Here is a 144,179-nt window from a genome sequence, read left to right as displayed (position 1 = left end):
GGGCATTTAGTACTTACTTTCGCCAAATAATAAAAAATAATCAATCAAATAAATACAGAAAAACATGGATTTGTTGTAGTCAGTGCTCCTGCTGCTACTTACAGCTGACCGAACTTTGCACTGACATCATAGCCCAGAAGTCTTTGATACATCAAAGGCAAACGTATGATGTACACGTATTTCAAGTGCATGTGCGCAGGAGGTAAACAAATGCATCAGGTGTGAACAGATGACTGCGTTCGCTAACTGAAGGTACAGTATCTGGGTTGGGTTGAAATGCTCTTCAGATGTTCCAGCTTTAATCTCTTTGATGTGATTCGATACTAGTTACCATTAAGCTTCATACACACTGGAAGCTATTTGCTCCTCACACATCCTTATGTAGCTGCCAGCTGGTCCCTTGCAGATTCCCAAGGCTCCAGTTCACTAGTTGACCCTCTCTTTACAAGCAGGTCACATGTCAATATTCTTCCCTGTTCTTGGCAGACTCTTCAGTCAGTCTGTTGAGTCAGTCAGTCTGTCTGTTTTTGCCTGCTCAGTGTAGTGGGGAATGCAACTGCTTGACACTGAAATGTTCCTGCTTCGATTCTTGCTGGAGGCACAAAAGTATCCAGTCAAGCACGTAGACTGACTCCAGTTTTACAAGTAAGCACCCAAAAAAAGCTGCTACTATTAATCGTATTTATCTTAAATTGGTTAAACATCCATCTCGAGGAATATTTTAGTTTAATGTCTTCTTTTTTGCATGTTTGTCGGTAATGCAGAACCCTTATTAGGCAAACCTCTTTTGTTCGTGTCCATGACTTATACGTTACACATTTTTAAAGGCTTATGGAGTCTGATAACAACTCCAACAACCAGAGTGCTCCTTCCTCTCGCATTGCTCAGCTGCAGCAATACAGTGGTAGCCCAGGGACATTCTTTGCATATTGTCATGGGGTGTGTGAATGAGGCTTAGGCGATTGAGAAATGATATCAGCCACAAAGAAAAGCAATGGTCTGTGACCAAATGCTTGCTCTTCTATGCATATGTTCTCTGAGATTGAGGGCTTTAGTTGCCATATAAATGCAAATAGCAGGCTGGTATATTTGACATAATGTGCAATTATGAGTCAAATTGGGATTTTACTCTCAGTCTCATCCACTTTACTGTTTGCAAAGTATGATGTGCATATTGGAGCATACTAAAATCCCACAGAGTAGCAGGACTTTAGACATAAAGATGGCTGTTCGTCTTTAGGAGGAGAAAGAAAGATTAAGACCCTATGTCCAGGATTAATGAGGTTTAATTATTTTATGAGATAAAATACTGACGATGTGTGCTGCTGGTAAAGTTTCTGGGCTGCCTTTCCTCATAAAAGCCATCCCTCAAGATTTTCTCCATATAAAGCAATGTAATATCAGGGACTATAACATCTAGCCCTTTTACTGAATCATGAGATATATAATATTCTGTTTGGTTGAGTAAGTAACCTACATTGTCAGAAAGATGATTTATTAGGTATATATGATTGTAATAAAGGAAAATAACCTCTGGGTGGTGCAATTTCACCTTTTTCCACCCTCTGGTTAGAATACTCAGATCCTACTCTGTGTCAGGGATGAGTTGCTGCCCGAAGTGGGGAACTTTAAGTAAGAGGGGAGCGGGAGATCGACAGACCGATTGGTGCTATGGCTGCAGTGACGCGAATCCTGTACCAGTCCGTCATGGTAAAGAGAGCGCAAAGCTCTTAATTTAGCGGTCGGTCTGTGTCCCGACCGTCACAAATGGCCATGAGCTTTGGGTAGTGACGGAAAGAACGAGATCAGGGATACAAGCGGCGGAAATAAGCTTTCTGTGAAGGATGACTGGCCACTTTCTTAGAGATAGGGTGAGGTGTTCCGGGCATGTCCCACTGGGAGGAGGCCCCTAGGCAGACCCAGAAGAGATTATATCTCTCGGCTGGCCTGGGAACGCCTTGGTGTTGCCCCAGACAAGCCCGAGAAGGGAACTAGGGAGAGAAATGGTCTGGCCTTCTCTGCTTAGGCTATTGCCCCTTGCGACCTGGTCCTATATAAGCTGAGGAAAATGGTTGGATGGAATTCGATGGTTTGATTTTGTCAGATCCTTAGAAGGCCAACCCTGGGTTTAAATCCAAGAGCAGTGGTGCTGACTGAAGGAGTCATGGTTACTGAAATTCATTCTTGGATCTTTCTTTGCGCCCCCATTAATTTACACAGACTCACCAACATTGGACAGCAGGAGACTAGAAAAATGTTATCTGATGTGATGAGTCTCGATTTCTGTTCACTTGTTACTGAATCTCAGTTCAGTAGGGAGCTTTGAGTTGTGGTGGAGTGACAGGTTCACTTCCAACCCACAAATCTGTAGCAACTCTGTCATGCTGTCAATATGAAACAAAATGTCTGAGTAAATGTTGTTGAATCTGTGCCACTAGCGTTCAAATGGTCGTTGAATTTAAGTCCCAAAGTCTGTAAAAACAGAATTTTTTCCTGGCAGAGCCAGTTAGTTTGATCATTTACTGCATTGTATTTCCCCATTTCGGCGCTACACTCTTGGTCTCCTGGTACCTTATTTCTGGTTTGTGGTGTCCGCATATGATGTCCACATATACCTCACTGAGGTGTCACTGTTAAGTAAAGTTGAAAAAAGAGACTTGGTTGAAGCAACAGCTGTTCAAGTGTTAATTATTAAGATTGCTGTGCTAAGGGCTCAACAGTTGCTTTACACTGGAGTAAATTTAGAGTCATTAGTGAAAGGAACTGATGATAGGAGGACGGGAATCATGCTGTTATACTATATGCAGCAGTTATTTTAGACACATAGATCATTTAAAGCTGTTTAAACAATGGGAATTCGCTGACTGAGTCACTTCAAATCACCTCATGACTCATGAGTCACAGAGTTAAGTTCATTTGATGTGAATAAACAAGTTCAATAAAGTGAAGGATGACTGAAAAATTGTTCACTTTACTCTGAGAAACATAAAATGCCATTTACTTCCTGTTATATCAGTTTAATGACCTACTTTTACATTTGCTACAAAGTACCTACTGCCTATTCTTTTTTAAACTACTTTATAGTAAGTACTACTTATTTACTACTACTTGTAGGTGAAAAGTTCCTGCAGGAAATTGACTAAATGGAGAATATCATGTTCCCTTCATCCCTTTTGAAGTTTTCTGGAGAGTCTGAACCCTCAAAATACACATCTGTTAATATAATCATCATGTTTCTTTTGAAACAGTATAGTTATCTGAGAAAAATTAGTTTAAGGATAACTGAGCTTTATACGTTGTAAAGGAGTATGAAAATAAGTCAGAATTCTAGGTTAATCTGATTTTGCTCAAAGTAATACTTTTAGACTTAATTAAGAGAACTGATTAGTTCCTTCATTGAATATCAAGTATATGTGTTACACTGTGGGTATGTCAATATGATGAGAAATCGGTTGTAAAGCTTATTTTATCTGATTTTCTGTCATCAAATATGTCTACGTTCAGTGGATTATTCTTCCAATTATATTTGGCCACATACTCTGCTACTTATCAAGTTTAGCGAATTACAAGTGAAAGTGCTCTAATAAGGCTGTCAGAGGATACTTAATGACTCCGTATGTCATATGGCACAGTATTCAGTACTCTTTGCCTCCAAACAGTGTCTCAAACTGAGTGACCTTAACTCAATATCCTGTCTGCTATCAATGAGATTATGCAGGCATGCTAACAAAAGGAAATTTGCTCTCACAGGGATTGACCAACAGCCATTTATAGTGACTCATGACTCAGAGGTAAGTCATGGCAGCGCTGCCTCAGACCACACTGTACAAGCTTGCATTTTATAATAAGTCATAGTAGGAACAACGGGTTATCACCAGGGCTATCGTTATATACGGTGAGTCATAGCTCAAGTGGAGATAAACTTTTCACTGCAGATACAAAGACTAGGTTTACCACAGCTATATAAGGAAAGAGAAAAGACCCACCTGGACTGTGAGTCACGTGTGTTCATGTAGTACCAGGGAGAAGTCGTATGAGCAGAGTCACACAGTGCTGATGAGCAACAAACATGAGTCTGTGGTACCAGTCAGGACACTCACACGGACCCATTTCCCTGCAGGGTCATCCTGTCAATCCTACTTGAAAAACTAAAAGGAAATATTTATTACTGAGTTCCTATCATTTGTTTTTATCTATCTATATCTAACAAATAGTTTAAAATTAAATATATATAATACTGAACTTTTATTTTGAGAAAAACAACAGCAGCTACTATTGGGCAGTAAAGTTCAGAACGTAGGGGGTAGGCGTAGGGGGTAATACAAGCAGTTATTACCATTTTACATTTGCGCTGAGAGGAAATCTATCTCAGGAAGCTTGGCTTTATGGGAAATGTTCTTTGCTTCTGCTTTATTTTACCAATTTGAGTCATCGTGCCATCAGACAGTGAAGTTTTATTCCTATTGCCCTTTTCAAACAAATAACATGCATTCAAAATGCTGTGGCTGGCAAAAAGAGACATTACAATGACTTTAATTCATTAATTTAATTTTTTCAATTCATAGCAGCAACATTGGGTTGTTTTGGGGTTTATTTGTCATCTAATGTAAACATTCTGTATAATAAAAAACTGCTTCTCTAGCAATGCAAAAAATAAAGAAAGGCAACACAATCTCATAAGTTTTGGATGTTATGTGGAGCATGTTGCCTCATTAGAAGGTCCTGGGTTTGAATCCACGTTCTGGCCATTACCTTTCTGTGTGGGGGTTGCATATTCTTTCCAGGTACTCGAGCTTCCTCACACAGTCCATAGACATGCAGTTAGTGTGAGCAAGTTAATTAGTGATTCTAAATCACCCGTAGGTGTGAATGGGAGCGTGAATGGTTGTCTCTCTCTGTGTAAGCCCTGCGACAGACTGGCAACCTAGCCAGGGTGTACCCTGCCTCATGCCTTATGGTAGCTGGGATAGGCTCCAGCCCTCCTGTGAGCCTAAATTGGATAAACAGAAGAGAATAGGCAAGCAGTGTTGTTGAACATATTGAGTAATAACTTACAGTACAAGATGTTTAAAAAAAAAAAAAAAAAAAAAGACAGTCATTGTCGCAACAAATGCCCCTAGAGCTACTTGGCAGTTTCTCTAATTTAAGGAGATGAGATCAGACGTTAGGATTGCAGAAGTGTCGTTATAAAAAGGTGTCACTACAAAGCGTGCTCACTAAAAAAGTCCTAAGACCAAGTTTAAAGTTTAACATGACTTTATTTGAAGGAAAAGTGGGTCTGTACACGGTGGACGGATCAGCATACATTCAAAATTGTGTCCAGATTTTATTTAGGAGTATATGAGGAGAGCCATACAGAAGTAAATGACCCCCCCCCCCCCCCCCCCCCCCACTCCCCCAAAAAACAAAACCCGCATGTTTTTGAATGATCAAGTCAAGACTAAATTCTGACCCCTTACCCAACTAAAATACTATTTCTGGACCTGAAGACAGCTGCTCTATTAAGGCATTGCAGAAATAGTGAATTGAAACAGCTCTGCGAAAATGAACCTTCCTAATTTAATCATCATCAGTGTGCAATTCTCATAAGCAGCTACAGGAAATGGAGGTTGTTGCCGCTTTCTATGAGTTATATTGGCGAGAGTTCACTCATGTGATTGTTTTTTAACCTGCGTTGTGTGTTAGTTCAGTCAGCTTGAACGCTACAAATATTTTAAAAAGAATGTGCTCTCAAGTTTTTCTTGTAATTGTGTGATATATAATTCTAGTAACTGCAAACAACCAATAAGGGCCTGCTTATGAAGACTGACTATGAAGACTTAGCCGAGTGACAGGCAATTAGACTGACATGAAAAATAGCTGTCTTCCTGTTATTCATAGCAGAGTGACTTGCGCAACAGCACAAAGTTTCAAAAGATCTGTCACAAGGGATTTGGACCGAACACCATTTCCTGTGTTTGAGTAGATGAGCTGGTAAAAAGAGTGACGTCACACACAAAATAAGTGCCGGAACAAAACAATCTGTATACCAATGTGGAAACAGAGTCACTTTTGATGGGTCTGCATACAAAAGTGAAAGCACAAGCAGGCACAACGAACTGTCATTTATAGAGTAGTGAAGTGAGAAAGGAAGGGCCTACTGCATGTGGAAGGGTGTGTGTGGGTTTGCCTGTGTGTGTGTGATAGTTATGGTGTTGATTGGTACACCATGTGCTCGCGCTACCATCCCTGGAGGAGCTGTCATAAGCTGTTGAACGATTGATGGCTCTCTCAGAGGGAAAACACAGTGTCCTGTTATTGCCAAGAGGATCAGTGTTAACACTTTTATATGGCACCCCTGAGCTCTGTTCACTCATGAACTGGTATATGTCAAACACGCACAAACAAACGCATGCAGGCAGTCACGCCAACTTTGTATATGTTAGTAGTTCTCAGGGGGAGAAGCTGGTGTGACGGATCAGGAGAAGGAATTAAAAAAAAAGAAGTCAAAGAATATTGCACCATTTTTTAAACTAAAATTAAACTTGTTCCTTTTTCATTTTTAATGACAGAAAAAGGTTTTTGGAGGAATATGCTTTTTTTTTCTCTCTCTAGCAGGGCATGCCAGAAAAACTTTGAGAGTCTGTGGTGAAACATGATTGTTTCTCATGGAGAATGGGGAATGGTAGACTTTGCACATTTAGTTTGAGAAAGATGTGTATAATCTTCATGGCCAGTTAAAATATTGTCTTTTAAAATTATTTATTTCGTTTTTAACACCTAAAAATGTGTAATCTTCTGACATAATAATTGTGGATTTTATTGTAAAATCATACACAGGGTTGTTAAAAGGTGATCTTCTTTGACAAACTATGAACAGTAAAATATGTAACATTTGGAGCAATCACTCTATTTCATGGTCTGGTTTTACTAGTTTTATTAGTAATCCATTGCGTTCGAGCTGCAACACTTCTGTGAGGAGTTTTTAAGCAGGATTTGTGACATTTACCTACATTTTTTTTTGTGTATTTTTGTTGCTTTTCAAACATCTGTAGCAACTGTCAAATACAAAATTTTATATGTGATTATCCAAAACCAGGACCTTCTGAAAACTCTAAACAGTATATGTTACAAAAATTTGCAGAACATAACCAACAGAAAAAGATCTGTGTTTATTGTGTACAATATATAACTTTTAAATTGATTTTTTTTATTTACTGAAATAAAAGTGTGCGATAATTTTAGATGTAGTTGGGGTTGGTACACATGAGCGATGAATTAAACTTTCTAGGGGAAAGCAGTTATTTAAGCAGTTATTTACATCTAAGTTCAAATGATATAATCTTCAGCATCTGTCTTTTTTAAATTGGCTAATAACTGGTCATCTGCTTCCTTATCACATCCATCCAGAGTCCCACAGTTTGAATGCCTCTCCACTGGGACATTATGACGTCAAAGACCCACCCACACCCACACACACACACTGGACCAAGTCCCCTGAGGTTGCTGCCAGCACAATGTCATTATCATCCATCGGACTGCAGTGGCCACTGCCCATTGAGTCTCGCTGACGTTCCTTTTGTGCTCAGTAATTCTTCTCACAGAAGCCCACAACTCCACCCCCAACCCCCACCCGTACACCCGTCCTCCCGCCTGTCTACTGCGGCCCATCTGTAATCCCATCCCCCCGCCCCACACCCCCATATCCGCCCCGTCTCGGCCTGCACTTCTCCAAAACAAACCAGCTGTCTTGGCCGGTCGTGTCCCTGGGGGCGTAAACAGGTGTCGAGAGGGCCGCGGGGCCTCCGCGTGTGACACACGGCCACACGTTCCTCCGGCCTTCTCCTCCAACCTGCCAACCCACCACAGAGCGAGAGAGTGGTGTGTTTTACACTTTTGTGGACTTGATTGTTACTACAGACAAGGAGCTGTTGATATCTGGGACTGCACATAAAACCTAATCTCTACAGGTCAAAGCAGCTGCTCACACTAAGTGCTTGTGATAGTTTCCTCACAGTCATTGATCTGAGAAGTCCTTTGTTTATTTTTTTTAGAAAATCTTTGCTCAAGGGTGAGAATTCATTTAACAAAGATGTCATGTATGAAGAAACCTTGACATGCCTGTAGCAGATATAAAAATACACACTGCTGTGCAACCAAAATAGATGAAAGGAGACGGGTATGTCCTGCTGAGCTTAAAGCCAGCTGTATTTTTAGCACAAACTTCACACTGTGCATAGGAGTGGAGGAGGGGGCTTGCTGGCTGAATGCAGGTCAATGCGCCTGTACACACATACCAAAATGGTAACAGCAGGTCAATGCCACTATAGTTGTATAATTCTGAACAGTCAGTGGAGGCAGTGAGCAAATGTTGGCACCTCACTACCATCACTATCCTCATATATGCGTCCACTGTGGGCCATTTGAATTCCAGCTGTGTAAGTTCTTCTTCTGTGTGACTATAGAAAATTTGTAAACTGAATCCAAGCAAGTGCACCGGCTTCTTTGTGCAGAGCGTTCACATTTTACAACTCTTTCAAGTGCCTGCTAATAAGATACCCGACTTTGGAAACTGTGCTTGAAAGCAGTAAAGTCTTTCTTTTGAAGCTGCAGGAACAAAGGCAGCTTCACACCCTAAACAGTCCCGCTATCACTCTCTCTGCGGTGAGCTCAGCGGCACTGCACGGCCCATTGTACATCTGCCACTTGACTCCTTGACACCGAAACAGGGAGTGTGTGTGAAAGGTGGTGTTGTGGGGGTGTTTAGGCCTACATGTGCATGTGTCAAGCTGTACTTGTGCTTTAGTGGAGCTGAACCAAGCTGCAAAGCCAAACTGCCACCTCGTTGATTCCTGTGTTCACGTGTAAAACAAGCCGAGGCAAGTTAGTGGCTCATCTCTTGCATTCATGTACGATTCCTATCACCTTCCATCTTTACAGCAGCTCCAGAGTTATTCACCCATCTGGAGACAAAACAAGCCAGTAGCAATTACTGGAAACCCTTTGCGCTAGAGATGCTGAATGTCAAACCTCAAGCCTTTATTCAACAAAAACACAGGCACGGCTGTATTCTTATGCAACCTTGGTTATGTGGCTGACAGCCAGGCAATTAAGCATATGTGGATTTCTAAAAGTAAAATGGAAAAGAAGCATAGAGTATGTTTTCCAGCTGAAGTTGGAAACCTACACTTATTTTTAAAAAGAACAGCTCTTTTGATTATAATTATGTCTCACAGTCTAAACTGAAACACAACAGAGCCAACGTTTTTTTATTTTATTTAGACAGCTCTGTCCTATACAGCCTACTGAAACAAAAGGAAAACAGAAGGAAAACAAGGACCTAATTTCATCAGAAATTTTGAAGTGAAGTCACATGCAAAAGAACAAAAACTGCCCAGTGTTACATAACTAAATCAAGTGATCTGTTGTGACTGCTTATTTAGACACAGCCACATGGAGGTTTATCAGCAATAACAGGGAAAAGGATGGAGATTGCGCAATATCAGCGAAACACATTTGGCCAGCTGCTCAGACTGGCCTTTCATGGGTCTGCTGTGCAGTCTAAAGTCTGAATTGAGACTCTCAGCAGCAGCTCATGCATTTGCATTTGATGCAGACTCTTAGCAGACTTCAGTCGGAGGATCTAGCACCCGCGGATGACTCTGAACTTAACCAAAAACTTTGCTCGTGGAAGGCTAGAGCATTCAGAGACGTAAAAAGCCTATCACGACGCTTTCGTTTCTGCCTTTGAGCTAGCGACGCAGTTTTGGGTGTCAGTCAAGTGAGGTGTATTTAGACTAGCTCTGGCCTGAAAGAGTGCAGACGGAACTAGGTTTTCTGGCGGAGTAGCACTAAATCCACAGCGCAACAGACTACCGGTGCACAGTTCACCGCTGAGCTCGAGACAGACGGAGCGAGTACGCTAAAAGTGGTCGGTGTGATTCCGAGATGTGTTTTGTGTGACTTTAAAAAAACAACAACAGCAGCAGTTTGTCTTTACTCCCGTCGTCTCCACTACTCGGAGCGCTTTAGGGACACTTGTTCCTCCGTGTTTTTTCCAAACTGACGGACTTCTCGACACTGGACTGACTTCAGCTGAACTCAAAAGATGTCAATTTTGCCTTTCACTCCCCCCATTGTCAAACGACTTTTGGGCTGGAAGAAGGGAGAGCAGAACGGCCAGGAGGAGAAGTGGTGTGAAAAAGCGGTGAAGAGCCTGGTGAAGAAGCTGAAGAAGACAGGACAACTGGACGAACTGGAGAAAGCCATCACCACCCAGAATATCAACACGAAATGCATCACTATACCGCGGTAAGGAGAGTTTGAGCGTTGACGTTGACCGTGAAATCAGCATCCTAGCTAGCTGTACACTTAGTAGTTCCCCCCGGGGGTTATTACTTCAGCTGATTTTATTACAGCTTTGCTACAGAAAACTCAAAAAGGTTTCCTCCCTGGTTTCTGTCATCCTCGGCGCCTTGCACATGTATGGCATCATTGCTCGACTTGAGAAGTTGACATTTCCACTTCCTTTCTGGCGTCAATATTTCAAACTGTTGATTTCCTTTACGTGTTTATTGTGCAGCAACATGGTGGCTAAGGTGCTGCTTAACGAGCTAGCGTTGGACCATGAGCAGAGCTAGCAGATCATGTCTGAAACATCTCGGCGGCGAGCTGCTGGGGCATCATGCTGTCATCGTGTGCACACTTCACTTTAAGCGAGCTGCCTTCAGCACTTTGTTATTATCACATCAACATTCAGCTGAGGGTGTTTTGCTGAGAATAAAAAGGGTACAGTCCATGCATTAACTAGCCAGCAGAGCACATGCAGTGCAAAAGCATTAATGGAGTCCAAGTTATATAACTTGGCCTTAATCTGGGACGCTTTCTAGCGTTCTTACTGCGTAGGCGAGCCCGTGGAGCTGGCTTCTTCTTGCTCTCAGCCTGCACAGCCATTTGTCCATCAACACATTATTTAGAACAAATAACCAACACTGGCATTTGTCAGCAAATCACAGCTGGTAGCTTCTGTGAGTCACTTCTCCCCTGAGCAGTCATTCTCCTCCCGATGAGAAGCTGTGCTTGTAAAAGCCTCTGAGGTGCACAATGTAAACACAAATCATGGATTTTACCCCTGCCACTCTTTAAAATGTATGTGTGGTATTACTGCAGTGTTGATTTTTCAAGTAACTCTCAGTTGCCAGTTGTTTTAGTACACCTTAATACACCCAATGAGTAGAGATAAACTGATTAGTCAACTTGAAAGTTCTTATCCGTTACATGGATAATCAATTTGAGTCATTTTGCATACTCACATGTGTCAGCTTACGTGATGTGGTTTTTAAGGGGCATCCCTTTGAGATAAGATACTTGGCATATAATTAACACCTGTGTCAGTAATAAAAAGCTTTGTCAGTATCTACAGATGGAGAATGCCTCCAGTCTGTTGTGCAGAAGAAGCGAGGGGTCTGCAGCCTCCAAAATAGCTATAAAGAGCCTGTTACACGTCCCTGTAACAGTTCTAAAAACTGCACATGATACATTTTGCTCTGGAGATGTCATATCAAATTGAATTAGTTTTAACCAGGTCCAACTGCAGCGAAAGAAAATGGATGGATGGACAGGTGGAACCTGTATTAAAAGTACAGTGTGTGCTCACATGTATTTTACTTCTTCTGCTTTCTGCACCACAACTACAACTAAACTCTCCAGACTTTTGCTTGCATCCGCAAAATCTCACTAGTGTTTGTGGGCTATTCAGATTTAATAGCATACTGTCAGATGAAAATTGAGCCTCAGTGGGGCACTCCCACATTCTTCATTGCCACAAGTGTGCATATCACGGCTTGCACAGGCCTGGGCCAGCGTTCAGAATTAAGCCTACCCAGAAAGTTAAATAATGTTTGTCATGATCCAGGTTTCATATTTCCCACCACTAATGCAGAAGGGAAGAGGTGGAGTGCATTAAGATGACCCCAGATCAGAGCTGGCTGTCAGTGTTGGCTAACAGAGTCCCTGGAGAGCTGCTGTTTCTATTAATTCCCCCACGTTTTGGCTTGCTGACAGCAGCTGCTTGCATGTTCAAGCCTGTCCACAGGGAGGTCAGCTTCTATCTCTCTGACACATGAACTCCCTGTTCAAGCTCATTGCTACCCGTCTTAATGGTGGTTTGCAGTGATGCTGAGTCGAAGGAAGCGAGCTCTGTGTATATTGATTGAATCAATAGTTGTATATGGTGGGGGAATAGCAGGAAAATTATATCACATCTCAGTGGTGTACATTGAGATAGAGTTATGGGGAAAGAAAGGATCAGATCTCAGTGGGCCAAGTGACAGAATATTATATTGAAATCTCAAGGCTATTTTTTTTCCTGTCGTGTATGTGAGTTTGGTCTGTCAGATGAATCTTCGAATCAGCTTTGGGAAAGACTAGTTGTTTTTGAATGGCTGCAATCTGCTAGATAACACTTACAACAATTACAGGACTATCTGTGGAAACTGTATAACAACTTGGTGAGTTTGGTGGTTAAGTTATTTTTGGGTTGGAGGTCATTGACGTGGTCAGTGGGGCTGCATGTAGGTGTAGGTGTGCCTTTATCTTATGAAAAAAACATTAGTCATGTTCCCAGTTGAGGTCAAAACAAAGTATTGCAGGCTTTGACTGTTACTCAGAAAGTGCCATTGCTCTACTTGCCTTTAGTGGTTTTTGACAATGAGCAGTTTTACTCATTTAAGACGTAAGTAAAAGTTTAAACCTCTGTCCAAGTTCAAGCTTGACTCATTCAGCAACGAGCAGCTGTGGTACTGACCTACCCTCTTCTTTTCTCCATTGGCCTTATTAAAGTCCTGTCTTCCTGTGAGCTGTAAACTTGGGTTAGCCGAAAACACTAGTGTGTAAAGTGCGTCAAGCCACTATGAGTTTCTGATGCATGAGGGATGGATGTGTAGTGTGACAGCCTGCTGTGTGTTTGAGTGTGACAAGATGACTAACAGATGTGTGTCCTGTTGTTTACCAAGACCTGTATCTATAAACAGGAGCCAAGTTGTGTTTCCGTTATACCAGGGTAAACTGGGAGCAGAGTTAAATATAGTTACAAAGTCAGTATGGGGAGGAGGTCAGGTTGGTTGGATAGGTCAACAAAACCTCAGGCTTTGAGACCAAACATGTACGTATGCTTCCTGTTTCCTAAGCGTAGTAAATGTAGTTTTTTTTTCCTGAGCTATGGCCATGATTGTTTCCTAACGTCAACCAAGGTTACGTAGGCTTTTTAGCCTTAAGGAAGTAGTTACTTTACCCAGGCCACATTTTTAAAGCAAACTATTGCATTTCACATTTTAACCTAAACCCCTGACCTTTTGCCAACCCTAACCAGGTCACGTTTTTTTCTCTTAAACTCCAACCATAGTGGTGTCCATTCTTGAGTGGTTTTCTGTTCAGAGAAGTGACTTGTTTTGTTACTGTTTTGGGAGACACTACCACATTTCACCCCCCCCAAATGAAAAAACTTTGTCAACTATTGCCACACAGTCAAACTTAATGTAAACATTTAAACTTAAAGTTTTTGAGGGTGAATTTTAGGTGCAGGTAATTGGGAGGCAGTGGTTGAGCAAGTCAAACAGTTGCAAACAGTGTAACAAAAAATGCCATATTGATTAAAAACAATATAATCTCTTCCTGTACCTCCTTTAGAGATATATCTATAGAAGGTATAAAAAAGGACATTACTACCATAAGGTCACCTATTGGTTGCTTTAAACCCTTTTTGAAGCCTTTTGAGTGTTTCCTTCATTGCTATCTTGGTTGCAAAAAAAACAAAACAAAACAAAACAAAACAAAACAGATGTGATGAGGACAGGGGGTCTAACTATGGTACTACACACTCACAGGCTAATGCTTTATGACTGACAAGTCGTGCTACTTTGCATAAATCATGGTGAAGTATAGAAAACTCTGTTCTTGTCATCTATGACTGGGAATCCATTCATAAACTAGAGAACACTCCAATGAATACAATTCCATACCCTAAACTAGCTGTTACTTTGAAATTTATTATTACTACAGCGTCTTTTTTTATTTGTTTGTTTGTGGTTTTTATGGATTGCATAGATTAGTCTACAAGCAAACAGTTGACCTTCACCACACACCACTTTTGCTGTTGGGAATAGGAGGATCTCTGAGACAGACCTTAGAGATGGACTGTCTTCTGTAAATACTAATTTGTGACTGTCAGTTAGGGCAGCCACTAATAACTGTTGCCGTGTTGATCTGTTAATGTTTTGGTTACTCAAGTAATTAAGATGATTTATAAAATGATAGAAATAACAAAAATACACTTTGTTTGTGCAGTCTGAGTTGACACTTTCAGATAGGTTTTGTTTAGAAGCGTATAGCATACAGATTATAATAATATAAATGAAATTAAGACAAAAAGTGTTGGTTTTTGGGAAGCTGGAATCAGATATCGGCTTGAAGTTTTTTTAAATGACCAATTATACAAGTTGTCATTAGAGGAATCAGTAGTTCCTGTACGTACAGTATAATGTGTGAACTAATCACAAACAAAACTTGTAGAAGATACAGTGCTGCTTTTGACCTGATTGTACTTTGTGTATGATAGTTGTTGTGACAATAGGTAGACAACATCACACTAACTCAATCTGTTGTCTAGTGGTTTGTAATAATTATGACACAATCATGCACCTGTGCACATAGGGTCTGTCATGTTTGAACAGAGGTAACGTTTCAATGACAAAACTTAATGGGAGTCAAATAATCCTTAGAAAGACACACTCATCAAAGTTGCGTCTTCTGTGTGTGTGCTTAAAAAATATATTTGGGGTTAATGAGTTCCAACAGTTGCACACTGGCATCAAAAAGACATTGAGACAGTTTTCATTGTCTTAATATCATGTGTGATATGTGTACTTTGGACAGTGTGAGTTTTATATTCACAGAGCCTGGGGAAGTGGATTCCTCACCTTTTATCTTAATTTTCTCCGACTTTGTGCAAGGGGTGGTGAGAGGGTTTGTCTTATGTACACATATCTCTCCTGGCACTAAGGTTACAGTCTGATTCACACTGCATGTTGGGGCAGGAGGGAGTGTAGGATCTTCAAGTTCAGAAGTAAAAGATGGGATAAAATGAGAAAGACAGGGACTGGACCAAGAGTGAGAAGGACTGCATCCACACTGTTGTTTCTTTATACATCACTGTTGAAAGTACTTCAACAATACAGTTCTTGATTAAGGAAATTCCTTTTGTTGACTTTTGTCAGACCATCATGTTTTCCACCTTATCAGTGTGCAGCAGTTATGTAAAGATGGCTTTGTGATCCACATCAGCAGACTTGAATCCTGAAATGTAGACCGAAAACAAACTGATTTACTTTTGCTGTATGCTTGGTGTCTTTTTATATTTGCTACTTTTGGTTAATAGTCCTTCTGGTTAGTCAATAGAATTAAAGCAGTATTTATTTTTTGCCTCATTATAAAAGCTGTGGACACTTGCACTGAAAGAGAGATGTAGAGGAAAAAAGTGCAGAAGAGACGTATGGAATTCCCAGTGTTGCAAGGAAGTTGTTGTTATAATGGGGAAAATGTGCTTTAATGAGGGAAGATGAGGCATTAATGGGTGACCAAAAACACAGTTGACAAATGAGAAAAGTATAAAAGTAGAAGGTAAAACAGAAAGCCAAGGGTTGAGATGAAAGACACTGAGGAAGCAGTCTCTTTGGCAAGCTGCAGCGTCTTGGATTCTCAGGCTTATCAGAGGGAGACAGTGGTTAGTGGGATTCACACACACACACAAAAAAAACATACCCGCTAATAGATGAAATAGAACTGGTTTGTTTACCTTCTAGACAGCATTTGAACATCAAAAGAGATGTCTGCATGTGTCTGGATGACAGACTAGACTTCATTAAATGCACACTGACACACACTGCCAAACTCATACAGTGTGCACCTCGGCCCTGTCATGTCATTGTGCTGTTGTCATACTCAGAGTTAATTTTGTCTCATTCAAATCATCTGGTGATTTTGTAAGCGTAGGCCAGTGTCACTACAGAGGAGCAAGCATGTTGATGATCAGTCCGATGTGTCTGAGGTGGGAGCACGAAAGTGAAAACATAATGAGCCTTCGCGGTTCGGGATCTTGTCTGTTAGAGAGAGATGTGGTGCAGTTTTAAAGTGAAACAACAACAGAGCTGGTATTTGCTCATTCTTGTGCTAATTATATGAGCAGAGCAGGTAAAACTACTCTAGAAGCGTGCTAAAAGCACTTTATGGAAGTGTCTTAAACAACTTTACTGCTGCCCACTTTGCAAAGATGATATGGAGCTGCCAGACACCTGAGCAGAACCAGGGAGATCTTTTCATGAAATTAACAGTCAGCATGTTGCTTCATAATAAAAGTTTGAGTGCACAGCTACCTTCCAGAATACAAAGCACGCCAGGCTACAGAATTGTGCAGTGCATTTTTCCCTCCTACAAACAACCTGTCCAGAGTTCTTTGGGACTGGACTAAGTAAGACAGCTAAAATAACTAAAGCTGAATGGACTTGAGCCTCTTATGAAGGTTCTGGTTGTTCTATTCTGCACTTTAGTGTGATTGCCTGCTCAATGAAATCGCAGCACAGGGGAAACCCTAACTAAAGGGCATGAGTGTGAAAGCACCCACAGAGGTTTGTGCCTGCTAAACTTTTGTTTTGGTAGTTCCGTTCTGATTCCTCTGCTCTCAAATAATAATTTTGTAATTTTCTGTTTATTTAGCTACTTATATTCTCACATAATCAAATCAGCTGTGTGGTTTGTATGATTTCAGAACTGTAAGAAGTTCATCTTTTTTTATGCAATTAGAAATCCAACCCTGCCTCAAGGAAATCAAACTTTTTAGAAAGTTATGAGAATGAAGAACACCAAGTTTTCAAGGTAGGAAGCTGAAAGCTAAAATGACAAATGAATGTAAAACATTAGATTCATATTCATATTCATATTTAACAAAATGCGTCATCACTTTGTTAAATGAGCACACACACTTTGTCATTCACTTTCATGTCAAGTATCACACCTGGGTCACCCGAGACAGTGTTGTTCAACAGGACTCGGTTCAAGACGGGTCACAGAGAGTTTATGTGTGTTGTCTGTCTGTGTGTGGTTGGCGTCTCTAATGACTGTGACAAGTCTGCTTCTTCAGGATTGGGTTCAGGATTCCTGTCATTGTTTGATTTACTTGACTGAAACGGATTACTGCTGTGAGCCATGACTGAAGTCTGTTTGTAGACAGTAGTAACTGTGTTGTTGTGCTTACTTTGTTTGGACCTTAAAAACAAAAGAGTTTAGTGTCCTCGCTACTGTTGGGCAGTAATTTCTTAGTTAAGTGACATGGTGATGTCATCCTAATATTGTTGCATTTTTGTTGAGGGTATCATTGGTTGTACAAACAATAACAGGATTTATTTAAGATCCTGATCAATTATAGGTCTAGTGTATATGCCATGCCTGAAGCTTGGTGTTCATCGTGCTTCTGTTTTCTGTTCCTTCAAAGGAAATAAACAGAATACTGACTGTAGAATTCAGGCTACTTAACCATACGTTGATAGATATATATATATTTATGCCATTGTACATGACTCTGTGTGCGTGTGTGCATGTAGTTAGTCAGCTTAGAGGAATGCTCTTTCAGACTGCTGGGGCCTTGAGGAGGGTGTGGGCTGCTGTTTGGTTTGTGGCTTGCACCACGGGTGGAAGGGTTAGAGACACAGCTCTGCCTCGACTTGGCCCTAGCCTGTCTCACTATCTGCGGGGGAGTGCACATGCAGAAACACACACACACACACAGACACACACAGAGACGTGTTCTCCAGACAACAAATGCGCCTTTGTGCTCCACTGGCCACTGCCACCACCACTGCTGCCGCTGCTGCTGCTTCAGGTGCTAGGGTAAAGCTGGGTATGTGGGGGAAGGTCAGTTGATTGGAAGGAGTATGGGTTTTTAAGTAGGGAGAGGAAGTACAGGTGAAAGTCATAAAATACAGAAATTACGCAATGACTTTTCAAGGAGGTTGTGTGATAAGTGTTTCTTACTGAAGTTGCCATAGTCGTTCAGGACTTGCTAAAAACACAAGAAACAGGAAAGAAACATGAGTATTTCTTGGCCACTGGGCCACAATTTGTAAGGTTTGATAGGCTGAAACATTTTATCACGATGAGCAGTGACTGTGAGGTCTTCTTACACTTTACCGTGAATGACACCTGAAATAGTGACACAAGAAACTTTGGGCAGAAACATGATAAGAAATGCTTTAGATATTGTATCGTGTGTCTAGATGGATATATTACGCTATAATTGTACCAAGTGTTGGGAAATGATTATATGTCTTGATGCATTCTCAATCATCCAGGAAAGTAAATCTCCAAAAGTTGGTTCTGTTCATCTGGACGTAGCGCTTTGTGGGAGAAACGTTTCATCACTCATCCAAGTGACTTCTTCAGTCTCAGCTGACTGCAGTTTTCCCCAATCTTATAAACAGTACATTTGCATAATGACTGAAACCAGCCCACACCTACAGGCCAGTGGAAACTCTTTCAAGGATGAGGATGTACACATCTTGGACAGGGAGGAATGCTGGTTTGAGCACGGAGTCAAGGAGGCCATTTACGTGAAAAGGGAAAGACCATCTCTGAATCGAGGAGGGGGCCTAAGGGTACATCTTTCGCCATCTTACAATGCTGTGATTGCAGCCATTCCCCAACTCTGTGAATGGTACTCATGGCCATTGATCAGTGGGCTTTGATCAGTGGGTTTTGGTCAGTGGTTGTTGATCAATGGTCATGAGAATTTGCATAATTAAGATTAAGGAACTGACCTCCCAGCCCATTGTTCCTTCAGTGGGCTGGTTTCAGTCATTATGCAAATGTACTGTTTATAAGATTGGGGAAAACTGCAGTCAGCTGAGACTGAAGAAGTCACTTGGATGAGTGACTAAATGTTTCTTCCACAAAACGCTACGTCCAGATGAACAGAACCAACTTTTGGAGGAAATGATTATACCACAACTAAATAAAGTAAATTCAATATAGAAAAAATCAAAATACATCTAAAAGATACGTTTTACAAACAAAGATCAGTTACAAAGTTAATAGTAAAGAATGAAGAGCTCATTAAATCAATACCTAGACTGAATGTTCTATTGAGAAGTAAAATCTACCAAATAAATGCAGGTGGCATGAGGTGGGTAGTATTTTGTCGGTCCTGTTGCCACTAGGACAGACAGATTTTGGAGAAAGTGTTCAGGTGCGTGTCCTGTAAGTGGTGCAGATGTGGGCCAGGTTATTCATTTATTATCTGATTTTGATCTCAACCTGAAGTATCTATGAATGTATTTAATGTTTGGTGTTTTCTTAGCTGTCTTCTTTTGTGCAATAAATTAAGGTCATTACGGTGCATGTGTGTGCCGTGAACCCCGGATGCTTTCATCGCCAAAGTTAGAAACCTGTGTGCTCGAATTCATACATGTCAGAAATGTTTAAAAGATGCTGGAGTGTTTGTCTGTTATCCTGACTGCTTATTCTTTATTAGGCTTTTGATTAGAATTCAAATTGTGTCATTTAAAAACAGTTTTCCTGTTCCTCAGCTCAGTTAACCAACACTAGAAAGCTTACATACACATCGTTTTTGGAAAAACAAGAAAAATGACACAATTTGAATTGTTCTGAGCTTTAATGATATCATCATTTGGATTTTTGCCACTGAAGAATCAACAAGTTAAGGTCAGTTGTGAAATTTGTAAAAAAAAATTATAGTGGAAATTTCTCTTTGAGGGATATCACCTCAAGTCGGAGGCTGACACAGCATGGGGGTATGTTTTTAAGAATAAACATTAATTTTTCATGAGAGGTAAACCAGCCTACACTCTGCCCTTCCCTAGGAAAAAATGCAACTGTGGACTGTAGAGAGAAATTTATTGATGACTTGCATCTGGAATATTCTCTGTAATTCATCATCATGCTTCAGAAAGAGAGAGACATACTGCTCTGCTCATTGACTGTTTGCAGTAAAACTAATGGCTCCCAGTCCTCCATTGTCTCCCCAGATTTTTGGAGTCCAGACTCTGTTATTTGTCGTCTAGCCCTGCCAGTCGTTTGTCTGCTGGTTTTGTATTTCACTTTAGGCCCTCCTTCACTGGTCCCAGCACACTTCAGCCCTATGATATCACCTATGGGCCAGACACCCCCTCCTTTCCTCCTTCCTCCACCTTTGTTAGAAATAGAGAAGTCTGATGGCTTTTCCAGAGAGAGTGGGAGGTTGGTGTGTGTCTTTGTGTGTGCGCAATATGTTTTTCCGCCCGAGCCTCATCACTGCTGGAATGCATTTGCAAGTCCATATATGTTTGGACATCAGTGATTAAATATATGTAAACTAAAGCATTTGGATGAAGACAAACTCAACTCAAGAAAAAGGTCATTTACAGCAATTTCTGATTGTTTTCACTTAATTGTTTAGGCTATAAAATGTCTTGTTTTGTAGCTCAAACCACTTTGCAAAACATGAAAGTTACCAGACTTTACAACCGATGAATGTTCAGAGACTTAGCTTGAAACTGAAGTAACTGGTCAGCTATGAAATTAGTTAGCTAACACATTTCTATTTGTTGACTAAAAAATTATTATTTCAGCTGTACTAAATACACTATTTTGTCTTGATTTAAAAAAACCAAACATGGTGAAATCTGTTTTTGTAGTTTTTTAAAATTTGCAGCTGACAGTTGTTTTAGCAAACCAGAATAGATTAACCAACCACAGAAAGTATTATGTGGCAAGTGGGGTCAGATGATATCAGGATATGTAAAGTAAAATAAGGAAAACTTTTTGCAGAAGTGTTGCAATACCTCTAATGTCAACACAGTTCACATGGTTGCATATATTGTGTTTATCTGGATGATTAGAGCATATCCACTGCTGGAGAGATTGGGACTTAATTGTCCCAGTCCAAATTTGAAATATCTTCCATGTGAACACTGGAGGTTGTTGCATTATTGCTGATGTGGAGATGGTGGCAGAGAAACTGGGCATCTCAGTTATACATGAACTTCTCTTCCAAACTCTACAGTGATCCAGAATCGCTGCTTTTCTTACTTTATAATATTGCCGGCCCCAGTCATGTTGTGAGCTGTATTTTTAGCAGTTGGCATAAGTTTTTCAGGACATTAGCAACCACACTCTCAAGGAATACCATTGTGCACATGCGGGCCTGTAGTTCAAACAAGTATATTAGTGAACTAGCAACTTAGAAATTTTTTATTCTGGATGATCCTTCATGGATTATTTAATTTTCTTTCAGTTATCTAAAAGATAATGCTGCATTCTCCCTCGTATCGGCTGGCAGTGGCCGAGGAAGACAAAGAGACTTTACAAAGAGGTTGGTTGCAGAGACAGTCCAGTTTGTAACCAACTTTATTTTCCCAGTTGTGTTATGTTGTTGACTCTGTGTGATTCTGCAGTTTCAGATCCTTAAACTGTTGGGATATCAAAGGATTAATCTGTGATGACGCTTTCACAGAAACAGCTGCTACAGGGAAAAGCAAATTAAACTATTTTTTGCTTCATCACAGGGCTAACAAAAAAATTATTTAAAGGTCACAGACCTGAGTTAGTCGTGTCTAACCGAAGGTAGAATTGGTGAATGATTTGTCTCTTTACATGTTGTTGTTGTTGTTGGAAGGCACCAGCCTCTGCTAAATGTCGCCAGATTGTAGCCCTGTTGGTCGGGGTTCAACAGACTGGCCACAGACTTTATGAAAGGCACAAAGGCCATATCAGCCCAATAGCCCCTCACCCCCACCGCCCTCATCCCGCACTCAGCACTGCAATGGAGGCTGTGAGATCAGGATAGTGGGACAGACGGAGGAGAAGGAAAGGGGGGGTTTAGGGGTTCAGTCACAGACACTCTGAGCTGCCCTGAGCTGTTGAGACGGTCTGGCAGACCTGTTGTGCAGCTGCAGCCCTCCTTTCTTTATCCATCACCCACTTTGTCCTCTACCCTTGCATGCTTTTAAAGGACAGACTGTGACTGATCCTGATCTTTGTGATGTGTTTGTAGGCACCTTAAAATGGTGAAAATGTTCTACTTTTAAAGTTAAACATGCAAGTTTAGTTACATAGTTAATAACCAGCATTGGATGAGAACAAATCTTTCTCCAAGGCCTTCAGTTTCTAACTGTGTGTGCTGGCATCTTCTTAGTGAGGTTAGGCTTTCAGTAAGAGAGTAAAAAAAGTCCATGTTAAGCCCACAAGGAAGGCGTGTGTGTGTTCAACACTTCTCGGACTATTGCCAGCGTGGACACACACACAGTTGTATATGTTTGTGTCTGAGCATAACTGGGTATGCCTCAGGGTGTTTGTTTTGCCCCCTCCCCCTTCCCCAGCTTAGTGAAGCTCAATCTGCTCTGTCTGAGTCTGTATAGTGAGTCAGCCAAAAGCGCATATATTCAAAATTTATGTATGTACTAACCTTCACAGCCACTAACATCTGCTTATATTTTTTTTATTTCACTACTTTTGCTACACTGGCAAATGCTAAATTAATGCCTACTTCAAATATAAAGTTATCTTAATTATTTTAGATCCCTTCTGTTCTTACATTTCTCTGTACGTGTGTCCATCTGTGGAGCTCTACCATTCACGCAAACATACATGCTGGATGGATGTAAAGCTCATGTTCAGTCTCAGCTTTGGGTCATGAGCCAAAATGATGTTGACACATTTACCCCTCTGGCAAAAATCTATACCAATTTACCCCTTTATTTTTAGACATCAGTTCCGGTCTATATTCTGAGAGCAACATCAGCTTGCATGAAAAAACACAAATATTGCCCCAGATTTCATGGGGCAATATTTGGGGCAGATGAAGTGTAGGCAAAGGAAGAATACATATGGATCTGAATCACTTTATTTTAAATTTTGTGCTCCAGGATTGGCCTTGCTGAAGGAAATACTCCCCCTCTGAAGTTAACTTTCAGCTGAATTTAGTTTTCTTTTTAGATAATTGAATTATTACACAGCGAATTTTTTTTTTTTTTTTAAAGAACCAAAAATCCATTATAATTTTTTCATTGTACTTCCTTCAATAGAAACTTGATTTGAGGATTTGCTTGATTATGTTATGTAACAGCAAAATATACACCCACTGGTTTTATTTGATTTAAAAAAAAAAAAGTTATCTAATACTTAATGTAGTTGATAGATTTAAGAAATCTTAGTCATTTTTAACAAAAATTTATTTAAAATTTAAGGTCAAATTAACCTGTAGAGCTAGAGCTTGATAACCAGGCCAATCAATCATGGCTTATAGCATTATGGTATTGGATATACTGTAAAAATAGAATTATGTTGTGATATATTGTTAAATGTGACTCCCCTAGCTTTGGATCCATTCACTGTCAATAATGCTATTCATTCATTTTAAGTGCCCATGTTCACTTTTTCAATTCACATTTTGGTTTTGTAGATAAAATCAGTCAGTGCTGATTTGATTAGTTTCTGATCATGTAGAGAGAAGCTGAAGAGTGAAAAATGTCTTGTATAAAGTCTTGAAGGCCCCGCCCATGTACTTCAGATCTCCAGTTTGGAACACACACGCAGAGGCCAGCCCAGCTGGGAATTTGGGGTCATGATTATTCTCCCCTCAGCTACCTCCTGCCTCATGTCTGGAGTATTTTGAGGTCCAGATCATTTTTTTCTTCAATATCTGAGGTTGGCTGTTTAAATAGAGCTACTACTGCCACTAAACAACAAACTGAGGCTTGATGGTTTCACAGGAGTGGTTTTTGCTGTCAGAGCAGGGTTTCTCATTTGTCTCATTCAGTGGGCCATTGTAAATCTCTGAAGTGACTCACTCTCATTGAGCAGGATATAATGTGTCTTGACTTGTCTCATACGCAATACTGTCTGTTGCTGATAGCGTTGGTTTACTTTTAAATCATACAATCACCTTTGTAGGAGAGTTAGTTGACCTTGCCTGTCAGCAGTGCAGAGTAATGATCTAATGCTTGTTTACCCTCAGTTGTTCATCTGCTAAAGAAGAGTTTGCTGATCCTATTTCACTGACTGTTGTTCAAGTAAAATTCAACCTGGATCCCTTGTTTATTGTTAATAATTTATATAAAAACTGTGGAATGTGAGCTTTTTGTTCCGGGTTTAGAAGAAGCGAAAGGGTTGAGAACCACAGAGTTGAGCTCAGTAGCTATCGTGGACTAAATGATTCATCACAGTTTGAAGTACACTGACTGTGATTTGGTGCTCTCCCACATGTAAACCTATCTGACTTACTCTTCCTGCAGAAACTGGGTAATAAACTCTGGTGTAGTAATAGAGGTAGTGAGAGCTGTGCCCATATAAATAATTCACCGATTAATTTGGTAATTAAACAGCAGATCAGGTGACAAAGAAATTACTTTCTTTTATGTGGAAATTGATGTTAGACATAGATATAATCATTTATGATGTAATGTAGGGATGCACCGATACCGGTATTGGGTATGGGCCTCGATACCACATTTTCTAAAGTACTCGTACTCGTTAAAAGTCCCCCGATACCGAGGACCGATACCATGGTCTGAGACCTGTCTATGTTTGAGCGGCATGTAAGGGGTTAATCACAGGCGCCGAGTGCCCGCCCCCAGGCCCCGGCTGCAGCTCAGAGCGGGGGAGAAGGGGAGGTGATACATGTCAGCCGTGTGGAACTATTTCAAAGTGAACGAAGACGACAAAACAAAGGCGGACTGCAAATTGTGCTCAGCGAAATTGTCCAGAGGAGGCTCAAAAGGTAGCGCATTTAACACAAGTAATTTAATCAAGCACCTAAAATCCCAACACGACAATGAGTACAAAGAGTTTACCCACGCTTATTTACCCACGCTTATTAGCACAGAGGAGCATAGCTGATGCTATAGCAGTGGGACGGAAAATAGTTGGGCATTTTAAACATTCCGCCTTAGCCTACTCCCGCCTCGAGGACATTCAGGGACAGCTCAACCAGCCAATAAAGAGACTGCAGCAGGACGTACAGATGCGCTGGAACAGCACGTATTACATCCTCCAGTCCCTCATTGAGCAAAAGCGAGTGTTGGGCGTGTCCGAGCACAAACTCCCTGACTATCTCACCGCTCACCAATGGGCTCTTATGGAGACGACTGTTGCCATCCTCGCCCCCTTTGGGGAACTAACTAAAAAAGTGAGCAGCTACGACGCACTAGCCTCTGATGTCATCCCAGCTGTGACTGTGCTAGTGAGACTTCTAAACAGAGAAACAGACGAGGACCACGGCGTCAAGACAATGAAAGGAACCTTACAGGCAGCTGTCAAGAAGCGCTTCAGTGACGTCGAGACCAACCCACTGTACTTCATCTCCACCATACTCGACCCAAGGTAAAGTCTGTGTGCTATAGGTATTCAATGAGTATAGCTACAGTACTAAATGTAAGATTATTTTACATCTGAAATATTATACATTTTTAACTAAAATACACAAATACAAATGTATGCAATATATATAATATGAAATACATTTCCCTTATTTTTACCAGAAAGTCAAATGGCTGGTATTTGTCACAGTGGTTTAGGGGAAACTAAAATCAGTCCTATTTTTCCACATATTAATACATTTATGAATTTTGTGCAGGTATAAAGATCGCTTCTTCTCCAACAACACTGCTCCAGAGGCCAAGCTGCACCTGAAGCAGGAGCTGCAGATGATGTCCAGAGCTGAGGCAGAGGGGAGTCGGGCAGAAGCTGCAGAACCTCCTGCTAAACTGTTCCTCAAGGCCCAGGCTAGCACTAGCAGCAGTCTGGACACTGTATTTGACAAAATCGCTAAGGAGCAGCCCCAGGCAGCACAGTCGCTGGCAGCAGGTGCTGCCATTTTGCTCGACACATACCTCGGAGAGGCCCCAAGCCCTCGTGAAGACAGTCCTCTGAAGTACTGGGATGTCAACAAAATCAGGTTCCCCACTTTGGCTAAAATAGCCCGTAAATACCTCTCAGCCCCATGTAGCAGTGTGGAAAGTGAAAGGCTTTTTAGCTCAGTGTCACACATTATAGATGAAAACAGAAACAGTCTGACTGCTGATAATGCAGAAAAGCTACTTTTCTTTAAAAAAAATCCTGCCACTCACTTTTTCTCTCCATTTAGTGAGTCATCTTAGACTTGATGTTAATACCTACCTCAGTTGCACTGACTGCCACAGTTCTATGTCGGTGGATGTTGTTAGTTTATTCAAATATTGTGCACTAAATAGCAAAGATGTTTATTAATGCCCCTTGTGTTGTCCAAAGCGGCAGAGTTTGCAATAAACTGAAAAAAATACTTGAGTTGCACTGTCACTGTTTAAATTTTTTTTTCATAATTATTTATTCTGTAATATGTTGATTACAACATGCTTTTAATTTTAAATAAATGTTCTTAATTCCAAACCAGTCCCTTGTTTTTTGGGGGTTTTTTTTTGTTAAATTATAGGACTAAAGCTGTTACCTGTAAATTTAAATCATGTTTTTATTAAGTACTCGGTATCGGTATCGGCGAGTACTGAAATGCAAGTACTCGTACTCGTTTCCAAAAAAGTGATATCGGTGCATCCCTAATGTAATGGACTATAATGATGTGGTGAGTGTGGTGTTTGGCTGAGGTACAGCTCTGCATAGACTGTTTGTGGCAAAGAGAAAAACACTGGGAAGTTTATTTCTTAATTTATAGCCTGTAACAGCAAGAGGGCATCAAGTCTCAGTTAATATTGTTGATGGGTAGCAAAGATTGATGCAAACTAACGTGATTAGTGGATATACACTATCAGTCAAAAGACTGGACACGCCTTCTCATTTAATGTTTTTTATTTATTTTTATTCGTTTCTACATTGTAGATGCGTACTAAAGACACCAAATGTATGAAGCAAGATATATGGAATTATGTAGCAAAGAAAAAATTGATTAACTCTAAAAATGCCGTATATTTTATATCTTCAAAGTAGCAGCCCTTTGCTTTGTTGACAGTGCTGCAAACCTTTGGCGGACTCTCAATGACCTTCATGATGTAGTCGCCTGAAATGGGTTTTCACTTCACAGGTGTGTCTTGTCAGGGTTTATTTGTGGAATTTCTTGCCTTCTTAATGGAGTTGGGAACATCAGTTGTGTTGTGCAGAAGTCAGGTTGGTAAACAGCTGACAGCCCTATTTGACAAGTGCAAGAATCCCTGTTATGGCCAGAACCAATCAGCCATTACAGGTGACTACCTCATGAAGCACATCGAGAGAATGCCAAGAGTGTGCAAAGCAGTAATCAAAGCTTTTGACTGGCAGTGTAGGTGGGCAGAAACTTGACAAGTGAAACAGCATCAACTCACAACTACTGCCAGATATGGTTTAGTATTAATCTTTTAAATCTCTTGCTTCATTTTTCTTTGAGGTGTATTTGTATGTGTAAAACAGCTGACAGCAGTAGTAGGTTCATACATTTCAGTAACTAACTAAACAGTTGTAGCTTCTGTATTAGGAAAAATAAAATCCTGAGTGCTTGAGTATGCTTGAGTAGGAGGTCAACTTAGACCAGGATGGACTTGGCGCAAACTTTGATCTGCATCTGATTTCAGTTCTTAGTTGGGAGGTGTTGAGGCTCCTGTCAACAAATCGTGCATTTTTAAATGAGAGGTCTCGAGCTTAGGTGGGAGATAATTGTCCTGGTTATCCAGGCTGATTTGCCCTGTGTCTTATTGAGCAGAGGAGAGTTCAATCTCCTTTCTCCGGCCTCTGTGAATGTAAGTTGTGATTACACATTTCTAGTACATATACACCACTCCAGGTCAGGGATGAGTTACTACTACAGATGGAGGAGTTGGGGTATCTTAGGGTCTTGTTCACAAAAGAGGGGAGAGTGGTGCTTGAGATTGACAGAAAGATTGGAGCGATGCTGTATCAATTTTGTTATGGTGAAGAGAGAGATGAGCATAAAAATGAACCTGTTGATTTACTGGTCAATCTACGCCTCAACTATGGTCACAAGCTCTTAGTAACTGAAAGAACAAGGTCGTGGATACAAGCTTCAGAAATGTGTGTCCTTTAACGGTGGCAGGGCTCTCCCTTAATGACCGAGCTCTTCAATGGGTCATTCGGCTCAGCGTAAAACAGCTGCTCCTCCACATTAAAAGAACCCAGTTGAGGTGGTATGGGCCTCTGGTAGGATGCCTCCTACTGGTGGTCAGTGCTGGGAGAAAAGTTATTTAGTGGCACATGTAACAACCACAAGATCATCATCTCAACACAAATCAGCAATTGCACTGTCTATAGCAGTAGGAAAATCTATGTTACACGTCTAAATAAAACTGGTTAGTTTATACAACATTGTGTCATCCAGCCTTTTAACCTCTTAAGCCCCAACGCCCCCTGATACGGGGGCAAAAAGCAGGAGATCAGGTAGGCTTGGGGCTTAAGAGGTTAACTTCAGGGTGCTAAATCAGGATGACGTAGAGCCATAAAAAAGTGTTATTCCTACACCAAAAGCCATGCGCACTTTAAATATAGAGTAGAAGCCAGTGTTAAAAGTTATATTAAGGGTGTTTTCACAGCTATAGTTTGTTTACTCTGGTTTTAATCAGTTGATGAGTTTGTGAACTTGTAGCTTTTCCTTATGATTTGGTTTGTTTTCACACAAGAAAATTCCAAGTGGACTCCAAGCAAACCAAAATGTGTCACTACAGACCGACTGAAAATGTTCAGCATGCTTATTGGCCAGATGTGAGCACTAGTGTTTTTTCACAAAAGACATAGCATGCCAGCTCACAGTTTATTTCTAAGTTTTTCATTATGTCTCTCAGTAATGACTAAAGGCCTGCCTGACATTTTCTTCTTGTCCTGACTTTTATTACTCCACTCCTTTTTCTTTCAGGTTTATAAACTGTTGCTTTTGCAACAGTTTACAAACCATGTCCGTGGACTCACGATGTCCATGTCACTGAGACATTGTTCAGCACATATATACTATAAATCAAATAACTTCAACTGACTATTAGTTAATGCCTGCCTATACATAGGTGATGTCACTTGTAATTACTGCAGTATAAAGTCATATTCCTTTTTCCTGGTTGAAGTTATTACTGTAGCTTATATATTATTATACGTTATAACTATTTTCTTATTTTAAAAAAAAACTGAATGGAAACGGGGACAGTAAGTAGGGCACCAAATGACCAGTAGAGTTTGTATGTCTGTCTGAGCCCACACAGTCCCACCCACCCAGTAGCAGACATACCAGTGACATCACATCAGCCCTCTCTCACGAGTCAACACATCCACAGTGAAAAATGTCACATTCACATGCCTACATGTGAATGTGGTTTCCTTGTAGATGCACTTTCCATGCATTCCCTTCATGTCATCATCACTGTTGGTTAATTTACAGTGATTCACTATTTCAGCATCAGCTCTGTGTAACGTTAAGTTTTTCCCAAGTTGTTTATTGAATGACGGTGCGTGGTTAAGTTGTTTAATAGAGGTCTAACAGCAGTCTAAGTGACTTCTTGATGCGTGGCTTTATGCAGTGTGGTAAAGGGAAGCAGCCACAATAAGTCATGACAATAGATGCCAACACAGGAAAACCGCAAAAGAAAAGAGGAACTGTGTTTGCAAGCAGACCCCCATAGAATCAAGATTATGCAAAATCTGGCTTAACGTTACTATAGATTGCTATATAGCTTTGATAAACAGGTTCTTTCAGCTGCTCTCTTGTTCAGGGGTTGCTTCAGCAGATTTGAACTGGCAGATCTTTACACCGGATGCTCTTCTGGTCACAATCCTGCCGGGGATAGTTTCCTCCAAAAAGAGGATCTTTTAAATGTTGGGTGTTAAACAGTGCACTGTGGAGCCACCCACTATAGATCTTGTTGACTAAATGAACACTGGTATATTCAGAAAGAAATATTGAACAAATGGTTTTCTACTCAATTTGCATAGTAACCCTGTTGCTGTTTAAATTGCCAGGTCTTTGTAATTTTCTATGTTTAATTCACAGCACTTTTTAAAAAGAAAGTTTTAAAAGTTATTTGATCAGACATTAGCTTCGTTTCATAGCTCTCGACTTCTGCATGGGAAACAATAAAAGCTTCTGTCGTTGCTTTCCCAGTTCCAGTATGATACCAGTACCTTGGTTTTGGGTATCTGCCAATACACACCACATCACACCATACACCATTCACTTGCCCGATGTGCCCTGGTTGACCTAGATGAGGCTCAACTGAGCTTTCCGCAGTTGGGCGTGGCCTTGTTTTTATTTAGAGAGTCATATTTGTCCTTCTAAAGGGCTTTATCTTAAGCCTTTGACCCTTACTCTGTGTGAGAGAGTGAGTGGGTGGGACACAGAAAATAAGGGGACATATGTGACTGCTGCCTCTTGCGTAAGATGTTATGCAGGGTTTTTTGTTTTGTTTTGGAGGTTTTTTTGTTTGTTTTTTTTTTCCTCTGTCAAGGGTTATTGTGCTCCAAGATTACAGCCTATAACCGTGTTATGTCAGTCCACAATGTCAAACTGTCGCTCATTACTATCTGCCGGCCTAAATCATCATCCTGCCAGAAGCATGCCAGATGAGTGCAGATGTTATACAACACAATGAAATTCCTTTTAAACATACTGTAATGTCATTGCCGATTGTTTATTATTAGACGTGACCTCATATCGCCTCTGCACTAACAGCTGGGACCCTCATCATGGGGAAGTAGTTGCATAGCACAGTAGTGAGCACCAAATCCAGCATTTGATAACATTTAGAAGACAGAGCTGTGTACAGTGAATTTTTGCTTGAAAACCAGTTAAAAAAAAAATGAAGAAATATATTTTAGTTGTTCAGGACTGTCAAGGCAAAGACTGTATACCCATAATTTGGATATCATCAAGTACCAAAAATACTGTAACAATTAATCAAAAGGAGCGGTGTCACACAATTACTACTTGATGACAACAATGGATGAGAATATTTAATTTTAGGTTCATAAATTTGTTTTTATAAACAAAAGGTCACAGTAGGGGAAGGGACAAGTGGATCAAACCGTAACCAGCCTCAGAGTGGTTGTACCGACATAGCCCTTTCAGAAAAATGACATCAGAGCCAGATACTATCAAGAAACAAATTCAGCAGTTCTTCTTTTTAGTAACTATTCTATTTTCTATTTTCAGTTGGAGGTTTCAGATATTTTTCTGCTGGCAAGTATAAGGTCGTGCCCAGGCACACTTCCCTCTCATTTTAGTCACAACACACACTCTGACACACAGCAGAAAACAATACAAGCCTACACAAAAAGAAAAAAAAGCGGTGCATAACTGGAAAGTCAAACCAAATGTCTCAAACTTATGCTTCTTCTTCCTCTTCGTGTATTTGCAGATCTTTGGATGGCCGTCTTCAAGTTTCCCACAGAAAAGGTCTGCCCCACGTCATCTATTGCCGTCTGTGGCGCTGGCCCGACCTGCAGTCCCACCACGAGCTGCGGGCGGTGGAGCTGTGCGAGTACGCCTTCCACACGAAGAAGGATGAAGTGTGTGTCAACCCATACCACTATCAGAGGGTAGAGACACCAGGTACGACAGCTCGGAAAAACAGAGTGCTTTCGTCGTTCACTGTTGTGTTGTTTGAAGAAAATAGTTTAGTACATTTTGTCCAGTGTGCTCTAATGGCTCTTGGTTAGTGGAATAGGCTTTGTTATTATTATTATTATTTTCTCCCACTGGATGTTTTTATAGGTTTATTTGTATCCACAGGGTTTGTGAAACACCTTTCCTCTTATCAGCTGATCAACAGTTTATTAATTTCTGTTCCAATAAATATTTATTTTATCCATACATGAAATCAGTCATTGCTTTATTACTATATTCTGAGAAAAATACTTTCTGTGTGTTTGTGTCTGTTATGCAGTACTCCCACCAGTGCTGGTCCCCAGACACACAGAAATCCCCACTGAGTTCCCACCTCTGGATGACTACAGCCATTCAATCCCTGAAAACACCAACTTCCCTGCTGGCATCGAGCCCCAGAGCAACTATATACCAGGTACCAGTGTGTCTCCTGGATGACTCCCACAAAGTACCTCTTATGGTTTATGCTTTGTGAGAACTAGTTTGTAAGGTGGGCTGTTTATGCTGTACTGAAGAGTTTGGTGAAATATGACTGTAACAGAGAAGAAGTAGTAGTAAAGTAGTTAAAACATGAGGATGATGGTGCACACTTGTGGGTTGTTTGTCACACAAAAGGCGGAAGTACAGCTCTTGGAAGAGACCTACCTAGTTTGTGATTGCAAAGGTGTGTGATGACCAAGTGTGTAATTAAACCAGCTTTACTATAATTTTCCTTTTGAATCTTGAGTTGGATGAAAAGCTTTTACAACATCGTCCCAGGACAGGAGCATCAAACATAGGACCTGGGGTCAGAATTGGCCTGACAAAGACCCCAATCTGGTCCTATGGAAAGCTTGGAATATGTGAAGAAGGGCACAAACATTGGACTTCCTAACTGCATTTTCATACTTTTTACACTTTTTCATACTGTTAAGGACCTCCCTCTCTCTCTTTATATGGAGAGATCGGGCAGCTGCATGACTGGCCCACATAAGGTCAAAGCGTGCTTCATGTGGCCCACAATGTACAATTTTGGTTTGGTGTTTCTGTTTCAAGATTAAGCTTTGTCATGGTCCTGGGTCGGTGACCCAGCGCTTTCAGTTGATGATTATCATTTTTCTAGTTTGTTCTGATTTTGTATTTGTTCTTAGGGTTTGAGTTGTGTGTTCTATCATCCCTACCTGTGTCTCTCCTCTGCGTTCTGATCGTGTCCCCAGTTGGTTGTGTAAAACAGTCTGTGTGTTTCCTGTTTTACTTTGTAGGTTTGTGTCTCGTTATGTCCATTAGTTCCAGCTGTGTCCCCGCCTGTCTGCCATTTCCTAGTTACCTGGTGTGTGTATTTATAGTGCGTGTCTGCCTGTGCTCCTCGTCGGCTCGTCTGTGTTTCATGGTGTCTGTTCCTCGTCTGTGTCTCTCTGCCTCCCACCCCATTTGTATGATCCGGTTTGTTATTTAGCTCACCCAGTTTAGGTTTATGTTCTGTCCTGCCCTCAGTTCTGTTATTTGTACATTGTAAATTAAACCCTCACTCTTATCCTCATATCGGCTGTCTGCATTTTGGGTCCTCCGTTTCCTCCACACCACACGGCTCACCCCGCCAGCCGTGACAAGCTTTTAACATTATAAATAAACATACAGCCACATTATAAATGTGGCTGTATGTTTATTGTCAACCGGTAGCTGTTGAAGTGTTATTGATCCTTTGACTTACTTTTCTTTTGGCTTTTCTGTTCAAAAGTCGAGTTCTGTATTGTGAGAGAATTGAGAAAATGGCCTTTTGACTATGAATTTATGAAGGGATTTACTTACATAAGCTGTTTTTCAACAGGTTAACAATTATTAAATTTTAAACACTCCTTTCACTCATTCACTCACTGACTAGAACCTTCTCACTATTTAGGAAGTTCTGTGTAGGTGATTGTACGGTCACTCTTTGCGTCGTTAATTATCTTGTACTTCAGAATAATTAAAGCACAGCAGGCCAACTGTAATAATAGTAGTAACACATACTGGATTTAATCAAATTATTAAATAAAAGTACTTTTGGGCTGCTCTCATTCCTCATCTCAATCTGTTATTTTTCCCTCAGTGCAGCTACAATGCTTGGTTAGTGATCAGGGACCACCAACATGTCAGTATGAGTGAGTGTTTGTGTCTTTGTCTCAGAAACACCTCCACCAGGCTACCTCAGTGAGGATGGAGAAACCAGTGATCACCAGATGACTCATAGCATGGACACAAGCTCCCCAAATCTGTCACCTAACCCAGTTTCACCCACACACAATAACTTGGGTAAGAAATACGTGTGTCTGTTTGTGTACTTTTCTGTTTGTCTGCCTTGATTTGCAAACAAATGTTTCAGCAGCGTATCTCCCCAGTGGGAATTCTCTGTTTGGTTTAACTCATTTCTGTAAGAGGAAACCAGATGATGAAAGAAGCCTTTGTGTTCCCCGCTCACCATGTGAACCTTTGAACAGGTCAAGACACCACGAAGCCCACACTAACATCAATAACAATATCCTAGGTTTATTCTATCAAGACGGAAAAGCGCTGGGAGGCTTGGCTGGAACGCAGTTGGTGAAATAATAAAGCAACACCAGTTTCATTTGGCAGTGCTGTCCGGTTGTGTTCTGGACTTCAAAGCAAAGGACAGAATGTTTCTCAGCTGGTAGGGGGGGGGGGCGAAGGAGCAAATGACCAGAAACAGTTGAATTTACTGAAGAGTACCATGGACAAGTCCAACTGGGCTGCAGAATCCCTCAAGTGAGGGTTGAGTTTCCACATTTTATCTGGTTAAAGCTTCTGGGAAACAGTGTATGGGTTTGACATTTTGTGACGCAGGCTCTCTCTGTGTTTTTGTTGGTTTTCTCTTTTTTTGTCTCTGTCTGCAGCCTCTCAGCCCTTTTCTCCATATATTTGCCTCTTCTTTGTTATCACTGCTCTTAATGTAGGTTTTCTTTACCATCTGAATGGTTTTCTGTCTATTAATTCTGTCTTACTATTCTACTACTTTGACTTTGAGAATAAGTTCAAACATTGCATTAGTTTAATTGTCCTGCACTGTATTAGCAACAGTATTGAACTCAGTTCTTTCTTTTTTGGGGTCCTCCTCTCTCTCAGACCTCCAGCCAGTGACGTACTGTGAGCCGGCCTTCTGGTGCTCCATTTCTTACTACGAGCTGAATCAGCGAGTCGGGGAGACCTTCCACGCCTCGCAGCCCTCGCTGACAGTGGACGGCTTTACGGACCCGTCCAACTCAGAGAGATTCTGCCTGGGTCTTCTGTCCAATGTCAACCGCAATGCAGCTGTAGAGCTGACGCGCAGACACATTGGTAGGCCAGGCCTTATGACTCCATTTGGATAATAACTCCTTTGCCTTCTCAGAACACTTTTATTCACTTGACTTCTTGAAAGACTATTGGCTTATTAACAAACATGATTACGTATTGATTTAGACCTGTTATACAACATTGTACTTTTAATGATTGTTGTTGCTGACTTGTTTTGGCTCTCTGCCTCTCACTCTTTACCTCAAGGTCGTGGCGTAAGACTGTATTACATTGGTGGAGAAGTGTTTGCAGAATGTCTCAGTGACAGTGCAATCTTTGTCCAGAGCCCCAACTGTAATCAACGTTATGGTTGGCATCCTGCTACAGTCTGCAAGATCCCTCCAGGTATGTGTCCAGCTAACACTGGGAGCATCGAGAGACATACAGGACAGGGAAAGGGAGTAAGACAAATGAGTAGGACGGAAGACAGTGCAATAGAAAAAGACCAAAGTCCACTTTTCACAGAATTGGCAGTTCGATCCCCAAAACTTGTGTTTGCTGTGTGTGTGTGTGTGTGTGTGTGTGTGTGTGTGTGTGTGTGTGTGTGTGTGTGTGTGTGTGTGTGTAAAGTAATTTGGGATTGAAGTGCTATATGATTCCATTCAGTTTTCCAAAGAGAGGCAGAGGCCAATATACACAAAAACAAATTGATTGATGATTCAGAAATGATTCCCTGAGGCTCAATCATGAAATGAGGCTACAACACATCGCGTACCTCATCACCAGCCAGCCCGTCAATGTCTCCTTTGGCTAAACTGTGGTTGGGTTAAAAATAAGGTTTTTAAGGTTTTTCCTTTCCTCACTGGTCTCTTTATTTTTACCACGTAATCGGTTTGGATTGTTAAAAGCTTTCCCCAAGCACATCTGTAAATGTTAACAGTTTGTTGTCTGAAACAAGATGTTTATACAATCATTGCAGCATTTAGTTGAGTCAGTGACGCATTCAAGTACGCATTCCTTTAATTTGGCTGTTTTCATCCAAGTCACTGCAATCTGATTCGGTAGGACCACGAAAGATATTCCTCCACTTTTGACACAAGTCTGTGTCGAAAGCCATCAGATTAATAATGTTAGTTTGACTACTCTCATGTAAGATAAATTTAAATGGTTTGTGTTTTGTAGAAGCTAGAGATCAGCTTCATCTTGATTTTTTTTTCTTTCTAGCACCTCTAATTGAGCTATTGTTTGTTGTTCTCATCAGGATGTAACCTAAAGATCTTCAACAACCAGGAGTTTGCTGCGCTGCTCGCACAGTCAGTAAACCAGGGCTTCGAGGCTGTGTACCAGCTCACCAGGATGTGCACCATCCGCATGAGCTTTGTGAAGGGCTGGGGAGCCGAGTACAGGTAAGCTGCAGCGCTGAGTTAATGCTAGCCACTCTCTCGTCTCCTGTTTCTGCAACAGTGTAGCAGTGTAAAATCCATACGAGGTCTGCATGTAAACGAAGACAATAGACACAAACAGACTGTGAATTACATCCCACAATCCACCCGCCCCCGCTCGCTGGCATGTGCACACACTGGTGAATCCGGTCAATGATGTCACAGAGCCCTCGTCTATAGAAACGGGCCCCAGTTGGCAAACCAGACTATTTTTAAGCAAACACACATGTGGTGTGTCAAAAAGAGATGTCAGACTTTCCCTCTTCCATTCCCTCCCCTTTTTCCACACAGTCTGACTCACTGATAGTAAGAAAGGAAGAGATGGAATTGAAGGCAAGCAGATGATTGGCTGAAAGTTGGCCGTGCTCAGGCGGTTTCCACAAGGGAGAAACCTTTGAGCTGGGAGTGACTGCTCAGCAGTCCTGTCCAGACCAAATGCTCACATGTGGAGACACTTAAACACAGGATTCAGGTTACTGGAGCAGCCAGGCCCTCCTTCTCTACCTCCACCTTCACCTCACTCTCACTGCCTGTTTCCATTGTTGGCTGTGTCTGTTTAACTCTTTACTCCCTTGTGTCTGTTCACTTCTTTCTGCTGTGAGAAAAGCAGTAAAGGAAAAAATGTTATGGTCCTTTTTTTGTCTTTATTGAGAAAAAAAAAACTAAAGAAAAAGCTTAAGAAACTGCATTATTTTGTAGTTTTAGTTTTTTTGCAGTTGCTGTAAGTCTTCCAAATGATTTCTTTATTTGAACTGTATAGATTCAAGAAGTATGTGTCATTGATTAGAACTACAAATATATATCTTAAGAGGTGAAAATCAATAGTTGCTGTTGTTGGTTTTTCAGTCACTAGAATTTTTGCATGCTATCTTTAGTGACACAGTGTGTTAAAGTGTAACTCAGAGAAGCTGTGAAAGTTGTCTGTCTTACATCAACGCTGTAATGAAAGCAGAGCAATGTGACTTTGTAAGTTTGCTCACACTCTTAACAGCTGTGTCTGTTTACCTCACATCCCTTTGTGCCTCTTTGGTCTCTCCCAGGCGACAGACGGTGACCAGCACCCCCTGCTGGATTGAGCTGCACTTGAACGGGCCCCTGCAGTGGCTGGACAAGGTGCTCACACAAATGGGCTCCCCGAGTCTCCGCTGCTCCAGCGTCTCTTAGGGAGAGCATTCACCTGCTCATTTCCTGTCAATGACTAGAAACACACAAACTGCACACGGACGAGAACAGCTACACAAGTACTGAAAGATGACGAACCCCCTCATTCAGCCACTGTTACTTTGTTCTTCCTCCCCACCAGCTGTCAGTAGCACTTTTTATTTACTTGTCTGTTTTGAAAGGGGACGAGTGCATTAAAACAGTTAAATGTTAGAAGGATCTCTAAATTTGACATCTGCAATTATCTTTTGTTACTTAAAGGACCGAAGTTATCGCTACACGAGCTTCTTCCTGTCTGGTCGTGTTTGTTTAAACATTAGTCTCATAGTTTTTACCTGTTTTGTACAGATGTTAAAGCAAACGGCTGATCCAAAAAAAAATGTAAAAAAAGATTTAATTTTTAACCATTACTTTTGAATTTGTAATGCATGTGTATGCGCATGTTAAATGCATTTTACATGATTTTGTTTCTGTTTTTGGGCATTTAATACTTTATGAAAATGTGACCCAGTCAGATGGCTTGAAAAAGAATTGTATAGTGGGAATAGTCAACCAACATTTATAAAAATACAGCGTGAAGGAATAGGAATATATTTCTGTCTGGGTGAATAACAGAATGTTTTAGCTGCACAGTCAAACTTCAAACAGAAACAAAGGAAAGCAAAGCTTCAGTCAAACTTGCTGCCATTCAGGTGGTTCTTAATCAAGTGCTGGTTTGAACTACTACCTGAATCACAGTTACATATCTCACATGTGGGATCATTCAGGATGGTGCACTTTTATAAAATGTTGATTCTCCAGTAAAGTGGTGTTGCAGCAGCTGAGGTGGTGCTTTATCAGTGAAATATATCCTGCATTCATTTCTGGAAGCTTTGCCAATTTATATTGTAGTGTGTCACACATACAGACTTGAAAACATCTCACATATTGTACATTTCTGCATCGTTAAAGGGGACCCGTTATGCTTATTTCTGCCTCCAGGTTTTTATTGTTGAGCTCAGTAGTCAAAATAATCCTCATTTTTGTCAGTCTGATCCTGCATCCAGCAGCTCTGGTTGTGCTTTGTCAGAAGCAGACTGTTACCTCCTCTACTCTCGAGGCCACCTTTCTTCTGATTGGCTGACCTTTGCAAACTGAAGGTTTGAATAGGAGGTGGAAGGCGCTTAAGAGCTTTCTGCTTGAGATTACCTATTGTGTGCTCTTACAGGATCTGAAGTAATGGCCATGTTTAATAACAGCATGCAGCACTGTAAAGGTACGTGTGTATAACAAAAATATAAAAGGTCCCCTTAAAATTAGCCATGCTGACTTTGTGCACTCAGGACTGTAAAAGAACAAAAAACAGAATAATATACAGAAACGAATGAAAAGAAGAGATGTATGACCTTTGAGACTTTTTAGTCTATTTTGCTACCAATTAGGTTTGTAACATGATACAGTGGAAAATAACTGCTGGCAGGTCTGGGGGGGTAGTAGCCCTATTTTTTTTTTCTTAATAATCTGTGAGGATAAGACAGTTTAAGTACAAAGCACAGCTTTTAACAAAGGGACATGTTGAGATAAATAAGAGGCATGTAAATACCAATAGCTTCTCAAAATTCCCTTTTTTTTTCTTTTTTTTTTTTTTTAGGCCTGTACATATAGTATATACGTGTTTTAATAATGTGTCCATTAGCCTTTATAATGTTGATCGTTTTGGAAACAGAAGAAGAAAAAAAGATCAAAAACTGAAGAAAAACAAATGTTGGGAAAAGCGATGGCAGAAATAGAAAGACAGTCAAAGCTTTAGTCCCGTTTCCTTTCAGCCACCCACTGTGATGGAAGTGGAACCATTTCCTTCTTGTTCTCTAACACTAGACAAAGACTCAGTGGGTGAGCATGAAAAACATTTTAAATCTTTGTACTGTGCTTATTTACATTGTCCAGGCTCTTGATGTTAACAGCAGCCCAGTGGTGCTAGTCTTTAACATTTTAGGGACTGAAGAGTAAACAACAAAGGCCCGAGAGTTTACCATCAACGCTGGTAGATTTTGATCTCTTTGGAATGATGATGACTTTTAAACCTGCAAACTTTAGTGGGATGGTTTCAGAAACAGTAGCATCTACCAATCTGAGACGAGCCAGCTCTTTGTAGAGCTTCTAGTGTCCTCGAATGCAGTAGTCCTGATTCTGATGGGCTCATAGTCATTGTATTTACCCGGTAGGGATTATTTTTAAAGCAAATTTGTCATTTTTATACATTCTGCTTGTGTTTTTTTTTTGTTTTTTTTATCCCCTTTGTTTAAATCCCACCCTGTAATCGCTTTTATTAGTTGTGATTTCTGCTTCTGTGCTCTGAATTGGTCTTTTTAGATGTCTTGTACAAAACCCTTTATTTTTCTCTGCTTATAAAGAGTTGATGTGATGCTTTATATTTCTGTGTATTATTGTTGTTTCGAAAATAAAATATATATCTTGTGGTGATACGTGAGCCTACGTGCTAAGTACGAAAGAAACTGAGGCTGGGTGGAACTAATCTTACATGACAAACTGCATCTTTATTTCTTGGCTGTGCATAATTATTCAAACATCGGAACAAATCAACATTATGAATCACAGTTAGCTGAGTTTTGTAGTTAAACGAGATTTGCTCGCATGAAATGTACTTAAAGCCCTTTATTAACATTTCCTTCAGTGTGGGGAATTCCTTGTCTGCGGTGGATAATTTCATACTGTCTTCAGAAGCAGACAGAGACGGTAATTACAGGCCCACAGCAGCCCTCTCTTGTTTCTTTACTTACTGCTATGTTACGAGCTAATTCAAACCATAAACATTTGTGCCGTCACAGAGGCGCAGCCTGCCTGCCTTCCTTTGAACATGAAGGCAGGCTTTGTTGTTGATGCCCTCAAGGGGAAAAGGGCCGGAACAAGCTGCTTGTCGCTGCAGAGACCTTGCCGCTGTGGTGACGAATAGTTTGTGTGGAAGGACCAAAGCTGGCTCACAAAAGTCTGCTGTATGTGCATGCATTTGAAAGGCAGTCAGCGCAGCAGTGAGGCTTCGTTATTAATTGTTTCTTCGCGATTGTATAAGAGGAGACAGACAAAGAGCTGAGTGGATGTCTGTCTCCACCATAACCTTCTGCCTGAGCAGGAGAGAAAGTATGTGATACAAAATGAATTTGTGCAGACAATTAAGCCCTCTGTTAAACACCCTGTTTCACATTTATCTGAACTATACCTGAAGGCAGATAATTATAAACTAGTTTCAGGTAAAACCACATGAAAAACTTGAATGGATTAATATAGAAACCAGAGAGTGCTGCTTGTGTCTGAGCACCGATAATCACTTTTCGTCATGATCTGATTCTGGAACAAGTCATTTAAAAAGAAATGAAGATAGTAAGACATGGGCATATAATATAGATATAAATAGAGCAGTTTGTGAGATGTACATGGACAGTGGTGCGAATGCTTGTAGCAAAATGCCAAAAACAGTCGGCAGCATTAAAAGATTTGAATGTACTGGGTCCTTGTGTGGAACCAGCTAACACAGAGTTGTGGTAGTGTTATAGGAGCAAGCCATCAACACAAGATCCATGGAGGCCAGGCAAGACCCCAGGTGCAGGCTGTGTAAAGATGCCCCTGGGACAATCCAGCACGTAACAGCAGGGTGTAAGATGCTAGCAGACAGGACATAGAATGAACATTATGACCAAGTATACTTGAACATCTGTGCAGGGTATGGCCGGGAAGGTGACAATGTGACGACCAAGCTGGGCGAGTGGCTCCAGCAGATCCCAGGAACAACATCCGAGATCTCTGTCCAGAGGAGCGCAGTCCTAGGAATAGCAAAGATACTGCGCAGGACCCTCAAGCTCCCAGGCCTCTGGTAGAGGACCTGACAGGGAAATTTACATTTTTTTAATGTGTAAAAAACTAAATAAAGGTTTCACAGGGGTTGCTAACCAAGCACCTCAATAAAAAAAAAACCGAAGGTCTGTCAGTCTGCTGGTGTAAACATTCAGATGTGTTACCACAATTATCCCAGGAGTGAAAAGTGAATATCCAAACAAATTCACCCCAAGGTCAGACCATGTTCAGCGAAACTACAATAGCCAAGAGCTGCATCTCAGACTCTACAGGGCTGTGTTAAAAGGTTAAAGTTAATGGAATTAAAACTACGGCTTCTTTGAGTCTCGTGGTAGCACGGTTTCGGTTTACAAAAGAGCAACTGAACAAACCACAAAGAAATGTTACCTGTAGCCACCAATGTTGTGGTGGGACGTTAAGAGAGCTGTGCCCACAAACCTGAATGAGCGACGCTGCAATGAAGAGCGGGCCAAAATGAGTTTATATGATTTCATCACACATACAGAAGAAGTGCACCCATAATGAAATGAGTACCCTAACAGATATAATAAGCGGTCACAGACTGGAATATTTTAAGATGTACTCTCGGGTCGGTAATAATAAACAGTTTTAGCTCAACACCGCCACCTATTGCTCGCACAGAATAATAGCAGGCCAGATACATTGTTCTATTGATTTATTTCAATCTTTTCGCCTTTATTTGCCATCAAAGAAGTGGAGTGTGCACAAAAACATCACACGCAATGTAGAAAGAATATTTTTTGGCTCGATTTATATAAAACTGATCAGGAGATTTTGCACTTAACTATTAAACCGTTGAACTTAAAACAGCTGGACGCAGACTGCTCGCGGGGCACGGCAAACCACGTGACTTTATCAGGCGGGAACACAAAGGGCACTTACTTTGCATGTGATAAAATTAAGACTTATGCTGTGAGACAGTACATACAACATAATGGTGATAATATTCAGGTGTAGATTAGTGCCACACTGAGGTCATTTCATTCAGATGTTGTTAGGTAAATGGATCGTTTGGAGCTGCCTGCTTACAGCTAACAATGATTAAATGAAGATGAATACGTTCAGCAGAGAGAAAGGGCTTGGTACATCGACCAGCACAGCATTAATGAGGTGTCCCAGTGATTTAGGGCGCGAAGATGGGAACAGATGAGTGGCATCAGCTCCGTCTCCGTGTGAAGGTCACCGTGACACAAGTTTCGACAGTGTGAATGTTTGTTGGTAAACAAATCCATCTTGACAAAGGTCACCATTTGTTTCTCACTCTCCTTTTTTATTACTATTATCAGGGTTCGTACGGGTGCTTGAAATCCTTGAAAATGCTTGAATTTTAATGTTGTCTTTTCAAGGTTTGAAAAGTGCTTGAATTTCAGATGTGGTGCTTAAAAGTGCTTGAAAGTGTAACTGTATTTCATTCACCACAAATAACTATCTGATTGAATAGTTTTCTTATCAGATAGAGAAATAAAATGAGTCGCAAAATGTAGAGGCAAAATTTGTATAGGTATGAGTGCGCTAACATACCTGTAGGTTGCTGTTTTAATGAGTGTTTGATGGAAAACAACAATGGCGGAGTTTGCGCTCTCCAATCGCATGATAGGTGAGTCCTAGTAAATTTCCAGTACATGTAAGTTACACATGCTATTTTTAAAAAAATCATGATTATTATTTTGCTAGCTATCAAACTCGCTGGAGAAATGATTGAAATGCACTGAGTGTGATGCAGTATGGCAGCGCTATTATGGAATATGCTGTGAACTTAGCTAACATTACTTAGCAGTGATATGAGTTACTTTGCTCAAGTGAAAGCTTTAAACATTAGCCTGATACATAAGTAGCTAACTTAAGGTAGGGGTGGGTTTTTATAATCGATTTATCGATTAAAATCGATTCTGGCTTGGATAATGTAAAATCGATTCATTAAAATCCTGAATCGATTTTTTAATATAAATTTATTTTGCCCGAAATGCCAGAATCTCTGGTGAAATCTCACAAAATTTCAACAACCACCAAACAGCTAAGACAGTAAATGAGAGCAGGAACATGGATTCTGCACAAAGACTTAAACACACAGCCCAACCGCGGATCAGAATCAGTGAGATGTCGCCTTTCTCACAGTCGGGGCTGAAAGCCGACAGCGCGCTGATTCTGATCTGTCGGCGGTCCGCGCTTTGTGTTCACGCCCTTTATGCGCTGATTCTAAAGCTGTTAGTTTTATCTCTCTCCAAACAATATTGACCGAACCAGCAGCAAAAGAAGATCCAAACTAGGCTTCACATAAACAACGTCATGAATTCACTCTGACTTTTATTGTTTTGCTTCGACCACGATGCACAGCTCTCTCTCGCATGCTTGCTCTCTTGCGCGCTCTCTCTCCCTCTCTCTCCCTCTCTCTCTCTGTACTGTTTTCTGCATTATTCGCTTGCTTGTTACGCACAAGTCTACCGTTGTTTACAGCGCTGTCGGCCGACGGGTTTTTTTTCCGTTTTATATACTTCCGAAAATAAAACCTAATTTCTGCCGTTCAATACCGAACAAATTTAAACTTTTTAAAATTATGCAAAATGCAAAACGCTCAGCCTTGTCTCTAATAAAACCGCTGTAACTTCAGAGGTAATGTTCATGTGTTGATTAATGGTTTTCTTTCGTTTTTGATCTACTGCAGAAAATTTTTATAAAATCCCAGAACAGGAAAATCACCTTCATGTTTTTCTGTGTTTTATCTTCAGCTACTTTGACTCAAAGGCCTCTGCTGTGATGCTCACACCTTTGATAAAGTCTTGGTGTGTCAGCTTCCTTTTTATAGATACAAAAATATGTAAATGTACTGATCTGAATTATAATATTTCTGACTGTCAAAATTTCCCAGATTCAAATCAAAGTGAATCGAATCGAATTAAATCGAATCGAATCGAATTAAATCGAATCGTGGATCGAATCGATTCGGGACCCTGTGAATCGGAATTGAATCGATTCTAGAAATCAGTGATGATACCCAGCCCTAACTTAAGGCTTTCTGGTTAACCCTCTGGGGTCCACGGACCCAGAGTCTCCATTTCAACTTGGGCCGAATGTGCGGACTTCAAACTATACACCAGTGTTTAAATTGTGTTGATAGGCTACGTAAAACCGGTGTTTTTTGTTTTTAATAAAACAGTGGCGTTTACTCCTGGAAGAAACTGTAAAAACGGCCTTTTCTAAGGAGAGCGCTATCAAACACGCTTGAGTGAAAAACAACAGTCATTGGTGAAAAAAGAAAAAACACTCCTTCCCTATTGGTGGAAAAATGTATCATGTCGACCAATCAAAAAAAAATGATATGGCAACATGTGGCATTTGGTTGTTTGGGAAGAGAGGGAAGTTTTAGGAGTGAGCAGAGAGATAGAGAGAGAGAGTTTTGATACATGAGAAATTTGTGAGGTTTACCGTGTTTGGAGTCTCAAGTTAGTGTGTTGTCTTGTGTAGTTAGGGTGTAGTGTAGTCGTTGTTTTGTTTTGTGTGTCAGTTCTACTAGTGACTGTGACAGTTGCTGCAAAAAAGCCACCAAAGGCAGATTGCAGTGTAAACGCTGAGTGACACACCTGCTGTCAGACCTGCAGGATTTACCCCTGTGCTGTTCTCATCTGTGTTATAGTGAACACAAACTATTTTTTGGAGTTGCATAAATAATTTGTGTGTCTTCTTATTTGATGCAGAACACCTGATAGTAAATAGTTTTAAATGGTTATATAAAAAACGTCTGAGCCTTGGCTGCATTTTTAGGTAAATAGTACCATATAACTTTGTTGTTTGCAAAACTTGTGCATATTTTTAAAAATGTACAATTTCTATTTGCATTTCAAGTTATGAAAATGATTCGTTAAACATGCCTGTGGTTTTTACAGTCAAAAATATCACTTTCTACTCGTATTTTAAATTTTGTCTGAATTTAGATAAATTGTGCTGATACAGTTTGTCAAAATAAGAAAATAACAGATTGGCAAGTTAGATAGACAGTTTTTAAAGGTGAAATATAGAGGCCAAATCAAAAGTAGTCAAAAACGGCCAATTATACCCTGGACCCCAGCTTTTTGGAGTATTTGAAATAATGGTAATATGAGTGATCCATATGGTCACAAAGAATAGCCACTTGTTTCTGTGCTACCAAAGTTCCCCGGCTTTCATTCAAAATGTGTTTATCTTCAGCACCTGCACATTAAACTACTTAAAACTCATAAATGTCTTCAAGCTCACACTGAGGCCTGGGGCACTATCAGCCGCTCAGACGGTACACACATTTATGTGTATTTGTATATGAATATTTCATACTTTAAGGCTGCCTGTTTATTTAAGGGAGCTGAACAAAATACATTGGAATTGTACATAATAATATCACAGATGATAAATTAAATAGATTTTAAGTAGATGCTTGTGCATTCTTAAAGTCTTATATGTTGAATTGAACTATGTGATCTATTCAAAGCCTCCCAGTCAGTGCTGTTCTCCATGCCTGTCTGACTGTACATGATGTTATTAGCACAAACACTTTAAAGGTGATCGTTTACTTCAACAATAATACAGACAGCAATGTAGTTAGCAATAAAACAGTTTTATTGGGAATTAACTTAAAAAACAAACAAACATCTGTCTCCTATCTTTTGTCACACAGGAAAAAAGCATCAATTTCTGATGAGAAGACTTATTTATTTCTTTTTTTTGGGGGGGGGGGGGGTCAACAGGAGAAGAATATCTCTAACAAGTTGATTTGTTCACATTGTCACAGCTTAATTTTTAAGTGAAATGTGCATTTTGAGTTTTTACACTATGTATATAAGGCAACCGTTTCCTTTTGCAGTATTTTTGTGTGGTTTGTTTTTCTATTTCTTAACAAAAGGTGAACAAAGGTGTTTAAGTTCATCTAGGATGATTTGTTTTAATTTTCACGTGGTCTTACTGTGATGCGAATTGAAACATGCATTCTTTTTTTTGGGGGGGGGGGTGGTGCATGTGCTGGAAAAGCTTGAAAAGGGACCTTGAAAGTGCTTAAAAAGTGCTTGAATTTGACCCTGAAAAAGGCGTATGAACCCTGTATTATTATTTTTAGTCTTTCATCCCCTTCACTGTCATGTACTCACTCTCTCCCATCTCTGGCTCCTGCCCGACTTCTTTCCACACGTTCATTGGCTGCCTCTCTCTGTAAAGAAAAGCGCAGACCGCGCTATTATCAGCGCTCAGACGCCTCCAACCTGATTGCACTTCCATGGGTGGCTACGCTACAGCTGTCTCTGGACAGCAGCAGGTACCCAGAACTGCATGCCAGCAGAGACAGGCACCCATTTCTCCAACTGGCTGCTGTTGGCCCTCTGCCTGCTCGTCACCCTGCGTGCAAAGCTAGCCAGCACTCATCCCCTGCTCCCCCGTCAGCTGTGCCACCCTATGCAGGAGAGGAAACTGTCACACTCCCTCAACTGAGTAGACGCTTCATTCAAAAGCACCTGGCCAACACTTATGTTCAGTGAAGAAAAAAAACATGCATATAAAATGTTCAGATGCAAGCTGGCTGTGAGAGAATGTATGGTGTAGAAGGAAACGAGCGAAAAAAGTTTAATTTTGTGCCTCGAAGCAATTTTCTGCTCCTTGGCACTACTTCTGCCAATATGCTTCAGTTTGTCTCCCAAAGCCAAACTTTGCACTTAAGAGCACAAATATCTGTTTTTCTGTCTCGTGCGGGGAAGTTTCTTTGTTAAACCCTTTGTTATAATTAATAAAAAGTCAATGTTACACAACGGAAAAGTGCAGGGGAGAGAGTGGGGAAGAAAAGTGGCGGGAAAAGGAGGCAGTGAGGGAAACATATTTACTGACATCCATGGGCTGTCACCGCTCTGATTAATGGTGGCTGGAATCCCTGCCTGGTGAAAAGGTGTTGTTGGGGTGTAGAGAAAGCCCGGGCTCTGACCCAGAACTAATAGCATTCGACTTGAACAAGCTGTCCAACCTGAGAGAGTGAGTTTCTGCTGCTGCCAGTGTGGGCTGCAAAGAAGCTGAAATAACAAAAGTCAGAAATGTGGAGGGGGGGGGGGGGTAGATACTGCATCTAAGTTTACACTGCAGCCTTTGAACTTGGAACAGCTGGCCTCAATGGCATGTGCCTGGCCCCACTTTGGTCCTAACTCAATACATGAGGAATAGTTCCTCAAGTTTTGAGCAACAAATAAAAAATTTGGATACATGGGAATTAATCATTAGACACCATCTGAGGCTGAAAGAAAAGGTGGTGTAAAGGCAATAACATCTAAACGTGTAAAGCCTGATTCTGAGAACCAGTATACAAGATTAGTTGAGAACTATACTTTTTATTGCATGGCAAAAATACATTAAGTTCACAGTTTCACAGATAGGCTGTATTGAGACATGGTGCTTAAATGTTGATTCACATTGATTCACATCAAGTCAATTCTTTTATTATTTATTTAGCCCCAAATCACAGCAACAATGGCCTTAATGAGCTTTATACACTAAGATAAAGACCATACAATAATACAGAGAAAGTCCCACGCAATCAGAGGCCCCCTATGAGCAAGCAATTGGTGACTGTGGGAAGGAAAAACTCTCTTTTGAAAGGAAGAAACCTTCAGCAGGACTAGACTCAGGGAGGGGGAGTCATCAGCCAAAACTGCTTGGGGGTGAGGGGACAGGACAAAAGACACGGTGGAAGAAATGAAAAAAGTGAGTTTTAACTTTTCCAGTTATGTGATTAGACATCCAATTTTGGTTAAGTTAAACCTTTTGACTTTGGTCACAAGGGCTCTTTTGTATGCTGTTGACATGAAAGTAGAATGTGGGTCGTCTTGCTTAAATAAGCGAGGGTTTATTTAAGCAAGGTTACATCATCTGCATACATGGTTCAGACCTGTGCCATCCATCCTAAATGGATCATACTAATATCTGGGCTTTTTTGTTTGTTTGTTTTGCATTGTCGATTTTTAACTTATATTTTGGATGCGTTTTTCAGCATCACAGTAACTCCCACTACAGAATTGTATCTGATTTTAATGCAGTGCTCCCTGAAGGGTCACAGTGATTCATTAATTGTGTTTTTTTTTGGCCTTGAAATCTCTCTTCTTTTGATTCTTTTAATGCTGTTATGTACCGTATATAATGAAATCCTCTAACTCTCAGCTCTTTCATGTTGAGACATATTATTCTTAATTTGCTAAACAATTTGCCCTCACAATCTTTAGACAAACCCCCTCCCCGTGACAGTCTTTTTGCTTGAGAAGATTCCCTACCAATTGAAATGATGTGAAAGTAGCAGCTGTGTCCTGGTTGAATTCTCTAAATGCTGAGAACATGTGCTTCATTGCTTCCTTTCTTATGTCCTTATGAATGGGCCATCCTTTAAGAAAGAAAAGGAGATAATTAAGTTTGTCCATGACCCGTCATGACACGGGTCATGGAGGTGAGTCGTCTACGAAACAGGTTAATTAATCCCAAAACTATCCACAGAGAATTGTCCACCAAGATGAGAAGTGACTGATCCAAATTGCTTGATTTTACAGAAGCAGATGTCAAGGAGCGGTTTGACTGGAGTGGTGAGTATTCAGTGAGGGTCCAGATTATGAGGTTGTGGGAACAGGTGAGCATTCAGCAGCGGGTCCACTTCCACAGCCAACGAGGAGATGGAAGTGGAAGAAGAAGGAATGTTAAAATACATAAGACACAAATCCTAAACAGTCAATGTGATATTTTTTGTCAATCCCTTTAATTAAAACCAAAATCTGCACTTCGGTTACATGTTGATTGTTTGACCTGTCATTAAACCTGTTGCCTGTTAATCTAACCAGCTGTTGTGAGGTGTCTCACCATGATTAGGGTTTAAGGATTTGATATGTGTTAGTGTCATGAAATTTAAATTGAGCTTATAGTATTTTTTAAAGATATTTTTGAAATTTTCACAGTAATATGAGGTAATGGGGTTGCATTTACTGTAGTTTTTATTTACATTGCATCAGTTTTTAGGAAATAGGGGATTAGTACTATCATGTGGGGTATGATGTCACTGGCACTGCCACCTTTACAGTGTAATGTTTTTGAACAAAGCACTGGGACTGTTACATTTCTGCATTTTGTCTGAAGGCATTAAGTGAGAATTAGGACTTGGGAAGTGAAAGCAGCCGTAGCTACCTCCCTGTTCTCCTCTTAAAAAAATGCCACATAAAAAGGGTCTTCGCTTCAAATAATCTGCAGCCTACTTGCCAGGAACATCATCCTGCTGAGGCTGTTTCTTTGCTGAGGGTAACAGCAAGCCCAACAGCTGGGACATAATGAAGCTTTCAGGCACTTGTTCTCCCATCGTGTAGCACCAGCCCCTGTCTGCTTCAACCAGATGTTCCCTGCTTTCCTTCCAAAAGGCTCTGCTGCCAAAATGGGTACGGAAACCAGCTAACTCCACAGTCAGTTCATGATTGTAGGGTGATAGTTGGGTTAATTGCTTGTTTCGTGTCTACTGGGCGGTGCCCTGCCACTTTGTTGTCATCTTGTATGTAGCTGGGAAAATTAGTTTGATGGCAACCCGAGCTGCTGTTGTCAGGCTCTTTGGTCCGGAGTCAGCTGGGAGCAGATAAACCCGATGCTATTGATTTACTTTCGGGGGAGCTGCCATTATGAATGACTCTATTGTCTGAGTTTTGATGGAGGACGTGTCACTGTGTGTCCTAAAAAGCACACAGTCCTCTTTTCCACCAAATCAAATGAAGATGTTAGGGGGACATGGGTGTGACTGAGCACTGATCAGATGCTGCTCACCTCCTCGGAAAACTCGGGAATATCTCTTCACCAACTGCACAGTTGTATGCTCAAGAATCTCTACCTGCAATGAAAAAGAGGCCTCTGAAATCTTATTAGAGGTTCAAACATTATATCTGCATGTGTTTGGACATTAGCAAGCTCTATATGCAAACAACCAAATTTCAGGTTGAAGAATTGGTCTAAATGTATGGCTAGTTTCAGCTCAATGCCTTCTGAAGTAACGGAAACACAATTCTGTTCCCTTTTGTGCCTGTCTGTGCCGTTCTGCAGTGCATTTCCTGTTAATTGCTTCGTCTGATGTAACCCTTGCCAGTGGAATCATGTTGCAGGCTCACAGAATTAATTGAGACTAGATGTTACATATGTAATTAAATGAACTCGTATCATTTATGCTTCGCTCGGTTCCTGTTAAACTGGTAGCACTCGAACCTCGCTTTTCTTTGGGGCAAATGGAGAAATCTCTCTGGGCCATCCTGTCACTGATCAATGCACATTTAGATGTTTAACATCTGGCAAGCCACTGGAAAGTGGCTTCTATGGCAACACTGCGTTGCCATCATCCTCCCATCATTAGCTTTCACCATTGCCCCAGGGTTCATAATGTCGTTAGAGATGCAGAAAAGTGGCGTTACATGGCGTTTCCCAGCTCCTTTTATTGAAGAAGCCTGCTATGCAGCCTGCTTGTCCTATTCCACGGACACCACAGGGAAATAAGACATGACGAGAGCGCACAGACGCGAGGTTTAAAATTTCCTGCATCAAATCTATTTTTTGGGGTGGGGGTGGTGGATCTGGCAAACAAACGGGGTCACACAAGCTCGTGGAAAAAGCTTTTACTGCAATGCTGTAATTTCTGAGGGTGCTTATGGAAAGTGGACTATAAAGGATTTGATGCTGTTGACCCTGTTGGCGCGTGCAAAGATCAGTACTGTAGATTTTCGGTCCCTCTTTTACACCCAGAGCCTCGGCCCTCTACATTTCCTACTATCTGCCCATCGCTGCACTCGTTTTAATCGAATGTGCAGTCAAAATGATCAGCCACAACAACTGAAATTATGTAGTTGTAATTACAAACAGATGGGAGGCTTTATTTGCACTTAAGGCAGTGGTGTGCATGGGAAATGCAGTGTGAACAAGAATAATTAAGAAGTTAAAGTCCTGTTTTTGTTTTTTTGTGGGTTTTTTTCCCCAAGTTGTGTTTAAATATCAACACTACGATGTACATTTGTTTTAAATTAACAGTATATTAATGTTTGGCCTGGAGCAGCCCTCATCTTCAAGCCTTTACTGAGAAGATATAGATTTTATTCTATTTATATATTTATTTTCTGAGACTTCAGTGTGTTTATTTGTTTTGGAGAAAAGCAGTGTGTTAAAGTTGTGGTGCCCCATGCAGGAGATGCTTCCTGATACCTGAGGACTCACTGGGGAGGAGAAAGCAACTCATCAATCAAGTCACATATCACTTTCTGCTTTGTGGCCTCTTTGTGGCGCATATAAAACACGGTCACACAATGGGCACTGCTAACATTTAATATAATGACAAGTTAGACAAATGTATGCTCATTTTGCTCCTTTATGTGGAACTCTCAGGGTTGGCCTTATCTTATGCGGTGTAAAGAACACTGCAAACTCTAGAGGCTGCTAGTGGACTTCAGACTGCATTCAACCTATTAATGAGAGCAATTATCAATTAACTTAAAACGGGCCATTTTTAATCGTTAATTTGGTTTATGTGCACACATGTTTTGTGGAGCCATATGGAGCACTTCGTATTTTCTAAACATTCGGATATCTTAATTATGCAGCTTTGTTTCGGAGTGCTTTAGAGTAGCTGCTCCATTGCTCAGGACTCCAACTGTTTGCAGTTCACTTGCTGTCTGTGTACAACAGAGGTCACCAGAGGCTGCTCCTGCACGTGAAACCGACACATCTGCTACGTCCCGAGCTGTGAACCGAAGTTCCCAAAATGTGTCGCAGTTGTGTTTGTTTGTTGTGTAGTGTGTGGGTTTTTTTTCCCCCTTCAGCTACCATTCTGATTCAGCAAACCTGCAAGCGCAAGACTGCTTTATTTACGATGCTTGATTTTTATGTATGACAGTTTTGCTGAGAAGAAGAAGAAGAAAAAGAGGAAGAAGGGAAAAAGTTCCTCCTCCCCGTCACCCCCATTTTCCCCTATTGATTTTGGAGCTTGGTTGATGTGACTCCGCGCCAGAAGTGTCACTTAGATGAATCACTGTTAGCCCAAGCTGGCACAGCTCAGCACTGGTGACAGAAGGAAGAATTCCACATGGATCAAATAAATACAGATGTGAAGTAATTAGATGTATTCCCAAGAAGACCATCGCGGGGATGTTAAAGATGGTAGGGATCAGCATTCCCACCATAGCAGCTTTTATCAGTTTAAACAGGAGCAGGAACTAACTGGGTCACAGCCCAGGAGCTGACTTTTATGTTGGAGGGTTGAGCAATAGAGGTGGGCGGATCCATCCTATTATTGATACTAATGCTGCTATTGGTGCTGAATTGATAATAATAACGCGATAGGATCAATACTGTTTTTATCCTCCTATTTCAATGTTTAGCCCAATGAACTGTGTTAAATTAATTATTGAAAATGACAAAATATACCCCAAGATCATAATTTAGAGTAGCACAGCACTGGTTAGCAATGAACGGGCTTTCAAATTTTTCATATTAAGCAAACATTATGTTAACAAATCAAAAAGTTTAAGGAAAAAGTATAAAAGCATAACTACAGCTCAAGAATTAGTATTGTATTCTATTGCTAAACCTGGCTTTATATTGAGTTTTTGTCACTGATGGCTACATTTAACCTTGATTCAAATAATATGAGACAGACTCTTATATTTAATTTTTTTTTTTTTTACAGAGTCATCCTGCAGGGCCTGACAGAAAGGAACAAAACACATTAAAACGCGTCAAACTCCAGGAAATGTCATTGCAAAGAGAAAGATATGGACCTGTACCCAGCCTACGTATGGCATTTCTATAAAATCAAACAAAGGCCGTAATCAATTAGATTCCAAGAATGAAGCAAAGTACAGTATCCTGATGGCCCTGAACAGATTGGATTTAGAGGAAAAATGCTATTGCTTTGGTGCGCTGTAATATTGTGAACGGGGCACCGCATTTGGGGTCGGGTGGGGGCCCTCCACCAATTTATGTAAAACACACTTTGATCTTCAACCTAAAAACACATTTGAGAAAATCGCTGCTTTAAGTGCAGCATCTTATAACAAAGGCGGTGTACATTTGCCACATAATACTGCCATTACAATTAATGCCACATCCCTGTGAAATTGAACCCCACTTTTTTCTTTTTTTATTCCTCCTCTCGCAATTATAGGCCCCTTCAGGAGGGGACGTATTTATGTCCGGCAGTTAGCAATGCATTGATTTAATACGTTTCTAATCAGGACATGCAGCTCCGGGGCCTAAAATGTTAATTTTTCCTGCTGCTTACAAAGTAGCCTTTGATTTTCTGTCATGCCAGTAATTACAGCATTTTGCCACTAGACAGGGGGAGAGCTTTGTCTCGTCTAATTATGAGGTAATCATTGCTGTAGTGCCAGCATGTTGTTCTCACCTTTCTTTTTTCTTTTTTTTTTTTGGTTAATACTATTTTGATTTTATTTTTACAGCTTCCAGCTATTACCTTCCCTTCACTGTGACACAGTTAAGACTGTGTGTGTGTGTGAGTGAGAGAGAGTGTATATCTGGAGTGTAGTAGCCTAGTGACTGTAATTGTTGTGGTATGGGTGCTGTTAATTACTGGAGTAAACGGTTGAATCACGGCCAGGGCCCTTTGTGGCTGCAGAGTGGCGGGCAGCAGAGGAGAGAGACAGAGGGCTGGAAAATTGTTTTTACCATCTGGGGACCGAGGGATAGAGAAGGGGAAGCAGAAAGGAGGAAAGGGGGAACAGCAGCAGACAGAAAGGCCCAATTGGTGGCCAGAGCCTAAGGGTCCGGGGGTCCATATGGAAGGCAACACTTTGCCTTGCACTTTATTGCACACCTTGCTGTTTTAATCAATGGCAAGCCTGTTCACAGAGCCTAAAGCTGCAGTGGTTGTTTCTCATTGTCATAGCACTGCTTCCACTTTTCCTGCTCCACTACGCCCCAGCACGCCTTACCAAATCTCCGAGGAGCTGTGCGGCAGCACTTTCCAGGTCTCTCTCTCTCTCCAGAAGTGAGAAATGTTTGCACTTTGTGTGAGGTTAAAGCTCCTCTTTGGTAATGATGATTTGATTCGCTTTAGGCTCCTGCCTGTGCAGCTCTAATTTCCCAGCAAAGCGGGATAAGAACGGAGACGCCCGCTGCGCTTGGAGTCGTTTCTTAAAATGGACGACACCATTCTATCTGAATTCCATTTGAGTGCTGAACATAATGGGATTAGGCTACAAAAGGCGGCGAGACAGTGGGATATGTGCTAATAACGCCATAAAAGTGCCAGTCAGCAGTGGGCTGACTCCCTTGAAACCCCACACTGGTTGGAGGCAGTTTAAGCACGTGGTGAGGGATAAAGGCCTGCGTGGGGGGTTGAGTGTTTTATTTTATCACAGAACTCTTGCAGGAACATCAATATTGTATTAAATTAGATCACTTTTGTGAAAAAAAAACAAAACCCCAGCACACACAGAAAACAGGTGAAAGGTGTTTCTCTAAAGTAGACCTAGTGTGTTACCAGGAGCATCTGATATTGTATAATTACTGTAAAGGACATTCAAATGCAGATTCCCTCTGTTTGATCTGAGCAACTCCACACTTCAGCATGTATCCCTGCATAATACTGGAGTCTAAAAAACCTCAGCTGGTCAGTAAACTGGTCGGGTTAGATTTCTTTTTTTCAAATATAATGTCGCGTTACTGTAATATAATCACTTTTTTCAGCTAATGAGTAAAGTAACAGATTACTATTAAAAAGAGAAATTAGATAACTGACAGGACTTAGTGCTGCTGAATCTTTGTTTTTATTTATTTTTTTGCTGTGTTTTACTTGCATCTATTTGTGAGTGTAAACAAAAAAGAATATTATTTTATTTTATATGCTGGAATATGCAGAAAATAGGTTTAAATGTTAAACAATTTCTTCAAGTCAAAGACTGTTGCACATAATTTAATTTTTGCTTGATGTAATGTGCATACAGTTAAAAGATTAAAACTAATAAAACAAGTTTTTAAAAAGAAACTTTTTCATTTCATTATTTGATTTTATATGATGGATTATGCAGAAAAAATACAATATTGATTTGTAACTATTCAGCTTGTGTATCATGTTGTTAAAAAGTAACTAAGTAATAAAGTAACTAATTACTTTTGAAAATAAGTAATCAGTAAAGTTACTGGAGAAGTAATCATTAATTAGTAACTAATTACTATTTTCAAGTAACTTGACCAACACTGGTTGACAGTTTATTTTGTTTTAACGTTGTAAACTCATGAAAGGGAATCACACTAATGACTCCAAACTTTTGAAAATGGCAGCAATAACATGTAGAGCCTGGATCCTGTTCAGCTGTCAACCTCTGCAGCAACAAAAGAGACTGCAACAAACAAAAACAACCTATTCAACTTTCCAAAACTGCGTTGGTGGGAGATGCATTAACAACATTTTAGCTTAAAACTGATTCCATCGGTGTGGGTAACTGAGACCCTGTTTACATGTAGATGATGAGGTCACAAGTTGAAAGTTAAGTTAAGAAACTGGCAGCCTTTTACTTTAAGACAGGGATGCCAAACACATGGCCTGGGGGCCAGAATCGGCCCGGCAAAGACTCCAATCCAACCCAGTGCACCACTTTGGAAAATGTGAAGGAGGGCAAGGAGGACTTTTGACTTTTAACTCTAACTCTACTCTTTTCTGTTAAATGTAAATGTCTTCATGCAGACAGAAAAGGAGAGTTTCACTGTTCTGGTTCACCTCAGAGCGGTGTGCTGTATGTTGCCCATGATGTTAAATGAGTTTGATATCCCAGCTTTAAGTGTTTAAGGATTTACCCCCATATAATTTCAATAATAGGATAAACTAACAGAGTTTACATAGAGGTAAAAAAAAAAAAAAAAAAAAAACATTTTTTGTAACCAGGCTGTAAACATGCTCACAATATCAACATGAGAGTGTGAGGAGACCGACTGTGTTTTGAGAGCTCGAATCGCGCTGGATCTTTCACACTTGTAAAGGGCTCTCACTCTTGATCATATTACCTGGGAGGCATCTTAAAATTAAACATCAGAGATAGAAGTTTTATTGAGGCTTAGCGTTTAGAAATGTTTGAAATAACCTACATTTTATCTACTCTGTGGAGAGTCTCTGCCTTTTTTGCGCACAGCAAACCAAATCATCCCTAAGAATGCTGACTGGCGTGTGCTGACACAGCTGCATGATATCATCCAGATGTCTGCATTGTGCAATTAACAGCATGTTCAATGGAAACAGTCCCGCATTATGTTTTCCCTACAGAAGTCAGACTGCAACAGGCTGCACTGACTCTGCTGCACTGACACCATTGCTGCTGTTTGGCTCTTTCTATTACACCCTCTGTCGTTACTTGGATTTGTGATTAAATTTAGCAAAGTGCTGCCGATAGCCGAATTGTCCAGCCACTCTCAATTACTGTCTGGGGAAGGTACCTGAGAAAGCTTAACACAGCAATTAACAACTTAATTAAGTGCCACAGCCATTGTGGCATTTCTGGAGCCATGCAACAAGGGGCATATTGATTGCAGGGGATTGCCAGTTGGTCCCCAATTGATCGCCCAATCGATTGGCTTGGATAGGCACTCCTCAGTGACTCAGGGAAAGGAGTTGGTGTGTGTTGTGTGTTTTGTCTCAGAGGAAGTAGCCGTCATGCCACTGCATGACACACTGATAATGACCTGCCAGACTGGCTGCGTGGCCCCTACCGATCCCCCTGAGTGCAACACACGTGTCTGGTGTCAATCATTCACTCGCTCACTCACTGTCTCTCTCTCTCTTTCACATAAACACACACAAACTGAGGCCTCAGGACTCTGCCTGAATCCTAAGTAACATCTGCAGTCTATTCATTCTAAATACACCTGACAGGGATGCAGTGACACAAGCGCAGGCATAGCAGAATGGATTGAAAACACTAGATACAGGTATGATACCTGAAATCACAGATACATGTTAATATTAATTTCTATTGGGATGTTCAGATTATGATTAAAATTAGGTCAGAATATCAGAGGCTTTTCAGTAAAAAAAAAACATGATCCAATGGATTCTGTTGGAAGAGTAAAAACAAGCAAAAAATGACTGAACAAGGATGCACCAGCCAGCCTGCACACATTCACACAGATCCAGTGCTCCCCGGGGAGCAGTTAGGATGCAGGATGGGGGCTGGATGTTAGTGAGGGGTGGGGGGTGAGGGGGAGGGTGAAGTGGTGGTAAGATGTCAAATAAAATGTCATCTCTTATTGTGTCAATGAAGTAATTCCCTTTTAAAGGCTTGACCCTTCGACCCTGGAGGAGCTCGGCCAATTGCCCAGTGCAGCCATGAGGTGATAACAAATGACTCAAGCGAAGGGGGATGGAGGGGGGTGCACGGTGCGCAATGCTGGACTCACCCCGGGCCGGTCTCACCAAAGAGAGGATGTGTCTGAATCAATTACAAACCACTTACTCTTTCAGAATCACTCATCTTACAATTTGGTTAATCTACAGAATGTAAAATGCATTTTTAATTTTTTTTTTTTAAATGAATATTGAACCATTTTATTTTCTTGGGTAACTCTTGGGTAAGGTCCTACTAATTAGCAAGCACCCTTTCAGTTGAACCTCATAACACTCTGTGCATTAGTAGTTTCTCATTTTGCCACTGGGGGGCAGTATTATATGGATGAACTTGAAGGCTGCACCCATTGAAAAACTCTAATTCCTGCTTTGGGACTATGCAGCCATGCTCTGTGGATGGTCATACAACACGCGCTGTAATGTTACTTGATTTTGAGTGAAAAAAGTGTGTGTGTGTGTGTGTGTGTGTATACTTGTGCATGTCAGAGTGGTTGACAGGCTCAGCTCTGCCTGCACCCGCTGCGGTTCCGAGGTGCTCAACTTATGACCTGTAATTACATTGCTACTTTGCTCTCAAATCTCAATAGAGCAGGTTGGTCTCAGACACTTCAATTACCAGCCCTCAATACCTTGCTCTCACATTCCCAGCAAAATCATAATGATAATCCAGGGAATGGACTGATCCAAGGTTTATTGCACATAACATGGAGAGAAAGAGACAAAAGATATGTTGCAATTAAACAGCAAAGAAAAAAAAAGAAGAATATAATAGGTGTTATTCTTATTGTACGGTTTTCCTAGTTATTGTTAAGCATGATTTTCAGGGAGGAAAAAAGACCTGTAACCCCTCTTCACAAATTTGTAAATTCTAGTATCCATTTAAACAGGAAGACTTTTCAATACTTAAAGAAGCGCTTGTGAAAACAGCACGGCAAGGCCAACAACAATACCCCCCACATGTCCCACAGATTCTTTGGAAGCGGTCTGCATCAATTTGCATTCAAACTTGTTGTAAAATAGAGAAGAGCAAAAGATCCATCTATTGGGGCACATTTGAAGGTTGGGTCCAGGTCGCATATGTTTGCCCTTGCATAGTTCTGGCACATTGTGGTGTAACGGAGCCTCAGCTGCAGGATTGCAATTTTTAATGAACAAGTGGGGGCCCCCCACATCCAGGTAAGACCCCTGGAGGTTGTATTTCCAGGGCTTTGTTGTAACCCACAATGAGGCTGTGTGGACGAGCGCACGCATGTACACACACAGACACACGCGTTCGCGCTCACGCACGCAGATTTAACCCAACAATGATGATGGCTACAGCAGTGGCTGATAAACACTCATGTATTTCCCTGAAAAAAAAAAGCACATTTTGGATGTATCCTTGATCATCTGAAAGACTCTATCAGACATTAAATATTAAATGTCTCCAAACTTTCATTAAGTATATGAGGAAACAGCTGAGGTTATTAAATGCCCACCAAATACAACTTTGGAAATGAAAGAATCGCTGTATTTTTTATTTTTTGGTGAAAACATGAAACAGGCAGTCAGATATTTTAAGGTTCTTTGTGGGGATTCTTTGCAGATCAAGGACAGTCTTATTGCTATTACCCATAAAATATTTAAATATTTTTTCTCAGCGGCATAATTATAGTCATTTTTTGTACTAATTTAGGCTTAGTTCAAACATCTTCAGTGGATTTCATCTGTTATGGTGAATGGTACAAAATGAATCTGTGTTACTGAGCACTGATTTAAGCTTACAGATCGACTTACTTTACCGTATGTATGCGATCACATGTATCCAAGAAGCATCTCTGAGTTTCACCTGCAAAAGAAAAAAAAATGCAAGGAAGCTCATCAGTCAATGAGCCATTGAAAGTGTTTGCTCAGCTGTTCAACTGGACGGCTGATCCTAACGGCCTGAAATAGTCTTCCTGGAAAAAAAAGTGCAAATTACTGGCAAGCATAGCAGTGGTATAATCTGTCTTGCGTTTTATAAGAAACTGAGCTCAAATCTGTGCTCTTGTTTCCAGCCAGCTGTTTATTACCATGCGGGACTTACACACACACACACAGAAACACACAGAAACACAGATCTTATCTCAACAGAAAGATTATATTCCTTTCATGAGCCAAACCCCCCCAAACAAACAAACACAAATCTGCTGGTAGCAGTAGTACCACAGGGCGTACTGTACCTGGTGTTATACCTATCAAACTGTAAATATGATTAAAAAAAATATTGCAAATCAGTTTACAGTAAGGACAGCAGGCAGCAGGCTAACAGTCATCAGAGACCTATTACAAAATGTACTAGCGGGATATAGTTTAAAAAAAGATGTAAGTGATAAATAATTAAGAGTGTGAATGCTGTCCTCTTTTGTTCACCTCATTTCATTTCAATGCAATTTTACTCATACAATGCCAAATCACAACAACAATCACCCAAAGCACTTTACATTGTAAGATAAAGACTCTACTATAATAGAGAGAAACCCCCAACTATCAAACAACCCCGTATGAGCAAGTTTGGTGACAGTGTAAAGAAAAAACGTCCTTTTAACAGGAAGAAACCTCTGGCAGAACCAGGCTCAGGGACAAGAAGCTCTCTAGTTATTGAGGACCTTTTACATGAGGAGAAAGATCTTTCTAGTCCCTGTCAGGACTCTTGCTGCAGCATTTTGGATCAAATGAATGTTTTTCAGGGAGTTTTTTGGACATCCTGATACTAAGGAATCAGTAAGAATGCAGTAATCCAGAAGCAATAAATGCATAACTAGTATATGTACGATTGTGCAAGACAGCAATCGTACATATTTATTTTTACACATGAATCTCCCCTTTGCACATCGGAAGCCACGATGGGCCAGAAAACACACAGAAATGTTTTTAAGGATGGTAACACTGAACACTTTCACTCGCAATAACAGAGCAGATGTCCCTCTTTATGTGGGACAGCACAGCATTTGTATTGCTTGTTCCCTCCGTCCCACTTCTAGAGACTATGTCCCACATTTTTGCTGGCTCTCAAGGATGTGCACTTTTCTAAAGTCTGGATTGCATCATATGCATGCAAAGGGACAGCTTTTTATTAGCCTGTGTAATGCTATGACCATTTGTGAAATTTAAGAGTTACCAAAGAATCACAAGCTTTGCAGACTTTGGCAAACATTATGAAAATTACCACAAAGAAAATAACTCAGCAGTATATGTACATAGTAATAATGTTTTTCTCTTTTTTTGCTAGTTATTTTTATTTGTTATTTTTCAGTTTTGCACAGGAAAAAATGTGTGACACACAGTGCATGTGTGCCACAACTATAACCTGATATTTATAGTCATAGTTATTGCATAGAATTAGTAGAACAATAGAATTCATAAAATAATCAGATATGGTTCAGAAAAGTTGTACTAATATCTGGATGAAACACAAAGACTTTCAATAAAAATGATAGTGAAATGAGAAAATATGAAGACTAATAAAACCCTGAGAACAAACTTCAGCTTCATTGTATTCTTATTATATTTACTTAGCAAAAGAATTATGAAGCTACATTCAGATATAATATATTTAACCACCTCCAGCACAGTTAATGCATCCTACTTTGTCCCCAGTCAAATAAAGTTAAAGATGTTTATTAATTTTTATGTTACAGGCAGTAATGCATTAGTCACCTGGCAGGAAGGTCCAGCAAACACAACAACGTCACTACAGCTTTCCACTGATTCACCACAGTATTGGGTTTGTCATCTGCTGTGAAAGACTAGTATATGTGAGTGACGATGGCCCACTTGACATGTTGCCAGTGCACATACTGTTAGCACAATAACATGTTAATATGAATTTGATTTGATTCTACTAAGAAATGTTTTCCAATCGTGGCAGGTCATAAGTCAGGTTAGAGACTATTTTTGAAAATTAAATTAATTACTGAGCTTTCAATCGCTCATACACAGACAATAAAGGCACTTAGAGATATTATTCAGTGTGAGCACAAAACCAAACCAATGAATTTATCATTTTCATCGTAGCATTTATTTCCTTTGTTACTTTCATTGCTTAGTTCAATGCGTCGGTCTTTATATGACACATGCTCGCTCGCCGTGATGAGTTCTTTCACACAACAAAGGTCAGAGGCATCACTTACAGAAAGAGAAGGACCCCCACAAACACTCAGTTGCTCCTCTATCAATTATTGAGCCACAGTTGTCAGTTGAAAAGCCAGCCAGACTTTCCGTTGATCTGTTTGATGAATATTTCAGCTGACAAACCGGCCACCTGACACTCCTCACCAGAGCAATGTGTGGTTAGAGAGAGGTCACGCGTTCTGGCCACAGTCATGCACATGTGCATGCACATGTATATACAGTTACAGTGTAGCTGTTGTTGCTATTCTATTGTGAATGCTTTTAGTTACTGTTTGTTTACATTACTTTCCCCCCAGAACTCTCTGTGGTGGTATCTGTGTTGACTACAAACAAACAAAAAGAACATGTTTCCTTTATATATGTGGACACTACACGTTGGAGGAAAATGCTACTATAGCCTGAACAATATAGGATTTTTTCGGCCTGATTTGCAAATATTTATTTACTTTTTCACACTCTCCTCGACTCTGCTTGAATCAGCTAGTTATTTTTTAGCATTCCCAAAAGGAAAGTTGCAATGTACAATGTACTCTGGTGGACTAACTATGCAAAGTAAACTTTATGCAATGTCAACACTTAACATGATGAAGGGTGTCATCTAGACTGGCAAACAGCTAATATCGGCCAATATTATCATCATTATCAGATTATATATATATATATATATATATATATATATATATATATATATATATACTGTATATCACCCAGCACGGCGGTTTTATCCTTCAAGCTCGGGTCCTCTACCAGAGGCCTGGGAGCTTGAGGGTCCTGCGCAGTATCTTAGCTGTTCCAAGGACTGCGCTCTTCTGGACAGAGATCTCCGATGTTATTCCCAGGATCTGCTGGAGCCACTCGCCTAGCTTGGGAGTCACCGCACCTAGTGCTCCGATTACCACGGGGACCTTCACCCTCCACATCCTCTCGAGCTCTTCTCTGAGCCCTTGGTATTTCTCCAGCTTCTCGTGTTCCTTCTTCCTGATATTGCTGTCATTCGGAACCGCTACATCGATCACTACGGCCGTCTTCTTCTGTTTGTCTACCACCACTATGTCCGGTTGGTTAGCCACCACCATTTTGTCCGTCTGTATCTGGAAGTCCCACAGGATCTTAGCTCCGTCATTCTCCACCACCCTTGGGGGCGTCTCCCATTTTGACCTCGGGACTTCCAGGTTATACTCGGCACAGATGTTCCTGTACACTATGCCGGCCACTTGGTTATGGCGTTCCATGTATGCCTTGCCTGCTAGCATCTTGCACCCTGCTGTTATGTGCTGGATTGTCTCTGGGGCATCTTTACACAGCCTGCACCTGGGGTCTTGCCTGGTGTGATAGACCCCAGCCTCTATGGATCTTGTACTCAGAGCTTGTTCTTGTGCTGCCATGATTAGTGCCTCTGTGCTATCTTTCAGTCCAGCTTTGTCCAGCCACTGGTAGGATTTCTGAATATCAGCCACCTCCTGATTTCCTGAAGGCCTGTCCTTCCATGATGGTTCCTCGTCTCCCTCCTCTTTCTTGGGTTTCTGCTGCCTGAGGTATTCACTGAGCACTCGGTCAGTTGGGGCCATCTTCCCAATGTATTCTTGGATGTTCGTTGTCTCATCCTGGACTGTGGTCCTGACACTCACCAGTCCCCGACCCCCTTCCTTCCGCTTAGCGTACAGCCTCAGGGTGCTGGACTTGGGGTGAAACCCTCCATACATGGTAAGGAACTTTCTTGTCTTTATGTCAGTGGCTTCTATCTCCTCCTTTAGCCGGCCTATTACCCCAGCAGGGTACCTGATCACGGGCAGGGCATACGTGTTTATGGCCCGGATCTTGTTCTTACCGTTCAACTGACTCCTCAGGACTTGCCTGACCCTCTGCAGGTACTTGGTGGTTGCAGCTTTTCTAGCGGCCTCTTCATGGTTCCCATTCGCCTGCGGGATCCCCAGGTACTTGTAACTGTCCTCTATGTCTGCAATGTTGCCTTCTGGTAGTTCAATCCCCTCAGTTCTGACTACCTTCCCTCTCTTTGTTACCATCCGACTATACTTCTCCAGTCCGAACGACATTCCAGTGTCATTGCTGTATAGCCTGGTAGTGTGGATCAGTGAATCGATGTTTCGTTCACTCTTGGCATACAGCTTGATGTCATCCATGTACAGGAGGTGGCTGACAACTGCTCCGTTCCGTAGTCGGTATCCGTAGCCAGTCTTGTTAATGATCTCACTGAGGGGGTTCAGGCCTATGCAGAACAGCAGTGGGGACAGAGCATCTCCTTGGTAGATCCCGCACTTGATGGTGACTTGTGCTATGGGCTTGGAGTTGACCTCTAGTGTTGTACGCCACATCCCCATTGAGTTCCTGATGAAGGCTCTTAGGGTCCCTTTGATCTTGTACAATTCTAGGCATTCCAGTATCCAGCTGTGGGGCATTGAGTCATAGGCCTTCTTGTAATCAATCCAGGCAGTGCACAGGTTGGTTAGTCTGGTCTTGCAGTCTCGGCTGACTGTTCTGTCTACCAGTAGCTGGTGTTTTGCGCCTCTGGTATTCTTGCCAATCCCTTTCTGTGTCCCGCTCATGTATTGACCCAGCTTCCATGTAGTACTGAGGCAGGTTATTGGTCGGTAGTTGGAGGGGGGACCGGTCCCTTCTTGGGGTCCTTGGGGATCAGGACCGTCCGACCTTCGGTTAGCCATTCCGGGTGTCCCTCGTTAACTAGCAGCTGGTTCATTTGTGCTGCCAGACGCTCGTGGAGTGCAGTCAGCTTCTTTAGCCAGTAGGCGTGAACCATGTCGGGCCCTGGTGCTGTCCAACTCTTCATACTGGAGACCCTTTCTTGGATATCTGCCACTGTGATGGTTACTGGACCCTGTTCAGGGAGGTCGCTATGGTCTGCCCTCAGATCCACTAGCCACTGAGCATTGCTGTTATGGGTTGCGTCCTTCTCCCATATGCTCTTTCAGTATTGCTCCGTCTCCAGCCTTGGTGGTGCTGTTCTCTTATTATTGTTCCCTTGCCACTGAGAGTAAGGCTCAGTGGCAAGGGAACAGCTGGTTTATTCTCCTGCCTTCTATCTCTCTGGTGTACCTCCTCAAGCGGCTGGCCAAGGCTGTGAGTCTTTGCTTGGCAGTTTCCAAGGCCTCAGGTATGGACAGCTTGCTGTATTTCTTATGCACCTTCTTTGTCCCACCTTTCTGCAACTCCGTTAGTTGGCTAACCTCCCTCCGTGCTACTTTGATCTTGCCCTCTAGCCTCCTTCTCCATGGAGGGTACTGCCCCTTGTGGCTGTTCAACTTGCAGCCAAGCATCTCACTGATCACTGCTGCCGTATTGTAGATCAGCTTGTTAGTGTCGGTAATCGTGGTTGTAGGTATTGTCCGTAGTGCTGCATTAACATCCTCTAGCAGACCTTCTGAGGGTACTTCACGTAATCTTGGTAACCGGCTTTGGGGGATCCAGGTTTCAAGCTTGGCCATGATCCTATATTTCAGGTCAGTTCCTCTCGCACTCAACGAGATATATGTATATATATATATATATATATATATATATATATATATATATATATATATATATATATATATATATATATATATATATAACCATGATTTGTTCCTCTTGTGTTGTCTTTCAGTCCAGCTTTGTCCAGCCACTGGTAGGACTTCTGGATGTCAGCCACATCTTCTGTCTGCTGATCACACTGTACACACTGTGCAGGAGCCTATCCTTCCATGATGCTTCTCTTGCTCCTCTTCTACTGGCTCTGACACTCACTAGTCCCCGGCCACCTTTCTGCTTAGGGTACGGTCTCAGGGTGCTGGATTTTCGGTGAAACCCTCCATGCATGGTAAGGAGCTTCCTTGTCTTGACATTAGTGGCTTCTATCTCTTCCTTTGGCCAGCTTCATATCCCATCGGGGTATCTGTGTTGATTGATCAGGTCTTGTTGTTTCCATTCTGCTGATTTCTCAGCACTTGCCTTAATCTCTTCAGGTACTTGATAGTTGCAGCTTTCCTAGTGGCCTCCTCGTAATTCCCAGATATTCGTACAGTAGCTCCCCTCAGTTCTGACTACCTTCCCTCTTTTTGTTACTTTCCGATTACACTTCTCCAGTCCAAATGACATTCCCATCCATATGGACTTTCATTTTAGACTTCACCAACCCCTGCTTTATTATTCAATGCAGAACGCAGATATCTCTTTGCTTGAAGGAAGCTACTGATCATAATAAATAAAATAACATTATAGGTAATCCATGCTGATATTTTATTTTGAGGTTCACTGAAGAACAGAGTAAAATAGTGATGGGTTTCCTGGTGAGTTTGCTCAGGGAACAATCAGGATATTTTAATCTAAAATTTGGGACAATCAAATTCCTAGGATGAAACTGCCAGCTCACTACAAGAATGTTACATGAAAGGGAAACGATTCACCACTTTGAGCATTTTTAATTAAAAAAAAAAAAAACCAGTCATATTTTGCATTCAATATAATTATTTGACCACAGCATGAAAGACAAGCCAAGAGAGCTTGGATGAACTAGTGATGTGTTATTTATGTGGGGCTCAGCTCAGATGCTACCTCACTAAAGGAGACATGCCCCATAAATTTTTCTGTGGCCACTATGAGCAGGTCAGGAAGGCACCAATATTTCCTCTTTATTAGAAACAACAGAAACAACATACAGCCATAAAAGGGGCCCTCTGAGGTGAATCTGAAAGACTGGAAATGGCAGGAAAAGTATGCAGTTCGAGGAGCTGAAAGGTAGTCACACAACCCATTTCTCTCCAGTCAGTTCATACGTATCTTGGTGCATTTCCTCATAACTCTTCCACCAGTGACTCACAAAGTCCTCGTGCTTCATCACAGGTCAACTTGGAGATGAACTTTAAAGGAAGAGGTAACAAATGATCACAGCCTCTCGGGCAATTCATATCTGCTGAAGTGCCATAACCGTCTACGTATCCTGACCTCAATTTGGAGGCTGCGTGTTGTGAAGGCCCATCTGAGTGAGATGGTATCGATCTGAGCAGGGGCTCTGGCAGCATCAATAAACAACAGGCTTCAGGCTTCAAGGCTGAGGAGACACATCTCTATTTCAGCTGGAGGGTTTGCATCTGGATACCTGAGTTGGGACGTGGCCATGGAACAGATGGTGGGACATGTTTTTCTTGCTGAGCTCACAGCTCACATTTGTGAGACCAAGCCAGTGATATTTAGCCCAGCCTGCTGGATCTATGAAGGTAAATAAGGCCCCAAACTACAAGCTCACATTTTTTACTCTAAATAATTACCAATTAAGTTTAAGGGGCACATTAGATATAGAAAGATACCAAGTAGCAGCCATTATAGCAGAGAACGATCAATGCTTAACGGGCAGCCAAATAGCATTTCAAGATCTTCTATATCAGCATTACAGCGAGAGACGACGGTGCTGACTTTGGCTCGTTAATCAATAAACACAACGAGCCGCCCAATATGTTTGACACAGACTAATGAAATAATAATCATCAAGATAAAAAGAGGATGTGAACAAAGGCTGCATTTCTTAATAAACAGAAGAAAACAAAACTAAAGTGAAAGGAATTTGGCGGTCCTGCCAGGCAGTTTTGTTGCTGTCTTGTTTACTTGCTTTTCCCTCTTTGCTGAGAAAGTTAAATAAGTGTGCTTCATATATTTAGAGTCAAACTGAGCTCTCTTTGCGCTAAGCAGCTTGTCAATAGCAAGAAAAGAGGCATGGAGCGAAAGAGGAGGCCTGATAAAACAGCTTTTAATTACCAGACAGTGAATGTTGGCCTTCCTTGTCCACTTTCCCCTCCCAGCTAAGTCAGGAGTTTGATTTCTGATAATGCGGATTGCTGACTGGGCTTCATCCTAGTTGTCCCTAAAGCAGAAGGATCTAACGTCACGTCCTGGGAGAGCACGTCTGACAAAGTGCCATATAGATCCTCTGCTTTTCATCAGAAGTCAGTGCTGGTCGAGGCATTAATCCGAGCGCTTGATGGCCTTGCTTGTGTTTCTCCTTTTGTATCCAGTTGCAATTAGGCAGAGTAATAATTTCAAGCATTGCATGGAAATCAGTGGGTCTTTAACCCAATTGTTGGTACAGGTGTAAGATGGGGAAGGATCAATGCAATGAACTCGTAACATCCCTCTGGGAGTGTTTTTTAAAGGTTCAAGTACAGACAATTAAATAAATATATGGTAGATTCAGTGTTTTACATTTCCTTTTCTTTTTAAGTGAGATGGTAATCACTGATAGAGGAGTTCATCTTCAGGCCAATATGGGATGGAGACATTTTTTGTAAGAGCCAATGAAACCCAGCCTAGTGCAATGGCCGGCACAGCATACACACCACCACTGAAATTGTTTTCAACTGGCACATGTATTGTGTAGCCAAATTTGAGCCATGGGGAGACAGAACAGGCTTTAACAACTTCTTATCATTACACAGAACCCAGGTGAACAGACTTAGGTATCAGCTCTGTGGGTAGAGCAATGTAAATGAACAGGATAGAGACTTCACTTTACTCAGGGATCAATGTCTTTTTTCCATGAACTGCAATCAGAGCTGTTTATAGAGTGGACAGAGCAGCTGTTCACTCACAGGGCCGCAATCAACAGAGGTTTTAAGAGCCCTTTTGTTTTACACTCAATTATATGCTAATGGTGAGTGCAGAGTGGAAACCTTTAAATACTAATGCTGTTTTAATGTCAAGTGAAAGAAGGAAAAAACACTTTTTAAAAAACTGTGGTGGTTTTCATCTCAACAGCAGTACATTTCCATGTGAGTGAGGGCCATTTACGAAACATTTACAATTGTGATCTAAGGTCATGTTTTTAAAGGAATATTTATCCATAATACCTCAGAAATCTATTGTATTCTCAGTATTGTACTCAACTTATCAACCTTGATCTCAGATCAGTGTTATCTACAGCAAAAGCGGTAATAATTCCTTTTCAGTGCAACTTTTTAAACCGTATGTATATTTCATTTTATAACATAGGGGAAAAAAAACAAACCAAGATCCATAAGAATAGCAGCGTTCTCTCAAACTTCGTCTATTAGAATTTGACAGATTGATATAGATAGTGCACGTCTTTTATTTTGAAAAGGCCACGAGCGGATGTTGATTCGGAAGCGCTGTTGTAGCAGTTTCCTCAAAACTAGCTACACAGCTAAACACCTACGTTAGTACAGTGTAAACTTTGTCTCGTGGAGCAGTGGTGTACACGTTCACACTTCGGGATAAGCCTTTCATACGGTTATGACTTGACTGTGGTGTCGGCGGCGACCGACCTCAAAACCTTTTTGTTTTTTAAAAAAAGCTCCGCATCACTTAAATCAAGAATCCGGACTGAGCAGGATGCTAGCATGTATCGTTAGCAAACTGCTGCAGGGAAATAGCTGGTTAGCTTCCACATCCAGTCAACTATTATGAGGCTGAAGCTTCCCTCTTATTGCTCTCACTTAGGTTAAATACTGACAGCGCAATGAACACCGAGGCGATAGTGATCCGTATAAAAACGCCGACAGGAGACATGGACTCGTCCGTGGACTGTCCGTCTCTTCTGAACTTCAATGACTTGCTCGTGAGTCTGCCTCATGCCAACTATCACTTTTCACTCACAGACACACTGCACAAGTCAAAAACACACGGACTGTTTCTGACTCACCGTGTCGTAAACCTGCCTCATTAATATCTGTCAGTCTAATAACCATGCTTAGCTGTCTGGTCCTAATTCACCCTGTCAAACATTACAGGTCGCAATCAGAGATGTCATGCCTGAAGCCACTGTCACGGCCTTTGAATGTAAGTACCTGCTTTAGAGTTGGGCTGCTGTAATGCTGCAAGAGGAAATGGGAAGCTTTGAATGACTGTGTTTACACACCAAAACAATAGCCCTGTAATGTAGGGACTTGTAATCAGTTATCAGATTGGTCTGAAGGAGAGGAGATCTCATGCAGCTGTGTGGGACACTTGTTTATCCCGTCATAAACTGTAAGAACCGATCCCTGCTGTCATGGGCTAGACTCTAGCCCTCTTGAACTGGCTTCATCTATCTGCGAGAGTAAAAAGCTTCACACATTTCATTTTCATTGTGTTAGCTTCTCTCTTCTCTGTTCCCTTTTTTTACTACTCGTGTTAACCTCTAGCATGCGTTTTATCCAGACATGCCATAGCTACTGTACTAACTGATTGATTGACAGGAACAGTTGAAGTTTCTCTCATTCAATCAAATTAAGATTTAGGCTCTTGGAATAGGCACCATTCAAGCCTGTTTACGGGTAGAATGCAAAGAGTTTGATTGACATACAAACATATAAATACTGCTTACTGAGTGCTTTTATACGTTATATTTTATTGTATGATTTTGATTGTATGTTTTGGCTCCCCAAATTTTGCTATTGCATTAATACTTAATATGGAATGATATGCTTTTTTGTTTGCATGCCTTGATTTTATTAAATGTTTATTATTTACGTAAAAGTGTTGTTTTACAGTATCTTCTGTTTATATTTATTATACCACACTTGTTACTGCAAAAAAATCTGTTTTGAATTTTCTCTGTGGTTTCCCCCCTTCCCCATTATTAGTATTTTATTTTTTACAGTTGTACTGTTTTTGTGTTGTTGTTTTTTTGTTTTTTTAGACGAAGATGAGGTGGGAGACAGAATCACAGTAAGAAGTGATGAAGAACTCAAAGCCATGTTGTCATATGTGAGTACATAAATGTTGCATGCAATACTTTGACCAAGTCAGGCATAATATCCACAAATTAGAATACTGTGCGAAAGTCTTGAGCAACCCTTGCTTCCTCTTTATATTTTGTTTCCAACAAGCTGGACTTTGTAAGTTTTTAAAGTGCTCTTGAGCATAATTCTCTAGGCTATCTGAAGGTCAGGATATTGGTTGATTTCTTTTTAAAATGTATTTATTTTTTACAAATTTTCAGTTCAGTCCTCCTACCTGACCATTTTCAGAGGACTGATGTTTGTTGTTTTGAGCTGTTAGTCAAAAATCACATATCTCAGCAAGGTCTGTCAAGAAATCTGAAGAAACTAAACAAGTGGAGAACAAAAGAAGATGTGGTAGGCCTAAAAGTATTATTTACAGTAGATGAAAAGTATCTGAAAGTCCACAGAAAGTCATTAAGACATGGGAAAGTGAGGGTCAGATTAACATGAAGAAAGGTAAAGCAAAAAAGAAACAGAATTTTTTTAAATAGGTGGGAAAAAAGACACAAAGGACAATAGGTCACCAACTGCTGCATCTGTAACAAAACGCATTCAGCAAATAAAAAATAAAATATTAATTTCCTAAAGTTCTCTCTTTCTCTTATATTTAATACAACCACACTACAGACAGACAAGCACCTGTTTTTATGCGTTGTGGTTAGCAACAACAACGGTAACACCATTGCATGTCCGCGTGTTTATGTTCCATGTAAACCTTTCACAATAAAGCTCAAGATCCTGTTGAGACTTTTCAAAATAAACTGAATCACGTGAAAGAGCAGATTTTTTACGGATGAGAAGCAAAAAAGAGCCGCCAGGTGCTAAAAAATAAACCTTAGACTCAAACGTTGGAACAGGCTTCTCCCCGCAGCACGCCGTGTAATAAATACTCACAAAGAAAACGGCGGCCTTTACAACTTATGTGTGAAAATGTATCGTTTTATGCATCAGTTAAAACACTCGACTCTGGGTAAAGGACGCGCAGCTGGAAACACTTCACGCAAGTCGAGCTGCCCGAGATTCACAGAATTTACAGAAAATGTTACATTTTTGTGATTTATATCGTTATCGGCACGATAGAATTCTTATATCGGGATATGAGATTTTGGTCATATCGCACAGCCCTACAGAGAACAGAACAAAAGGCAGCTAACATCCAAAGGAGAGCTCTGAATGTCCTTCAAGAAGCCTGGAGAAATATTCCTAAAGTCTATTTAAGCAAATTAAAAGAAAATTCACACTGTTTAAGAATAAATATGGTCACACCAAATATTGAATTTCAGACTTGTTAGAATTATACAAGCTCTATACATATGCTGTATTTCCAGGTATGTCTGCACATGTGTCAATAAATCACTGCACCTATTTCCTAATTTCCTAGCAAAATATAAAGAAATGAGGGGTTGATCAAGACTTTTGCACAGCACTGTACATGCCAGGGTTATGTTTTCCAGTTATGCTGCTGTATTGTAGCATTCTTACTGTGTGCCGATTCCTCATTGGAAAGTAGTTCTGACAGAAGCTGTTCACATTCAATCCTTTGTGCAGTTTAGATGAAATGGCCAAGAGCATGTCTGAACTACATTTGAGCATTTTGAAAGGTCCTCCTCCTTTATGTGTTCTGCACTATTTTGGTTAATTTTTTTTGTGCAGCTTTTTAGAGCCATTTAAGTGTCTGGGGTTTTGTATATTGTATCGTTTGGAAAGCTTTCTGAGGCACGTCAAATTGACATGACACAGTAACAAGGACGTTGTTCAGATTTTCTGTATTTTTTTAAGTGCTTTGCTCAGCGCCATAATAAAGCCACTCACCTCTCTTTTTATTAAGCAAAACCTTAGACCCAGGCAATCCTCAGCAATCCTGAACTCTCAGTTTGAATGTTTACCTTTCTGGCTTGCATGGACTTAAGGTGTAAATAACAAGTCATTTTAAGAATGGTTTGAAAAAACCTTTAATATTAAATATGCTACATCAAAGTTTTTAACGTTAAATTAAAAGGCGTTCTTCGATAGCCACCAAAACCTTGGTGGAATTCAAAATGACCTCATCAATCTGGTGAGTTATATCAAATACTATAAAATACTTGGCTTAGAACGAGAAGCACATTTTTTCAGGTAGCAAAACATGAGACGGTAAGATGCTGATTTGATGGCAATCTCCACTGACGTAGGTATTTATAATATAACATGAAGAAATTGAAGCCATATAGACTCATCTAGTAGCAGTTAACCTATGGCAATATTCAGCAGCACACATGCAGACACACGTCCCACATCCCCTTCAGCTCCCTCAAATACTGCAGTATATTTTCATATTCGACCATACTTACTGTTCATGCCGCGGACAGTAAGAGTAATGGCGTGTAATGGGTTTTCTGTATGAAGTACACTGTAAACTAAATGAACTGTCAATTTTTATTATTTATTATTCAGTACTTAAAGTTTTGCCTCATTAAAGAGCAGCCCCCCTGGGCTGCAGAGTTGTTCAAAATCTACTTTCATCTGTGGATGTCTTTTACCCCCCATCAGCTCACAATGATGCTACTAGAGCCACAGGCACAATTTACACTCCCTGCTTTTTTTTTTTTGTCCATTTTTGTCATGCATTCACTTGTGGTTGCTTTTTAATCATTAAGTAGCATAGGGTAGCAGGGTGATTAAGCAAAAAGAGACAGATGTTGTGCCAAGTAGTGTTGTTAAACAGACGTGGAAAAGGCTTTGACCTAAGCAAGTTTTGTTTTCCACAGATCCAGCGGATGTTGTTCTGTGCACTGTCCTGTTAAAGCTGGAGTAATGGTTGAGAAAGGGGCAGTGTTTACAGTGGGACAAATTATGATTTGATCTCCTGCTGAATTTGTACGTTTGCTCACTTACAGTGAAATCAACAGTCTCTAATGTTTATGGCAGTTTAATTTTAATGGAGAGAGACCAAAATTCAACCAAAATCCAGAAAAAAAACCCGGTTGCATAAAACTTCTAAACTGATTTGCATGTCATTGAGTGAAAAAAAACATTTGATCCCCAAGCAAAACAGGACTTAGTACTTGGTAGAAAAACCCTTGTTGGAGAGTAGAGCAGTAAGAGGTTTCTTGTAGTTGGTCTTCAGGTTTGCACACATCTCAGGAGGGACTTTTGCCCACTCCTCTTTACTGAAATTCTCTAAATCCTGTTGGTTTCTTGGCTGCCTCCTGGCAACTCAAAGCTTCAGCTCCCTCCACAGATTTTCTGTAGGACTGAGGTGTGAAGATTGGCGAGGTCACTCCATGACCATAATGTGCTTCTTCTTTAGCCACTCATATGTTGCCTTGGTGGTCATCGTCATGCTGGAAGACCCATCCAGCACCCATTACCCATCTTCAGTTTTCAGGGAAGGAGATTCTCGTCCAAGAGTTTAAGGGTGCATGGCCCCGTCCGTTGTCATCTTGATGCAGTGAAGTTGTCTTTTACCCTTAACAAAAAACAGCCCCAAGACATAATGTTTCCACCTTCGTGCTTGACGTTGGGGATGCCGTTCTTTGGGTCATACCCAACATTTTCTTCAGACACGGTAGGTCGATGCCAAAGAGCTCAATTTTGGTTTCCACAAAATTCCACAGCAGCTTCAGACTTCCATGATGCTGACCAACGTTGACTGATGGTCATTTTATATTTCTTTCATTATATGTCTGTGTGTGCACAAAGCCAGTCTGCAGGTGCTGTAATTCTGGCTGGGTTGAAGGGGATTAAATACGTTTTTTGTAATAATTCTGTCTTGCTCCATTAAAACCACAAACTTCCATTAACATTAGAGACTCTTAATTTCTATGTAAATTTTGGTTGTTTCTATTGTGATGTCAACCCAAGAAGTCATACGTCTGTGATTTCAACAAAAAAGAAAAGTTGTCATTTATCATGGGCTAAATGTTTAGTTGTATGTTACATGGAAAATATCGCAATTAATTACAGAACCGTGCAGACTTGTTTTACTTGTTAGATAAAATTAGGCCGACACTGTGGTTTGTTTTTACTGCATTTTTCTTTGTCTGAAAAAAATGCATGTCCAAAAACCTTGAGTTCCTTGTAATTTGTTGCAGATGAAATGAAAATGTGTTTTATTTTGAGCAAAAATTTATATTTTGTTAAAGAAACATTGAAACGTGTATTGTTTTTGCTGGCAGTTACACTTTTTGTCTTTATTCTGATATGCCTTAGGTGTATATAAATTTACGACTGACCCCTGCCTATTTCTACAGCGCCCAATAGAAATATTAAGTATCCACAACAGTGCACAGCTTTTCCCACAGATTTCAGACCCCATTTGTTCAGTGAATTTTTGGCAAACAAATCTCGGAGCCTCATAATGGCTTTCTACTCATGGGACTGCCAGCTGTACAAAAAGCTGCTGATCACCTGGAAATACTGGGCTCACTAGACTATAATTTACGCTAGCCGTGTACTTTGAATGTTTTATGCAAGTGTTATGCATTTCAGCTCTGGATTGCATTTGTATTTATGTTTTTTTTTTTTCCCTGTTGTTTGCTGCCTTTTGGCCTCCGTGGAGACTAGTGGGTTTTTGCTTGAGTGTTATTAATTCCAGGTGAGCAGACAGCCATTATATGAAATTAATAGGAATTAAGGGAAGCAGCATGTTAGGTGAAATGTGGGATAATTCAGTTTCTTCACGGTTGCTTTGTGTGTGTCTGTGTGTGCGTTTGGGAGGGTGTGTATATTTTTATTAGGAAATGTATAATCAGGCTTTTAAATACGCTGTCAGTGCACGATGTTTGCTTTCTTTCTTTTTTCTTTTTTTTTTTTGTCTTGTTCAAGATCTTTGCTTTAACATTGCCCTGCGAAAAATTCACGCTCGTGATTACTGAGCAAAATTAATGCTCAAATTCAGCACTTAATTAACATCAGTCTACAGAGGGCATTTATTGTGAGAAGTATCCCCCAGCACTAAGAACATTGATTGCTACATGCTCCTGCGAGACCCGCTAGACTTCCAGGCATTTCCAATCATTGTTCGACACCTTGAAAGACAGACGCCCCCTGTTCAAAGTTAAAGACCAGCCTATGTCAGGTGCTTAAAAAAAACAAAAAAACATGTGACCTCATCCCCTCCTCACTCAGCTCCCCCTGGAGGTAGTGGCGCTAATTCCACCATTCCCATTTGCTCTTGGTCTGCTAATGATGATGAGACTCACACTTTCTCTCTCTTGCACTCTGGCTTGTCCCTTAAGGCTGAGCGATGGTATTTGGGATCGGACACTGTTTAGTTATTGGCCAACAATGGAGAATGTCTTTTAATAACACACCTACTACAGATTAGGTGGTAATTGCAGCCTTAATCAATAAGGTAGCTGAGCGGAAAATTAAAGGTACGTGAAGCCCGAACACCCCCAATCCCTCCCCCCAACACACACACAAACACACACACACCATGTTTTTTGCTATTAAGACCCATTGTTCGGATGCGGCCTATTGAGAATGCTGGAGGGCGAAAGCAGAGGGCTAGGAGCGAGGAGGGGATCTGACAGTGATAAATAGGCCTTTTAATAACAGCTGTGCCACATGGGTAGCCATTCTGATCCATTCCAATCCAAGCCGTGCCCATCGTCCTCCCTCCTGCCTCCTCAGTGAAAGAGCATTTACATTTTGCTGCGATGACTCAGTACTAGTTTGTAAATTAATTACAATAAACTTGTATATGTGTGCACAATATAAAGACTTCATCTCAAACTCAACCCCTGCAAAAGCAGAAGACATCAACAAAACGCACATAAGTAAACACACACACACACACACACACACTCTCTCTCTCTCTCCTATGCTCACACACACTTGCGGTTTAACAGATGGTTTGGTTAACTGAAACATCAATTATTGCATTGCCTTGGCAAGCAACCGAGAGGCTCCAGAGTGCGTGCATGCACGTGTTAGTCCTGTAGGATATGAGTGTTTGGTGAGCTTTTGACCTGGAGGAGAAAAGGGTTAATGCTACACTCCTTCAGAACAAGCCCACAGGGCATTGGTCCTCGTCTGCAACAGATTTCCGCACAGCATGCTCACGTTTTTTACAAAAGACTGTGGATTAATTCTGGTGGCAGTTAAATAAACATTTTGTGTGTGTGTAATACTCTAAAATTAGGCCATGTAGTGTAGGGCCAGATCTTCAAATTTAAGGTTTTTCTACCTCTGTCGTGTGCTGTTAACATTCTTGTACAGATAATATCTGTACAAGAATGTTAACATAAATGCATGTAAAGTCATTTAAATTTAGTGTCACACTCGACTGTTTGTCATTTTCTTTTCCCCTTTTAGTACTGCAACACAATGAATGAACAACGCATGAATGGACTGCTGCCGGACCCTCTGCAGATTTTTCCAAGAGGTACAAAAGTGAGATGTTCCATTTTTATCACGTGCTAGGCGATGCTAAAGGCTGCTTTGTAATTAACGTGGTGACAATTAATCACCAGCACCATTTAAATATATAAAAATATTCACACTTTATTTGTAAACGCCTATTTCACTAAAATTAGTGTACATGACCTGCGCTGTTTTCACAAAAATGTGAGCATTTGGTGAGTAGGAGTAACAGTGGAGCCTCTGGATAACATTAAAATTCAGCGGCTGGCTTTGTTGTTGAATGTCATTCATAAATCTACATTTCTTTTGCTCCAAGGGCATTCAAAGTGCATGCTTGTGTTCAGCTCAGGCTAAGCCTTGCCTGCATCTCTGGCATTGTGCAGTTTCTGTTCCTAAACTGGTTTTCATAATGAGGGCCTTTTCATAACATAGTTTTTCTATATTTTCAGCTAGTTTTCACACCGCTCAAAGACATACATAATCTCTAACAGGCCCTAGGGGAGATGTGATGAAACATTTTATTGTCTCCCTTTAGCTCTCTGGCTCACTCTGTTTCTCTCTCTATCTGCCCCTCTTTCCTCTAACGCTGTGATTGTTTTCTTTCTACCTAACTACCAACCAACCATCTCAAGAGACCAACAGCTCAATCACTCTCTTGTCCACAACTAATTTTTTAGTAACTCTCATTTCATTTCATCATTTTTTCCCTTCATGAAGAACTGATTCCTTTTCACCACATTTGTAAATGGCCCAGTGATGTGTTCTACAATCTAGTCAATTACTGTTTCAGCCGGCAAGACTCCAGGGATCCGGAACATACATGGCCTGAAGGTACCTATTTCAATAATTGTTTCGGCTGCCTTACACAGAGAATGAGGGGAGGGGAGGGTGAGAAGTTGAGTCAAATGGATTGATAATGCTGTGTTCCACTTATTGAAATGTCAATTGAAGTCAAGGCTCTCCTTCTCTTTCACTCATTGTCTTGCTCCCCTCGACTATGTTTATGCATTAGCATATCTGGCTGCGGCTGTAGCAGGGCCTGTCTCTCTGCTTTTCCATCCGTCTCTCTGTATTCTTGATTCTCATGCTGCGATAGTCATTTAAGAACAAGGTGTTATCTCCCCTCCAGAGTATTATGATCCTCTCATTTCGTATGATAGAAAGAGTGTCAGCTTTGGTTAGAGAAAAAACTAAATCGGGCAATAAGAAGATGTCATTGTTCAACCATGAAATTGTCATTACAAGCCCCCAAATGGCCTCTCGCAGACCTTCCCATTTTATGTTAGGCATATGTTGCTATTGAAACTCACTGCTAATTACCATGGGTTAAATGACTTGACACCTCCTCCATCTCTCCAGATGATCCATATTATATCCATCTGCATTTCAATGATAAAATCCCCCCCTCCCCCCCCCCCCCCCCCCACACACACAAATACTACTTTATGTATCCTCTGAGGAGCTTTGAGAAGTGCTACTGAACCGAGTCAGTTTTTTTTAAAGGTCAAGAGTCGGTTTTGAGAATACGATGTTCTTTCCAGAAAACCTTTAGTCTTTTGCTAATCTTTCCCCGCTTTTCTCCTGCTTTAATACAAAAGTAATTGGCCGAGGGAAGCCCCGTGTGCCTTTTTAAATGAGGTTTTCTTGGGCACTAATTAAAGAGACATTCCCTGTGCTTTAGTGGACCCAACGCATTGGCCTTTTGATCTCAATTAATATGCTATTTTTAGTATCTCCTTTAAAGGGTCTTGTCTCTCCTTTTGTGTTCATATCTAGGTTGAGTCTGGAGGTCTTTGGAGTAAACATAGAGGCAGATGAATAGATGTAAAGAAAAAGTCTCCCACGAGGCACGAAAATGTGAATGTGAAGTTTTCGTCTGGATTCTCCCAGCTGATTTTTGCTATCTTTCTTGCTCTCGTACATTCCTGTGCTTTTATGCAAATAAAAATTTTCTTCTTCTTCATTTGGCTCTTTTTTTTTTTTTCTTTTTAAACAGTCAATTGACTTCACAAGCTGAAACGAGAGGCTTGGAGTCTTGGAGTGTTTTATTGTCCATGTGACCGTGTGCCGTTTTTTTGTGTGTGTGTGTCTTTTTACATTCTTATGCCTGTCTTTGCACACCTTCAGGTTAATACAAGGCCTAATCCAGCAAATGACTGCAGTCACGCTGTCCCAGACTCTATAGCTAACAACAGGTGAGCTTTCTGGGGCACAAGGATCATGTTACACTACCTGGAATAAACAACTAAACCTCTGGTTGGTAAATGTGGTGAAGTCTGATATACTGTTTTCTGTCCTCCAGCTTAAAAAAGTCATCTGCAGAGCTGAAGAGGATCTTGACAAATGGCCAGGTTAGTGTGTGCTTTGGGGTTTCTGTACGATTCCAGCCTGTAATCTTACTGCTGTTGCTCTGAGACCTACTGAGGGGCTGTGGGCATGTCATACAGGGTGTGTATTTGGATGTTGTCTCGTCACGCTGACTGCACCCAATATATAGACTTGCTCTCTCCTTTCTCACTCACACACACTCTGACTCTGTAACTAGTGTATGCATTCAGACACAGTGGCTATCATGTAGGAAGAAAATTAGACCTACAGCCTTCCTGGTTTCTGCCTGATTGTTGGCGTTTCACTGTATTACTGTAGGGTCTTTATCTTAAAATATAAAGTGCCTTGAGGTGACAGTTGTTGTGATTTGGCACTGGATGAATAAAATTGGAATTGAAACCATCCTTTCTCTTTACCTCCATCTTCTCACCTTGCTATCACATTAGTTGTGGTTAAATTAGTTAGGGTCCATTATCACGTGTTGTGTGCAGGCATGTTTACATGCTTACTGCACAGCCTGACCCTTATCAGTACTCATCCACAGTCTAAATATCAAAATAAAGGAACTTTTTAAACGAATGTATTGTTAGTCTGCAGCCTGAGTGAACATCACACACATTGAGGTCATGTTGAATGGAGGCAATAATTAGAAATTACAAATATTCACTTAATTTTGTTAATTAAAAAATTATACATGCAAATAAAAGTACTTTTAAAAATAATGACAAATAAAAAAGGTATTTTTGGCACAAATTTTAAGTTGTGTAGTTACCAAAACGTGTGGCGCTTAGAGGGTTGGATTTATTTTGCTTTTATATTTTTATTTTGCATTATTAAGGGACATATTTTAATATTGAATAGTGATGTTTTGAGTAATTTTCACCCTAAAATCTTAAACCAGGACAAACGTTACATAATGAACTGTAAAATGTATTTATGAATTGAATACATGATGGCTGTCTTACATAAAAGTATGCTGATATTATACAAAACAACAACATACAACTCTTACTTGTTTTTTCATGGATTTTATTCTGCCTTCGTCAATGCTTAGTTGATCTTTATATTTACATAAGCTTTGCCTCAATCAATTATTTCATCGTCCTGGTTGGAAAAATCTACAAAATGTACAAGAGGAGGAAGCTACATGATCACACCCTGACTTTAAAAAACAAAAATGAAATAATTATGAAATGACTGAAAACAAATCATCATTAAATCCTACAACATTCAGCGTCCCACTTGCCCAAACGCAGTATTGTTTCTTTGTTTTAAATTAGACAGCAAAGCCTTGTATTGATCTCTTCTCCTCCTTCTCTTATTTTGTTTTTCACTCCTTACGTCGCTGAACTTGGATTGACCTGAATTCTTGTCTTGTTTATAGCCTTCAATTACAGTGCAGTCCCATCTCCCTCACGTGCTCACATCTCTGTCTCTCTGCCAGTTTAGTTACACATGTAATCCAGCGGTTGTATTGCTTCTCATGTTTTAACATCCACTTACAATCAGTGTAATCCTGGGTGTGTTTCCTTCTCTGCAGATAAATGCCCAAGATATCCACTATCAGGAGCAACTTGGCCATGGAAATGGAGGCACAGTTTACAAGTAAGTGTTTGTTGGCTCTCACGATGAGGCACCAGCATTGCAAGGCCAAAGCACTGTAATGGATAGTGACACTGAAGAGATTATGGTGCATTCAGTAAACCTGAAAAAACTGTACCTGGCAGATAATTCAACAAGAGTGGCTACTTTTAGATTGAGTGTGACTTTTATCATCTTTCTGTCCACTTTTTCTAACAAAATAGGACTCAAAACTGCATTTTGTGTGGAGGGTTTTCATTCCTCACAGCACTCTTTCTGTTCAATTGTGTCTCCATCTATCACTCACTGTTTGGTGGGGCATCTGTCAGGCTGATTTTCGTCTGTACCTTCATTTTTTTTTTTTTTATTCTGGGTTGAAGGTTGCAAACATATATGATATCGATTTGGGGCTGTAAGGTATGACAGCCATTGACTTAATTGGCCTATAGTAAAGCACATAACCTACCACCAAGAAGACTTCCATCCTTTCTGGCTAGACAAATGTATGACTGACCTGATAACGTTGTGACAAGGTTGGCATTTGTGTCGCTCCTTCTATCTTTCTTTCCCCTACCTTGTGCTTTCTCTTTCCCATCAATCCTCAGCTATTGAGCTGTTTTATTGAGATTGAAGTATTGATCACTGCTCAGACTAACCTTGGCTTGACGGAGTGCTCTGCTTCTGATAGTCCAACAAATCCAAACGTCTATCTTTTTTATTTCTTCATCCTTTTCTTTCCAAACACCTTTTACTCTTTTATGATTTTTCTGAGTTTTTTTTTTTTAAATATATATATTTATAAAGCAGCAGTTTCTTATAGTTGTCATAGAATAAGATTGTTCATCAGTTTGGCACCAGAAGTGGTTACACTGCACAGGGGAAGGCCAATACTGCAAACCCAACAACTTTTCAGTCAATTTAGCCCAGCAAAAAATCTATATGCAATGCTGCTGAACTTTCTAAGGTTGAAAGGAGATGATTTTGAAAAAACAAAACAAGTAATGTTTGTTATTTGTGTTCTATTTAGGTGTTTATCTAATTTTAATTTGGCTTTTATTAGTATTTAATGAACATGCTTTAATTATTTGACAGATACTTTTGCAGGTCAGAATCATCTAGACAAGCAAAGGAAACCAAGTGTACTGAAAAATGTGCATGTTGACCGCTCACTCTCATACCATCTTTACTATGTGTGATGCTAATTCTATTTAGCAAATTTTGTGACATGGAAATGAGGCGATGCTGTGCCCTCTTCAGGACCTGCTGTTCATTCCAGCTTATATTGGGCCTATCACTTGTGAATAGCACTACGATAAGCTCCCCACCTTTTAACCTCTTAGCCCATTTATGACCTAGAGCCATTTAGACTCAATTGGATGTTACCAACATCTCAGCTCTCCATAGCCACATGCTGACCTAACCATCCATCAATGTCAGCCTTTGTTTTTTATTACACACTCTTTCAGAGGTCCATCTTGTCCGCCACTCCTACTGACTCTACGCCTTATAAATACAATAACAAGGACACACAGGCTGTACTTGTGACTCGGGTGGTGCAATTAAAAGAAGCACATTTGCCTGGCTGTGGTGACATCTACTTAGACATCCACGGCTGCTCCTTTAGTGTCTCAGCCCATTTTCTCCATTGATTTTATTTTTCCTTTATATTGATCATTGCATTTCAAATGGCTGTGCTTCATTGGTTGATTGCTCTTAGATTTTCTAGTTGTCTGAAGACCCAGAGGCATTGTGTTTCCATATATCTGTCATTACAACAACCCTTAAAAAGGAACGCTTTTTTTTTTAAAATTTTTTGTTTCCTTTATTAAATTTGGTCCAATATATGAATTTGTGCAGTGATGGGTAAGAACTAGAGCCATAACAGGTATATCAAATACATTTTGGGGATGGATAACTTCACCCATAAATGCTCAAGTCTTCTCTGAGTGAAACTGTTGCAGTGCTGCAGTGTTTGGCGTGATACATGGATGTCCCACACTAAACACTTGATCTGCATTTTTACCAAACTTGAGAACAGTGTTGATCAAGTAAAGGCGGAGGTTTGCCCTGGTGTGTCACAGTGGAAGGATCCAGCAGTTTCTCTGTGAATTTCACATTTCCGTGGCAGCGTACTCGGTGCTTGCACGGACGTTTAGGGGGTTTTTCGTTGTAAAAAGAAGTTTTCTTCCCACGCAGTGAGCAGCGGACGCTAATGTTTTTGTCACTTTTTACGGAATCAAACTCAAAGTAAGGTCAGTATTTCCTCGCTTTAAACGCTGCACGGTCATACTCTCTCCTGCACTCGTTATATTATCCATTGTTGATCTGTTACCACGAACGTCGCACTCGCTTACGTCACTGTCACGAGACACTCTTGCAAGAAAAATCACGGTTTTAGTAACGCCGTAACGCAGCATGCTTACGGGAAAGTAACAGTAATCTAATTGCCTTTTTTTGCAATAGTAATCCCTTATTTTACTCGTTACTTGAAAAAAGTAATTGGATTACGCGTTACTGCCCATCTCTGCTTGAGAATAAATAGCACCTTTTGCACCAATCTTAATGTTGAGGTTGTTGATCCAAAGACCAAATGGCAGTATCCATTGGAGGAGTCAACAGTGGCTCATAAAGTGTGCTCAACACTCTTTTTAAGCCTTCAAGGTGAGGGTCAGACTGTTGGTCGTGCTATAACTTCCTGAATCATCTAAATCGGATAATTTTCCGCATTTGACCTCAACTTTAGTGCCTGCAATCATACCCGGACCTACTGCACATTAAAAACACAGGCGTACTTTTTGACTATACCAATACATTTCTCACTCATCGCCTAACCTTCCTTCAGGTTTAGCCTTTCCTATCATCACATCCTTTGTCCTAAAATCAAATTCAACTTGATGGGTTGCCTGCGTGCTTTGTGCATGTGCTCAGCCCAGCACTTCTATGTAGCAATGTACAAGGCTGATTTTGAAGTGGTGATTATAATTTAGATTAGTTATGGTTTTTGATATTTGTATATGAAGACCTGTTAAGCTAACTTGGGTCTCATTAATGCACATCTATATCTGTTTCATCCACAAGAGGCCTGTTCACAAAAATATTGAGCGTTTTTCACACAGTGGTAAAGAAACCTTTAAACGCTTTTATTTTAACTCTGGATTTCTGCTCATAATGTTTTGGATAATTAGGGAGCCTTTTATGTCTCTGTGTTTGGGTTTCTGTCAGTCTGTGGCACTTGGGTGACCGGTGAAAGCAGTATCAGGTGAGGGAGTCAGGGAGAGAGAAAGGCAGCTCGTCGTCCATGTGGCAGTGTAAGCATAGCACGTTAGCCCTGATCCAGGAGGCCGATCTCTAACCCACGGCCCCAACTTCAGAGACATAGAGAGAGGCCCTATGAATACTGCATGATGAAGCTTTTATTACAGAGCGAGCTAGAGTGTAAATAAGATCCAGGCAATGGGGCACGTTTACTGGGGTCAGATCAGGGGGAAGTGGCAGGGGGTGGCTATGTAACCTTGTCCCCATGTCTCCTGCTGTCACAAGCCTGTCACTGTAACTCATACGGGGATGTTCGGCCCTGAGGCAGTCAAGGACAACCTCAGAATAAAGCTTCAGTGCAGTAGAGGTCCTATTGCATCTCCACCCCTAAAACATGCCTTGAACATGCATTTCTTTAAACTTGGAGATTAAGAAGCTAGTCACTGTTTCTCAGATTTTGTGGCCTCCTTTAGCTGCAGAAACCGCCATCGGATGTTTCCTGTAGTTGAGATGTTTGTAACTTGAGACTTGCATGACAAGAAAATAACTTGCAGAGGACTGCTCTTCCTCCAAAACCATGCAAGTCCATCAATATTTCCAGACTTCATAGAACAGCTCTATTATAGCTTGCTATGCATCATTGTAGAATTTGTACTTCCTTTATTCCTGAAAAGCAGTGTTCAGTTTTTCAACATTGTTAGCCTCCTCAGTGAGAACAATAAGTTGTTTAGCACGGTGAAGACGTGGTTTAATCTCCTTTCAGGCTGCCACACTTACACAGCCTGCCCAGTCAGTATTTAACATGTCTACCCCTGCAATCTTGCTTCAATTAACATCTTTGTCTTAATTAAGAAGCAGCAGTCATGCTTAACTGATATTGATTGTAGCTTAAAGGAAGACCGAGACATCAAAATGAAAACAAGGCTATCAGCCTTCGTGTTCAAAGAGCTCTGGTCTAGAAAGATGACGCTTAAATTCTTAAACACTTTATCCGTCTTGAGGCAAAAAGAAATGACAGTGTGAAATCAGAAGAAGCTAAGGGAAAAATATTTAACAAAAAACAACAAAAAAATCTGGCCTTCTTGTTTTATCTGTAAAATTTGGCTCATGGCAGAACTTTGTCATGGATCCTGACACAAATTGAAGTTGCAAGTAATTCAGAGGATTACTTAAGCAATATTGTCTCTACTACCTGTAGATTCAAGGAGGGCATAGAAGCTGAGATCCTGTAGCTATCAGTGAATTTAATAAATTGTTTAATATGTGAGGTTACTGTTTCTTCTCTGGACACCTTGAAATAAATGACAATCACTTAAATGTCTGAAGTTTGTCTTTAATTAGGGGAAAAAGAGAAATGTGGCATGGCTGTAGTCAGAAAGCTAGAGCCAAAGTTAGCTCTAACTGTGGGTAAAAACCTGAAAGGCACTAATAGGTACCATTAATTAAAGGCCTGGGACAGTTTAGAGGTATCTGTCCGAAGAGAAATGCGATCCTCCAATCTTAGACACATTAATCACACCTTGTGCAATGCACATTCTCTCTGGATGACCCACAGACGGTTGAGTAGCCAGGTATCACATTTACTAAGCCTGTTCGTGAGCTAACCAGCCTGTGTGACGTACACTGAAGCCAGCTCATCCCCATCACCTGACAGCTGTTGGACAGTATTTGTCCTTGAGGATTGTATGTTGAGAGGTCACCGGTCCCGTAAACTAACCTTCAAGGGCTGTAACTAAAGCCGATGTTTGGCATTAAGGAGTTTGATAATTAAATCATTATGGGGCCAGGTCGGTGGCTGCTGCTTTACTTGCAACTCAAAACTCTGTCTGGAGCAACTAGACAGAGGGCTGACTGCATCAGGTTTTGAGTGATGCTCTCTGACCTTGAAGAGAAATAACAGTAGGATTTTGTCAGTCTGGTTTAGACTCTGCTCAAAAAGTCCGATGTGGATGATTTATAGTCAGTTCTGTTGGTCAATAAAACATTATTGAACTAACTGTAGCATTACTCGCATCATCACAGCTTGTGGTGGTTTTACTCAGATAGTGTTGCATGTTTTTCTTTCAGAACAGAGTCTGGAGCAGCTTCATGTAATATGAATTTATGAGCAAAGTATGGCCCTCACATTCACCAGATATGAACATCATTGAGACTCTATTAAAAATGCTGTAGAAGAATAAGAAGCTACTTTCAGCTGCTCCCTTATTCACAAGGGGTGAATATGGGACTATTTGTATGAGGCAGGTTTATTAAATACTGAGTAACGAGGGTGCTCAAACTTGTATAAATACCACATTTCTTTCATTTTGTAAGTTCATTAAATAAAAAGTAACAACATATTACTGTCTGAGACTGCATTCCCTTTTTTCAGTTTTGTTTTAACCCTATTGTCTTCTCTTTTGACCCATCCAGAGCGTACCACGTTCACGGCAAACGGGTTTTAGCTGTCAAGGTGAGAATTCCTTCCATTTACATGACGATCATAGTACTTACTCTTTCATTTAGTCCGTCCCTTTGAAACATCAGCGGAATTTGTTGGTGTCAAGTTTATAATTTTTGCTGCCCCTTTTGTCTCGCCCATGTCTGATTGCAGGTCATTCCCCTGGATATCACGGTGGAGTTACAGAAGCAAATCATGTCAGAATTAGAAATTCTCTACAAGGTTAGTTTTGAACGACTAATTTGCCTCCTGTTCTTCACCAAAACATTTTTTTCTCCACTGATGTCTGATGTCCTACCGCACCTACATTTTTAATTAACCATGAGTCTAACTAATGAAATGCCATTTATCACCTCTGGTCTTACTTACTAAGCCAGGGATCGGTGATACATAAATGAACACACACACAAATGTGTGTGTGATCTGAGAAAGAATATATACATAGTCTGCGTGTGTGTGTGTGTGTAATTCAATGATAAATGTAATACTTCTTTCAGCAGTTAGACTTGCAATGGATGCTGCAGTGATGCAGTGATCACAAAAAGCTTTTGTGCAGTTCATTGCAGTTGTTGCAACTTAACACTCAAATTCCTGATACTTTTTCTTTTTTCTTTTCAAATTCATTTATTTTTATTTTTATTTTCTTTTTTTTTTTCGTAATCCTGAATAAATATTTTTGGCATGCTCTTATATGATCACATTTTCTGTGCTCTTAAATTGCAGTGTGATTCTCCCTACATCATCACTTTCTTCAGTGCCTTTTTTGTAGAGAACAGGATATCAATATGCACAGAATTCATGGACGGTGAGTTTCTTTGCGACTTAAGCAAGTAGCTTCTGTGTTTTTTCCTTTGCTAGCTACAGTTGTATAAAAGAGACTTTGGGGAAAAGTCCTCTTTCTCTCTGCCGTGTACCCATTTACACTTCTGCAGATCAAGAGAATGTCTGATCGCTGTAAGCTGTTTAGCATGCCTGTGTGCTAAAAGCTACAAGGGCGTGATAAATCTTGACTTAAGTGCAGTTGTAGGTGTATTTGTGTGTGCCTTTACTGGTGTGAGATGGAGAACTGTGGGTTTTTTTTTGTTTTTTGGGGGGAGGTGGGGGAAAGCTGTATATGTTTGTCAAAGTGTGTGTTAATGCAGTGATTTCCCTCGATTCACACATTTTCTAGCTTGTCAGCAGTCTGTATAACTTCTGAGTACTCTGTTAGTTCATGAAACATCATGAAATTTCTGGATGTATGTGTACAAATGCAAACAGGTTCACATATAGCAAACACTGAATGATGATTGGGTATAATTGTGTATAGTCGCTGTAATTTTGCAGAATACTTGGATGATATCCTCAGTATCACTTTATCTTAAATTAACTGGGTAGCGTTTTGATGATGTTATAAAAAAATGACTGATTAGACTTTTATTTATATTATTACTACTACTATTATTATTATTACTTTTATTATTTCATTTTTATTTATTGATTATTTATGTATTTAAATTAGTTTTGTGTACTTTTTGTAGTGTATATGTAGATCAGCATTGCTCTCTTGGCAATGATGTCAGTTCAGGATCTGTGGGCTAGATAAGTAATATAAAACCTGGATTAAGATGAAATGAACATTTCTTCTTTTTTTTTAATCTGAATTGTGCAACATGTCTGTATTACTGTAACGCTCTAAATATACATACGCACATACACTTTTACATGCATACATTGACACTGACTAACCTGTGTCAATGGGAAATCTGTGTTGTGCAGGTGGCTCATTGGACGTCTACAAAAGAATTCCAGAGCACGTGCTTGGAAGGATTGCTGTGGCGGTAAGTGTTCATAAAGTATGCAGAGTTTCCCTGCTGTAAAGTTAAAGTTCTTTTTTACTCCATATACAGAGCTCTAGCTGCGAGCACAACAGACCCCACCTACCTGCTATTCAAACTTTCTGTTTGCAAGAAATCAGCCAATCAGATAAAAGTTGGTTTAAAGGGATTTGGTGCAGCACTAAAAAAATTTTTCAAATTGCGGATGAATAGAGGCTAAACAATTGTCTAATATAATATAAATACACAATATTTTAAATAGTGAAGTCAAAATTCAGGACTCTTTATTGCCCCTCTGTTAGCCTGGTTCTTCCAGAGGTTTCTACCTGTTAAAAGGGAGTTTTTCCTTCCCGCTGTTGCCAAGTGATTGCTCTGATTGCTGGGTTTTCTTTGTATTATTGTAGGTTTTATTGTAAAGTATAAAGTGCTTTGAAGTGACTGTTGTTGTTGTGATTTGGCACTATATGAATAAAACTGAACTGAAGCAAATTACAAAATTACAGTTATACTACCAAATACTAAAGGAGTTATAGATGTTGACATGTATAAAAAGTATAGCATCAACAAATTGTGTATATACATATCTAAGCTTATATAATATGTTATGGCAAAGCCCTAGGGAGACGGTTAATTTGTACTTCTTGTAGTTTTTAAGATAGCGCTGTCGACCCTCTATAGTACATATGTTTCAAAGTTGTGGCCCAAATACAACAGTGGTCCCACTTCCTCCATGACAGACTATAACAACAGGAAACCCTTGGTTACTAATTTGTCAGCAGATAAAGACTACTGACAAATTGTAGCATTTGCCTAGCTCTAGCTGCTCTCTACATCCCCATTCATATAACTGCTAAAAAGTTAAGATAAGCTTTATTATCATTGTAAGCACAAATAATAAACCGCTGATGTTGGTGTATACAGACAGACAAACATAAATAATCATACTTTTCAAATAAAAGAGTAATAAAAATATTCTCTGTACTATCATAAATAGAAATAATAAATAAATAGATAATAATGCTACGGATTGCAGCTTTAATGGCACAAGTAGGCAGTCGAATAGATGGATATTATAGAGGTATTTTAACTATTGTATTTTGCAATTAAGGTAGATATTGCATAGAGATCAAACATGAACTTGTTTGTGCATGTGTACCCAGAGCATGAAACTTAAGTGATGTCACTCAGTATAATTAAATATTCATATTATTTTAATGCATTATTATGAAAAAATGTTTACAAAAATGGTTTTCTGACCACTGTTGATGTCTGGGATCATCGTCATTCATCAGGATTGGGTATTGATAACATTTTTTCTATCAATGCCAAATGAATAAATAATATAAAATCCTGCTTGTAAACATGAAACCATCGCTAAAAGCTTGGAGGCTTACCGTTACAATGAATTGGACATTTTGTAACTGTTTCTTAGTCGCACCTGGCTCTCGATTCCCTTTTCTAGTCGGTGGTTTTACCTCTTGAATTTAATTGCCCGTGCGTGTGTGGCAGTCACAGTTTCAGTGTGACCTGTTATTTGTTTGCTGCAAACAGAACAGACCTGAGACAAAAACTCATTTAATGTATTAAAGAAATAAAGACAGGAGAACCACAGGTGTGAATTTTTCAATTAGCCCTTATTAGGTGAATGATGGACAAAGTGAGTGTTGTTTTCCTCGTACTCGCCCCGTGTCCGTTTCTCCCTCATGTTCTCCTCTCAGTTAAAACTCACATTTTGATCATATTTGGCCTTGATGTTGATTAATGCATGCCTCTGTTCCACACTCATTACCCTTCTCCTGTCTCCACCTCCTCTTTTCTGTCTCTCTCCTTTAACTTTGTCCGTAATCAAACAATGACAGCTATTTAGTCAGTGTTAATTCTAATTCACAGCTTTCCTTCCTTTCCACTGTCACAGTTGTTAATTATCACAGAAGGAAAAGCACCCAAGAGGGTGCGAGTGGAGCTGCAGACGCCAGTTGTTGCGCTTGCACCACAACCTTTCAAAGCAGCAGGACTTCAGAGAGCTTTTGTGATTTCTTAATTTATCACAGAGGTTGTTTTGCACGAGTGCTGGATGACGGGAGCCTTGAAGCTAAAATCTGCTGTCACACCCCGTAAATGAAGAAACCTCCACAAAGCAACATTACACATTTGCAAATGACTTTAATACTTACTTCTTACTTTTCTAGGTGCCCTAAACTGCCTCCTTCCTAATTCTTCAGCTATTTTCTCTTTTCTCTAGAGAGAAAGTCAGCTTGTTCAGAAAGAGTTTCTTGTGTCTGTATTCACTTCTTGTTGGTTGCTTCCTGATTCTCCCTTTGTCACCAGAGACTTATAGACATTTTACTCGAATGCACCTCATAATTTTAGCCAATTTGATGTCCATGTTTCCTCAAATGACTTCATAGCTTAACATTGTTGTTGGGATAGACTGTAGAACTTGCCTACAGTATTGTGCAGAAGTCTTCTCCCATTTCCTTGTGTATTGGGAAATAACAGTTTATTGAAATGTGTGCAAGCATAAACTGGAGTTTGTAAAATTAGAAAGAGTTAAAAGTCAGTATTTTGTGTGAACACCTTTACTCTTAACCACAGCCTGAACTCTCCGAAACCTCTTTTCCACTTGCATCTACTCAGCTCGACTCGACTGGATTCTACTTGGTTTTTAGGGTTTTTCATTAGGTGCTCGTTTTTAAGTACAAAGTGAGCAAGTGAGCCGAGTCTAGCCAAAAATGTGATATCAACAGACTTCCAGGAAGTGATGTCACTGGATGAGTCGTGATAGTGACTCTGTAACAAGAATCAAGCCGAGGCAGAAGTAGACAAGTACTTTTGTGCAGCTCTGTTCCTCACAGTTTAATTATTCCCTCATAGGAATGGACTGAGAGGACTCAATGAGCCTTTGAGCAACACACTTTTAAGCCGTTTTACAGATCTAAAAGCCCATTAGACTAGAGAGACAGATATTTCACTGCCTTATTCACCTGCAGGTCTATAATTTAAATATGGGAACTAATATTCACTGAAACAAGGCAGCAACTCCAAACTTGTCTTTAAAATGATGTAATTCACAAGTTGTTTGGCTAATACCATCATGCCATACTAGTCCTTGAGGTTAGTCTGGTGCAAACGTGATAGATTGTGCAAGCTGGTCTTAGTTGAATGTCCTGTAATCACCACTTTACCACATGATGGAGTCCCTCCATCATGCCGCATACTGGGATCCTGGAGCCTGTTCACCTCCTGCTAAATTTTGTACTTTAAAATGTGTCACTTTATAACGGAACTCTTTCAAAACAGAGGTGGCGATAAACCTGAGTTAATGTGAAGTAGTTGTTATTCACCAGGGTGTGCTGGTTACACACCTCATGCTGTCAGAATTGATAGTTGTTCTCTGCTGCTTGTGTCTCTAGGTAGTCAAAGGCCTGACGTATCTGTGGAGCCTGAAGATACTTCACAGAGGTGAGTAAGGTAGTGCACGGCCTCCGTGTTATTAAAAAAGAGCAGGGTTGATAAAGACAAGCCGCGGTGTGCTGATGTTGCAGTTCTATGAAGCAGTTTGTCTCCACAGATGTCAAGCCTTCCAATATGCTGGTGAACACCCGAGGACGAGTCAAGCTCTGTGACTTTGGTGTCAGCACACAGGTACACTGATTTGTTTGTGCGAGCATGAGTGAGAGAGGAAAAGAGAATGGGAGATAGAGGAGAGAAGAAAAAGAACAGTTGTCTGTGGCTTCAAAAACCTCAGTCCTGTGCTCTCGGCGTGTCTGTGTGCGCGTGCATATGGTCAGCTTGTCAATCACCACATTCATTTTCCAACTCAAGACATCAGCGCTATCCCAGGGGTCTTCCTCTCACATTAACCCCCCACCTCCATTGTTCTGCAGCCTCTCAGAAAAATCACTTGTTATAATTATGACCCACACACACAACGCCAAGCCTCATTGATATGTATTCAGTAGATTGGGGGAAAGCGTGGGTGACGGACAATGGAGTGCGTGTGTGCAAGTCTGTGTGTGCATCAGCGTGCGTTTCGTAGTGTAATCATCAGGGACAGACCTTCACCGCTCCCCAAAACATCAACCCGAGGTCTGCTTTTTTAACACACCGCTTCTGTGGTAAATTGTTATTCATTTTTAACCTCCACTTCCTTGCTCAACTCCAAGGTGAATTTACACCCTCACTGACTTGTCTTTTTAACTATATTTTTCTGTTAAAGTCTTTTCCACTCATGTACATGCTTCCTCACTCTTTCACGCTCCAGAGGGCATGCTCACAAAAAAAGGAGAAAAAAAACAGCCTTAAGGGAACACACTCATTATCACAGTCCTGTCATTGATGGCATGTGCCATTGTGTCCACATGCACAAACTCACTAATGTCTCACTCCTGTTCCTTTGTGCGATGGTTTAGTGCAGCCCAAGATATCGACCTGACATGTCAGTAGGTTTCCGTAAAGAAACTTAATCCCCCTTGTTTTTCATTATTCCTTGACATGACCTTAGTTATATCAAGTTATTTATGTTGTGATCATTTTAATACTTTTTATTGTTTACTCACTTAAATGCTGTTTTATTTGCAGCTGGTGAATTCCATTGCCAAAACATACGTGGGAACTAATGCATACATGGCGGTGAGACACCACTTGAGTTTATTCTCGGATACTTTTGAATTTGTTTTAATGCAGTTATACGTTGGTCTCTGACTTTGTTTTTACACGTGTTTGTTTTTGCTTCATAGCCGGAAAGGATATCAGGAGAACAGTATGGGATCCATGCAGATGTCTGGAGTGCGGGCATCTCTTTCATGGAGGTATAACAGTTTTTAAGTGACTTTATGATACACTTAACCGTTACATGAGCGGTCCTTTTAATGGCAGATTTAGCTGCAGTGTAATTAAAATGTAATAGGTGGTATCGCATGTGTTAAGTCTTGTCTGTTGCTCATTGTGTGTGGAGGTTTATCAGTGTCACTGTTCTTCTCTCCACATAGCATCGACAAAGTGCTTAACTGACAGTGTGTGTTCAAATAACATTTTAATTTCAGCATGCACCTCCCCGGTCTTTTGTCCTCCTGCTGACATTATTGATTCTCCATCTGTTTCTGTCTCCAGCTCTCCTTCAGCACTATAATAAACGATTGTGGCTTCTGCCTCACCTTTGTTGGTCAATAAATTTGATATCATTACAATTATAACTATAATGGAGTTTGCAGTGATGTCAAACTTATTGACGTAAATTTGCGTGATTAAGACATATAGTCGTTTTATAAGAGTCTGGTCTCTTTGTTTCTAGCTGTGGACGTGCACATTAAGCCAAATGAATTGGGTTGCAGTCCTGCTCCCATCTTTACTAGTTAGTCTGTTTATATTGAAGGAAAGAGCTGAGCATTTTGACAATTTAATAAAGTAATGTTGCCAATAAGCTGCCCTTGACCAAGATGAAAAATGTCCACCCCCAAGTGAATTGCAAAATGTCAGGGAGAGCTGACACCCAACACCCCAGTGAAAACAACACACACACATATTATACGCAACTGCCCTCCAACGGTGTCCCCCTTCTCTTTATCCCTCTATTCTGTTCTCTGCAGGTGGTAATTGTGCGTGTGGGGGGGTTATTAACTAATGGCTGATGTTGTTTGATGAGGAAGTGTTATCAGCAGGTGGGCACTAAGCTTGCCTCAAAGACTGAAAGTCTCAAGTTCTGCACGCTCGAGTAGCTTCAGCTGCATTTTGCTTCCTTTTCTACACTTGAGATTTTATGCTATTAAGACACTGCTGATGGCAAGGTGTTTGTACAGTAACACATAATGATGGATACACTATCATTGCCCTTTACAGTCTATCTGAATGCAGTCCTGTGGTCATACAGGAAGTTTTACCTTTGTGAGGTTTCATTTGTCAGAAAAGTATTGCCTTGTGTTTTTGGTTGCATTTTAATCTGAGACTCTCACGCAGGACTTCTTAGATGGATGGATAAAACTAAATTTGTTTATTGTCAGATATACTTGAGAATTAACTGTTATCATCTTCTCTATACAGCTGGCGCTTGGCATGTTCCCGTATCCACAGGTAAGGGCTTTTTTAATGGATTATGGCACTGATGAATAAATGCTGGGAGTTTTGATCTGCTTCAAATAATTTTTCTGGAAGGAGTTCCTATTGGATGTTTATTCTTGTAATAGTTTTCTTGATAGATAACAGTTTCTCTTCTTGAAATAATTTAGTATGTTAAGACAAAATAAGAAACAAAGAAAAATTGCAAACAACCTGAAGACCGCTCAGCACTGTGCTGATTAGGCTTTTTGTTGGCCAGCTTCTCCCACCCAATTCTAAACTGCTGGGTCATTTTTTTTTTTTAATTTTTTTAATCGTAGTTTTCTATTTATAGGAGAAAACTGGAATCATAACCCCTGGAAACTGATTTCCTCTTGTTATCAATTCATCTAGATCAGTTTTTGATTTACAGTTTCAAGTGTATGAACTGCTTTTTGGGCTTGTTTTTTCCCCTCATTACACTAAGTTTAAAATCCTGCTCAAATGTAATTGCTACAGAAGTGGGCTTCCCAATCCCATCAAGTCTTATTATATCCCTTTTAAGATGGGTTTATCTCACTAATCCCTAGCTGAGCAATCTCAATCTGGTTACCTCAGGTTACCTCCTGGCTGTCCACCTTTACAAAATTTGAAGGGGCAGGTCTTATTTAGGAAAATTTGTTTCTGAAGTTAGACTGATTGTGTGAGAGTATTAGTTATTTATAGATGAGCTGGGATTTTCCATTTCTGCCCGTCAGTGCATTTGACAAAAAGTCTTACACGGTGAATCAGTTATTTTATTTTTTTAATGGTTTGTTGTGTGCAACAGTTGGACTTGCTCTGTTAGTCAAAACGCGCTTGAAAATAAGTGATTTAAAAGGCAGACTGTTTGGTAACTGCTGCACCATCTGCCCATGGATTGGCGAGTTACTGATTATTTTCAGGAACGCCAGTTATCCTTCCCGAGGAGAGCAGACATTCAATAAATGAACGAGCCGGACATCTTTTATAAGGCTTAAAAATCTCAGGATGTGTGCATGAAAATGTGCTCTTGTATGCCATTGGTGTTTTGGCTGATAATGTCCATTGCCTCTGTTTAATGATGTTTCTCCAGTAAAAGCCATTTGTCATGTGTTTTGACAGGAATTTATTCAGCACCTCTTTTGTGCTTTCACAGTAAACATCTGTCTGTGAGACTGATTAGAGTCGCGATGTAGCTCTTGACTTGTTTTCCGGCGTCAATCGTTAATTCTTAAGTACGATGAAAAAGCAAGTGCAGGTCTTTGTGCAGGAAAGCAAAGGTGTAGATCGTGTAGTAACGTAAATGTCATGCAGTGATCGATCTGGGCGCCTGCAGCCTTGGGTGTGTCTGATTTGCGCGCTCTCCTCTCTTCATTTGATTCCGTCATTATCATGTTAATCGCTAATGTACGAGAGGCACTTTAGTCCTCCCTCGTTGATATAAAAGGGGTGGACAAAATAGAAACACCTCTCTGTTTTTGGTAAGGCTCTCTACCATCACGCAGCTTTGCTCATCTCGGTGTTAATTTTCCCCTAACTCCATATGGCACTGCAGACAGTTCACCTGCAGGCTGTAGCAGAGCAGTGTGGCGAGAGCGCTCGGATCCAGCTCGTCAGGTGCAGCCTGCCAAAGTCCTCGGGCCTAAGCTGTCATTTTTGCAGACGCTGGCACAGCTGTCTGTGCAAAACCCCCTGCTACACTTCACAGAGAACATTTTAGCACAGGCTCAGAAAGAAGTTGTAGAAGATTAAAAGAGTGAGGAAAAATTAGAAGAAAATCTGTGGCGTCTGAATTTTTACTTAGTGAAAAATGCTGGATGACTTATTAAAGCGGTGTGGCGTTTAGATTTCACCCTTTGAAGGAAGCAAAGGAAGGGAGCGTGTGCGCGTTCCACTTGCTTTTATTTGTCGGACGTTGTTTAGTTAATGGATTATCCTCCATTCATTGTTGTGTGAGTGTGTATGCATGCACAGTGGAGTCATCACCTCATGTTTGTCATGATTAGAGATTGTCTCTTTAATTCCACTTCACCACATGTCGGGATTCATTTGCATTCTTTGTCAGGAGTTAATGGAGTTTTGCACGGCTCGCTCTGAAAGTCTTTGAAGACACCAGACCTGATGTGATGTGTATACAGCCGCCAGCAGTATTGTATCTGATTGATTTGTTGTCTTTTTTGCTTGCTTTATGCTTGCTTTTGTTTCTCTTCATTTTGTCATGTTTTTTTTCTCTTCCCCCCCCCCTCAAATTTGAATGGATTTGTGGATGAAATGCCGTGTCAATCTTTAGTGTGTCTGTTTCAGGAACTTTCATTACACGTCAGCGCATCCATCAGAGAGTATAGATGCTTTCCTTTTGTTGCTTTGTTTTTTCACTCTGAAATGAAACGGAGAGGAAATGGTATCTGTTCCCACAGTGTAGTGTGTGTTGTAAACAATGTTTGCTGTAATTTTTTAGCTTGCTTCAACAAATCCAAACTGCTTCAGACTTTGTTCGATCACGTGTCCTCCGTCAGCAAGCTAGTTAACATTTTGTTTCAATAGATAAGTAATCAATATGTGAAGTCTTAACATATTATAGGACCTTTTGTTTATTGCAGTGCTAATTATTGTCGCTTGCACATTTTTGGACGTTTCGCTTACAACTCATTTTGGCTCATCCGTGCAGCCGAAAACTGATTTTAATGATCTGTTGTCTTGACTTGATAGCGCTTCCTTTAATCAATCACGTTGCAAATCTAAATTTAACACTTAGAGAATCTAATTTGAGCAGTATTCCTGTGGCTAAGGATGAAAGGCTGGCAGCCGAAGGAGATCAGAGATGAGCTGCTTTCATTGCATGATGTTTCATAGCCTTCATTTTCAGGGAAACGCATCTCAAGCTAATGCAACAGCATGCTTGTTGTTGACCTAACAGCTACGAAAACAGAGGTGCGGACCTCTCATTATATATATATATATAAGCATATCTTCATTTGGGCCCTTAATCATAATGAAAACATGCCTGTCAGCTTTTGAAAGTGATGTATTTTTTTCTTTTATTATCTATCTAAAAGAGAGTTTTTTTAGATTCATTACCCTTGAAGAAATGTCTTCTTTCAAGAGGGGAAAAGCCATCTGATCTTTTAGACGTGTTTATTGAGCGGCTCTTGGAAGGGACAGAAATCATTTGACATCTAAAAATTGATTTTGTGACTTCTTATTTTCATGCTGAGCAGACTGTGATGGTTTGAAGTAATGAGAGAAGCTCAAAAACTTGAGTGGGCTCTCCACCTCAAAGATGCGAGAAGCTGGTGTTTATTTCCTACACAGCTACATTTGCATACACACACACAGGGACAGCTTTATACACTCACGTACACAATACAGGTGTTTGTTCATAGCTAACATACAAATAAAAGTCTTAGTCCATCTATTTTCTTCTGTTTATCTAGTTCAGGGTCATGGGGTGGCTGGAGTCTGTCCCAGCTGTCATTGGGTAAAAGGTGGGGTACACCCCAGGCAGGTCACTGGTCTGTGTCACGCTGCTTACCAAGAGAGAGTTTATTTCTATGCACACTTAAGCAAACATGCATTTTTTTATGCCTTTGGGATCTAGCTTTTTGATTATTCTTTTTATGGGTTCTTTTTATTTATTTTTTTATTTTTAGGGTGGGATACATCTACAGTCTTCAGCACACTTCCAGTCTTGTATTAATTCACTATGAGTCACCGGTACAGAGGTTCATTTACATCTTCCGCTGTGCACTATTTGCGTGCTAGTAGTTTAGTCAGATTGTGTTTATGACTTAGGACAAGATTCGACTTATTTCATGATGAAATTCATTGAGAAATGCGGCCCATCCAAAGGTTCACTTCATGGGGAATAACAGGGAGGTATTTTAAAATAAAAAATCTTTTTTTTGATGTGTGGTCAAGCCACACAGTACAAGAGGAACACGCGCTCATTTATGCTTGAATTAGTTGGTCTCCCACTATCCAATTCCAACTCCTGGAGCAGCACGCAATTTTGTTCTAGTAATTATTTCTGAACAAATTAGTTTTCCATAGTTGCCTTTAATGTGTCTGAATCAGGCAAAACTGGATATAGAGGCAGTTTAGGAGTCTCTTGGTATTTACAGAGTGTAAAAACCTGTATTTAATCGAGTGGATCAATAAGTGCTCTAATGCACTGTCAGAAGGCCTGGAGAAATGAGCAATTTATTCACCAAACATTGTTAGACATTTAGCTGAGCCTAGTTTTTGAGCCTTGTATCATTTAGTCTGTGTGATGAAGTTATAAATTTAGATCTTTAGAAATAAAAGCATGGGTTTCCTCATGAGTTCAGCCCTGGGGGGGGGTGTTTAAATAAAAAAACTAAATCCTGTCTGTAGTTTTGTTACTGCAGTGTCGTACATTTTAAGACAAAGGCTTTTATTTTTAAGAAAAGTTTCTTTAATTTTGATTCCGATCAAATGAGGTGGCGTGTTAGTAAGTCAAAAAATTGGATTTGTGTTTTTTCCTCCTTTTCAAGATCCGCCTTGTTGTTGTTATCGTGTGTTTAGCTCGTTCGGTGTCGGAGTGTCACCTGGGAAACCGCCACAGTGAGCACGCTCTTCTAAAACCTCAACACTGTTTGTGACAGTCACTTTGCATCCCAGCACATCTCGATCACCTGGAGGGCAGGAATGAAGTGCAGCTCTGAAAATTAGCATTAGTGGATCTTTTACCCCCATTCTCCTCAAATGAGAGCGAGGCCATTAACATTTGTGTGTTTTCATTATGTAAATGGTGTTAACACATACTCACAAATTGCCAACAGGAAAGCAATAATTTTCTCCCAGTGATCATAATGTGTCCAAGTGCATCGTCTTGATTATGACACGCTAATTACATATTGCCTAGTCTCTCGCTCTCTCTCTCTTCCTCTCTCGCCCTACAGATTCAGAAAAACCAAGGATCTTTAATGGTAAGTTTTATTGCAGTGGAATAAGAAGCTAGAGGTCTACAACTCTGAAGTCTGTTACTCTTGGTTGACTCTCTCATTTGAAATAATAATAAAAAAAAATCCCATCAAATTCCATTTTTGCAGAAAAATATTGGATCATGCTTAAACTGCTAGTATTACATTAGGTGCCATTATGGAATAATAAAAACATTCAGAAGCTGAATGGTGGCTTTGCCTGAGCTCACTGAATTTGATTAATCTAGGTAGATACTTTTTTTTTTTTAATATCACACTATTGATTTTCTCCATTGCCAAGAAATTCCATGTAAGCTAACATGTTTTTTTCTCCCTCTGCTTCTCCTTTTCCAGCCTCTCCAGTTACTGCAATGCATTGTTGATGAGGTGAGTCGTCGTCTTATGTGCTTTTGCATCTAAAGTCAGCCCTAATGGCCCGGAAAGCTTATATTTTGTTTCCTAATGAAGCAAACCACTCAGGCGGCTTTGCTCCCCATTCACTCAACCCTTCACCCTACGCGACTGCCTCAGGCAATACACATATGCACATGCACATTACTGTAGAGGTTGGACCTGTCATGAGTAACACGTACACACAAAGCGCAGCTCTGAATTCTGTGTACTAGTGTATGCAAAAATGTGTTTAACCAGGCTTTCTCTCCTTACTGCACTGGGTTTTATTATTGCGTCTTAAAAAAAAAAAGTCAGAGAAGACTCACAGGAGCATCAGACCAAAGACTCACAGGACTGATAATGATGCACGCACACTGCAGATCACAGCGACTGATTAGCCATCCAATAAAGTTTTATTTAATTTTGTAATTTGCGTAGAAGCAAAAGGATGTCAAAGATGGAAAAGACATAATAATGACTTTATAAGAATTTATTTAAGCCAACGGATCAATCTCCTCAGTGACAGCGTTCAGGTACCTGTTCTCATCTAATTTCTTTATGCTCTAAGACTTTCCATTTTCTAATACAAAATGCAAGCTTGGACAAAATATCATAGTGAAACCAAACCTTGTTCAAGTCAATCTTGAACAGTTTCTTGATACATTGAGATGCTGCTGTGCACAAAAATATGCATTATATAGAAGCTCACTCTGTCTGCATTTACATCATAAGCAGGAATAATAATCTCCCCTCCCCTCTTCTTCTTTTAAGCTGGCTTCTTTGCTGAACAGTCAAAATGGCTACACAGCATAAAGCATTCCTGCAATGCCCCCATCACCAGCTATATCGCACATTAAACATACAATGTCACTTGTCCTTAACTGCCTATAGATTGGCCGTAATTAATAATTAAATGCTTTCGGTTGTAATGGATTGACCTGGGCTGAACTGTTCATTAGTCAGCTAGACGTAGCCATCACTCAAACTATTTTTCTGTGCCCTTTCTCGTCTCCCCCTTGAGGCAAGAGAGCTCTCATTGTTGTCCGTGCCGTACCGTCCGAGCTAGTGCAGTGCTTTGGAGGAAGAGACAAGAGGATAACCTCTCTCTGGACAGTTGACGCTGCATAGATGAAATCTATCTGTTCCCACTTACGCCCGATTTAGACTTGTGCATTGAGTCTCGGCAGAGCCGATGACATAAGCTACATAAAGTGGCTGACATTGTTGCCAGCGTTTATGGCTGTATGTGGTGCATTATGTGTTAATTATGTGTTTTACATGCAGTGCCAGCCGATAGAAACAAATGAAATGCCTCGACTTTCTTCCCTCCGGGGTCCTCGCTCTTTGTTGTTTTCTTTTTTCTTTTTTTTCCAAAGGAAAACACATTTATGCATCAAGTTTGCACATTGAGATAGTTTCAGCTCCCTCTCCCTCCAGGAATTTACAGATTATTTTGAGTCCTTATGTTGTTACTATCATTATTGTTTCTTATATTGAGGCAATGATTTTAATTCTCTCCCTGTCGTGTTCAAAAACGGCCAAAAAACTCACCCGAAATGATCAGGGGAGAGGACTCAACGGTTGTGAACAGGCCAGGTGCACATCAGGTTACACTGTAGGTTACGTTGTAGAGTTTTAGAGCTATTCGCGGTTACGGTGTACCCACAGTGTAGATCTCCCACTGAAGCATAAATTCCCACTTGGATGTTCAGAGTCTGGCACAACTTGTATAAACCCTTTTTTATTTTTGTTTAAACCCAAATAACTGGGCTGGGACACGTCACATGGAGCAGCTATTCTAATACAAAGGTATTTTTAATTAGTTTAGACACACCTGACTCAACACTATGGCAGGTGTGATAAATTACACCTGACTCCCTGGCATTTTGTAAATATTGCTCATTACTATATACTGTACTGTACATGTGAACCTTTTTTGGATATTGTATGTGACTTAACCCACTGGGAAATTGAAAGTTGCTTTATTGGCTGAATGAATGTGCTCTGCTTTTAATATTGGGTACAAACGTGTGTGGTTTGGCTTCCATTTCTTTCAGTTTGAACCTAAATTGAGGTATGCCCTCAACATATAGGCCAAATACACAAATGATCAAAATTCAAATTGCTGATTACCGCTGATTCTGTAGTGTGGTGGTTTACACATTTATCCAACACACAAAAGATTTGCTCCCCGGGAGGAGATGCAAATCTCCGAGAAGGTTGCGTGAGGAAGTAGCATGCGGCATAAACATTTTCCAGATCATAAATCTGCTGTCTGAATGAGGGAGCAGCTGAAAGAAGGATTTACTTACACAGAATAGTAGAGGTAGTAAGAACTGTGGTTTCAGCTCAAGTAAGGAGGTTTATTTAGACAAGAAAATGGTTTTGACATTCATGAACAAAGAACATGTAGTCGTTGTTGACAGCTTACCACACAGTTAATTTGCCAGCATTAGAGAAAACACATTTTTGACTTACCTAACATAACATTATATCACCACCACTTTATCTTGATTCTATTTATAAGGTTGTTTTAATGCTTTTAAAAAAATTAGGTTGATTTTGGTCAATATTTGGAAAACGCCGAAATTTTCTATAACCCAACAGCTATAAAACACTCGAGGCTGAATCTCATTAGTAACACACTGAATAGCTCTTTCTAAGGACTGTTAGTGTTCACTCTCAAAATGACACACTTGTATGTAAGATACTTAAAGGGGCATTTGCACTTCTGCACTGAATCTATGCTGCATTTATGCCATAAATACAAACCTTTCCAATCATCAGCAAAAGTATAAATACCAGTATAAGTAAAGTATAAAACTGGGTATAATTCATATTGATCCTGAAGACTGGTTCTATATACGCGTATACTGCTCAAGAGGAATCAGGGGAACACTTGAAAAAATCTTAACTTTGATGTTTGATGTAATTTCTGAATCCAGCCCTCAGAGCTGTGATGATTTTGTTTTCCACTGATGTTTCATCACTTCATGCTGATCGGATTGCACAATGCATGTCAGTAAAGATATTCAACTAGGACATGTGTTTTAAGTGTTCCCATAATTTTTATTTTAACATGCCAGTCCTCCACTTAAATGCATCGTACTTGCATCTTTGGAAATCCTTGTTATGAGTGCATGCTAGAGAAACAGCATGCTCACCCTGCTCAGGCAGGGTCTTGAATTAGAAGTTCTCTGCAGTTGTTTCCACCATCTGTAAGCTGTCCTCCCTCATTAATGTGCCTCTCTCCTCTGTTTGTTGAATAGCAAGTGGCTCCACTAATAAAGAACTCCCACTTTATTTTCAAGCCTGTAATTACTGATCTAATTTTGCCTAATAATTGCTTCATGGCAATGACATGTATATTTACTTGTACCCTTGTACCCTCGTAGTGTGTGTTCTGTCTCCTAGTGGTGCACATTGACAACCAGAGGACTAATTCACGCAGACTAGCCACTTTCATCAGCCTGCCTGTCTTTTGTGCCATCGCCTGCTGCCACATCAAAGCTGCAGCAGTGTTCCTCTCAGGTGGAAACATGAATACATGCATAAATGTGCATGTTTATATCTGCATGCAGATTTGTTTGAAAAGTGCAGACAGAAATTTTGCATCAGATTTAGCCTACATGACACATACATTAGTTGTATAGTCAAGACTTTATGTGTGCGGTGCACCTAATTGATTGTTGCTTTGTGTTTGTGTGTACACCAAATTATAGCGATAGCAAATTATTTGGTGCTCTGTCTCTGTAAACAGTGTATACTAACGTTTGTGGGTTTTCGTGCTCAAGGGCATTTGTTTGTGCACGTGTGTTTTTGTGTGTGCGCTATGATATATTGCTCATCCAAGCAGCGGCAGAACTGTGAAGTGCACTGAGATTAGAAGGAATCCATTCCTTTGTTAATTTAAATGGGTTCATGCATCATTCTTTGCGGGAGCCTGCCGATCAGAGCATTAAGGAATGGCGAACACTGCCCAGAGGTGTTTTTAATGGCACAGCAGGGTCTCGGATGTAAAGAGGTTTAATTCTTTGCATTTGAATGAATGCGTGGTCTTGAACCTGGGCTGTATGAGTTTTGTGCATATCTGAGTAGTCGATTTATTTCATTTTTTAAGACCTCTTTGCATCATCTCTGTATGATGCCGCACTACGTATTTTTAATACTTGACCTACACCTGCGGCATCTACCGATCTTACTATATCCAAGCACAACACATTTTGTGTATGTAAAAATTTAGTTACAGATAACAGCATCTTCCAAATGTATATACAACAACTGCTTGCTGGTATTGTTGGAAACAAAGTAAATACAGATGTTAATTTAGTAAGGTTGCTGCTGTAAAGTGGTATTTCATGTGTAAAAATAATAATATACTGTGTTGGGAGGTTTTCGTGCCAGCAGCCAAAGGCAGGGATAAAGTAGGAGTGGGAAAGTGGATGGAGTAATGAGGTGAAGGGCTGTAATGGAGGGTCAGTCGGGCACAGCTGTTCTACATGACACGGTTCATAGAACTTCGATTGACAACAGGCAGCGGGCCTGACACACTCAGACACACACACAGAGGGATACACACTTAGATGGCTTCAAAGTTTTTGACATCCTGTAACATTAACATAACGTTAACTCTATCTTAAATGCATCGTTATACTAATCCTAAAGCATGTCTTTGCTTTTGCTATTGATTATCTCAGTGTAGGTAAAAGATTCATAGGAAATGATATGTTTGAAAAATGGGTAAATAAAGCTCAGACTCTTTATTAAAGACTAATGTAGCCACCTTACGTGACCTATTGGTTTGTTAAGTTTTGTTTTGTAGCCTTAGGCTTAGCATTTTTCTCACCACTGTGTTGCTTTTTTTCAAGCCTGATTGGGTTTAGTTAGGAAACTGCATATATCGGCTGCAATGCACAAACACACATATTTGCTAATTATTCGTGCAGTACTAGTTTCACCTCCGAAACCCACACAGCAAGCCATAATATTTTTTAGACGGCTCCATTAAAATACTCCCAAGTAACGAAAAACGCCACACGCACCTTGAAGAGGGTTCATCTCTGCTGACTTTGTGTCATCATCCACCTGTCAGTGGAAGTGGTGTTCTCCTAACTTTAGTCCTTGATCAAACATGTGAGTTATTGAGAAAAAAAAATCATCACTATACAGTTGTGATAAAGAGGTAACTTAGCTATAGAGACCAGGCTGCTTTAAAGACAACTGTTTTATCAGCCTGTGTGGACTGATTCAGTTTTGTAACAGCTGCAGTTTAGGACACTTATGTGTTTTGTTCCATTTTCCAGCCTGGGAGCTCACTGCTTTTAAAGGTGTGTTTAATATCTAAGAATTAAATTAAAAGGGATGTTAAAACATCAAAAGAAGTTTTAGAAAATGTTTGAAGTTACAAGATTCAAAGATGTTAGATGACATGAGTAATAACCAGAGTGGGGTTTTTTTTAATTAAATAGCAATAATAACACTTCCCAGATCTATACAACAAAATCCACATTGATATTTTGTATTTAAGAACAAAGTAAAAAAATGAGTTCAGGGACTACTTGGCCACTTTTTTCTATTTGTCTTTATTTTAGCTTCTTATTTATCTTTTAAGTTACATATTTCCCTGGAACAAATACCTGCAATGATAAAAGCGAGGTGAACTGCACAAAAGATTTGTGTACACTGTCTATAAAGTAAAGGAGTGCAAAAAACCACAATGTCAAAAATACTGAATAATCTTTCAGATATTTCTCCTACATAAATCCTTGAATGCTACAAATTTAACATTCATCCCGGTAGCTTCAAAGAGCTTCGTTACCATAACATCTTTGTGTCTGTGTGCACCTTTAGATATCTGCTAATATAATAAAATATAACATTTTTGTATTCTATCAGCACACTCCTTTTACTCTTATACTTTAAAGCGGGTTTAAATAGTTCATTTTCCCCCACCAGGCTGACTTTAAACATACTGTGTGCCAGCAGGTACCTCCACAGCTGTTCAACTGGCAGGCACAAAGAAAATAAAAAGTAGAAAAAGTTTTTGCTTTGCATCATTTGGTTGTTTTAGTAACCATCAAACAGAATTTCTGACCTGTTAAGAGCACTCGTTTTCAAAAGGTGACTCTAAATTAGTTGTGTGCGTTGTGCTGAGGGCTCCACACCGAGTATACAGCTGTTTCCTTTAAAGGTTTTTCCCTTTGGTCTGATGATCTTTTCATTGAGATCCAAATCTTGTCTTATTCCACCTCTTTCTGTGCTGGACTGCTTACAATTAAAGAACATGATCCAGGGATGTTGGCATCTAATAAGCGCTCCCTGCATCGACACTTGACCATGTGCCTGCCAATCACAGCTGGTCCTTGCACTGTGCAGCTTAAAGTTTCCCAGACTAGTGTGGATGAGTAACATTGCATTAAACACAGATGTACAACTACTTTCTGATGTTTGGCCCAGCAGAAGAGCTTGTCCCTCAAAGCAGAAAAAGGGCCAATTTACTGGACAAGAGACGCGTTATCCTCTCAAAACCTGCACTAAATGCAACGAGCCACAGGAGAAATGCAGCGGCATCAAGTGTCACCTCCGTCATGCAGGCGCAGTGAATGGCATGAAAGATTTTGCTTCTAGGAGATGCACTTAGGTGAAAAATATCTGGCAGACCTTATTCATCTATATGAATGCAGCAGTGCCATGTTGATTTAATTTTTAATTACTTTTTGGTAATAGTTTTTTTTAATTAGATCTTTTATTTTCTGTTGAAGAGAAGCCCTGAGTTTAGGTTCATGAATAGGATCTGATTTGTTTTGAAAGCAGTGTTCTGTTAACATGAATCTGCATGAAAACATTTTTGGTACTAAAATCAGTGAATAATGATGACAAACAATCTCAATAATCTTGTAGTCCTAAGTATGATGACTTGATCTCATTCAGCTAGAGCAGCGGTCCCCAACCCCCGGGGCACGGACCCATTTGGTACTGGGCCGCAAGAGTTGAGGCTCAGGTGTGAAATGTATTGTTTTTAGGGTTTTTATTGTTTTTTACTGTTACTTTTTAACGTTTTTATCGTTAACTTGGTCTCCCTGGGTCTTTTCCCTTGTGTTATGAATAAATCTTCTTTTTTTTGGTACCGGCACAGGTTTTATTTTGTTGTATTTATCCGCGACACCTTCAGGCAATAAAATATTGACGGACATACACCGGTCCGTGGTGCAAAAAAGGTTGGGGACCGCTGAGCTCGAGCATCTTTGAGACGAAAGAGTGTGGAAACCTTTTTCTAGCAGCAGCAGCACTTTCTCCCACGTGGCAGATTTAGTGTTGTTATGCTGTTGCTGGTTATGCTATATGCCGGACACGGTCAAATTATTTCTTTTTTTTCTCTGTGTTGTGTGTTTTTGTTTTTTCTGTGTCTGGTAGACAAAACATTTCTGCTAAAACCTTAGACCGTAACTAGTCCCCTCGCCAGAATTTCAGGAGAGAAATAGAAAAAAAAATCCAATGTTATTTCTAAACTCAGACTGCAAGCATTAAGTGCGTGAATATTTTCTGCGTCACACATTGTTAGAGAATAACAATAGCACAATAAAATCAAGGTTGATCTTTGTGTCAGCAGTGCTTTTCAAAAAATGGGGCACGTCATCAAAGTGTAAAATATGTGTTGAGTTGAACCAAAGTTCAGTTTCCAGATGCTATTATATATTGTTTTTATTTAAGTTCAATTCAACTTGGATTGTTTTTTAACGTCACAAATGTTTAAAACATTGTGAAGTGTAGGGCACAAACCTTCTGAGGTCGGGGGCTTGCCAGTAAAAGTTTGATAATAAATACAGAGCAGTGTGACATCATCACCCCAAGTTTGATTACTGTTTTTTACATATTTCAAAAATGAAAAAAAAAACAAAAACGTTTTGTTTTGTGAAGTTAATCTAGCCAATGTTTCTGTGGGTACATGTCATCACTTGGTTGATGTGTAATCGTCAGTCATAACACAAGTCACATTTCAGGATTTTAAAATTTTCCTTTAACAATTTTCAACTTTCATCTCCAGCCCTAAAATCTTGTCAGTTTCTTCTTGCTTTAGTAATTTCAGCCAACCTTGACTATGACAACCCTTGTCTTAGTTTTAATATATCCCTGCTGATGTGAGGTAAATGTTCGGGGGGGGGGGGGGGGGGGGGGGTTTGTTTTCTCCAGTAGGTCAAAAACTGTCCTCCTCTTTTTACAGGATCCTCCAGTTCTTCCTGTCAGCCAGTTTAGCGAAAAGTTTGTTCACTTCATCACTCAATGGTGAGTTATTTGTTTAAATGATCCGTTTATAGAAATCGAAGCACTAGATTAATTATTTAAATAAAAGAGAAACTTTATGTGTATTCAACAGCTATTGACTGTGTAGTCCTTTAATTTGTAAACTTGGTTGTACGATCTTTAAATGTTTGTCGTGGTCAAATATAGAAGCACTTTTTGTTTCATTCAGATTACTGTAGATGAATATGAAGTATAATGGGATAATAGCGTAATGGAAATAAACTGCATTAGTGTTAATGCATTGTGGTTGAAATAGCTATTAGCTCTGTTCTCCTGTGTGTTTGAATAGAAAGCTTTTCTTTATTTATGAGGAGTGATTGATTTATCTAATGCGTGAGGACACAGAAAATGTTTACCCTGCATTTGCTTGTGATTAATTTGCCTCTTGTAACCTTTACAGTTAGACAAACATCTACATACACACCCTAACCACATGTGTATATGTGTGTGTTCAGCGCTCACAAGCTGATTATACCAGCTGCTGTTTGTCCCCGATGGGTGTTGCATTTACTTAAACAGGGCATTTCTCTCTCAGGACCGAGGTACTCCGCCCTGCCTGCGTTCAGTGGTGGTACTATCCTCTTCCAATCTGTTCCTAGATGTTCATAATGCTTTCAAAGCGATGCTTTAACAAGTTACCTGACTGCACACCTCGCAGTATGAAGGATGCTTGCAGAAAAACACACAATACTCCCCATATCTGTCTGAAAGAAATGTACTGGGCTGTAAGGGAATTAAACTCTTGCTTTTAATTTCTGTAGAGCGAAGAGTTTAGTTTCAAGCCTCCCTCCTTTTTTAATATTCGTTTCTAAATAAAATTAGGCATGAATTGTAAGTTAGAACTCAAAACCATCTCTTGGGCACTTAGAAACTCAGTTTTAATAGTGTCTGGCTTTAAGCTGTTGTATTTCTCTTTTCAGCATGAGGCGGAACCCCAAGGAGAGACCTGCACCCAATAACCTCATGGTAAGTTAAACCAAACCTCCTATTGAACACTTCCAAGGACTTCAAAAATATAGGTTTTGAATAAATGTGTACAGAGAATGATCATATTCATGCATTCCAATAAAAATTCAATTAAAGATAATTTTATTATCTCTGTAGCTTTTGGAATATGCAGTTGTATTTTCCGCAGTGATTGAGGTGTTTCAGGTCAAGGACCCTCCAACTTAGCATTGATGTGTGGAAACGGCAGTAATGAACTTTTTGCTTCGGATAAACAGTGTCAGAAAGAGGTCAGCCCGAAACCTTGACGAAGGATTGAGACCTACTCCAGGAATAATTCATTCATTTCACTCCACTGGAGTCGGCATGAATAAATCAGGCTGTTGTTCAAGAGTCACATTATTCAGGTTCAAAATCAAGTTTTAAATTTGACCAGCTGACAAAAGAAAATTATTTTAGAAACTGTAAGTGTGTGTGCGTGTGTGTGTGCGCGCACGCATAAATCATTAGGACTCCGACACTTTGTAGAATTATCAGCTCAACCCTTTTCCAAAATTAAAAACAAATCACTTGGTCAGTTTCACATGTTTTTATAAATTAAATTTTCTTTTCAGTCATCTACATGTACACTTACCATTTTCTGCAATATTATTGCTGCTCATTCAGGCTACATTAGGACACAGATCCCGTTGGGGTTGCATAAGGCGGGCATGAAAATGTGCTAAATTGAAGACTTCCCACCTATGAATAAGGGAGTAGCTAAAGGTAGCTTTTTTCTGGCTGCTTAACTTGCCTTTGTCACATTGTAGCCAATATTTTTACACTAAAATGTTGAAATTTCTTGAATTCTTTTAGAAAAAAATTGACATAATCCAGGAATAAGCTTTGCGGTGAATAACAGCAGCAACAAATTAGTTAATGGCATTTAAATTTAATTCTGAAAGGGCAGTGACCCTGCTGTAGCATATAAATAAGGGACAGGCATACAAGCCAAGTCAAATGGCTCCTTCCATTTGTGAACCTGACGATTGTCTTTAGTTCTAGCATCAGCACACAAAACTGTCAGTTTGTAAAGACTGCCTTTTAAGAGTTTTAACACTCGGGGTTTTCTGTGTGCTCGGATCAAGGACACTGACAGTTATGTCCCGAGAGAGGCGAGGGCTAAAGGTTTGTGTTGTGGGGATGGTGAGCTGGAGAGGGTAAATGCAGAGCTGCTAACAGATTGCATGTTCTCAGTCTCACACTAGAAAGAAGGAATATTGGGAAGTGTTGGCTGTACAGGGACTTCATGCTTCCATCCAAAAATGAAGCTCAACTTGATGTTTTTGTGATCTTCTGCTCAGATCATTTTGTTATGTGAACCAAACCTTTATCGTTTTTCTGGCTGAAAAGCAAGTTTTATTTGTATGTTTTTGATTTATTTTTTCTCTTTACCTGAATGCATAGTTGGCACATCCGTTGATATGTCATTTCTCATTCACATAAGGAAGATTATAAGTATTTTACAGTGGTTTTCTGACAGGGGTTGCATTAAATATCAGATTCTTGTCAGACATTACCTTTACATTACCTTTACAACCTGCCTGGCCGAACACTCGGTTTTCATTCGCTACAGGGCGTCCGTTAATCTTTGATAAAAAGACGCCTACTGAAGGTGTAGTCGCAGGTTTGACTGTCAAAGTGTAGTTAATTTGACTAGTGTGATCGCTGTGTCTTGCCCGGGTGCGATTAATTGAGTCATGTTTTCCAAGCGTGCTTTTCAAGTGTGCAAGTGCGCGTGAAAACGAAAGACAAACCAAAGCGTGCTCAGATTGTCGGACAGCGTGAGCACAGGCTAGCAGTGGAGCGGGGAGGCGGGTCAGTCGTGCTCGGAGACGCTACAAGGCAGCCATCGCTCTCTATGAGTACACCCTCAGTAGCTGTTAGTGAAACTGTCTCTTGCTGGCTCAGTCATTAAGTGGATAAGTGTAGCAATAGCAACACAATGCTGGAATTAAAGAGCCAGTTCCTTTGTATATCTTCCTTTTTAACATTTTCACCTCAGTTTACCTGTTGTATTTTCCTGTGTAATAATTAAACTAGTCAAAGTATAATAATGTTTTGCTTGGTGAGGGGGGGTTTGATTTGGGCCATTAAGAATGAACTGGAGCTCCAAGGAAGATGCCCTGTATCTGTATTCTTTACTGTTTACTGTTTAGAGGAAAAGCTAAACGGCTCTTTGTTCAGTCGTGTATTTATGCATGCGGCGTGTCTTTAAGAAAAATATTATTTGTTTCATAGTTTAACGAGATTCTCTCCACCCGTGAGGTTGAATTGCTTTTCTGATTTTTAATTTCAGTTTTTTTCTTTTTAATATTTTGCTTTTCAGCAATAACACATTTTTCTATTTTATGATTTCCTTTCTCAGTCACTTGGTGCTTTTTTCCCCATCCTGTGTTTTTTTTGGAGGTGGTGGTGGTTGTAACTCACTTTCATCCCTGTTCCCATCAGTGTTTCTTTTTTGTCACTCCTATATTCCTACTGTGCCCCACTTCTTTCATATTCATACTGTGATCCTTGTGCTCTTTTTCAAATTTTCACAGTTCTCCGTTTTCTATATTTGTCTCGCTCCATCCCACTCATCTTTCCTTTACCTATATTTTGTCCTCCTGTAGGCCTTCTTTCTGTGCCCATGATGAACTGAGATATAAGGTCATGGTTGCCTGCCTTTGTGACACCAGCCTGCTGATTGTCTTTCTCTTTTCTCTTCTTTAGTCCCTTTTTCCTCCCCACCTCTCATGCTGCCTCTCCATTCCCCAAGCCTCCTGAGTGCATTAAAACTCTTTGCCTATTCTATCTGTATGTTAATGCACCCAGCCATCGCTCCCCCCTTTTCTCTTTTCTCTGCTCCACTATTTACTCTCACTTCTTATCTGTGGAAGGTAATGCAGGAAATGCACACAATAGTGTAGACACTGAACAAATAATGTTTTGTGACCATACAAAGTGACATAGTAGCTCCAGTTTGCTCATCAGGTTTCAGCATGTGGTTTCTCTAATCACTGGTGTAGCTTTTACTGACATCATTGTCACTGGGATTTTATCCTATTAGATGTTCTTAAAAAGGCTGCCGTTTGATTGCGTGCCTGCTCGTAGGTTACATCCCTGAAGCTCGGGTTATGTCTGTTATATACTTGACGCTTTGCGCATGAAACTGTCTTCTTCTATTAGGCAGCTTTATCATTGCACAGTGTAAGAAAAAAGCTTTTTAAATGATTCATGCTATGATCCCAACGTGACCAAAGGAAGCGCAGTGTTTTGATTACACTACCAAAGAAAAAACGTGAAGTTAACAGAAGCTAATGGTAACAGAAGTAGTATAAGTGTGTCCTTCATTTTTATTATTATCTGGTGAACTGTAGGGCATGTTTTAAACATCTATCCAATTAATCACTGGTCACTTTGTGTTCGACTGCTCATTAATGCAAGTATCTAATCAGCCAACCACTCTGCAGAAACTCATGCATTCAGACATGTAGACATGGTCAAGGCAACCCGCTAAAGTTCAAACTGAGCATCAGAATCGTGTAAATGGTAAATGGACTCGTTCTTATATAGCGCTTCTCTACTCTGCTTGAGGACTCAAAGCGCTTCATATAGCGTGCCTCATTCACCCATTCACATCCACTCATACAAACACTTTTTTTCCTGCATGTAAGTGCTTTCTATCTAATATTCACACACGCTCATTCTCTGATGAAAGGATCAGAGATCTTGCCAAAGGATACTTAGCATGCAGACTGAATACTGGATAACTGCTCTACTGTCCATCACAATGGGCAAGAAACTGGTTTTTAAGTGACCTGGCTGGTAGTGCCAGACAGGCTCGTCTGCATATTCTGGAAATCTGCTGGGATTTTCAGCACTTCCTTCTCAAGATTTAGAGATGGCAGTATTTAGACTAAGGCTTGAAAAACATAAAGCATCCAGTAAGCTACAGTTCTCTGGGTAAAAATGCTTCATTGATGTCAGAGAAGAATGGCCAGCGTGCTTCAAGCTGATAGGCTACAACAACTTAAATATCTATTTGTTTCAAAGGCATGCAGAAGAACATAAACAATAAACACATGTTAAAAACAGTAATAATAATATTTATATTTATAACAAGGTGCAATAATAATTAATGTGCAATAATAACAGTGTGTAATACAAATACACTTATTCTTCTTTTTTATTACTAATTTATTATACTGTGTTGTGTTGTTTGTGTTGCGTTGTGATGTATCGTGTCGTGTTGTGTTACATGTAGTGCCGACGTAGGACAGTTTTCCAATTTCATTGTACTATTGTACTATGTATGACTGTGCAATGACAGTAAAACGTTATCTTATCTTATCTTATGAAACTTTGAAGCAGATAAGCTACAGTAATAGAATACTGTACCAGGAGACACATGTTAGCTAAGAACAGGAAACTGAGGATATAATTCACCAAAATTGGTCAATAAAAGATTGGAAAACTGTTGCCTGTTTTGATGAGTCTCACTTTCTGTTGCTATGTTAGTATGGTGGGATCAGGACTTGGCTTGAACAACATAAAAGCATAGCGCCAACCTGCCTTGTATCAACGGTTCAGGCTGGTATGTCAGTATGGACCAAAATCTGTGAGGAATGTTTCCATTACCTTGTTGGATCTATGCTGTGAACAATTAAAGCAACTCTGAAGTTAAAACTGGGTCCAACCCAACACTAGCAAAGTGTAACTAATGTAGTGCCCAGTGGGTGTATGTTGAAAACAATAAGATAAATACTAAACAATATCAGTCTACCCAGTGACATCAGTGGGTTGTAATTTGATGCATTTATTTATTAATTAAGGCTAATGGACTTGATTTAATAAACTCTGGCTGAGGAATCTTTCTTCATTAGTTAGAAAATCACACGATGAGCCATCAGAGAGGCAAGTGTGTGTTTTTTCTGTCCTCATACTGATGCATCTTTCATTGTGGACACCCAACCCTGTCGTCATAAGCTGAGTCAGTTGAGGAGACTTTCCGTTGGCTTGCTCCCAGGACTTTGGCTGCCGGTATTTGGTGATGACCTGTGCCGGTCTGGGGTTTCTTGCTTTTGGTTGTGGCCTGGCTTATTTATTAAGCTGTGGAGCAAGAAAGAGTTGGTGAGGGTTTCAAGCATTTGCTTATTTCTGGGATTTACATGGACACAATATCATCATGCGTATCTGTTTCCTTGTTTTATGTGGTTAATTTGTGCATATGAGTGAAGAAAAACTAGAGCGATGATCTGCACAATCTTATGTTGTTTGTTCGGGATTTGATGGACATTTTTTTTTCTCCCTCCCCCTTCTCCCACTCCTTCGTTGTCCCTTGTTCCCCAGCCAGCAGCCTTCACGCAGCCTTTTAGCACCCTTGTCAAAGCAGTCCTCCTATTCTGCTTTTCTATTCATAGACGCACACACACACGCACACAAATTTCATAGCCCCCTTTCAACCCCAGAGACACCAGATGAGCCCCTCAATTTTTTTCACAAAGAAACCCCCTCTTGTCTCTGAATGTCCTCAAATCTGGTTTGAACTTACACGCACACACACACACACAGAACCACAAACGCACCACAAAGACAGGAAGACACTAAATAAACTACGTTAAAATCACAGTTTGACCATTTGAATCAAAAACAGTGGATGTTTGTGATTTACTGTGACTAATTAATGGTAATCTCCCTACATCTACTTTGCTTTTTAGGTCCACTTCCCTCAGTTTTCTCATTGATTTCACTCTATTTTAACTCAGGTTAGACAGCTGGGAAAATGTGTTAACTGTAGTTGCATGCCTTGCACTTATCATGTGTGTTAAAACTTTGGAAACAGTTTTATCGTCCGAGGAATTGGCCTGTTAATGTTTACATTGTTGCATGTGCAAAAAGGATTTTCACATGCCCACTTGTGTATCAAAGCACCTCTTTTGAGACATGCACCAAGCCACCAGTGTCTCCTCCTCCCTAAACTTTTCTGTCTCCACCTTCCCCTCCAAATGTTTTCGCATTTCACCCTTGGGTGTTCACTGATGTAAACTCCATTTACACATACTCGGACTGCAGTGCTTCAACTCAAGTCATTCAGACATCAGCCAAGTCATTTTAAATGGTGGCTGAAGTCAGAGTTACATATAAATCAATATTTGGAGCTTGTATAAAAAAAAAAAAACATTATCCTTTTTAATATAACATTTCCTGATTTGACCTTTTTGTTTAGGTGTAAAAATAAGTTAGATAGTAGTGAATGCTATTGTTTAACTTAATTGAAAGTTAAATGGACGTTTGTATCATTGACGTGAGGATTAGAGAGCAAGCTATCAGTCCAAAATGTAAAGTTAGTCATTCTTTATTCTTTTTCTCCATTTTCAATATATCCCAGAATACTTCAAACGTTCTGGGAAAGTAATAGGTTTTTCCCCTCATTTTCTCCAGTAGTGGACATTTATACTTTCTTTTTTTTTTTTATAAAACTCTGATTGTATATAATGTCTCATAATCCAGTTTATTCATGAAAGTACCTGTGCTTTATTACAACATGTTGATTTGTACTGGACTCTTATTATTAGATTGTATGAGATAGGGCTGTTCGATGTAACGATATATATCAGATGACGATATAAAAACGTCTATCGTTTCATTTTACGCTATCGTTTGTTTTGTGGTGTCGCAAAATAAACTGTTTACAGCAATATCTTTTCACCGTTTTGATGGTCACTGTAGTGGCTATATTAATTTCTTAAAGTTCTCTCTTTCTCTTATATTTAATATAACCACACTACGGACGGACAAGCGCTTGCTTTTATGCGTTGTCGTTAGCAACAACGACGGTAAAACCATTGCGTGTCCGCTTGTTTATTTTCCACATAAACCTTTCAAAATAAAGCTCAAGATCCTGTTGAGACCTTTCAAAATAAACTGAATCACGTGAAAGATGCAGAGTATTTACGGATGAGAAGCAAAAAAGAGCCGCCCAGGTGCTAAAAAATAAACATTAGACTCAAACGTTAGAACAGGCTTTTCCCCGCAGCACGCTGTGTAATAAATACTCACAAAGAAAACGGCGGCCGTTACAATCTATGTCTAAAAATGTATAGGTTCATGCATCAGTTAAAACACTCGACTCCAGGTACACGACACCCAGCTGGAAACACTTCACGCAAGTCGAGCTGCCCGAGATTCACAGAATTTACAGAAAATGTTACATTTTTGTGATTTATATCGTTATCGGACGATAGATGTCTTAATATCGGGATATGAGATTTTGGTCATATCGCACAGCCCTAGTATGAGAAATATCCTAGAGAGACCACTCTGGTTTCTAAGTCATAGTGTGAGGCTTATTGTGCAGTGCATATAAAACTTCATTTCCCATGCACCTTCAGTTGTATCTGCCTGTTGTACTTAGCGGCGCTAACACGTTACTAGCTCTGAGTGTGAATCCTGGCTACTGATTTGGTTACTTGGTTGGAAACTCAGACATGAGGCTGACACTGTCACTCTTTTGGTTTTTAAACATTATTTGGTGGATATTTGAAGAACAGCAGGTTCTCTTGACAGTAACATTAAATATGTATATTATTGTGTTTTGAGGTCACATGCCACTGTAACAGTGTAGCTTTCTCTGGGAACTAAAATTGGTGCACACATGCCCACACACTGGCCATTCATACACTCACCCAGGCAGTTTCCAAAGGGAGCTAGTGATTAGCATGCAAATCTGTAAAGTCCCAGTTATTCTACCTACCTCTTTACCCTTCTCTCTTACTCACACACACACACAGTGTTTTTTCCCAACACTATTCTAATGAGGTGATGACCAGTCTCTTGTTATAATTGCCTCAAACTCCTTTTAATTTCTTCTGAGCGTATTAATCATACATTGAGTTATTTAAAATCGCATTAATTAATCTTAGATTAAACAGACCCTTCAAAGGCTTCAAACAATTAAAGAGTTAGGTAGTATTTCCCCTGGGTGTAGGCCATTTCTATTTGAGCGGAGCAGTTGCAGGTGATTATCCCAGTTTGATATGGCCAGACGGTGATTAATGCAACTTTTAAACGAGTCCTTCCCCCAGCTCACCTCTGTCCATGCTCTGCTACAGCAGAAAGTCAGACACCTTCAATGACCTGACTAAGAAGCACTTGTTCACTCTGTGTTTAGAAACTCTTCCCTCACAGGTTTCATACCTCATTTAAGCTGCAGAGTTTTAATTATTAGACAGCCGTGTAGAAGTGCACCAGACCAGGTGCACGTGCAGTGCATTCAAAATGACATATGCCAGATTGATATAACGGTCATTAGGTTAATGTAGGGTTTGTTTATTTTCTTAGGCATGTGAGCAGTCTGGCAATAAACATTTTGTCTTCAAAAATATTATGTTGAACTTCTTGAAGTCTTGTGCTTTATTTTTACTTCTGCTCACAGCTCATAGATATGCTGCATGTGACAAAGAACTCAGTAAAGGCTTTTTAATTAGACTCTATCTGCTGTGGATCCTATTGGTTCAGATCCTTTAAATTTGATTGGAAGGGTCTAGTCACTCAAACATGCTATTATATTTATTTAGGCTGCCTCTGATGATCTCAGGTGCCAGTGACTTAATTTTGATGCTTTAGGCCTAAGATAATGAGAAATATCTCATAATAGACTGAGCACTTCAGCATTTAAACAATGTTACTGCATGTAATATTCAATACTGAACAATAACTTAAGTCTTTTTCAAGGAAGCAATTTTTTGTTCTGTTTCCATAAAAGCCTTATTTTTATAGATTTACTACGACTGGGGAGAACATAGGGTTTAAGGCCTTAGCAAGTTTGAAACCACAATGTAAAACTGTGGAGGACAAAAAACAAAAAACATGTATCATTTATCCAGCTCCTAATTTTGTAAATTCTGCACTCAGCTTATGAGTCTCCAGTGTCATTGAAATGCAACCAGATGCTGCTCGTTTTACATTTTCGCTTTTTCATTTCTTCACTTTTTCCTGACACGCTTGCATTTAAATCGCAATTGCCTGACTCAAATGTATCCGCAGGCAAGATATAATTGTATCCAGCCAGCAGGCTGTACGTTTGACTCCCCTGCTTTACAGTGTGAAGTGTACTCAGAGTACTTATTTTTTGAATTATTGCTGTTTTTAAATATAATAAAGCCAACGAGCATGTTGGTACAGTGGTTAACGTTGTTCCCTCACCGTAAGAAGGTTCTAGACTATATGGGCAAAAGTTCTGGTCCACATACAAATCTTACCTACGGTAACGGCTCAGCCATAGAGACCCATGCTATGAAGCTCCTGCTGCACAGCATTTGTGCTGATGTTAATGCCAAGCATTTCTGACTTTAACACACTATGCGCCTCAGCACCCTGCAACATGCTTTGTGCTACATGATGTGCCACTTTGTGTCTGAGTTTCTGTGGTTCCTAAATACTTCCATTTTGCAATAACACAACATACAGCCGATCATGGGACGGAAAAAAATATACAAATTGATTTGCAGCAACGTTCTATTACAGTAAACACACTCAAATTCAGTAAGCTCTTCAAAACAAGACTTCTTGTTTTCAAAGGATGCAATCAAGCACCCAACCATATCTGCATGTTTGATTTTATACACCTGTGGCAATGGGACTGAAAACACCTGAAATATAAGGTTAAGAGGTGCGGCCCAATACTCTTATCCATGATGGATCCTGCTGCAGAGCTGGGGCCTGTCTGTGTGAAGTTTGCATGTTCTTGCTTTGTCTTTGTGGTTTCAGTTCAATTCAGTGTTATTTATACAGCGCCAAAACACAACAACAGTCGCCTCAAGGAGCTTTATATTGTAAGTTAGACTCTACAATAATACAACAGAGAAAATCCCAAAAATCACATGACCCCCTTTTGAGAAACGCTTTGGCAACAGTAGGAAGGAAAAACTTTCTTTTAACAGGAAGAAACCTACAGCAGAACCAGGCTCAGGGAGTAGCCGCCATCTGCTGGTTGGGGTGAGGGGAGGTAGACGGGACATGCCAGAAGACATGCCATGGAAGGGAGCTTGAGATTGATAACAAGTATGATTCAATGCAGAGAGGTCTATTAACACAAGAGTGATAAAGGTGACTGAAGAAGAAACACCTCAATGCGTCATGGGATTCCCACAGCAACCTACACCTATTGCAGCATAACTAAGGGAGGATTCAGGGTCACCTGATCCAGCCCTAACTATATGCTTTAGCAAAAAGGAAAGTTTTAAGTTGTCTCCCAAATCCAAACTGGAAGCTGCTTCCATAGAAGAGGGGCTTGAAAGCTGAAGGGTCTGCCTCCCGTTCTACTTTAAAATACTCTACGAACCACATGTAAGCCCGCAGTCCAAGAGTGACGTGGGATTTACATGGACAAGGGAAGCCAATGAAGGAAAGCCAGTACAGGAGAAATATGCTTTCTTTCTAGTCCCTGTCAGCACTCTTGCTGCAGCATTTTGGATGAACTGAAGGCTTTTCAGGGAGTTTTTAGGACATACTGATTATAACTAGAGATGGCACGATACCACTTTTTTATGTCCGATACCGATATCATAAATTTGGATATCTGCCGATACCGATATGAATCCGATATAGTTTGTTTTTTTAATCAATAAAACTGTTTTTTTTAATATCTTGCTGCTTTTTGTATAAGTTCATACTCAAGTTGAAAAACAAGAACAACACTAAAGCTATTCTGTTATACATGTATGTAAAAAAAACAACAAAAAAAACACACTGCACCCAAAATATTTCATAGATCAGCAATACTGATCAATCTAATAAAGTTAAACCTACTCCATCCTCCCTATTCTGGTATTTTAAAGAGTACTTAGCAGAAATATTAAGCAACCTAACTAATAGGGTTGCAAACTCCCAGCAAAAGAAAATAGGGAACCACCCTCTTCCTCATGATGCTTAATCAATGTAATCAACTTTAATTTGATGCAGTGTGAAAAAAATTCACAGAAAAAAAATATTTTTCAAGAATAATTAAATAGATTCAACATCTTTCTTCAACAGAATTGCAGAATTCACAGATGATACTTTCCCAAAGGAAAAAGTACTATAGCTTACTAGGGTATATTAGACTTAACAGTTACTATATACAGTAATGGACTTCTATACATTTTACATCAGATTAAAACTTTCGGTGTAAGATTCAGATAATTATTAAATAATTAAAAGCTAGATATTTTAAATGAGAATAAGAAAGAAAAGTATGTCTTTGTGCCCCCTTTTCCCTGTTCATGCCCTATCGGCCCCCCTGGCTAAACTTTGCTAGATCCGCCCCTGCACAGTTACCAGCCGTCAGCTGCGTAGAAAAGGATCCTGGTGTACAAAGTAATATTAAATAAATTCTAACAACAGCTTATCAAGCTTAAACGTGCTGCTGTTGTTCAGCTGCTGGTTTCCTCTTTCTGGTGCAAAGTGGGCCAAAAACAAACAAGAGAGACGGACTCGCGACAGAAAAGCCGATCAGCTGATCATTGATGAGATTCACGATTGAAGTAGCAGCAGGAGAGAGAGAGAGAGGCAGTCGCTCCATATATCGGTTGTTAAGCTTAACGCGGGAATGCTTTACAAACATTCAGAGATGAACTTACACACTTGCTTTACTTCTCGCTGAGATAACTTCCTCGGAGATGAAATGTTTGCTAGCAGGCTACAAATACACACAGCCGCTCTATCACGTGACCACACTGCTCCGACGTGCTACGGTTAGTTACGCCGTGTCGCAAGTTTTGTGAGGTGCTTTTTTGATATTTAATGGGTCGGATTACATTTTTTATTTCTCTCCGATATCCGATCCAGTAATTTACGTCAGTATCGGACCGATACCGATACGTAATATCGGATCGGTCCATCTCTAATTATAACAAATCACAGTAGTCAGCGTAGCAGTAATAAATGCATGAACTACTTTTTCAGCGTCAATCTGAGACAGAATATTTCAAATTTTAGAGATATTGTGCAAATGGAAGAAAGCAGTCCTACCTATTTGTTTAATATGTGGATTGAAGGACATATCCTGGTCAAAAATGACTCCAATATTTCTCACAGTGTTACTGGAGGCCAAGGTAATGATCCAAGAATCTGGTTAGATATCATATTTCTGAGATTTTTAGGGCCGAGTACAATAACCTCAGTTTAATCTGAATTAGAAGCAGAAAGTTAGCGGCCATCCAGGTCTTTATGTCTTTAAGACATTCCTGCAGTTCAACTAATTGGTGTGTGTTATCTGGATAAAGTTGGGTGTCATCTGCATAGCAGTGAAAATGTATGCTATGCCTTCTGATGATACTGCCTAAGGGAAGCATGGATAATGTAAACATAATTGGTCCTAGCACAGAACCCTGTGGAACTCCATAATTAACCTTATTGTGTGAAGAGGACTCTCCATTTACATGTACAAATTGGGCTCTATTAGATAGATATGATTCAAACCTTTACAGTGCAGTACCTGTAATACCTACAGTATGCTCTAATTGCTCTAATAAAAAAAATATTATGGTTTACAGTATTGAACGCTGCCTAAGGTCTAGCAGGACAAGCACAGAGATGAGTCCACTGTCAGAGGCCATGAGAAGATCATTTGTAACCTTCACTCAAGCTGTTTCTGTGCTGTGATGAACTCTGAAACCTGACTGAGACTCTTCAAATAAGCCATTCCTCTGAAGATAATCAGTTAGCTGATTTACAACTACTCTTTCAAGAATTTTTGATATGTAAGGAAGGTTATAGATTGGCCTATAATTAGCTAAGACCGCTGGGTCAAAAGATGGCTTTTTAAGTAACACCAGCTTGGAAGACTGTGGTACATAGCCAATTATTAGAGATCAGAAGAATTTTATTTAAAAGCGCCTTTCAAGAAACCAAAGACAGTAAATAGTAGAATAAGACACATCGTAGAACAATGACAAAACAAAGAACAAATTTAAAAAAACACAAGATAAAATAAACAAACAATGAGTTCACAGATTGGTTGATCATATTTAAGATTGAAGGATTAATTAATGGTAGGATTTCTTTGAGCAGTCTTGTAGGAATGGGGTCTAAAAGACACGTTGATGGTTTGGAGGAAGTCATTACTGAAGTTAACTCAGAAAGATCAATTGGAGAAAAATATTCTAAATGAATATCAGTGGTACTGCATGTACCATAATGTTAGAATGAATGGCTCTGACTTGGCTCTGCATGAGACCCGTGTTTGGCTTTTTGTCAGCCTGGCTACAGCGCTGAAGAGAACCCTATGGTTGTTCTTATTTTCTTCAATTAATGATGAATACTAAGATGTTCTAGCTTTACAGAGGGTTTTTTTTTTTTATCAAGCAGCAAATTAATTTTCCAGGCTAAATGATGATCTTGTAAATTTGTGATACGCCATTTCCTCTCCAGCTTAAGCGTTATCTGCTTCAAGTACTTCCTATTTGAAGCTCTCTTTTTAACAGGAGCTACAGTATCGAGAGTCATATGTAATGAAGAAGTAGAATTTTTAACAAGATAATCGACTTCTATGGGAGTAGCGTTCAGGTAGCTGGTCTGCTCCTTATTCTAAATGTAAACGTTTTCACGAAAGGATCAGATTCTCACTAGGTGCCCAGTTCAAAGACATGTGTTAGGTTAATTGGTGTAGGTGTGGATGTGGGAGTTCGTGGTTGTCTGTCTCTGTGTGTGTTAGCCCAGTGTTGGGGGATGACCTGATCAGGACATTTGTCAGCTGGTTTTTTTTTTTGTGTAGGATTAAATATTCAGATTTAGGTTCATACTTGACCATGGAAACAGTTTACTCGCTCTCCTTGAACTTTTGATGTTTAGTTTTATTTTCTGGACGTCCTGTGATGTCTTGCATACACTGTTCAGTTCTTTTTTTCCTCATTTTAATCATAATTCATCTATTTCTTGGGTGTGATGGGATGTGATGACAGAAAAGAGGCTAAAAGAGCACTGTGAGAAGTACCTTCATCGAGGTCAAATTCCAGCAGATGTCTCTGGCCTTTAGGGTTAATTTCTAGAGTGGAGGTTGGAGAGCCTGATTTTAAAAACATTACTCAGGACTTCCTTCTTTATTTCTGTATCACTCCCTCTCTACTGAGGGAAGGAAGAATGATTGATGAGATGGGTATTCAGCACATAGGGGCACCCAGGAGCGTCCACTCCACCCGTCTCATACTGACACACACACACACAAACACACACACACACACGCTTACAATGATATGAGAGTAATTAACCTCAGACTGTGTTAACCCCAGCTGGCCATTAGAAGGACAACAGGATTGATGGGACTCTTCCCCTAGTCTTTAACAATCTCTACATTTTGTGCATGATTAAAACACACTGCAAAGTGTTTCCATTTTCTTTGAAGTGTTCACAAAGGAAACCGCAGCGAGCAGAGGAAGCAGAAAAGTCCAAACTCAAACAAATCCTGATACTGTCTTTTGTTTAAGTCATCACTTTATTCCCCCTCAGTGTGATTTTTATTTTTATGAACATAATTGCCACATATTTCCCCGTGTATCCACAAATAGACAAGAAGGCTCTCAGGAGGAAAAAAGTGGACCAGCCTGTCCTACTTTATCACTAATCTTATATTGTCTGCACCAGTTTGGGTGTTGCTGGCGGGTATTAAAGACCCCAGAAGAAACAGCTGACAACAACATTACTCACCTTGGAGTCACTTTCTGCCTCCAATTTGAATCACACTAGTCATGTTCTTTTCATATTGACAAGATTTGCATTTTGCTTTTGACCTACAGCCCTGCAGATCAAGGAAATATAAATGTTAAAGTTTTATTTTTAAAAAAAAAATGTTCATGTTGTCAAAGAAGATAGAACTCATCTTGATGTTTTAAGGTCAAAATTAACAAGTGGCACGTTAAAATAAAATCACTGTAGCTGGCAATGTGTTCTGTTTATGTAACATTTTACGTAGATTTGGATACAAAGTTTAATAAGACTGTGGGTTGTGATGGTCACAAAGTTCAGTTAAGGGCTCAATAACACAACCATAGAGACTCGTTGGCAACCACTTAGCAACTCCTGGTCGCTAGTGAAAGGTGTGTATTCACCTTTTCTTGGATGGCAGTTGCTGGGTGAGATTGGTCACAGATCGGGGTGCTGCAAACCAGTTGTGGGATTCATACTTTTCTCTAGCAACCAATGGTTGCTAAGGGGATTGCTGACTGGGCTCTAGATGTGCATGACTTGAGAATGCAGGTTTATCCCTCTTGGTTGGTGATTGCCAGATTGGTGCCAGTAGGCCTCTGAGTCTGTGGGACTTATGCTTGAGGCAGACTGGGTCATGTTTTCCTTTGTAGGTATTTATGCCAGAAATCCAATTTGACTTGATGTTGGCCACAGAGACAGGTGGAGATCAATCCTGATTAATTTCCTCATATATGAATGGGCAGAGGTCTCTTGTCAGCCCTTAGAAACATAGATGTAAGCATCATAGTTGCATTAACTGTTTAACCCTGTAAAGACTGTTGAGATTAACCCTGGAAGCTCTTCTGAATTTGAATTTGAACTTCTAAGTTGGTTTCTGTCCTATTTCAGGCTTTTCCATCAGAAGTTAGTGAGTGTGGTCTCTGCCTATGCAGTTACTCTTGGAAACCCGGAAACTATTCGAATATTCATCAAATCGTGCCTGTATTGATATGTACAGTACTCAGGGCATCAGATGTGGTGTTTATGGGGGAAGGATTGAAAGGTGAATAGATGTTTATACAGACAACATGCTGCTAACATGGCTGAAATCAAACTCTTCAGTAGTGGTACTATATTTAAGTGACGTTAAATATATCTTTATTTTCTGTGGTTTTGTGTTAATCATTGGCTGATATACGTTATTGTCTCCTGTTATCCCAGATTCATTGACGTAGCTCCGTGGAAAAAAAGCTGAGCGTGTGTCTTTGTTTTTTGCTGAGATTGATCTTCTTACTTAGAACCGAACTCCTTCAAACGGCGTGCAACACTGACAGCTTCTTGTTGTTCAGGACGGAAATCACTGAGATCAGTGTTGACAAGTTCATTTAAACCGGCCGGCCAGAGCGCTGTTTACCTAATTGGACATCTAGACACTCAAATAAAATTCCTGGTTAGTCCGAGTTGATTTGTCTCATTTGCAGCCTCCTTCCCTCTCACCTCTTGACCCTCTGTGACCTCTGTAACCTCTGGTCCACAGTCCTCCAGATGAGTCTGGTTACTGGGACCACTGACATGTGACATCTCTGTTTAAGTCCTGCAGCAGTAACAAGTGAATGGTGCTGGAGTCTGACGGCTCGATGGGCTACAGGGTCGTGTTGTTGGGTTTCCCGAAGCACAAGAAGGCTTCAGAATTAGTCTTTGTTTTTTTGGAGAATGTGTTCAGAAGGAGCGTTCATGATTGGGCTGTGTTTCTGCCATGGCTATCTTTTATTACAAAGCTCATCCCACATCCTGTTATGACTCACGTAGCTCATTAAACTTAAAAGATATTTGTTTGAAATGCTCTGACAAGCCATTACTTAAACGTTCTGTCTTTAAAACCAAATCTGTTGGACATTAATATTTAAGGGGGTTTTATGATGTTCCCGTTTTAAGTTGTTTGCATTTTATCATTTTGTGAATCATGACTCAGATGAAAGTAGCTGCTACACCATACACTTCGCATAATAGATGTAATAATGTTTGTGGCTCCAATCTGTTTGATAATAAAATAATATTGTAGAATGGGTGGAAACATTTGAGTTTTCTTTTCTTTTTTTATGAGAAAGCTCATTACTTGAGTTTTTACAGCCACTTTAGTTCATTTTTTACCACATAGCAGTTATTATGAAGGTCATATATGTTGTATTTATTTTTATGTTTGTTAAAAAAGTGAAAAGTATGATTTACGATATAATCCAGTAAGTTTTGTTAAAAAAAAAAGTAAATTGTTACTAGAACCTTAATTTAATTGGCTCATTTTGATTCCCAGCAGCCTTTATTTACTTACAAATACCTTTTTATTTTTTAAAATTGAACTTTGAGTCTTTAAATGTGCTCGCTTTGTTCTCCACAACCTTTTCTTAGATATTCTAAATAAAATCCTTAAGCACTTGTGTTTTTCCTTCATACAGGATCATCCCTTCATCGTACAGTATAACGATGGAAATGCGGAGGTGGTGTCGATGTGGGTGTGCCGCTGTCTGGAGGAGAGGCGAGCTCAGCTGGCTCAGGGACGCATGTGACTTCTTCCTGTCGGCAAACTGTGGTGGACCCAAATGTTTGATCCCAAACACACATCGAAGGATTCAGGGTCAAGTACCTTATTATGAATGGACCGAAATCACTAGATGTTACTTTATGTGAACGATTCTTGATGTAACAGACACCCAGGAGCGCGCTCGCGTCCTTTGAACCGAATATTAATCTCTGCATCGACGGGTCTGCACCTGCAGATCCTTTCCATTTCAGGAGAATCCCAAAAAGCAGGAACCATTAAAGTCAGCTGAACGGAGATCGATGGTCCTGATTTTAAAGGATCAGAGACGAAAAGAAACTTCAAAGCACAAGACTCGGGCGCGCTGGCAGAGTTACGCTCTGCGTCGATGATGGCATCCCAAATAGCTGTCTTGTGCTTTACTGTTGACAGCCCTCCCATGAATGTTAAGGTTTTTTGCCTGTGAGTAACTACCCATCTGTGTGCCTATTTTTCCAGTGCTATAATTTCTTACCTCAGCAAACTTGATTTGTCACTGCAATATCAAGACACCCCACCCCTACCCCTGAAAATTTACTTACTTTTAGCTCCTGGAGTTGAACATCTGCATAGAGTTTTTGCTGAACTGGTGAAGCTGAGTGTTATCTGCTATATTCTAGAAGCCATTAAGACTGAAGGAAAATACAGCTAAAAGCATAATCTCCCCTTATAAAGCACCACTGTTTAAAATGCTCTTTTATTCACATTGTGACCACTAAGTTACTTTAGAATAAAATGTCATGTATTATTCAGAATTAGACATTTCACTGGGTTGCCTAAGAGATCGCTTTATTTTGCTGTAAAGGGAAAATGTTAATGCAGTGTACTTGACACCAAAGACGATATAGACGGTGAATTATATTGATTTTTCATGAATGAGGCAAATGTAAGAGGCCGAGTGACTAAAATGAATTGTTTCAGAAAGGTTTTTATGAAATGTGTAATGCTTAAGTGCAATTAACCTGCATTGCTTCCCCGTATTCACAGTGAACGTAGCTTACAGTGGCGCGACCTGCACAGCGTGTGAATCGATGGAAACAAATGCAATGGGAAAAAGCAAACAAAACATGAGCCAGCAGTTTATTATTTATCAGTTCAACGCGGTTTCATCCTTTAAGTTGTAAATCAACAACCTTTATGAATGATCAGAAACTGAAAGTACATGTTTACTGAAGCGTCACAGATGGGTAATCATGTTGTTCTTAATGTGGGAAATGCTGAAGGTTGCTGTGTTATTTAGTTTTGATCTGTTTGCACTTCATGTCAAAAATGGACAAACAATTAGCAGGTTCGTTAGCAGCGACCGCAAAGCTCCGAACAGGCTGCTTACATGTGCGTGGCATTCACGAATCCTCATTTTTATTTCAGCACCCACGTTAGAGCAGCTGCACAGCCTGCATGAGACCTGCGTCTGATTGAACCTCCTCGTGTAACAAAATTAGGCTAATACTGCTCTTTCTCACCCCTGTTTGAAAGTGGCAGCACAAACGCTGTGGACATGCACTGTTTAAGGTTTGAGTCCATCATGTAGAGATAAGAGTAGGTGAGGTCAATCACAACAAGTCCAAGTAGAACAGGTTTTTAAACCCATGTGACTGATGATTTTGTAGGTTTGGTGAAAATGTGCAGAAATCCATATTGGAGCATTTAAACTACAATTTAATTAATATTCATATTTGAGTATTTCTCACACACAAAAAGAATGAAAAAACTAGAGATGGCACGATACCACTTTTTTAATGTCCAATACCAATATCATAAATTTTGATATCTGTCGATACCGATATAAATCCGATATAGCATATTTTAGAATCAATAAAACTTTCTTTTTTTAAAATATCTTGCTGCATTTTGTATAAGTTAAACTTAACGTGGGAATGCTTTACAAACACTCAGAGATGCTTGCTTTACTTCTCTGGGATACCTTTCTCGGAGATTAAATGCCTTTGGAAGAACATAGCGAGGCTCCAAATGCTCAACCAGACCGCCTCCAGGTGTCGCACACCACAGCCGCTCTATCACGTGACGCATATTCCTCCGACGTGCTAAGGTTATGAGCTGGGTTACACCATGTCGCAAGTTTTGCGAGGTGCTTTTGTGATAGTTAATGGACCGGATTACATTTTTTATTTCTCTCCAATATCTGATCCAGTAATTTAGGTCAGTATCGGACCGATACGTAATATGGGATCAGTCCATCTCTAGAAAAAACCAAAAATGTCTTGAAATACAGTGTAAGCTATGTACTGCATGCTTTCGGTACAGTCGCTGTACCGCAGCCGATGTTCCAGCTGTGAACATCAGACAAACACTGGACGTTTATGGAGTGGAAGTTGTGATTGCGCCCTCTTCTGATTTCCGTGAATTTTGTGTGGTCACACCTTAAGTTATGTTTAATATCAGTTTAAATGATCTGGTATGAAAAACATGACATCACAGTGTGGTTATTATTATTATTATTATTATGTTACAGCAGGTAAATCTTTTTTTAAGACAGTTTTCTGCCTTTATTAAATGGAAACAGTTGAGACAGAACAGTTGTGGAATGATATGAAACATCTGCGGTCAGAGTACTGCTCAGTTATTTTGTCACCATCATGAACTTCACGAGTCCTCCCACCATAAATCATTTATTGCCACTATTTGCCTGAAAAGCCTGCAAAAGGAAGTCCAACCTTTTACAAGTTTTTTGTTGTTGTTATTGATGTTTGTTTTTTGTCTAGCTTAGTTTTTTAGAAGGAATGTCTGTGCAAGATGCCATTTATTTTCCTAAAGTCCTCACCACTCTTGTAAGTGGTGAAAAGTATAATATGAAGATGTTCCAGTTGCTGAAATGTCATCAATGGAGATTCTTCAATGGTTTCACAAGGAGTAGTACATGTTCTCTGCATTATACTCTGTTTTTAAATCAGCACTTAATACTGTACATTGGTGGGACATCCACGTGATACTAGGCTGCCCTGTTGCTCATGAACATTGTGGTGGCATTTCTTGCAAAGCAAATGAAACCATGAAGATGGCAACATTTCATATTTCTGAACAGATGTGCACTGTGATGATTCAGAAATGGTCTCACAGACTTTTAAGCAAGAATATGTCATAAATTTAAAATTTCTCTTGTTTCCTCCTAAACTTCAGAACATAAAGTCAGTGATGGGACCCAGCAGAGACACTCGTGCTGTGATGTTGCTGTCTGACTATGGCCTTTCTGTAATTATCCATGTTGGCACATATTCCAGCCATAATAAATAAAATGTATTTAAACATGTGACTTTTTATTGTCCACTTGACATTTGACTGTTGAAGGCTGCTGCTTCTCAGTCAGGGTTCTATTTTGAAGCAAAAACGAGGTGCATCAGTTTAAAGGTGTAGTTCTGTGTACTTTGATGATTTAACGCTTTAATATAAATATCCTTCTGACTTTTATACAGCAATTATTTTTGGCAGCTTGTTTTTTTGGTTTTTTACTTTTCTGTTTCTGTGGGGGAATTGTAGATCTTTTCAAGTCTGGCTATGAAATATGAAAGAACAAGCTGATCATAAAGTTAATTTGTGCAGCTAAAAAGCTACAGCGGTGGTCCATCCTCATGATGTGTGAAACATTAAGTACACTGAGTGTTTCTTGTTGAATTTAAGCAAACACCTCAACACATACATTTACAAAGGCTGCAAGACTGTTTCATCATGCTACCATCACCTGGTTGGACAACATGGCACAATGAAAATTAGTGCGACTGCATGCAATGAGCATCTCGGGGACTAGGCCTGCAATCACTCGCAGTCTGTTGTTGTCTACAAAGCAGATTTGGTGCTTTGGTGCAGGATGCACAAAGTTCAGAAACCTTGCTTTTATATGAGAATAGAATCAGAAGAGACACGTAGCAGTTGTGCTTATTGGCAACCTGCTTGTATTTATAAATTGGACGACAATTATTTGCCAATCTGTCCCAGTCACTCCGAGTTGGACCACAGCTGTTTGGAGACAGGTTGTCTCCCACCAGGCAAACTATGCAATGCAACTCCACCTCTGAGCAACCAGCCGTTCACCGCAACTACATGCAAGAAAAAAAATTTCAATGCAATGCAAAGACCCGGTCATCGCATTATTACTCTAGTGTGATCGAGCCATTAGACAGCACTGGTTCTAGCCTGACGTCCCAAATAAACTGTCAACAGATGATAAAGCATAACCGGCCTGATTGTGTTTTTTATTCCAATTATAATACCTAGACATTAAAAGTCTTTAGGACGTGGCCCAAACTCTTCACGCGGTGTAAAGTATGTAAGAAAATGAGGCTTTCTTCATTAGGAGTTTGACATTTACACGTCTTGCCATAGAGTGACCCAAACCTGAAAGCACCCATCTCTCCTAAGTTCATTTATAATTTGCATTTCATAATTAATCTCAGTCAACCTTTAATTAACATCTGCTTTATTCTTGGTTATTAATTTGTGCCATAGCCTGGGAAAAGCAGCTCGGCGCAGACAAACGCAATCCCACAGAATGACTGTATTTAGATAACGTTTTTATTTTTCCTCTTAAAGCATCAAGGACATCCTCGACTTTCCTTTTCCTCAACTTAAAAAAAAAACACATTCACGAAGGAGACCTTTGGATAACCCGGCACACCTTCTGCTTCTGATGTTAAACTTCATTACCTCCAAAAAATAAAGTTCTTATCTCTGCTGTAATCCCTTTGTAGTTTATTAGATGAGGAAAAGTAAAAACATGGATGTTTGCCGACAGAAGTCAAGACTTCCAACTGATCCTGATAGAACGATGTTATGAATTAATTCATAATGTTTTCATAAAGCACACCAGTAAAAACCAAAGCTGGGAAATTTCTATGGTACAGTGCATTCATAAATACATCACTTCTGCCTTATAATGATACAAATGCTTAGATGTGAAGACTCTGGATCTGAAGAATGCGGTCATGAAAGACCAAACAAGAATGTCACAGAATTTAAAATATACTAATGCAACCCAGACTCAGATAAATGCAATAGTGGTATGTCGTCTTTATGTAGTGACTGAACGAAGAGCAATCTTCACCTAGACAAAAACCTTTTATCACATAAGAATTTGTATTTCCTTTTAACAGCCTGAAAAATCTGAAAGTGAAACATCTCAGCAGCTATATTTACACATTTTTATGTTTGCAGGTGGACAAACTCTTGGACTTTTCTTCCAGTGCCACTGTAAAGTTGGCATGTGTTGTTTATAATGTGCAACCCCAATTCTAACAAAAGCTAGGGCGCTGTGTAAAATGTCAAAAACAGAATGCAATGATTTGGAAATCTCAATAAACTCATAGTCTAAGGAGCTTGGAAAGACTTCTTTAAGTTTTCTTTAAGATGCTTTACCTCTCATCCGAGAAGCTTCTTCAGTTCTAAGGTCGAATGGTGGAGAGTCCCAGATTTAAACCCAATGGGAGTGTACGCAAGAGGGACATGGACACCGTATTGATCCCCTACCTAATCACACAAGCCAAGGTGTGAAAACAGGTGTACAATCAGCCAAGGTTTCAGGTGGACCCATTGTGAAACCTAGCCCAACCCTACCATGTGATTTCCTGAGGTCAGATGGCCCAGGATGTAAGTGGGCTTTAAGGTGTCTGGGAAGGGATCTCAAAACTGGTTTATAGATGGCAGACGGTTGGTGTCGTAAACCACCGCCTCTGTTCAAAGATAGTTGTTCACAGTGGACATAGATGGCTTCTTTCACTCCTCTTTCAAACCATCTGTCTTCTCTTCTAAAATATGAACATTGGCATCCTCAAAAGAGTGACCGTTGTCCTTTAGATGCAGCTGGAAAGCCGAGTCTTGTCCCATGGAGGTGGCTCTTTTATGCTGTGCCATGCGTTTATGAAGTGGCTGTTTGGTCTCTCCAGTGTACTCAATAAACTCATATTTTATTCCCAATAACAAAAACAAAAACATCTAATTTAAATAATATTTATCTCATGGTGAATTTGATGTAGCACAAGTCTCAAAAAACAAAGAAGGTTGGGACAGGGCCATGCTGACCACTGTGTCCCATCCCCCTTCCTTTAATAACAGTCTATATATGTCAGGGATGTCTAACCCTTAACATTTATAATGGCACAGTGCTGAGCCTCGTCCTTAGCGCACAGAGATTTCTCCAGATTCTCTGAACCTTTTTGTCATATTATGCACTGCAGATAATGAATAATGCAAAGTTGAAGTTTCATTCCAACTTTTCTAAGACATGTAGCTCCAATCAAATACAAATTCAGTTAATATTTTTAATGATATATTAAAAAGTCTCAGTTTAAGCGTTTGTTATTTTGTGAATAAATCATTCAAAAGTCAATGCATTCCTTTCTTATTTACCTTTTACACAGGATCCCAACTTTTTTTTTTCAATTGTGGTCGTAGCCTTCTGAAAACGATTAAAACTATCTAATTGTGTACACACATTTATTTTAGTTTCTAAGTGAATACAAAAAACCCTGTTAATTATCTGAGTGTCCATCTGGTGCCACAAAAGGTCAAAATCTGATTTGTTTTTCCTCCATCTTTGCTGACAGTTGAACTGTGCCAGACGAGATGTTTCCTCATTTCTATTGTGATGCAAACTCCTGTCAGGGTTTAAGTCAGTAACCCCCTCCCAGACCTCTGAGCTAAAGACTAGTGGCAAAATTTAATGGAAGATGAGACAACTCCTGTGATCACTGAAACAGTAGACAAGGTTGTCTCAATGAAGTGCTCAAATAAGAGTGCAAACAGTGTTATTATTCATGAAAGGTACAGTTTGAGATTACATTACTTTATCCAATTTTGAGATCGGTGTATAATTACAGGGTGCAAATTAGGTGAATTTAGCAGTGGGTGAATAACTGCATGTTTTAAAGAGAATTTATTTAAAATTTGCCAGGTTAAAGGTGGGAAATGCTTTGAGCAGGCCGGTGTGATGATGTCTTGGAAGCAGGAGGAGCAGTTCTTTGTTAGACTCCACTCTCACTGAAAATGTAATTGGATGAAACTGTTTAAATGAAGCAGAATTAACACGGGGAATAGAACTCAAAGATCAGGCTGGATGCAGTAACTGTTTCTCCACCTCGTTTACAGAATTAGTGAGAAGGTTTTCAGATAGCTTTGCACTGAGGAAAAGAGGATGAGGGTCCACCAGTAACAGAATCAGTTACTTTAACAACTACTTTTTGATTGAGGTTAGAAAAGTAAACCAATCTTGTGTATTTAACATCAGTCTGATGAGTTTTTAACAGTAACTTGTGCTGTTTTTTAACTCGTCGCGCTTCATAATTTCTTCATTTAAAGGTTTAATTCTAGTCTTTCAGTCTCGGGAATTTATTGAATTTTTGTTTCTTTTGCAGTTTGGTTTAAGGTGCATATGTACTGAGTGTTAAACAGTGTATCTGAACTCAAGTGCAATTTAAAGGATGGTAAATGAAACAAATCATAGCTTTTAAGTGCAAAATTAGTGTTATGAATGTTAGAACTAGATATACAAATACAAAAAAATACAAAAACAGGCAGAGATAAGCCTCAGTAAGAGGCTTAATGCACATAAAAATCAATTCTAAAAAGTCGAAATCATTCAAAACAACAAAATTATTATTAATGAAGGACTTATTGACAAAATATCTTCCATTTATTTGACCCTAGAGAAAAGGAAGAAGAAATGGTCTTACAAGGCTATCCTGCCTGTAGACTTGGGTTGGACTGACAGTATTGACGAAGGAAATGACTTTAAAACATGAATACCGGCAATAAGACGTGCAGCCTGACACTGTGTTTGCATCTTTTTGCCATGTTTAAAATCTTGTACATCTCCACAGTGGGAATTAACAAACTACTGGAACAAAAGCCAGTGAAACAGAGAGTTTCTGAATCCAGAAGGGCTCAATTCATATGGAAATATAAATTTCTAATCCACCAATAACTACTAAAACAGCTAATAACTCTGTAAAAAGTGATTAGCCCAGTGAGCAGTCAAGCTAGCACATAGGCGGTCTGTTTGGTTAATTCCAGATCCAGATGTCCAATGACTACAATATTTTTCTCTATTTAAATATGAAATTGAAATGTGTATGTGTATGTTTTTGCAACCCCGCCCTCTCCCCGATGCTATACCTAAATTTAGCTAGCCCCCAGTATGCCCCCAACCAACTTTCTGCTAAGCTAGCAACCAATCAAACTACCTCCTTCCTGCCCCAACTTTCAGCTAACACCTTCCCACCTAATCCTGGCTTTAACACTAGAATTACTGAGCCTTTTTTCCCCTGGTGCAAGTCCCTACTACTAGATTTACCACCCTTCGCAAATTTGCGTAAATTCCCCCTGACCCTGACACCTCTTGGCATCCTGCTGAGATTTTCACAGGTCTTCAGCTCCATTGTTCTCCTGCTTTTGTTGTGCAAAGACACCCTCCCCCAACCCCCAACCATGAGAGATTCAGGTCTTTCCTTCCCTGCAAGGCTACTTTCCTTCCTTACCTGCAGCGTACAATACACCATGGTAGTTCTTGTCAATCCTTGTCACTACATTGCATGCCTGTCCATAAACACATATACAAAGAGTTGTACATATATTTATATAGCCACACCTTACATAATATGCATAAAGTCTAGTTATACACACACACACATCTATATATAGTTATATATAGATGCGTGTGTGTGTGTATACACACACCAATATTTTTGAATACACGTGTCCATATTTATGTTTCCAGATTGTTTGTTTAGTGCACTTTCTATACCATGCTCTTTGTACAGTTTTTATTTAGCTGCTTTTGTCTTGCACTGTCCACTTTTTTGCAATGACAATGCAGATTTTCCACTTGTGGAACAAATAAATGCAAATTTGCTGTGTGTGTGTGTGTGTGTGTGTGTGTGTGTGTGTTTGTGCAACATTGGCATTTGTTCACTCAGATCCAAGGCAGGCCAAACCTCTGTGTTACAACCTACATACAAAAGACACACATTCACAATATATGGGTACACAACTTCGTTTTATTTCAAAGTGTTTCAGACTTTACAGCGTTTGCAGACCCAGTGTCCATCATCCCTGCATTTGGCACAGGTGAATTTCTGACATGTTGCACAGGTAAACCTGCTGCGATTCCTGTTGCAGCTTTCTTGCACCTGGCACTGCGTTGTCTTTACAGTCCCTGGCACAGCAGCTGCAGCAGCTTCAGCAGCTTCAGCAGCCTGCCTCTGTGCTAATATTTCCTTGAGCTGCATGAATCGGCAACGAAGTTGCTGAGCTAGAAGACTCAGAAACAATCTTCTTTTGCCTGTCCACCCTGTACATGCCTTGTACAAAATGTAGGCATTCACCGCCGCCAGGTCCAGCATATTGTAGAAAAACGCTACTGGCCACCTGCATGTTGCTGCTCTTACGGAATACATCTGCGCCATTTGGTCCAACACGTCTACACCACACTGTAAAAGCAGAGAGAGAGAGAGTCATGAGTATATGTTTTTTTCTATAGGCCTGTATAGCACACATCAGAAAACATTGTAGCACTGGTGTAAAATTGTACACACATTCACATACCTTCATGTGGTTATAGTCTGTTATCGTGTTGGGTTTCCTCTTTCTGCCGTCACCGATCGTCACGTCTTGGTGCATGGAACTTAGAACACACACAGTCTTGTTTTTTTTAGGTGCATAAATTGTCAAGGAGACACCGCCACTTCTAAACACTGAAGTGGAGAATACCTCTCGCTTTGCAGTATCTTTTGCAAGTTGAGGAAGTTCACGCCGGACTTTATTCACCGTGCCCAGTAACGTTGTTTTGCGCTGCAGCAGTCTGTGCGACAGTGACAGTGAAGTAAAGAAATTGTCCGTTGTGACGTTTCTCCCATCATCCAAAAACGACTCCATCAGTTTCATGACCACGTTCTCTGCCAGCCTCTCTCCCTTCTGACGACTGGGGTCCTTTCCCAAGTAAGGAGATGCACTGCAGACATATTTGGTGTCCAAATCCGTGGCCATCCAGAACTTGATCCCAAATTTGTCTGGCTTGGTTGCAATATACTGTGTGAATGGACAACGAACCTTGGTAGGGAACAGCTGTTCATCTATGGTCATGTGTTCTCCTGGAGTGAAACTCTTAGCACAGTTCTTGTTGAAGCATGTGCAGATGTCGGAGATCGCCGCAAATTTGTCTGTTTTCACCCGTTCTGCCCACGTGTCCCTGTCATCAAATCGAAGGTGTTGCATAATTGAAATGAATCTATCTCGGGGCATTGTCTCTTTGATTACTGGCACCAGAAATCCTTCTGTCCAGCAATCCACAATGGCACCAACAGGACACATGATTGCTCTTACAAACAGGATTGAAATGAATGCCATCAGTTCATGAACTGACAAATTCCAGTCCGGCTCTGTTCTGCGGGCTTGATGTACCGTGCACTCTCTGATGGTCTGCAGCATTCCCAGGTCTAACAGGCAAAGGAAGCTTTGGAGCACACTTACGTACTTACGTAATCTTATGCTGTCGGAAGATAAACAAATAGAGAATCGTAAATTTACATGAACCTCACTCTAAATGGGTTTATATAAATATCATATCTACTATGGCAGTGACAAACCTTAGCAGACTCTGTGGGTCCAGCTTGCGCAGTGAAGCACGAGCGATTGGCTCCTGCACTGGGCATTCCAATGTCCTCTTCAACCCACACAGTGCCGTCTTTTGCCGTGTGGCTCTGGCTGGGCTTCCCAGTACCACGGGGCCTCTTCCGTGGAGGCCATCCTGATGTGCGTTCTCAGAAATGCGAAAAAGAAATTATTCTCCCGTCTGGGTCGGTCTGCTTTTATGCACAGCACTGTGCTGTAGTCAAGCAATGCCACTCCCTCACATACACAGTGACAATGGAACAATGGAAGATCTGTGCTGAGAGTCAAGGAAGGTGTGTCTTTTATATTTGCAGGTCAGTCAATGTGTGGGATATTTTGTATAGATACGGCAAGAATTTCTGAAAGTTGTAACACGGAGGTTTGGCCTGACTTGGATCTGAGCAACTCTGAGTGAGCAAATGCAAATGTGCCAGGCCTCAAGGATAATGGGTGGTTTGCACAACAAAAGCTGGAGGAGAAACGAACTGACAACCTGTGAAAATCTCAGCAGGGGTGATTAACACCTCAGGACTTGCACCAGAAAATAAAAAAGCCAGTAATTCAAGGGGGTGTTGGGTTTAGGGAAGTTACGCAAATTTGAGCAGGTTAGTAAACCTAGTGTTAAAAGACAGCTGCCTTTTTAACACAGGAACTCCCAGAGAGCAGCCATTTGGCTTTTCTACGTTTAAAACCCGCCAACCAGCCAAATGGCTGGTAAGCTTTTAGCTAATATCCTGGACTGAACTGTGAACTGCTGCTTTTGTTATGTAAATAAGGTGGTGCTGAGCCACTAGGTTAGGTGTGGCCTAACCCTAACCCGTCTAGGTGTGGCCTAACCCTAACCCACAAGGAAACTTGTGTTTCTGTTTGCCATCTTAGGGAGAAATCAACACACATGGGTGTATTTCCTTTGTTGCTGAGATTTATTGATAAAAACAGTACAAAAAAACAACAAACAAAAAAGGTGTGGAGGGTTGTGTCCAAAGCAACTGTTCTTTTCTTGCCTTCTTCCCAGCCATATGAGAGTGAGCCAACTCTCTTGCAAATGTACTTCCCTTGCCAAGATATTGGAAGACATTGCAAATGTACTTTGATTTTAGGTCGCAAGCCACCCAAAACTTGATCCGAAACTTGTCAGGTTTACTTGCAATATACTGCAGGGTTAGGGTTATACTGTGGGTTTCACAGGTTTGCTGAGCAGCAGCCTAGTAAACCCCGCAAGGTGACAATTTCATTGACTTCAACAGGAAAGGAAGTCCACAGCTTTTAGCAGCTCCCCACCCCCACACACTAACAAAGAGGCAGTTGGCAGTTAGCCACCCAAAACTTGATCCCAAACTTGTCAGGTTTACTTGCAATATACTGCAGGGTTAGGGTTATACTGTGGGTTTCACAGGTTTGCTGAGCAGCAGCCTAGTAAACCCCGCAAGGTGACAATTTCATTGACCTCAACAGGAAAGGAAGTTCACAGCTTTTAGCAGCTCCCCACCCCCACACACTAACAAAGAGGCAGTTGGTAGTTAGAAATCCGCAATCATTCACACACCCCCACTCCCCCACTTCTCAAGTAACAACCTAATTTACATATGAATTGATGCTAAAAGACTAGCCAGTTTAGCTTCCACTTGGCTGACTTGGGCTTAGAAAAGCCTGGGACTTCCAGTGTTAAAAGTCCTTCAGAAGGAAGTGTAGCTTTGGATAAATTGCGCTTCTCGACGGCTTAGCTTGTAAATCTCTTCCTGAGTCAGGCAATGCCACACCTGTCCACAGGAGGCTACTTCCACCTCACACGGCTAACCTGTTGCCATGTACAGAGTTATCCAGTCATCCTGTTCCCATCCTGCCCTGCAGTGCAGAACCCGCCCTCTGCCTCAGGATCTCTATGCACCCACTGCCAGCTTGCACACCTAAGTTCCCCTGACTTACCTCTCTGCTGCTCTGCATTCAGTCTCTTCCTGCACCTCCTGTTTGCCATCCCTTCTGGTTTTATAACATTTGTAAGTAAAATTGTAATTTTTGCTTTACCTTGTGGACTTTTGCTGCATTGAGCTGAACAATGACATTACAAGCATCAAGTGCTTATGATCTCACGAAAAAGAGCTAATGTAAAGATCACATAAGCATTATTTTCGCTGTCACTGTTATATTAAATAAACAGTCTGATTATTCATATCCTCCCCGGCATCCATACAGAGCTGTGGCCTTCACAGCTCTGTTGTGGCACTTAATCTAAGTCATACTTTGCTCCTCGGTCAGAGACCTTGTACGATGCTTTTCATAAAAGTTTCTGTTTCAAAGCAGTCTACAACTATTGGCAGGCAGCTTAATTTAAGAATTATGCAGCTGTGTGTAATGCAGCAGAGCTATGAAAGCATATCCTGACATAGGTCTAAGCAGCACGCTGTCAGTCAGCGCTGTGTTGTATTGAATGTATAACAGCTCTTTGAAAGAAGTCCCAGAAAGGAAAAGGACAGTGAGAATTTTAAAAACCCGTCTATAATTTGGCATGATCTGATTATGCAGAAATTCTTTCCCAGCTTTATTTGGTCATTTAATGAAATCTTTCCTCAGCACAATGATTTTCTGATTGAGGTTACCCGATCCTCAGGAGGTGAGAGATACTATACCTACAATGGTATCTTTAGAAAAAACAACCTTGGACACATTGCTATAAGATCAATGAGAGATGTCCTAAAATATGGGACGCATGGTGCCAATGAAGAGACTTCAAAGTTCCTTATAATGTAGTTAATAAACTCTAAATATGCAGCAATAAAAAAAAAGAAAACACTTTACCGTGATGAATTTTATAAGCCCAGTGATAAGAAATTTAAAATAACAACTATACTGACTAAATGCTACTAATACTCAATACTGTGTACTAGAAAATAGAACAAAGATTCTTGAAGCAAAAGATGAGAAGGCATGCATGTTTCATTAATAAATGGCATTTTTAAATAAATGCATTCCGGGAAAGGGTTTGACCTCCTCTCACAGCTCACACGGACAATTGAATTCAATTAGTCAAAATCAGAATTAATGTGGCCAAAATAAAAACCAGTGACTAATGGAGATGTGGCCTTGTCCTCTGGTATCAAGTCAAGGCTCTGCTAGAGGCATGAAATGCATTTTGGACTCAATCGAATTTGTAATTATAGTAAGTGTAACACATTACAATGATCTGTTTAAGTTGAACGATGAGTGAACATAAGTGGAACGTGTTTTTCAAACAAAAGGTCAGAATCAAACAGCCGATATAGATTTTATAAATGATGGAAGTAGCTGAAAGGTGAAGCCAGTGTGCAAGTGCCTTGAACCTGCAATCTGTCTTATGTCCAGCAGGGGGCAAATCTTTTGTTTGCCTAAAGCAGTCAAATTGTATAAAAGTCAATGAAAAAAATAACCAACTTCTTTCTTAATTTGATACCTCAGTAAATGCTTTCCTGATGAAGTCATGGCCTCAGTCGTTAGTTTCAAGTCCTGTTAAACACAACATGATGTCAAGTTCTAGAAACTATGGACTTATTTAGAGTGATACAGAAGATAAAGCATGTTGTGCTTAACTATCTGAGATTTCCCCCACTGTAAAATAGCTCAGTCATAAATAAATAGCTTCAGCTTCAGGGCAGCTAGTAAGACTGGTAAGGTTGCCCAGTGATTCCAGTAAATTATTTTGTTGTTGGAGACCAATTGTAAGTAGTTTGGAAGATCAACTGGTTCCCTAAAGGTCGACTGTGTGACACCCTCAACTTTTAGGCAACCCTTTCAATCCCAAGGTGTTTGAGCGAATTGCCTGGTGGAGGCAACCTGTCACCAAACAGTTGCAGTCCGACTCAGACTGACTACAATCACTCTGAGACAAACTGGTGAAGGTTTGTAAATGATCTCATTTATAATCACAGACAGATTACCAGCATTTTCGACTAATCTGATTCAATCTGCGCTGATGGGCGCAGCTAGTCTGTGATGCATCTCTGCAATGGGGGAATCCACTCAACTGGTTGCCAACTAGTTGTGTTCCTAAAGCCAGGTTGCCAAGCATCGATGTCATTGCAGTTAAATCCCCCTCCTACAGCAACTACGTGACTATTTAAGGGGTACATTTTGAAATTCTGCTTCTCATCTATGAAATTTTGCCTGGATATCTGAAGGTTAGTAATTATTGTGACTATATTCTATGTGTTTGGAGAATGTGATTTTCAACATTTTATCTCAGTTAGTTGCAGCTTTATCACAAATACCCTAAATGCCAACTTGACCCCATTCAGTCACAAAGTGATAGCTGACTGATTCTGCCTTATTGCCATTTTTCACCATCTTGATGCAACAAAGCTGCTTTGAAGACAGAAACTGACTGTGAGGGACTGCAGACCTGGTCCTCGTTTTCAAAGAAACCATTTCAAAGGCAAATTTATTGCAAGTTCATTGATCGCAGTAACTTTGGTCATGCTGTGGACTCCAACCACTGTTTTCTCTACTGTGGCTCTAGCATAAGTGTGCTCCACCCTCAGTTTCCCATCACATCCTTGCTCATGACATCTGTTTTCAAAAAGGCCACAATAGCAACTGCCAAAATCCCGAACTCAAGGCTTTAAAATGGTAATCCAACAGCACTGTTGAAAATCAGCAGACACTTGGCTTTTATGCTCTTTGAAATTAAATAATAAGAAATGAGATTGATGGAAATGGCTGAAAAACACTTGCCAATGTCAGTCTTTCAGAGCACTTTAAAGTTCTGGTGTCATTTTTAACCTGTTTGCCATTTTACATTGTGGTGGGTTTGTACAGTGGTGCTGTGGTTAAGTTTTCCTGCCACCCAGCAAAAAGGTTCATGGTTCCAACTCCAGCTTGGTATTTCTGAGTGGGATTTGTATGTTCTCCGTGTGCTTGTGTCAGTTTCCTCTGGGTACTCAAACACTGAGAAGAAGGTCGAAGCTCTAACGTACATAGAGCTGAAGTGAAACTGAGCGTTAAACAACAATGAAAAGCATCTACTGCATCCACTCTCTGTGATCTTTTCCCCTTCACCATGAACTCACTTGTTGCTCTCTTTCCTCCCGAGGCTCACTTTTTCGGCTCATCATCATCCAGCCTACACGTGGCGTCATTCATGATCGGACCCTCATCCAGCCAAAGCACTGAAAATCTTATCTCATGGCTAATCATCTGTGCCTCTGCAATTCACAAGAATCACTACTCCTCGGAGAATACTGGTCAGACTCTAGTGAAACTTTAAGCTTCTGTGATCTACTGCGTCAGAGATGTTCTACTCTGGACACCTGCATGCCAGCCCACCTGTGTAAGTTGCATACCCATAATCCTTAACTCTGCATAAGCAAATACCTACACAAAAGGACACGAGTGCAGTACCATGAATCCCAGCTGAGTGTCCTTGTTAGTTGTAAGCCATGTTAATGAGCCATTCATTAAGTCTGGGGATTAGGCTGAGGGAAGGCAACAACATTTGGATGGACAGTCTAGAGAAGATGGCTGTGTAGACGCACACATCGCAAACACTCTGATGACTCCTACACTATTCTCCCAGCACAGCTATTCCTTAAAATGCTGTAAAATTTGGTGGAAACATCAGTGAACTGTTCAACACTTTGGTGAACTCTTGACTTTTTGTTTCAGATATGAGCACATAAATACTGTCCTGAGAGGTAAAACGTTGTCACCCTAACCCACAAAGGGCCCCAAACCACTGTTTGCACCTGCATGGGCTCAACCCAGATGACCGAGGCCTAGCTGCGCTACTTCTTTTATTTACATCTGAATCTCCCTCACAGTCAGTTTTCAGTACACTAAATATTTTCTCAGTAGCTGCCTTAGTCTAATATAACCTGTTTTCTCAATCGGGTAGTTATTTTGAGTTTTACCGCTGTGCCAGAATGCAGTGCTTTATGGGTTTAGCCACATTTAAATCAATATTAAACGGCAATAATTGTTTTACCCAAGCTTTAAATTTGAATCACAGCAGCTCAGGCTTGATGTGACAGATTAAACCTGAACGGTTTTTAAGTGGTCAAATACTCCAACAAAGAAACACACTTATTTTTAGAATAGAATAGAATAGAATAATCCTTTAATTGTCCCACAAGGGGGAAATTTGGTTGTAACAGCAGCCAAAAAGACAAATATACAAACAAACAGCACACAGGACACGGAACAGAAACATACACAATTTTCTTACATATTTACATTAAGGACAATAGTTACTATAAACAGAGAGTACTGTACAGTTATTAAATTAAAAAAAAAAATTACAGGTAAGAGGCAAACCAGGTTGTAGTGTGAATTGGTTAATTAACTAACTTATTGCAGTTACAGCATTGATGTAAACATCTATGTTTGTTGGGAGCAGTTCAGATTGTACAGTCTGACAGCTGCAGGGAGGAAGGACCTGCGGAAACGCTCCTTCATGCATCTAGGATGCAGCAGTCTTTTCTGGATTTCGTCACAAATAAAGGGGAAACCCTCAGAATTTTGAAGGATTATATTTTTCCATGTCAATTGTAGTCGTGGCCATAAAAGATTTTTAAGAAAAAAGGTATGTGTTAATGGGTAATGCAACGATTAACTCCGGAGTATTTAAAACTGTGATGTTACATGAACTTCTAACACACACGTGCTGTCACATCACTGTATTTCCGCAGTCTTCAGCCTGCAGGGAGCTCTGACGGTGATCAGCCAGTCCAGCAGTGTTGCAGCAGCTCTGCCTGTCACAGACGATTTCTGTCACATGTAAATTGTAGCATCAGATGATCTATGGCTGCTGCTTCCTGTGACCTATAGCGATAATATGTCTGGGATTAATATTTGGACGCTCCATGATCTCATCTGGCGGGCCTCTCTCCGGGATATTGACCGCGCTTTTGTTTGGAGATGCGTCTTCATTTCTGCCACTGGCGGACCTTCATATTCCCAAAATCCCACCGAGCTGCCTCTCCGCTTTTGTACCGGCCGGTGACCTTTTTTCCCCAGAGCAGTCCGACTTGATTAGCACATCAGGCGGGACAATGAGTGGCCGCCATGTACACAGCCATTACCCAGATCCCTTTATCAATGTCCTGTAATTAAAATGTCACCGTTTAATTTTCGAGGCATCGCTTCCCCGCACTCTTTCCTCCAATAAAAAAGTGCGATCGAAATGCTCTTTTCACTGGAAACCAAAAAAAAAAAAAAAAAAAAAAAAGGATGCGGAGAAAGTGTTTAAGTGAGCCGAGCAGGGAGGGATCAATAGGCCCTTTAGTCCGAGAGGAGGATTGATTGGTCTCTAAAATGGGATTTATAGGGGTCACGCTTTTATAGGGTGC

General features: G+C 40.2%; 4 protein-coding genes across 5 annotated transcripts; 3 read left to right on the top strand and 1 right to left on the bottom strand.

Moving 5' to 3' along the window:
• Positions 1-9,534: 9,534 nt before the first annotated feature.
• On the top strand, positions 9,535-42,853 carry smad3a (SMAD family member 3a). Its single transcript, XM_085157038.1, has 8 exons — positions 9,535-10,290; positions 31,392-31,585; positions 31,920-32,054; positions 33,785-33,910; positions 34,739-34,951; positions 35,156-35,293; positions 36,150-36,294; positions 37,371-42,853. Exons 1-8 carry the CDS (start codon positions 10,088-10,090, stop codon positions 37,492-37,494), a joined length of 1,278 nt encoding a protein of 425 aa, XP_085013164.1. The 5' UTR covers positions 9,535-10,087; the 3' UTR covers positions 37,495-42,853.
• Positions 10,292-28,384, top strand: LOC146525365 (zinc finger BED domain-containing protein 4-like). Its single transcript, XM_085157052.1, has 2 exons — positions 10,292-25,401; positions 25,655-28,384. Exons 1-2 carry the CDS (start codon positions 24,854-24,856, stop codon positions 26,175-26,177), a joined length of 1,071 nt encoding a protein of 356 aa, XP_085013178.1. The 5' UTR covers positions 10,292-24,853; the 3' UTR covers positions 26,178-28,384.
• Positions 42,854-68,956: 26,103 nt separating the features above from the next.
• map2k5 (mitogen-activated protein kinase kinase 5) lies at positions 68,957-127,305 on the top strand. Of its 2 annotated transcripts, XM_085152475.1 has the most exons (23): positions 68,959-69,217; positions 69,320-69,437; positions 69,610-69,658; positions 70,500-70,567; positions 76,885-76,954; positions 77,723-77,763; positions 79,060-79,127; positions 79,235-79,283; positions 80,801-80,865; positions 86,509-86,548; positions 86,690-86,758; positions 87,260-87,341; positions 88,295-88,356; positions 91,767-91,815; positions 91,925-91,998; positions 92,935-92,985; positions 93,093-93,164; positions 94,393-94,422; positions 99,330-99,356; positions 99,705-99,737; positions 107,965-108,026; positions 108,965-109,010; positions 126,128-127,305. In XM_085152475.1, exons 2-23 carry the CDS (start codon positions 69,339-69,341, stop codon positions 126,236-126,238), a joined length of 1,317 nt encoding a protein of 438 aa, XP_085008601.1. In that variant the 5' UTR covers positions 68,959-69,217; positions 69,320-69,338; the 3' UTR covers positions 126,239-127,305. The 2 variants fall into 2 exon arrangements, with proteins under 2 accessions (XP_085008676.1, XP_085008601.1); XM_085152550.1 differs by lacking the exons at positions 107,965-108,026; positions 108,965-109,010; positions 126,128-127,305 and adding an exon at positions 103,139-107,573 and having other exon boundaries at positions 68,957-69,437.
• Positions 127,306-134,923: 7,618 nt separating this feature from the next.
• Positions 134,924-138,838, bottom strand: LOC146525362 (uncharacterized). The gene is made up of 3 exons (XM_085161119.1): positions 138,790-138,838; positions 136,839-136,999; positions 134,924-136,791 (listed from the first exon to the last, which is right to left on the bottom strand). Exons 1-3 carry the CDS (start codon positions 138,836-138,838, stop codon positions 135,442-135,444), a joined length of 1,560 nt encoding a protein of 519 aa, XP_085017245.1. The 3' UTR covers positions 134,924-135,441.
• Positions 138,839-144,179: the final 5,341 nt, after the last annotated feature.

The sequence above is a fragment of the Neolamprologus multifasciatus genome, chromosome 1 (assembly GCF_963576455.1).
Source record: "Neolamprologus multifasciatus chromosome 1, fNeoMul1.2, whole genome shotgun sequence".
Classification (NCBI taxonomy): domain Eukaryota; kingdom Metazoa; phylum Chordata; class Actinopteri; order Cichliformes; family Cichlidae; genus Neolamprologus; species Neolamprologus multifasciatus.
Note: the sequence above shows the minus strand (reverse complement) of the source record. Positions and strands in the feature narration are given on the sequence as shown.

Excerpts from the sequence above, each read along its gene's own strand:
- smad3a (XM_085157038.1), top strand. The coding sequence starts at position 10,088 with ATGTCAATTTTGCCTTTCACTCCCCCCATTGTCAAACGACTTTTGGGC. Across the intron at positions 33,911-34,738 it reads ACCCACACACAATAACTTGG|ACCTCCAGCCAGTGACGTAC; the intron begins GTAAGAAATACG and ends CCTCTCTCTCAG. Across the intron at positions 34,952-35,155 it reads GCTGACGCGCAGACACATTG|GTCGTGGCGTAAGACTGTAT; the intron begins GTAGGCCAGGCC and ends CTTTACCTCAAG.
- LOC146525365 (XM_085157052.1), top strand. The coding sequence starts at position 24,854 with ATGAGTACAAAGAGTTTACCCACGCTTATTTACCCACGCTTATTAGCA. Across the intron at positions 25,402-25,654 it reads TCCACCATACTCGACCCAAG|GTATAAAGATCGCTTCTTCT; the intron begins GTAAAGTCTGTG and ends AATTTTGTGCAG.
- map2k5 (XM_085152550.1), top strand. The coding sequence starts at position 69,339 with ATGAACACCGAGGCGATAGTGATCCGTATAAAAACGCCGACAGGAGAC. Across the intron at positions 77,764-79,059 it reads GGAACATACATGGCCTGAAG|GTTAATACAAGGCCTAATCC; the intron begins GTACCTATTTCA and ends GCACACCTTCAG. Across the intron at positions 87,342-88,294 it reads ATGCACAGAATTCATGGACG|GTGGCTCATTGGACGTCTAC; the intron begins GTGAGTTTCTTT and ends TGTGTTGTGCAG.
- LOC146525362 (XM_085161119.1), bottom strand. The coding sequence starts at position 138,838 with ATGGCAAACAGGAGGTGCAGGAAGAGACTGAATGCAGAGCAGCAGAGA. Across the intron at positions 137,000-138,789 it reads GAATGCAGAGCAGCAGAGAG|GATGGCCTCCACGGAAGAGG; the intron begins GTAAGTCAGGGG and ends AACGCACATCAG. Across the intron at positions 136,792-136,838 it reads GACCCACAGAGTCTGCTAAG|AGTGAGGTTCATGTAAATTT; the intron begins GTTTGTCACTGC and ends AAACCCATTTAG.